The 144,179-nt window shown below is 36.6% G+C and overlaps 2 protein-coding genes and 2 long non-coding RNA genes across 5 annotated transcripts; 3 read left to right on the top strand and 1 right to left on the bottom strand.

Moving 5' to 3' along the window:
• Positions 1-4,169: 4,169 nt before the first annotated feature.
• Positions 4,170-24,504, bottom strand: LANCL1 (LanC like glutathione S-transferase 1). Of its 2 annotated transcripts, none has more exons than XM_072418553.1 (10): positions 24,388-24,504; positions 22,158-22,251; positions 20,442-20,559; positions 17,010-17,217; positions 14,075-14,222; positions 12,038-12,184; positions 9,204-9,386; positions 8,100-8,276; positions 6,696-6,768; positions 4,170-5,786 (listed from the first exon to the last, which is right to left on the bottom strand). In XM_072418553.1, the coding sequence occupies exons 2-10, from the start codon at positions 22,233-22,235 to the stop codon at positions 5,710-5,712; spliced, it is 1,209 nt and encodes a 402-aa protein (XP_072274654.1). In that variant the 5' UTR covers positions 22,236-22,251; positions 24,388-24,504; the 3' UTR covers positions 4,170-5,709. The 2 variants fall into 2 exon arrangements, with proteins under 2 accessions (XP_072274654.1, XP_072274655.1); XM_072418554.1 differs by having other exon boundaries at positions 24,376-24,395.
• Positions 24,479-28,400, top strand: LOC140335708 (uncharacterized). Its single transcript, XR_011921749.1, has 2 exons — positions 24,479-24,557; positions 27,844-28,400. It is a non-coding gene; the product is annotated as an uncharacterized lncRNA (long non-coding RNA).
• An 11,272-nt stretch (positions 28,401-39,672) lies between these two features.
• LOC140334568 (uncharacterized) lies at positions 39,673-48,000 on the top strand. The gene is made up of 2 exons (XR_011921599.1): positions 39,673-40,066; positions 47,220-48,000. It is a non-coding gene; the product is annotated as an uncharacterized lncRNA (long non-coding RNA).
• A 14,914-nt stretch (positions 48,001-62,914) lies between these two features.
• Positions 62,915-127,390, top strand: CPS1 (carbamoyl-phosphate synthase 1). Its single transcript, XM_072418552.1, has 38 exons — positions 62,915-63,131; positions 65,575-65,684; positions 66,864-67,008; positions 68,097-68,186; positions 69,541-69,597; positions 72,206-72,298; positions 75,092-75,181; positions 76,939-77,067; positions 77,167-77,273; positions 77,814-77,955; positions 78,031-78,108; positions 78,260-78,358; positions 79,422-79,517; positions 79,907-80,096; positions 80,253-80,410; positions 82,253-82,381; positions 83,283-83,427; positions 84,338-84,548; positions 84,641-84,839; positions 84,958-85,134; positions 85,366-85,484; positions 95,308-95,449; positions 100,352-100,417; positions 101,258-101,321; positions 104,960-105,141; positions 107,897-108,091; positions 108,182-108,249; positions 108,898-108,973; positions 111,537-111,614; positions 112,975-113,082; positions 114,966-115,055; positions 120,289-120,459; positions 120,544-120,618; positions 122,781-122,879; positions 123,437-123,496; positions 123,972-124,081; positions 124,479-124,608; positions 126,080-127,390. The coding sequence occupies exons 1-38, from the start codon at positions 63,021-63,023 to the stop codon at positions 126,176-126,178; spliced, it is 4,488 nt and encodes a 1,495-aa protein (XP_072274653.1). The 5' UTR covers positions 62,915-63,020; the 3' UTR covers positions 126,179-127,390.
• Positions 127,391-144,179: the final 16,789 nt, after the last annotated feature.

The following is a 144,179-nucleotide window of genomic DNA, read 5'->3' as shown; positions in this document are numbered from 1 at the left end:
CCAGTGACTAAAATACAGGGGAGCACATGAGAAGGATGGCATTATTAAAAATATGTGCTATGACCAGACAGGGGCAATGATAAACATAATTTAAAATACTGGTATATAGAATTTATTTTTAAAATATATGCTGTTCTCTCTGCCTTTTATTGCTCTGTGCACACAGGCCCATGGCTACAATACACTGTATTGTTTACACTGAACTTGTCTGTTGTAACTGTTAACCAATACTTAGAATACCAACCAACACATTTGCTCTACATTCCTATTTTGCTTATTATTTTTAGTGGCAGAAGCCATACATGATGATCTTCACAGTGTGATGCCCTCACAAAATCATTGGAGTTCCCAAGTTATTGAAATAAAGAATCCCCTGCCTAATTATAGCTAAGACCTATCTTGTTAACTGTGGAAAGCAAAATCCACCTCCCAAGGAATTCCGGATACCATCTTTTTTCCCAGTCCTACTGTACAGGTATGTGGTTTATACACTGTAACTCATTTTTCACAATGAATGCCTAATGTAATATAGTTGTAGGTTGAGAAGACCCGTGAAGGCCCAACTGAAGTTTGCCCTTAAAATGTGTAGGACCATGCAAATTCTTTAAAAAATGCAAATATTATCATAGGTAATTCCCATTTATACATGCCTCCCATTAATCTCTGATTTTGAGGGACTGACCTGCTTTCAGTTCCAAAGCTTGTTTACAGAAATCACACAGACGACAGAAGACAGTTGGTGGAAACAATCTTTTGTGACTGTTTTTAGTGACAGATGAACAAGTGAGCTCTGTACCTGTTCTATGGAGAGATGATTGGGGAGGATGTAGGAGTGCTAAGTGGTTGTTGCGCATCAATTGTTGAATGATGGAAATCAGGGGCTTGCTGTCACATATTTTCACCTGAGACAGCCATTCTTCAGCGAGAATCATCTGACATGTGTAAAGCTTAAGTCCCTCTATGATACATAGCAAACGCTCGGATCTAACTGCCTGCTATAGGAGAGGTCAGGTAATTCTTCCTGCTGTGGCTATCATTAATTAGTCTGTGTGAGAATAGGACTGTGTTTTTTTTATCAAACTCCCATACTGTAAAACTGGTAGGAAAATGTTATTTAGCTTGGTTGTTAGATTTTGAAGGTAGCATAGAGTAAGACAGCCATGACATTGCCATGTCATTGACACTAAGCTAAGCATCAGATGTTAAATAAAACCTATCATGACAGAAATATGGGGCTATAATTGCTGACCTCTGAAATGGTGGTCGTTTGGCCATTATCCTGTGCACCAGCTTTACTATTTCCCTAGTCACAGACCAGGAACAAGTAGGCTAGAGTTCATCTTAGTACAAAATCATTAAAAAATGAAAAAAAAACATGTATGGGTCTTGGTTTAATCTGATGCCAACATTCACACCGTTTAATGTGCATTTTAGCAAAAGGACTTTTAGGCATCAGTTATTAAACCACACGTAGTCTGAAACAATGAGTAAAAACTATCATCTGGTCTTAATAAAATTAGTTCCAGGTTTGCTGGATCACCCAGTTTCACTGATGAAAGTGTATCCGCTCCAGACTCGAGAGTTTTAATAAATCAGGCCCTATGACTGATGATACTCCAGAAATGGTGGAATTATAAAGTGACTATTCCTAAAACAACAGATATCAGAAAGTGCTTGCACACATCTTTGTGTACTTTCAAACAATATTTACCAACATGCCTGATCATTCCACTTCTGGTCGAGGACCAAACAATTGGCTGCTTATGATAAGTCTGCTGTTGAATTCACTTTATATTCTCAGGAATACAATCATTTTATTTGATCAGTGATTGGATCAAAAATAAAATTGGTCTATTTTTTAACTACAGTGCTACAAAAAAGATATTCTTCTAAACTCAAACACCTCTTTAAATTACCATTTCTACTATCCTGCATGCAAGGAGGATGATGATGAAAATGTTCTGCTAAACTTAGACTACATCTTGTTTAGCTGTTCAAACTCATCCATTGACTATAACATGATTTTCTTGATCTATTTCCTCAAGGATACAAATGCTGTGTACATGCACTAGATTTTCAGTGTTTTTAAAGAACATGATAATCACCTTTTGCAAAAATCTGTACAGCTGTCCCCCAGGAATATTTATGGGGGGTGATCCATCTTATCCTCCCCTTTTCTTAGAACAAAACAGCGCTTGTTCATTCTACTGGAATGGAGTTTTTAACAGTGATAAATTGGAATTCATTGGTGAATTCTAGGGTGGAAGTTTTATTAGAAACCATCCATGCCAAAGTGATCTGCTGTGTGGCATTTAACAAGAATGCATTGATAGTTTTGAATCAAAGTGGCTAAAGCATCACACTGGATTGAAAATACATTTGATGAGTGCAGTGCACCACAATACACAGTACTGCATATACAGTACATTATGGTGCACAACAAAATAGATGTGTTGGAAAACTGTTTGGAGGCGCCACTTACAAAAAATTGAACCACAGTGGACCAACAAGTTACTGAAGTGTTCTGGTGTGAATGTATTCTAAGCAATTCTGCCGCTGGTGAAGTGTCGCAGGTAAAAGAATTTGACTCAACCCTTTATAAACACTGATTTGCAGGATTCCAGCTAGTTTTGCCTAACTTATCAAGTGGAAGCTACAGAAATGCATTGGGCACACTAACATTTGTGAAAAACAACCTTAATATTCTCAAACATAACTTTTGGTTTCAATAAACCACATTTGTATACAGATATACATTTTAGGCATGGTGTTTTTTAGTGTGGATGTCTAGAATCACTGTCTAGCACACATATATATCACTAGCCAGGTCCTACAGCTGCTTCTTGATTTTTTTCTGCCACCTGCTGGATCAGTACATTATTGGAAAGCACAGTGATCATCTTTTGCAGTATCTCTTAGCAACTGTATGTCACTGCAGTCAGATGAACCAGAATTGTTTTATTTGAAGTTGCATTCTAAAGAAAAACATGTTTGCCATTTATAGAACTGTGGTGACCAATATGTTGCCCATTAAGGAACTCCTTAGCATTTTGTATAAGGATACTACCCTGTTTCCCCTATAATAAGGCACTGTCTTATATTTTTTGAAATGCCAAAATATGCCCTAGGTCTTATTTTCAGGGGGATGTCCTATTTTTTCCATGAAGAAGTCTACAGTACACATTTATTGTTGAAAATCACTCATGTGCCATTGATTGTCCCCTTCCTGATCACTCATGTGCCATTGATTCTCCCCTTCCTGATCACTCATGTGCCATTGATTGTCCCCTTCTGATCACTGACTCACTTTTTTCTGGCTTCTACGGCCAGGTAACAGACTCTGTTAGGGCAGGGATCAGCAGTTTGCTTGTCCTTTGAAGTTACTTTCAGTCTCACTCTGCACTGCAGCCAGCATCGAGGAGTCACACAGAGGCACACAGTATCAGGTATCGGAGGATGTCTTATTTGCGGGGGGTGCTTTATTTTAATTATTTGGGCAAAAATCGGGGGGGGGGGGGGGCGGCTTATTTGATGGGGATGCCTTATCATCGGGGAAACATGGTATACAGGTACATGTACATGGCCAGACATTTTTGGACACATTTGTTGTTACTCTCGAAAAAAACTCATATGTAATTTAAAATGGTATATTTAGTGATATGTTGTATTTTCTTGCGTCTACAAAATGCACACTATCGGAAATGCCTAAAACACTTATTACATGCCCATATTATTTTTTCATTTTTTGAATCAACAGAATAGGGCCTGAAGCTGTGTTGTAGCAGGAAAAGTGTATATAAAGTCCAGGAGGTACTGGAGGTAGCAAACCTGTGATGGTAATAAACACGTAATGGGCAAATAAATCAAATGTGAATGTCCCTACACCCCTCATCCCCCCAAAAATGTACAAATTCTCAAAATATCCTTTATACCACGGGTTACATAGACTTCCTCCCCAATTAAAAACATGAATGTAAAACAGACTATTAAACCTAAAAGAAGTGTATTAGGTAGTTGAGGTGGGTTGTATATGTACTTATGGCAAACACATGAATATCAGACACTAAAGTTTTGTTGATAGTAAAAAAAAATAAATAAAAAATCTTACAGTGATGTTCATCAGGCAATAACAAAATACAAAACATTTTAAAAAGCCATACAGTTGGAAGAGCATTTAACTTCACATATATTTCTTTTTATTTGAATAAACAAGAAATTAGGAAATTAAACATATTTGTTATCTTATTGGGAAATAACGCGTCGGGTAGTAAAGATACATATAGTATAGAACAGTGACAAATTGCATGGCTTCTCTTGATAGGTTTGAATAGCACTTTAACACCAAAGCTACTGCAAAAGTGTCACAATATACACAAAATAATTAAGAGCTGAAATATACTAGTTTAAAGGAAACATCCGCCATCCATTCTGAATACTAAAACTAATATCTCTGCCCAAAAGCAGGTTCCACGATGCTATTAACTCTTTTGTCTAGAAAAGTATCTTCAGTACTCCCTATACTACTACTACATTTGCTTTCACCTCTCGTGTAAAGAACATTTACCCAGAGCCCGATATTTAATAAGTGGGGTCTTTTTAGCCAGTTGTATGGAGTAGCTGGGGCTGGTTATCTTTAGGGGTGGTTAACTTTAGGGGTATAAATACTTGAAAAAGATGGTTTTGCAGTTAGGTTAATATTCAGCTATTTCTAGCACAATTTGTAGGTCGAAGTCTTTGCTACAAATGCAATAAATTTGGTATGCTGGGGGAAAAACTACTACAATTTTCAGCAGTGTTTTTGTACCTTAAATGAAACTTCTACAGGCACCTTCATATTCACCAATCACACCAAGACAAAAACATTAGTGTGAATGAACAAACTCGGAGTTAATTTAAGTAGAAAGATCCATATTAACTTCTCATCAGAAAACCCTGTGTGCAAATTCCTTAAATCACAATGAAAAATACTAAATGCAACTTTTCCATGTGTTAGTGTCCTGGTGCTGTTCATTGTGAACAGCACCAATAATCACCAATAATAGTGAAAAGAGGGATAATTCACTGCCCTCAAGTTACAGCAAGTCCTTTTACCAGAACATCCCCAGCAAAGCAGAATATAATACATGTCCGGACTGCAGTAAAAAAAAAAAAACAAAAAAAAAAAAACTGTACTAGCACTTTTGCGTTACATAACTCCAGCTACATTCTATAGAAAACTAAGCTTGCTGTATTGGAAGTGCCATAATATCGCAAATAATTGGACTTTAAATCTTAGCTGCTTTATGTAGCCAGTCCTTTAGTAGTGAGCAAAAGTAACAGCTTTGATGCATCAGCAGCTATTTCTGTCACGTTTGGTAAGGTGTGTGGATGTGTATAAAGCTGTTAACAGTGCTAATTGGTTAATATTAGTGATTTGAAAACCTCCTAAGTATAATGTTCTACATGTTCAGACAGACCTGCATTTCTCATGACATTATGTTAGGCATGGCAGCATCTGTACTACACTGTGGGGGGAGTGAGCTCTTTCCTGTATGTACATGTACAAAACACAGAATATTCAATGTAATACAGCCAAAATGAAGCTATGATGAAGCAAACAAAACAAGCTACAGCTATTGACTGCCTAGTCTTAGGGTATTGAGAAAGCAACAGAAGCAGCAATGCAATCCCCCATTTCCAGTACTGCTCTGAGAAGAAAATAAGGAACTATCATATCTCAAATGCAGGGAACTTGGCTTTTGTAGGATCCAACAAGTCCACTAGAAAATAAATTGTGCCGGCCATCCCTGCAGATAGAAAAAGGAAAACACAATAAGGCTTCTTAATTGGTTAACTGGTTGTCATATATAAATAAATATCCAATGTCATCATCTGCTGCATCAGCTCTGCCCTGCATCAAGACGGTCACCACAGCTCAGAGGCAATCCTAATGTCGTCAGAGATGGCATCACCAATATTTCCTCCATTTTGGGGAAGCATTGTGATTACATCTAACCATGGAAATTTCTGGGCTAAGGAATGATCCCAGGTGGTGATCATTTCAATTATATATTCAGAATTTGTTTATTTGTCAGAAAAAAAGATAGTTTACAAGAGTTATATATCTAGCACATTTAAAATGATAAATTTTTTGGGCATTGAAAAAAAGGCAGTTAATAGGAAAATTGAAGTAGGAAAACAAAAGAGAGGCTTTTTAGTGGCAATACTGCAAGCAAATGGTTTAATTGGGCTATTTAGGCACCCTATGCTAGACATAGCCCAACTGTGCTAACTATTTAAAACGTGAAGCAGTGGTTATATAGTGCCAATGTACAATATCATATTGGTTTGGTGCATTAAAATGGGAAACGTCTCTTTATGAATGAATTTTTGTAAAAGAGTAGGATGTATCAATTCTTGTAGGGAAACAACAAAACTACAATTAGTGGAGTGGGGATTAATTTGGGATTAGTATGCAAATTAGGATCTCCCTTGCACTCCTATACCAAGAAAAATCCTTATGGGAAAAACTTCAGTGTCCCAACCGTGACGGTCCAAAACACAGAAATCTAGAGGAATTTGTGGACGTGCAGAAGTACCACCATGATTAAAAAAGTTAAGTCTTTCAAGCAATAAATAAAAAACAGAGGATGAATGTAGTTATACATTACCCTCACTTTACTTGAATGTAGGAAACATAAATCACTACATCTTACCTTCAAATAGTGAATATGGCGTGTCTGGAGTCCTGCAGCCGTGTTTGCCATAATCCAAGCACCATTCTGCAAACTAGCAAAAAATAAATTACAGGTCAGTATGGGGATAGAGAATGTAATCAGCTTACATGATGGGAAGATGGGAAAGATGGTTAACATTGTTACAACAGTTAAAGTTAATTTCTCTCAAGTTTCTAAGCAAATTTCTATTGTCCTCAAATACTTGAAATATTGATGGATATTTGGTGTGATCTATCATTACCTAAAAAATGTGTTCTAACACTCATAGTACACCCTGCAGTAACCAAATCACTGACTGAGAACCAGTGTAGCGCAGTGTGAGCTTTGTGTATACAACTGAATAGAGTGCACATGGTATACAGCGGATTGGTGTGGGGCATATAACGTACAACACACTGCATACAGATGAGCAATGTGGAGTTCATAATTTACAGCACACAGTATACAAAAAAGCAATGTAATTTACAGCACAAGGTATACAGCTGAGCACTGTGGAGTACATGTTAAACAGCGGAGAAACATGAAGTATACAATATATAGCAGAGTCTGGTGTATAAAACATACAGCACAGTTTAAGAACTGCAGAACACAGGGTATAGAAAAAAATAAATAAATAAAAAAAATAAAAAGAGCACAGGTATGGTAAGTGTGCTTAAATTCCACATGTAACATAAACTTGTCATAGTGCCCATTTTAGCATTCACTTTAAAACAGTGGTCCCCACTCCCTTTTGCAGCTAGCGGACCACTAAATGCATGGAATCCGGACCACGAAAGCGTGAGGAGCCGTTTGTCACTCAAACGGGAAAAACTTCCCCCAGAGTGACCTCATAGTGCCAGAAAACGCACACCACCCACAGAATGGGCGGGTTTTGTCTAGATACAGAACATGCCCACCGCTCTAAACCTTTAATCCGTATGGGAGACATGGTCAGCGGCTCTGGCTGGTGCCCCACCCATGGTCCTTCTCCTGACCCCACTAGGGGGTGCACAGGCCAGAGCTGCGGCCTACCTGTCAGACGGACCAGGGGTTGAGGACCTCTGCTTTAAAGGACCCTTTATCTCCATCTGGAGGTTTAAAATTCAGATCTGTTAAGAAGTTTTAATCCTGCAACCTGTTTCATGCAGCAGAAGGCGTAGGACTGCATGTATTGCAAATGTAAACCTCAGTATATAGGTTTACATTCACACAACAACAATTTACATGAATTAATTCACACAATTACAATGTAATTGAACAGATTTCTATTCACTTTTAAGTCTCTGCTAACTGCTACAAGGTTTACTAATTCCTGAAATCTTCACTGCCTGCCACACATCTCTTGCATTAGTGATAAACTATTAAACCTTAATGTACTGTACACAATCTAGATGAGACAAATACCTTGCATGCTCTGTACAAGTACTTAAGATCATGTGTCAGGTTGTACATTGCAAGAAAACAATAAGCATTCCCAGCTGCTCCATGGCATATCCCGTAACCCTTCTTCAGTAAGCCTCGATGCCAAGAGACATCAGTGCACTGTGCCGCAGCTGACAGGTACCTTTCCTCTTGGAAAATCTACAAAGCAAAATCAAAACTCAGTATATGGAGAAGCAGAACCTCCTGTACTCATACATTTTGCATCTAAATTGGCAGAATTATCCTTTTATACACAGCAAACTCGGAAGCAATGCATATAACCTTTTTCATGTTGTTTGCAATCAATAGCATGATCTTTCGGTAAACAAGTAAATTTGATTGCTTAAAAGTAAAAAAAAAAAAAAATATTGACAAATCACACACATTTCTTGCCCTGAGACTCAAATTTCAGTTCCCTGCCATAGAATGGCAAGGCAAAATCTGGAATTACACCACCGCCCAAATACCCAGTATTTTTTTTTTCTCACTAAAAAGCTAGGTCTCCTTAGGCAAAAAAAAGCATAGAGCATAAATGGTAATTCAATTGTACTTTTTTTTATTAATAACAACTTGTATTTAATAAATAGATTGATTGTTTTAAGACTGTTCTGAGATTGGAAAAGCTCCTCCTTTAGCTAGCCTCAGCTCTGCTAGTAAGAAGAATTAGACCTAACCCCATAACTGCTCTGTTCCTCCGATTACATATTATAAAAATACACATCATTGAGATCATGTATTAACAGGGCTGTAAATACAGTGTTTATAATTTGGTAAGGTGGTGGTACAGGTCTCTGCACTGAGCACCACACAATCTTAACAGGATAGTAGCTTTGTCACTGTATGACTCCGTCACAACAGAAATACAACCTGTCATTTGATATGTGCTGAGAAAGAAGACGAAATCTTTCTGGCTTAAAGGACCTGTACAGTAACACTGGCATATAGAGTTACAGGACATTGTATTTTTGGGTTTTTATAGACAAAATTTTAGAATATTTTAGTGAATTGGTTGTCCTGACAATTTCTAACATGAATGTGTCCAGAATAACTGGGGTACAAACAGAAAAATGCAGCTTGTTTACATACCTTATATGCCTGAATAAACATATAAAAAACACCAGGGGCTCCATGACACCAGTGCACCAACAGATCTCTCTTGTCCCCAATACACGGAGGATAGTTTCCGGACGGGAACCTAAGTTGGTTGACGTAGTCTACACTTGGACGGACAAGGGATCGAATTTTTTCACTGCTTACGTTGCACGCAGCCTGAAGTGAGAACATATTTTTGTTACATTACCAACTTTAAAGCACAGCAAGTTAAAGATTTTTCCCAAAGCACAACAACAGTTGATCAGTGAGAAAAAATGTCTGCATTTGGTCTTTAATCATTTAAGCAACCCACTTATACCATTCCCATTGTCGTAGAAAGCTAAGGGCTGTCTACAGCACAAAGAAAACACAATCATGCAGGTATATAATTTACAGTAAAATAGCGATTCCTTTAACATGCCCAAATTATATACTAAGTCTGAACTGTATCACATTCACTTTACATACAATTGTCTTTATACATGTTAAAAGTTAGGGCAAAACTGATATTTAGGTTCTGCATAGTTTCTGGCAAACTGAATTACCCATTGCCCAGGCTGCTGGGTGGTGCTTCCAGTATTGCCTAATTGCTGTGTGCATTAGAATTCTGATGCCACACATCCTAATACACTCTCCGTAACAAAGGAAGAGGAATTTTTGGAATTCAGATATAAGAAAGTAAACCCTTTGTTGTGGCATTGTAGGAGGAGGTGAAAAGCAAGCTACTGTGTGAAAATCAATCCTCTAGAGCGGGGTCGACAACCCGCGGCTCTTCAGCCCCCTTGTCGTGGCTCCCTTCGGCCGCTGACTGGAGATCCCTGATGGGGGATCCCCTTCCTCCCATAGACACTGCGGAGGAGGGGGATTCCCCTTCCAGTTTTCTAACAAAAAAATCTACCCATAAAATAAATCTAGCGGGGGCGTGTACAATGACATCATTGTTAGGAAAGTTTCACAGCTGTGTTTGTGTATGAATCCTGCATGGCATGTCATGTTCTGCAGCCTTACATCCCTCCTAGTACAAACCTCCAGATCTCCTAAACAGTATGTCCTACTGACTTGAGATTTTCTAGGTACTCAGGGGACCCTCATAGCTAGCAGTACCCCAAACTTCATCTCCCCACCTTTAACAACTTTCAAAATATGGGGGTCAAATTTATAAAAAAATAGTTAAAATTGAACATCAGGGCTGCGGTTTTAAAAGTGTGTCTAGAACCCCGAAATTAAACAAACAAATTATGGACCCCCCAGGGCCACTTACAAAGCAAGGAGGTGCGAACTCCAAATTTATACCTACCTGTCACAAAACTGGAAAAGTCATACTACACTACCCTGTCCTCTTACTTTAAACCCCAATTTCTCTGGAACGGGGAGTACAAAACCAAAAATGGAGGTGCAAGTGGGGGACACCTGTGACTAACACCCCCTAAAAGGTCATCATTGGGCCATCGTCCGAACATAAAAAAACTCCCCCCACCAAAAAAATGATTCACAGGTGAACAAAATTAGGTGCAAGTGGGGGAAACCTGTGGCTAACACCCCTTAAAATTTCATTGCTAAGGCATCATCAGAACATAAAGAACTGTGCCCATCAAAAAAATCTACCTTGTTACGTTAGACGCCTCCAGGCTTCTACGGGCATAGTTCAGTGTTTAATTTATTTCAAAGTAGGCCTACACATGCACACTGCACTTCTGTTTATTGCATTCTGTTGTTGTAACAGGTAAAATTAAAAAAAGAATAAAACTTTTAAAAGTTTATAAGCTGTGTTATGTTTTCCAGCTCCAGTCTTTTTTCTTTGGTGGAAGAGGGGGCAGAATGGCTCTTTTGAAGGTAAAGGTTGCTGACCCCTGCTCTAGAGCCTTTAGGAGGATTAAATGATTTGTTAAGTGTCGAAGGCTTCTAATTGCTAGGTAACACTTCAAATGGAACTGCAATAAGGAATTAGTTACAGTTTATTCTTCCAGCATTTCAGGAATTGTGCAAACATTGCATTTAAAAACCCAATGCTTGGGTCTGAATATTTATATATTTATTTATAAATTTTAGACCTCATTATTTACATGCTTGTCCCATCTCATTGACAAACAATGGTCTACAAAGTGGTTTAAGGGGACATCTGGGATCCTAAAGTGGAACTACACTTTTTTTCTGGAATTCCTCCAAAGAACAGTAGCACAGTTCCTGGTATGTAAGTGTAACAAAGCACACCTGTGCCTTCAGCCCTATATCTGTATACAGTCTGAAATTTAAAGGCACTGAGTCTCCAACAGTCGTAACAAATTTGGACTACGATTTGATAATTTCACTACTGCAAACCACCAAAAGATAAGTCACCAATGCGAAAACATTAACTGCCAGGGGGATCACAAGTAACACTGCAGACTAATCCTTTCTTCTTCTCTGCATGTATTTATTTTAAGCACAGTTCCCAAGGTAATTTCCTCTTCAAAAGACCCCTGATGTCTACCATATATGTTGGACATTGAGATTGGAGCATACTATAAGGTCTCAGTACTTCTGAGTTCATTTAAATTCACAAGAATTAATGGATGGTAAGGATGGTAAATATAAATGCAAAAACCTGATGATGAGACTAGGAAAATGGGGGCATGCTGGTTTTATCACCATATTGAAATGGTGAAGAGAGGGTGAACCTTTAAATGTGGTTGAAAACACCTGTAGAGGAGCTTAACCAAGTTTTTCATTATATGTTTATATAACTTCTCTCTAAGACATCAGCCTGAAGAAGGTCTATAGTTTGTTAAGTACAGAAGTATAATAGAATGTTATAGCATGTTACAAACTTTACCATTTAGCACACCCACCTGCATTAAGTAGTAGTAAATTCCTGCCAGGCCATGGGCTGGGCCCACATAGTGTTCTCCATACCACTCATACATTAACGGACTCTGATTCTGTATTCGTCTGTGAGCTGCCATGTTTTCTCCAGATTTTATCACAACATTACAGACCTGATAAAACAGCGGCAATCCTAATTATATTCTGAGAAATTATGCATATAATAAATAAGTATAAAAATTTAAGTTACAAAACAAAACAGTTGCTTTGATCTGTTATATTGTTCTCTTATTAGGGAATCATCACTAAGTTTTCAAATTGACAAAAATAATGAACTACCAATGAAGGTGGCTATATAACCTAACCACACATAACTTAAGTTTTATGATTTGGCGAAGCAGTGTAATCAAAACCAAGCAGAAGGAGCCATGAAAAGAGACTTTGTCATAGTCAATGAATTACCAAAGGTATATTCTATAGTTCTTCCCCAGCCCGTTTTTGGTTGGCGGGCCGCCCGGCTGTTCTGCACCCTCCACTCACTTCTGAACAGACAACTAGGCTGCTCTGTTCCCAGCTGATAAGAGCCAGGCGGGAGGAGAAGAGCACAGCACAGCTAGGATGAGATTGGAAAACAGGCTGTCCGTACCCTATCTCATAGCTGTGCTGGGTCTTATTTTGAAAGAAACAAAAAAACGATCGTGTAACAATGTATCTGCCCGAGTGGGCGTGTGTAATGATGTCATCAGAGCAGTCTGTGTGTAAATAATGCATGTCATTCTGCAGCTCTCTGTGTATAAACCTTCATATCTCCTAAACCGTATGTCATAATGACTTGAAGTTTTTAGGGTGCATAGGGAACACACACAGCTAATAGTAACTATAAATAGAATAATAAATAGATATTAAATAGCAATTTTAGCACCCCAGCTTTGAAAAATGTCGATATGAGGATCAGAATTGTAAAAACTAGTGAAAATACAACATTGGGGTTGCTGTTTCAAAAGCTAGTGCGCCTAGAAATCCTTAATTGAAAATGCAAATTGGGGACTCTCGGAGCCACTTACATAGCAAGGAGCATTGGGTTGGGACCCCTAAATTGATCTACATGGACCTACCTGTGACAAATCTATAATCGTCATACTATGTTACCCTGTCTGCTTCTCTTCTTTGAATCCCAATTTTCTTAGAATGGTGGGGTATCCAAAACTGAAAATATAGATGCAGTGGGGGGACACCTTTGGCTAACCCCCCACTAAAATTAAATTACTATGGCAAACGCACTGTCCCGTTACACATTACTGCCCACTTCTAACACTTGAACCCTAATTTCTCTGGAATGGGGAGGTGTAGGAAACTGAAAATGTATGGGCAACGTCTGTGGATAACACCCCCTAAAATGTTATCATTAGAACATAAAAAACTCTGCCCATCAAAACAAAATTGGGGTTCAGGTACTGGTAGGGTACACTCATGTGTAACAGGGCAGCGTGTTCTGATGAGTTTATGTTGTAATGATTCCATGGTGATGAAAGTTTGGGGGTGGTAACCTATAATTTTGTTTACCTGCACCTCTCTGTTCTAGAGAAATTGGGGTTCAAAGTACCCAAGCCTAATAACTGGTTTCTGGGAAATCAGGTAAGAAACTATGAAATATTTACATAATCTTATACTATGAAATGCCGGGGGTTATAGGGGAAGGGATGGCTACACGTCAACACAACAGGAAGTAAGACAACATTTCTTTAAAAAGACAGTAAACTCCAAAAAAACATTTTCACCAGAAGTTTACACAGTAATTGTGACTAAACAATGGCTATTATAAATTTTCAACAGGCCTTAAAAGATGACCACTGATGCTGGGAAACAAAACAGGCATTCTAGTAAAGAAAGTTTGGACGTTGTTCTTTATTCGCTGGCTGCATGCTTGTTGCAGGTCAGTAACTTAAAGTTCAGAAGTCAAAGGATTAGGAATCACTGCAAAGCACTTAGCAAGTTTGCAAATATATGAAGACTCTGTAATTCAGCACAGTATAGAAGATTAAAGTGACAGTCCTGACTCTTACCTCTTGGATATACCCTAAAGGAATCTTTTCACCTCCAAAATATTTGTTGATAAACAACAAAGCATAAAGGTAGCCCATACGGCCAAACAGAAGTTCATCAGGTAACCTGGAGTCCTGCTTTATCACAGTTGGATGCATTTGCAGCACTCTAAAAAAAAAAATGAAAAAAACATATTTGTTTAAAGAGCACCTGTTACACAGCCCAAAAAGACAATATGCTAAAAAAAAAAAAAAAAAAAAAAAGACCATTTAGTACTCACCTTTTTTTTTTTGCACATTTATGTCACTCATGCACTTTTCGGTGTGGGTATGTGTACAAAGTAAACTTGAAGACATTATTTACAAAACTGGGCAGCGGGAACAACACTTAGCAAAATGTTTGGTTGTGGGGCCATTTCTAAGTTCATCTTCTAGCTTGTGACCATCTAGCGGGCTTGTACAACTCTCTAGGTTGGTATTGCAGCATCACTTACAATTATTGTCACTTTTAGTAATAATAACCATTCAACTAATCAGATCAGTAGTATTTATAATTTCTCGTTTGGCTGCATGCTGCTCCACTATTAGGCTTGAGTAAATATTTACGAATCCATGGATGTGGAGAGATTTTCAACATATGCAAAGGGGCTGAAAAGGTATATTAGGTATAGGAGAAGTGGAAACAAAAGTGCAACAATAAGCACTCTTTGCAGTGCTAGCTCCCAGGTTTGTATCTCAGCCAGCACTCTATGTGCAAGGAGTTTTTATGCTCTCTCTGTGTCTGCATTAGTTTCCTCTGGGTACTCTGGTTTCCACATGCCAAAAAACATGCAGTTAGGTTATTCTTCTTTCCCTCATAAATTGTCCTTAGACTGTGTTATTGACACATGACTATTGTAGGAACAAAGTGCTGCATGTCAGCACTATATAAATTCTGGTTAAAAATAATATCAACAATGTAACAGATCTCACAATAACCAGTTTAATGTAAATCTGAGCTGTGCTACCTTTTAGAGGACAAAACTGTTGCCAGCCCTAGCTGCCCCATTTACCTAAAGACACTGTGAGATTTTAGTTTATACAAACATATCATCTGTATTCTTTTTTTTATTAAAATGCAAAAGCTGAAACTGTGTGGAGTAAAGTAATACCAAATACAAAAAGCCTGATGTGCCTGCACATGATGCAATGAAACTTTTACAGATCATCAGTTTTGAGAAGACTACATAAAGTCTACAGAAATATTGGACTTTCTTACTGGTGTTATTAATAATACCTCATACGTGATGCACAAATAGTGTTTGCATACACGCGTGTCCTCAGTGTGCGAGATAGTCCTTCAGATTCTTATTATATGTTATTTTTGTATCCCTTATCCTCTTATTAGCAAGTAACTACTTTTTTTTTTAATAGATCCTTGCTGTTTCCATTTCATACCTTATTTCAGACACCGTGACATTCTCACTGGGTTTCTGTACTGCCCTTTGGTAGGATTGGTAGGGTGCAGAACAAAGCTTCCTGTTTTTTTGTCATTTGACAATAGAAAAGAAAGAATAGTCTAAATTCTGCAATGGGAGATGGTGTGTTATACCTTTCCCTTATGTTAGCTTTCATATAAATATAGAAAGTCTAAAAGCAAAAACTATGTGGTTTATGCTACAAAACCTTTTTGTGTGCCTGGCTTTTCTGGAACAAGTACGGACAGAGCCTCAAACTTAAGTGAACAGTGACCACCTTCATATGCCTATGACAAAAAGTTTAATTATATTTATACTGCCTGGCCAACAAAAATTCTCGAATTGTCATCTTGGAATATACTAAAACTTTCTCCCCAATGGAAAAACCTGATTATCACCTGACCTAATGTTTGAGCATATAACATTGCTGAACCAAGATCTGACAAACAAGTAAACCCAGATCATAACTTTTTTTGGTCACGTAGCTTTTCTTCAACAAGGTGATGCCAAGAAAAGTCACACTTTGAGCTGTCCTGAAACACCCCCTAGTGAATGATGAGGGCAACATAGACAACTACAGTACTGTTCTCTGTTCATATTCAGTGTACAAACAATCTGCCATAATGAAATTTAAAATGTGTAAAAACTATCTATCTCCATAGACAACAATATTTATCTGTCCTTCACTGTTCTCCGGCATCAGACTGTTATTTTAAGCAGCCGATTCCTTCACACCTAGTCTACCAAACATCATCCCACATATCACCCACAAATACATCTGGGAGGGATATCAATGAACTGAGACTTGAGATATGGTCATATAAAGTTGGTAAAGGTATGTATATATGTTTTTATTTGCCCAGTTGATAAGCATGCACTAATCAAACCCAGCCATCACTGCAGACAAACTGATTACAGGTCAGGGTGTGTGCAGCTACCAGACAGGTAAGGAAGCCACTCACAGACATGAAAGCCGTTTGGTTTGATAAAGTGTCTATGGGTATCCCAGGGAAGACCATACATTATACATACTTATTGTACTATTGCCTTCTGATCTACTATCAATTATATAGTTCAAGAGAGCGTCTGAGTTGACACTAATTGAAAGGATTACTTATATTAGTCTTAACATTACATAGTTTGGATTTTCTCCCAATGTAATTTTGAAAAGATTTTACAATCAATTTAAATCAATCCTTGTAATTCACTACAAATATTCAGACACATCTATGATATCTAGCTGAAATATCGATTTGAGTTTTAGTTTTTAAGTCGATGGTTTACCAAATCAAAAAACAAAAAAGGCTTTCCTGAATATTTTAAGTTAATTTTCTGCCTAAATAATAGATTGCGACAAACTATCTAATTGTTTTTAATGGCTCAATTTTTTTGTCCAATTGAACAAAAATATTGCATGGTATATGGCTAGCTTAATCCAAATGATTTTCTGCAGACAGGGCTATATTGAGTGATCTGCCTCTATAATAGATATGTCTTACCTGTTAATGCAGTCATCTGCCTCTTGAGCATATCCCAATCTATAGAAAATAACAGATGCCACTGCACAAGGCCCAGCATCCCCACAAAGGAAAGTAACATCTTGTCTGTTCAGTAATTGTAAGCTTCTGCTGATATACTCTTTAGCTTTTTGCAGGTAAGATGGATCCCCAGAGACCTCTGAGAGGTGAAGGTACAATAAGGCAATTCCTAGGAGAAGCAGATACACCACAGATATGAGTGATTAAAGAAAAATTACTATTTTGCTGGCCCTAACTCTTCTGAAATCCAAAAGTATATGATAAAGAAAAACAATATGTCGTTAATGGACTTACAATTTCAGTCTTTTTTAATATTCATAATAAATGAGTGTTATTCTCCAGAGAGTGTGTGTGTGTGTGTGTGTGTGTGTGTGTTGTAGGAAACTGAAAAAGTGTGGGGAACATCTGTGGATAAAACTGCCTAAAAGTTTATCACAATGGCATTATTAGAACATAAAAAACTGCCCATCAAAATGAAAATGGGGTTTAGGTACTGGTAGGGTAAATCATGGGTAACAGGGCAGTGTGTTTTGATGGGCAGAGTTTATGTAATGATGCCATGGTGATGAAAGTTTAGGGAGTTTTAGCCACAAGTGTCCCCTACTTGCACCTATGATTCGGTTTATCTGCACCTCTCTGTTCTAGAGAAATTAGGGTTAAAGTTAGGGAAGCGGACAGTTTGATGGGCAGAGGTTTTTATGTTCTAATGATGCCATGCTAATGAAATTTTGGGAGTTTATACATCTGTTCCCCACTTGCACCTACAGTTTCAGTTTCCTGCACCTCCCCATTCCAGATAAATTGGGATTCAAAGAACAGAAGCAGAAAGGGCAACATAGTATTACAAATATAGTTTGGTGAAAGGTAGGTAAAATATATAGGGGGCCCCACCGCAATGCTTCTTGCTTTGTAAGTGGCTGCATTTTCAATTTTGGGCTCCTAGGTGCACTATCCTATAAAACAGCAACCCAAATGTTCAATTTCCACAATTTTTTAAACTACTGGCCCCTATATTTTGAAATTATTGAAATTAAAAAAAGAAATGTTGGTTATTAGTAGCTTTTAGAGTCACCTGTGTACCCTAAAAATTTTAGGTAATTACAACCAACAATTTAGGAGATCTAAAGGATTGAACACAATGAGTTGTTAGGCTGCAGAATCTGACAAGCAGACTTTACACACACAGCTATCATACTGCGGGTGGATAAATTTCACAGGAAGTTTTTGTTTTGGGCAGTGATGAGAGGAGGGCACTGGCTGTCCTGTCCCCATCTGCGATCACATGCATGCAAGTTACCTAGGTATAGCGCTAGGAGGTGACATCTGAAGTTAGGATGAATTCACATTGGCAGTAAGGTTGCATTTGCTAAGTTTACCCCTCACATTCCTCTCGCCAGAAACCACTGCTGCTTGAAAAACTGCTAGGCCTAAAAAGCTCAGCACTTACCGCCTGTTACCAATCCCAGGTGCCCAGCAGTTATCACCGGTTACCAATCCCAGGTGCCCAGCAGTTATCACCGGTTACCAATCCCAGGTGCCCAGCAGTTGCCAAGTAGTCACTCAGGAGGGGCATTTTTTTTTACTGCTAATGTGAACTAAACCTAACTTGTTAAGCCACATTGATCACAATATTACACTACTACAAGGGATTACACTATTGAAACATGGAACTCTAGGGAGCTGGATTAAAATACACAGCACTTGACTGTTGGGGCATAATACAAAAAAAATGGAAAAATTGTACATTCTGACAAGCCAGGCATTAGAAAGTTGGAACAAAGTATAGGGGTTAGGTAGAACACTGACACAATAGCAGGGGTTACTGGATACCTATGGCATAAATAACTAGGAGCTCCAAATTTCCTGTGTCTAACCCCGCCCACTTTTTTACCACCCGGCTACAGTTTCCCCCCACCCGGCTGGAAAAAATTTCTGGGGAGAATACTGAAGTATAAACCCTCCCAATACCAGAATGCTTTTATGCCAAAGCACTATGACTTTGTGTCTCCTATAGGATTCCAAGAAAAATGATTCCAAGCCTTCAGGATGTCCAAAAGCAGTTGAACTAAGAGATAGGCAACACAGCAAACAATTGGAGTACTTACAGATTTAGTAGAGTGATCTGGTGAAAAGGGGGAGAACATGATGACCAAGCTTTGCAGAGTCCATTCAGAATCACAAAAAAAAGAAAGCGGCTAGGAGAAACTCTCAAAGTCTAAATTTTATTCCTAAAAAATAAGGGGAAATTTCCTTTTGTTGAACTGAAAATGGACAGAGGGTCTGGTGGCCAGTGATGACAAAAGTCATGATAGACAAGCAGCAGGAACAGATCAAAATTTAAATTTTCATCTTTTGAAGCAGGAGCAGAAAAATGCTTCCTTGGGAAAAAAAAGCTTGGTGTACACTCACAAGACACTACACCTAATGGATTTATTGAGTGCTCAATCCTCTAAATCCTTCTATTACAAAACTGGAAGAAACGGGGAATAAAGATTATCATCAATCTAAGTAATTAAAAAGATGTCCATCCTCCGAAAAATTGAAGTATATTGATAGTGAGAGGGGAAACCCTGGGAATGCCGACAGATTTTTTGTTGCCAGCATCCAGCTCTCTTGTAGGCAATATAACTTTAATTTTTAAGAATTCTTGTGTCTCTCAGTGTCAACACTTTTTAAGAGAATGACTGCACTGAAAACATTTAGTAATGAATTTTTTTTAAATTTGCACTAACTTTCTTGAAACATTGATTGAAAGAAGCTTGAAACGTTACCCAGATCTCTCTAAATATTTCTGGGAAAAGTAGTGAGCCAACTACGGAGCTTAAAGGAGATAATAAAGAATGCCTCCTGTGTTGTTACTGTATATGGATGTGACATTTAAATTTTTTACATGTTTAAAAAACACGGCTGTCTGGAAGTGGAAAATAAAAAGTAATATGTACCATTATATTTTATTCAATTGTTTAAAACAAAAGCTGAGTCTTTCTTAAAAGCAACTGCTGGTACAATACAATACTGTATTACCTTTCTGGGAGGTTGTGATTCAAATAATCAGTCTATAGAGGAACTACAGACATTGCTGGTATCTAATTCTTTGTGAGCATTGTACACTTGTTCCCCTGGTGGGCCCTGTGGCTTTGTCTGGAGGTATCAAACAGACAAAAGTGCTGGATACCAGCAATATCTGAAGCACCTAAAGAAAAAATGAAAGGCAGGTATGAAAGTTTTTCTTTGTGATAGCTCGCTTTTAAATTTATATACTGTAGGGACATAACTAATTTAGGCATGAGGACCTGCAGAAATATGGTAAAATAAATATTTAGCATTAGCATTTGCCTGCATCCTTAAATTCATTCTTCTTTCTAGACATGTGTGTACGCGTTTAAATTTTACCTGACCAGCCTGTGTACACAGTGAAGTCTCTTGGATCTGCAGATCTCAAGCCATGTTCCATGTGTTGAAGAAGTTCTCTAATTTTATAGTTCAAACGATTTACAAAGTCAGGAGTTAGCTGTAAGGAAAAGTGAATTAAGTGTTAGTAAATAATCAAATTATCATACAAATATAACACTGGCACCTTTAAGAAAACCTGTGCTGTGCTTATGAATAATACAGCAACAAAAAAACGGTTTCAAGTATTAAAAAATATATTTTATTTGCTAGAAATCCAGCATTCTCCTGTTTTTGCTGAAAACAGTGCCTTTGCTGTAATGGAATCCCAATCAATGTTATCAGCCCTGCCTGCTGGACTACAGAACTCTGCCTATTCTAACTCCCAAGTTATTTTGAAATGAGGGTTGCGGAGTCAAAGTTGGAAGTAATTTTTGTGTACATAGAAAAATCTTACAGACTCCACTGTCCTGAATAAATACAAGAAAGATTCCATAAGATGGCCTACTTACATAATAACTCCAATCTCTATTTTTACAATTAAGATTTTATTTACAAAAAATATTTTATCTTTTGTAATGTAGTTGTAAATTGTTTTGTATTGTACTGTATGATTTAGGTCTCAAAATATGTTGCTGATGAATTGGTATATATTTCCATGAAATACGTTGAACAAATAATTGATTTAGACCACTCCAAAAAGTGAACAATTGACTGAATGAGACCACTTGTATTTATTTGTGACTGTTCTTAAAATCTTTTTATCTTTATACAAAAAAATGATGGTTTTAAATAATAATGAATTGAAAATTAGTTGTTGAATGACTTAAAAGTCCCCTTCTTTTAATTTTTTTGTTTTTAATTATTGGGATGTGACATTGAGTGAGTTGCCAGTTGGGCAAACAACTTCCTATTTATTTAAAACATTTATAATCTTTTTGTACTTCTGCCATCAGGCTTTTTATAGCTGTTGTTTTCCTTTTTTTCTTTTTCTTATCTATGAAGGACAGATCATGAGAGTGTCAGTACCTATGACCCACTCTAAGGTCTTTGACATAAAGTTGGTACAAAACTCTGTACACAAAGATTGTGAGGCACATAGGCTCAGTGGCTGGCACTCTCAACCTGGTGTCCCAGATTTAAATCTTGCCCAGGACATTTTCTTCTAATAGAGTTTGTAAGTTTGGATAGATTTTCCCCAGGAACTCTCCCAGGTCCCAAAAACATACTGGTTCCCCTTCCACAAATTACAAAGCGCCTAAACTATGCCAGTGACAACAGACAACATTTATGGCAGGAACGTGCAATTGTGAGCTTCTCTTTAAAACAGTTAGTGACAACCTTGCATTATGTAACATGCTGTGTAACATACCAGCACTGTATTAATACATCATAATATAAATATATTATGGTACATCTGCTTCGGGGTTAGTGGAGGTCACATAATTTTTGTAGAGCACTATCTGGTTTTCAGTCACCATGTTTATAATTATCAAAGATCTAACAGTAAGAGCATAAGCAGAGTTTATTGCAGAACTATGGGGGTTGGACTGCTTGTAATACGTCACTGCTTTTATACATAGAGTCAGAGTCCCAAAACACAGGCTTTTCTAATATATATATATAGGGCCATTGAATGCCTGCACATTGAATGTTTTTAAATAATTTTAGTTGATTTTAACTAAAATCCCTAGACAACATGTCAATATCTAAGCTTACCTGCCCATTAGCAGTAAGGAAGGATGATGCATCTCCACTGTAATCTGGATACGGATTTGGGAAACTTCTGCTGTCCATGGTATGCTACTGAAAGCTAAAAAAAAATATTAAAATGGTTTAAGATAGATATTAATAAAAACAATGCTAAAATATTAAAGCAACTACATTCCTATTACCAAAGTATAAAATAATGCCCCTTTCAGACCAGTGGTGAAAAACAATGTGGTTGGCTGCTCCCAGGTACATAGCAAATTGCTGCCCAGAAGTGGCAAACCATACCACAGGTGAACAGGTTTGCACACGGTTGCTATTGTGGTTGTGGTGCAGTTCTTCCTACACAAATGGAAAAGGAACCATGCAGCCAAAAGTGACTTTCAGAAACCAAAAAACAATCAACCAAATCTGCAGCCGTAGCCACATCAGTGTACACAAAATGATTCATAACCTCCCCTATTCAGTTGAATAGAAATGGTTGGCACTGCAGTTGAACCTGTAGCAGAGTGATGAAGTCAAACCAAGTCTGGAGAATATTTATGACAATATTTTATTGTAAATAACATTCTTATCCTCTTCATGGCATTTGGAACATGACATTGAATAATCTCTAATGTAGATTTGTGCCAAATGTTTAATTAGTTGGAGGATGATTAACAGTAATTAGTACAAAAAAAACATTTTATTCACAAATCTACAGTTTGTACAGCTGTCCCCAATATTGATGAGTGATCTAACCAGCCGGGAACAGCTAATAATGTTTCCTTATGGGGGGGAACACATTGGGGCAGCTACTCCTTCTATGGATCAGAACAGTGTTTTCTGTACAGTGCACATTCCTTCAAATCCACTAGAAGCCTAACAACCACCACTACATAGAGTTTCCAGCAACAATAATTGCACATCTGTACAGAGATTTAGTCATACACAAAAAATAAAAAAGAACCCCTGCACAACACACATGAAGCCAGCGGATAACCACTACACCTTGAATAAACAAGACATTGTTAGTTCCACATATCTGTTGCTATAAGGGTAAGACCCAGGGTATGCATTTGCCCTCAAATTAACTACTATATGTATCTAATAATCTCTGGTTTACCAGGGTGTTATAATTATCTGGTGGTATTTATAGGAGTTGAGCAGGGGTGTTTTTTTATACTAAACTAAAAAAGAGCAAGCAGGCAGGTTTATTTATTATTTGCAGAAGAAACAGACAATGTCCTCTTTTCAATAACATAAACTTACCTGTTCGGAATCTTTTCTTCTTTCTTTTCTAATGTACACTAAGCTATGCATGTGAAGAAAAGATTTCAAACACACAGGTAAGTTTATCCTGCATACCCCAGCTGCTGGGAATTAACTCCTGTGTGCATGGCCAGAAGTTACTTTTTTCTGGTCTGGGAAATCAAGATGGCTGAAGTTCTGGGACGCTGAAGAAGACAGGCAGCCAAGTTTATTTTATTGCAGAAAGACATTGCCTGTCACTTTAACAATAATGAATACATGTTAAAATAAAGCCCAACCACTTTGCATTGTGCTCTTGCAAGCCTGAACACATAAAATCACACATCTGATAATTTATTGGATGAAGAAGATAGCAAAACACACAGAGAATTCAAATTAAACTGCATTTATGGTGCAGGGGTTCTATTTTAATTGACTTGGTTTTTGTGCATTTAGAACAAATGATAAAACTCATGCACAGCACAATGTGTTAATAACAGAGACTAAGACTACAGACTGTAATGGAAGTGTTTGGAGCATACATGCTGCAATTTATGATTAGTTTAAATACAAACAATCGCAAAGAAGTAACATGTGATATTGTGTGAATATATTACTATATCCAACCCATAACAAAAGAATATTTCACTGATTACACTCAGTTCTCTAATCCAATCAAAGCCATCAGTGACTTTCTGCAGCCAATCATTGAACAGCTTACTAAATCCACCTAAGGTTTTTGGTTTATTTATAAAATTGTATCATTTTAGTGGCATTGGTTGATATTAATATGTGTGACCATCTTCTGCCCATTAATGTATGCACACACAACTGTGCCAGGACACATTAGTCCCTTCAGCCTGAAGCTGCTGCTTAGAAATGGATTTAGATGGGAGAGGAGGACTTATATACAAAGGAAGCTACAATGGCTGCCTTGAATACAATGCTGGGAGAGCTATATGGGGAACAGTGACAACGGCGCCCACCCCACCATCACCTTACAACTCACACAACGACACACAATGGCAGCGGCTACTTCCCATCCAGTACAAGGACCCGGAAGTGACGTTATTAGAGACCATGAAGTGGGCGGGGTTTCACGGATCAAACCTCAAGTCCGGGAAACTGCATTTGAAAAGCAGGAAAAATGATTATCAGTCTCCTCACACAGCGGAAAAGGTATGTGTCTGTGTGATTTATATATTAGAGGCTGTCAGGTCCATTCTGGGTTGTCATACTCCTATTGTAGGGCGCACAGGTGGTTATGTAGGGGGATATAAGGGAGATATAATGGGAGCACTGACATTGCAGGGGGATATTAGGTGATTGGAATACATTGCTAATATTGCAGAATGAGATGAGGGTGAAGGAAGTGTCACACAGGTTATGGGGTGCACTGGTAGTATTACAGGGGATATGGAAGGATGGGGAAAAGTGGGGACAGCTGTTTTGTATACTGGTGTTATTACAGGGTAATGGGGGTACAGGAGGGGGAGAGACGTGATGGAGTGCACTCCTATTGTATGATAATATAGGGGTACAGGAGGGGGAGAGACATGTGATGGGGTGCACTCCTAATTTTGTGAGGTGATGTGGGGTACAGTAATGGGAGAGACAGGTGATGGGGTGCTCTCCTATTGTTGTGAAGTCATATGGGGGTACAGGAGGTGGGGAGACATGTGATGGGGTGCTCTCCTATTGTATGATAATATAGGGGTACAGGAGGGGGAGAGACATGTGATGGGGTGCACTGTCGTTATCGGTATGTGCAGGATCGGTGCTATACGATCGTTCGTAGATATCGTGCAGGATCGTTCGTCGTTCGTTTAACAACGATAATAATTGGAAGTGTGTACGTAGCTTAAGTCTCCTTCTGCAAGGATTCTTACTACAAATTCATACAAGTCTTCAGAGCTCGCCCAGGAACCTACCCAAGGTTGCCTCTCTACCATTACTTTAACCATAACTGCAGAAATAATATCAGGGTTGGAGGCCATAAGAGGCTACCTCATCTTCAGATTTGAAAGCTACTGTGACCGCTATCTTCAATTTCCTATTGGATAAACCTCTGAAAACAGCTCTGCAGATTAAGTACATAGAGTCCCTGACTCCATGTCACAATCCTCTGCTATGCCCAGTGATGTGATCTGTAGAGTTCACTTTTTTTGCTGTAACAATTATGTAAAAAGCATGGCTCAAAGACCCATTTGATTTTGATGGTGCTCAAATCTACTTACTACTAGATATGTCCAGGCACACTAAAGATGTCCCTGCTACTTGACCTAATTAAGTACTGTGGAAGCCCAAGAACAGTCCGCACTGGGTGTAATGATCCCTTAGTGCGAAGATACTTGATATAATGATACTTAGTGCGAAGACTAATGCTCCACTTCTTGGATAAAGACTGAACCTTTTATCCATCTGCTGAATACTACTGAATGCCATACAGTTTGCTACTACTTGTTACTGATGATGATTACTGTCATCAGATATGATATGGGTACTGTTATGGCGGGGAGATCTTTTAGACCTCTCCTGTCTAGGACTGAACAGTTGCACTAACATTAGTACTTATATTGTTTTTGCTGTTTATAGTTGGTGAATATATTTTTTCCTGTGGTTCTCTGATGTTCCCCAACCCTACTACCATATCAGACTTAAACTTTAGGGGCGGGTGTTTATTTTTGATTGTCTACGGGCTGGGCAAGCCTCTTCACCCTAGCCATTGCTACCTAACTCCCTCAGGTAGGTAGGTCCCATTGTTTGGTGGGAATTCCTTACATTTAGATATTTACTATTACAATTTTTTTATATTCTTCCTTTTCTGATTCTTTTCTCTTTACTTAGTCCTTCCTCTTCCATTTTTTGGCAATTGTGTTTTTTGCACCACCTCCACCCATTCTTTTATCCCTACCCTTATTTTATTGTTATATTGATTCTTCCCTCATGACCTATATAAATATACTCTCCCTTAATACCAAGGGGTTGAATATTCCTGAAACGTGGACTGCTCTTCTGTGTGATTTATGCTAACAAAAGGTACATATTGCCTTTCTACAAGAAACAGACTTTTAAGAGAAGTAAGTTATCCAAACTCATGGACCGATACTATACCTGGGCATATCATGGGTCCACGACTGATTCCAGACCCAGGGGAGTGAATGTTGTACTCTCCAAACACAGCTGCCAATTATAGACCAATGGTTTATGAAAGGAGTCTTTGGTTCTATTTTAGTTACAAATGCAACAGTTTATGCCCCTAATTATCCCCAACTCCAATTTTTGGACATAGCACTTCAACATCTCTCATGATTCCTAGAGGGAGTTTGTGTCCTAGGAGGAGACTTCACTGTATTCCTAGGCCCGCCTAATGACTTCCAGCCACCAGTGTGCCATGCCTCTAGTTAGAGATCTTCAAGGGATTTTACATTCAACTCTCTTGTTCACAAGTATTTTATGAAGATTGACTTTTTTCTGATGAGAAATACAGATTTACTCTTTAACACAATCTGGCATTGGAAACATTACCCTTTCTGACCATGCATCCATTACCTTTACAGTTCAAGTATATATATCTCCAAGAGGAGACAAAATATGACATTCTTATGAAAGCCTGCTTCAGGTCCTAGTGATAATAATAGATCTAACTGCACAAATAAAACTCCTATTTGAGCAGAATTCTACTGTATTTGTACACCCAGCAGTCTGGGTGGCACACAAACCTTTCATGCAGGGGATCCTGATTAGCCATGGAACACTTTGCAAATAAGAGCATGAGGTGTGTATAATATTCCTTTTGCAGGTATTCAAATTCTAGTGTCCTCCCACAAACAATTCATTTTTGCTGACCTTGACTCCAAACTGTTAGTAGCTAGAGAAGCACTGATAACTGTCTTGATAATACTAATGCTGCTTGGACAAAATGCTGACATACTTTTTTTGGCTTTGTAAACAAATGCAGTAGAATTTTAGCTAATGCTGTCTGATCTCAAACAGGACCCTCCCTCAGTGAAGTCTCCAAACTTGCATCCTTTTCTCCTTCAAATGGGCTGTGGGTGCAATTATGGGTTTCAAAAGATCTTTTGTGTCTTTTGCCCTTAAATCCTTCATCGCTTAAGTCAAGAGGTCTCTGAATGGAATACAGGAACCTTTTTGTGGTTCATCCATTGTAAACTTCAGAAAATGGTGGTACAGCCTAAATGTACTCCAGGCCCGACCTATTGTTGTTCCCTCAGTGTTAATCACACTGCCATGGTGTAATGATTGTGTACCCCCCTCTCTGCTCTCATCCAAGTGTTGGAACAACTCTGTTTGCCAAACTAGTAATGTTGACCAATATCTTACCCCCTCTATCGCCACTCTTTCCTATATATGGCAGCCCTGTCTGTCCCAGCCTGGTGGAATCTGGATACAGATAGTAGAGCAAGCCAATTCATTTGCTTGATTTTTTTTTTTTTTATCACAGAACCTCTTGGACCTCCATATCAGAGATGAAAGATGATCTCAAGTTTGCTCCACTGGGTTTCTGGCACATTATCCAGCTCAGACATTTTATACACCTTCTTCCATCACCAGACCAATTTCTATGTTCTTTTTCTGTTTTGTAGCAAATTTGTTCAGGTCTTGGTCCTGTACATCAGACCGTGTCCTTGTTATATGTGGCCATGATTGTTCCAGAACCTGATTCTACTGTATTTACAAAGATGGGAAAGGGACTTTGGTATGGTGCAAGAACAAATCTCCATGTTGTTTCTCTTTGCCTTTAAGTCCTCTATGTGTTGCCTACCAAGACCTGGAATACAAAATCCACACTCCATGGAACAGAATCCTGACACTTGTATCCAGTTTTTCATCGTAGAAGTCCCGCAGGTGTTGATACTGCAACAAAGGGCTAGGCATGCTCCTTCACATTAATACAATAAAGAGAGCAGAAAAAAACAGGGTTGTTTTGGGCAATTTAAGTGTGTATTGATAGAACGATAAAGTATACAAACAGTAATAAAGCTGCATTGATATACAATATCTTTACTAATCTATTGAGCAAAATTCCACTAGTGGTTGCTCTAACGTCCATCTTCCTTCATATATTTTTGGACTGTCCCCAAAAAAACTTTTTTTTTCTCAGGTTTATTACAGTATGCTAAATTTTACAGATCATAAGATCATTTTTGAGCTGGCATTCTTCATGTTTCTCTGGTCCGGCCTACAGTAATTTTCTGTTCACTCGCCAAGATAATATGGCTTGGGCATGTATTCCAGCTTTCTGGAGTCAACTGGGGACCCCTACTGTAGCTTTATGGTTCTCTTAAATCATATATATCCAGGGTTATACGCATCCAGTGGTTCCTATCACTATAGTAGACCTGACCACTGAAATAATAAGGTCCTTGTACTGGAAAAGCATTAGCCTTGTTTTAAATGAGTGGGCTATTTCCTATCCTTATACTGGACCTGACCAGTAAGAAAATTATGAGGTCCGTCTACTGGATGGGAATTAGCGTTGTTATATATGAGCAGGCTATTTCTTATCCTTATACCAGAGCTAACCACTGGCAGGTATCATAAGGTCCTTGTACTGGATTTGAAATAGCCTGCTTATATATAATGGGGTATTTTCTATACATTTACTGGACATATATGAGCAGGATATTTCCCATCCAGTACAAGGACCTTTTCATGCCTCCTAGTGGCCAGGTCCTGTAAATGGATAGGAAATAGCCCACTCATATATGGGCTATATAGTGGTCAGGTCCAGTATTTGAATAGGAAATAGCCCACTTATAAATAAGCAGGCGTTTTCCCATCCAACACAAGGCCTTTTTCATGCCCCCTAGTGGTCAGGTCCTGTATAGGGATAGGAAATAGCACACTCATATATGAGCAGGCTAATTCCCATCCAGTACAAGGACTCCATTATTCCTTAGTGGTCAGGTCCAGTATTTGGATAGGTTATAGCCCACCTATATATATCCAGGGTAATTCCCATTCAGCACAAGGACCTTTTCATGCCCCCTAGTGTTGTGGTCTAGTATGGGATAGAAAACTCTCATATATGACCAGGCTAATTCACATCCAGTACAAGCACAAGTTCTGGATGGGAATTACCCATGAAATATGTGAGTGGGCTATTTCCTATTCCGATATTTTTTTTTTTTTTTTTTTAAAGGTTGTTGCACTTAAAACACTTTACCAAACAACATTTTTACTTTAAATGAAAGGGTTGTCTACTCTTTTTATGTAAAGTAAAAATGTAATGTAAAAATTATGAGTTTAGGTATGCTTTAAGCATCACTGTTTTTTTTTTTTTGGGTTAAGGAAAGGAAGCAGACAATTATGTGTGACTGGGCAGTGCATTTTGTTAGGTAGCATTTTTATATATAATGATGCCATGGTTATGAAATATTATGGAGGTGTTAGCCACCTACACCTTCATTTTGGATTTTCTACACATCCCGGTTCCAGAGGTTTGGAAATTGGGGTTCTGGTATTGGAAGGACAGTTATGTGGGTGCTAGTAATAAGTGTCCCCCGCTTGCACCCTTATATTTGGTTTTCTAGACCTCCCTGGTAAACTGAAATTGAGGTCCAAGGAAGGGAAGTTGACAGTTATGTGTAGTAGAGTTTTTTCATGTTGTAAAGATGCCATCGCAATGAATTTTTAGGGGGTGTTAGCTACAAGTATCCCCCACTTGCACTTTCAAAGAAATTGGGGTTTAAATAGTTTAAATTCTCTAAGGGGCTCTTATATTAATAACAACTAGTGTACCCTGAAAATTTTCAAGTGGGTATGGCCAATGATTTGGGAGATATGAAGGTTTGAACACAGAGTTGGCTGCAGAATATGACAAGCAGCCGCTTTACATGAACACAGATTTCACATGACGCTGCCGATGATATCATTGTATAAACCCATAGTGTTTCTTAATTTAATGATCAAATTCTATAGTAACTGCTCCCAGGAGCTCTATCTGCACAACAAGCCATAGGAGACAACACATGTAATATTTGTCATCGGAAAGGATCTTTCACAATCCTTTCCAATGACAAATGACTGCACGATGCACGAATGAGCAATGTACATACATACGTACATTTTGCCCTATGGCGAGAGGAAGGGGAGAACGACTGAACAGCACTCCGCTGTGCTCTCCCCCCTTCACTTTCATTAGAAAAATAAAATTCCCCCTCCCCCTCCCCCCCCCAAAAAAAAAAAAAAAAACTTTTACTTTTTTTAATAACAAAGCTGCAGCAGAATGTTTGCAGATGGCAGACTCCCTTTCCCCCACGGCATGCTCAGGTTTCATCCATGGGTCTCCTACTGATGAAGGACATTGGTTCTCACTTCGGTCCAATAAGGGCCTACCAATCTGATTTAGTGTATAATCCAGTGTAATATTACAGAAGATCCTTAGCAGTGCTGGCAGGACATGCATGTGTGAGTAAGGTTCTTTTACTATATTCTTTTGCATTTTTATGACAGAGTCACTGTATTTTTATGACAGAGTGACACCAGTACAAAAATCAGAGCGAGCATTTGTCACCAGTACTGGAGGGCACACACACAGCTGGGAACACATGGGCAGAAGTTTTACTACTGATTGACTTTGATCTGATAAAACATTTAGTTCTGAAGTGAATCAAAATCAAAAGTAAAGTTACTCCTCAGATAACATAGACTGATCTAGCTATCCTAGATGGGTATTGGGTGGAATCAATATGTTGGTTGGTAAAAATGAATTACCCTTGTTGTGCTGTGTGTGCAAACAACTGATAACAGGCAATACAGAAAATCATTCAGGTGAATGCAGTATGTAGGGACATTTGACCTATTGATTACCAATTCAGACAATTTTTAGATTAGTAAATTGCAAAACTAGCAGCAGGGGGTCACTTTTCATTGCTAAAATTGTGATGGATTATTTCTATACCCAGAATATATGCTACAGTAAATACTTGACAGAGGTTCTGACCTATACCTGCTGTAATAAATACAGAAACTTTAACCTATACCTAATGCATTGAATATCTGACGTAGTCTATGATCAATACTGCAATAAACACATTATTATTAATAATATTAAACAGTACTTATTTAGTATCAACATATTACGCAGCACTGTACATAAAATTGGGGTAGCAAATGTCACACAGATACAAAAATTACAGGATTGTATCTGTGAGAAGAACCCAATTTAAGTGCAAATTTGGGTGCCTTTCCGAACTAAAATATTACTAATAGAGTATTCCTATACCCCATGGGGAATTTCAAATTTATGGCACATAATGATATTGAATGTATGTGCATGTGTCCCAATTGTTTGTAGAAAAGTAGTTAAAGTTACCTGTTCTCACAAAATGACGATTTATTATGTTATGTGAAATGTCTGTTCATGGTTCCTAAGTAGTAATTTGCAAATTTATCTCTTGTCTTTAATTGCTCCTGAAAAATGGCAGGACCACTCCTGGTAAATGAGTGTTCCGAGACACTACTGTACATTAAACCCTCATTGCTGTATATCTGCCGTGTGAGATCTAAGGCACTGCTGCCTCAGACTGCTAGTTTTACCAGATTTGGAGTACAATTGTCATTGACATGTCATTGCTGTGCTGCTCATTGTTCTCCTTGCTGAAGGCTCTGTGTCTGCCAAGATGGAATTTTATACAAAGCACAATGAATAGGAGCCAAGCATGCAAAGTTATGATATCAAACCTAAACATTATACTTAAAATTACTGTCACCTAAACAATTGTTAGAAACTTTTACCAACCTTCAGTGTATGCTGGTAATAAACAAAACAAGTGGCACGTTTATCAGTAACATAATTGCAGTCCTCTAGGGAAATTTGTGGAACTACCTTGAACTTAGCTGTTGTCATTTAAAACCAAAATATTTAATAACTTTGTATTATTTGTTTTAGAAACATAACTTGTGGTTGGCTGGACCCCTTCCCATGTAGAACATAAGGAAAGTGATATGCTCTAAAACTGATCAGGATGAAGGTGCCAGCATTTGTAATCTCAAATGTTTCTGATTGCAGTTTACCTGCAAATAATTTTTCCAACAATGTCATCCAGGCAGAACATGTCATACATTTTCTTTTCCTCTTTGAGGAGATGCTTATCACCACCAACAATTTAAAGAGAAGTCTTTTTGGTAAACTGGTCAGTTTTTGTGTTTTATCCATTTTGAGATGGTGCATATCTAGGAATTTGGTGGTAGAAAGTTTGGGATTCTCCACCCACCTCCTTGATGGTGGTACTGTTATCCATTCTTTCTTCCAGTCTCCTCCTCTTTATGGTTTACTGTCTTTCCCATACCTGAGAAAGGCCAGTACTAAAAGCTAACTTAAGCTACGTACACACTTCCAATTATTATCGTTGGAAAACGAACGACGAACGATCCTGCACGATATCTACGAACGATCGTATAGCNNGCCACCCACTGACATGGAAGAGTATTACATTACTCTGCCAGTCACTACAGCACAGACACTCGACAATGGTAATTGGATAATTTCCCACGGTACACCTAAAGATCCCTCATGGCACACTAGTGTGCCGCGGCACAGTGGTTGAAAATCACTGCTCTAGGGAAATTTGTGGAACTACCTTGAACTTAGCTGTTGTCATTTAAAACCAAAATATTTAATAACTTTGTATTATTTGTTTTAGAAACATGGTGCATATCTAGGAATTAGGTGGTACAAAGTTCAGGATTCTCCACCCACCTCCTTGATGGTGGTACTCTTATCCATTCTTTCTTCCAGTCTCCTCCTCTTTATGGTTTACTCTCTTTCCCATACCTGAGAAAGGCCAGTACTAAAAGCTAACTTACCCTTTTACCTTGTTGTGAAAGTAAGAGATTGTTCCAGCTGGGGATGTGTTAGACTGAATTCACTTTACTGGAGATTTTGGTCCAAGTCTAGGTGGAGTAAAATTTGTGCTTGAGCATTACAATTCCTGAATTTGGGGCTTCAAATGCTTCAGGTATTTTGCCAAAAATGCCTATTCATTATCCCCCCCAATGAGTCTTCTACAAGTGGTTAAAGAGGAACTAAACTAAAAAGTGCCTAAAGCAAAAAAAATACACTTACCTTCAATCCTGTAGGGCAGTCCGATCCATCCGGAGGTGTCTTGCATCGGGTGCCGTGCCGTCCTGGCAACCGTCCCCGAGCTGGCGCTCCAGGCACCGCCATCCTCTCCTTTTCTTCCTCCTATGTCACCCGACCCAAGCGTGAGATCAGGTGACGTAGGTTGGAAAAAAATCTTGCCGATGTCACATGTGTGAGATATGCAAATTTATCTCTTTGCACAAAAAGGCTAAAAATTTGCACCCAAGAGCCTCGCGGGATGCGTTATGTAGGTATCCCAGGAGTCTTTGCGCTCCTAGGCAATCAAGAATTAAGGGGCGGTGCTGCACCTTTTTACTCTTAAAATAAAAAACAAACAACAGAATTTTTAATAAACATATATTTAGTTTGTAATGGGACAATATAAGGTTAAAAAGCCTAAGAGAATATACATCCAAACACTATAAGAATACATTCAGACTTCTTTATCTTTTATAGTTTAGACTTGTATATCTGTATACCACTGCTTTATTTATCAAGCTTGGTATATGATACGATAATATACAGATACCTCTTGAGAACAGGTCAGTGTGACATGTGCCAGGAGCACATAGTTATATTTGCACAGTACAGGACTTGTAAATACTTATAGCTAATTTTTTTTTAAGCACAAGGTCATGACTTAACAAACATCATGTGTAACTGTTTAAGGAAAAAGACATCATACAGTGTGGGATAAAAATCTAGGGGGTCCTTTCATAGATAAAATATATGTTGCTTTGATCAAAAACTAATACTGCTCTGCTAGCTTCACAGTGAAGGAAAACTTGATGTGCTGTCATTGCACTTATACACTGTGACCTATTACCTAGACACCATTTGAAACTGTACAGATAACCTTTTGGACAAGAGGAACACTGGTTCATGAAGAGTTAAATAAGTATTGTTACAGGACTATGGCTTAAGTTAATGTGAGCCAAATACTTGTATAAGCCATATTTCCATATAAGGAGTTGTATTTCTTCTTTTTCTATCTACTCCGTTTAATTGTAACCATATGGCGAAATTTCGAAATTCTTTGGAATGCAATGTATGCCTCAAATAACACTATATATGGCCAAAACTTAAACAGCTGTGGAAATTATGTACATGGACAACCACCACTCCCATGTTTGCCTATGTGTATAAAAAGACCGCCTTGTCGAATAGAATACTCTTGTAACCATACTCAGCATGTGTGTGTGTTATTGGGGTATCTCTCCAGACGTCTGTCTCTGTGGGTGAAGGAGAAGTCGGGGTGCATACGAGGAGCTAGAAGTAGAAACAGATCCTTTCAGTTCACAGGTAAAACACTGATGATGGACCACACTGTTGGCAAATTACTGCTGAAAAAGAAAAATGCTCACATCTTTTTGGTGTCAAAAGGTTGACGACCCATTTAACCGTTTTTAGACTATTATACTTTTTAAGTATATGTTATTGGACCTTTCTGCTTGATGATGGCATAGGCCTTCCCCTAGGGGAATGACACTGTATTCCTTTAAAGATTGATGTATTTCCTATAATATATATATATATATATATATATATATTAGGAATTGCTATGCTTTAATTACTAAGAATTTGATTTTCTCTGTTGTAAGGATGGAGCAAGTATTGACCTACTGATAAGGAGGATATAACTAGTTTCAACACAACTCAATTATCTGCAAGATATAGCAACAAAACAACTTAAATTCAAAACTCAGCAAAATGATATTTCTTACAAGGGTCTCACATTTTGGACGCCACTCTTTTAAGCCCCCCTCCTCCCCAACTTTCCTGCTAGCACTAGCCCTCCCTACAGCTCTCAGACCACTTAACCCTTTCCTACCTATTGCTGGTGCCTCACACCCCTGTAATGCCGGCCCTACGCCTAACTGTATATCTCCGGGCCTCACTTTCTTCACCTATCTTTTATCTATCCACAATTAACTTGATATTAGATTTCCCTTTCATAGCCAGGTGATTTTATTCCCAATTGTTTCACTGCTGCCTGGGTATGTCTAGGTTACAGGGCTGTGCTTGGTACAATATTCAGGCTTTTTGGTGCAAGCTCTATTTTACCCGCATTTTATCTCTGCAACTTTATATTTCTTACAAAGGTTAATATTCTAAAGCTTCCCAGATTATGCTGAAGGCCTTGTTGGATGGAATGCTATGACCCCCTCTCACTGTGATGCAGCCAGTTCAACATTAGGTCCTTGTAACATGTAACATGTAACATGTGTTCTATCTATGCCCATTTCTTGGTATCTATTCTGTATCACAGTGTAAATCTTCCTACATGACTTCCTATGTAGATGTGTGATACCTTTGTTTCTGTAGAGCATTGACATTGTGTTTTTGTGCTTACAATGCAGTTGTGCAGACAGTTTAAACACATGTTGCTGGTGTTTGTTAGTGTTAAAACCCTGGTGCATGTTATTTGTATATTATGATACTGTAATAATGATCTAATCCAAGCCTCATAACCTGATTTTTGTCTAATTACAAACTGATACTACTACAACAGGATGGGACATTTCTGCCATTATAATTTCCAGCATTTTATAATGTTTATATATTGCTATCATAGTATTATAACTGCAACCAGATGATTAGTCAATAAAGGTGCAACAACACACCTATAGATCTTTTATTTATTTTTTTGTTAGCATGTTCCTGTCAGCACATGTGAAAGCAGTAGAGGTTGTTTTCTAGTGCTGCAATTTCCACTTTCAATCTAATGTACAATGTTTACCTTGGGATTTTATTCATTTACTTTCATAAAAGCTACTTATACTAATTCACCAGCATGTACCTATTGATATTTTGTCTTGGTTCAAGGTTGCCACTTGCAGACAGCTTCAATGTGCTTGCCTTGAGATCCGGAGCTGTTTGTGCACTGCAGCTTGTGTTTACTATGCAAGTGAACTTACTAATACACACGTGTAAACATTTGGGGAGTATCTAGGCTTGCATAGCTAGTAGTAGTTAATACCATTCAACTGAACAGGGTTTGCGTATTCTTAAACACTAAAGGCTCATAGGCAAGCTTGAGTAATGATCTTGGCCCTGCTGTCGCCTACTAAACCAGAAATACTCAACAAGAAAGAATGCATTTACAACTTTGGGAAAAAAGGCAATATATTTTCAGTGAACCTTTTTGATGCCTAACAATGGCAGCACCATCATGGAAATGACATTATATCCCGGTTTGGGGTACTCTGAGTGGCTGTAAACCTGCTTGATTACTATGAGCAACAGAAGTGGCAGCGTCCCTACCCTCCATGGCTCCCAGGCTTTCTGCTTCTTCATGGAGCTTGCAAGCAAAAGATAGCACATGGGTTTCACATTCACCTGAGAGAAATGGTGAGAGAAAGAATGCCTATGAGCAATATTGGGCATAGTGGTGTATTGTCATTTCATGACAAACAGGTTGTAGGCTTCACATAGTTTGTATCTATTTATTCTACACAATCTCATTTTATAAACAAAAGATCATTTTATTTTGCGTGTGCAAAAAATAGAGGCAAGGTTTGTTGCAAATAGTTAAAGCATGTATTTTTTAAAAAATATGTGCAAATTACAAATTTTAATCAAACAATATTTAAAACCCTTTTTTTAAATCTATATTAGTATTGCATGAAAACGACTAATCCTTACCTTGTATAGTCATATTCGTGATATAGTATTCATGTTGTCAAAAAGTAGGCATGAAAATGCTAAAATAAAATGCTTAAAGCTAAATTCTAGGCAATGTTAAAATACCTTTTAATCCAGTTATGCTTTCATTGAAAAATAAGTAACTGCTTTTTAAGTACAGCTATTAGATGCACCTGTATATGTCTTAATAGATACTCTGTTATTTCCCTCTTTTCCCAGGGCTCCAACTGGGAGAGAAATAGACAGCCGTGTGAGTCAATCAGGCTCTTCTGCATAGTACTTCTAGTGCATAAGACTGGTAACCTGCTGACAGAAGGATAGAGCAGGGTGAACAGATTGATGGCCTTGTTAGTGGGGTTGCTCCTTCTTTGTCCAGTCAGGCTAAATTAGGCTGCATAGCTTGACTGCCCTGCCATAAGGTACTATCTTGGCCATGTCCAACTAGTATGAATGCATATACCACAAGACCACTGTTGGAATAAAAAAAATATTTAGACAGAGTCACATATGTGTAATAACATGTTATAATTGTCTGTTTGCCTAGAATTCAGCCCAAATATATGTGTAGCTTTAATTTCCATACATTTTAATGTTTATTATACATTTATTTATTTACTGTCCCTGTGGCACCTAGACAAATTGGTAACAGGTGACACAAGGACAGGAAGGCATGGCACTAATACACCATTATATTTCTGCTCACATGAAACTAAACAGGCTGGAACCTTTCAGACACAGATATATTTAAAAGGATTTTTTTCCCTGGTTGTTATCACCCTTATGTCTGTTATACCTTAGGTGATTGGAAATTGTTCATACACAAACCTAAAGGATTCTTAAGGGATTTCAACCTTTTCCTCAACTTGTAACCACTTACATGTATTGTGCTAAAGGTTTTTTATTCATCTGATATACTATGGGTTATGTTTTTTACCTTTATTTTTCCCTAACGAAATAAAATGTTAATTATAAAACGTAATTCTGCCTTAATAAGGATATACATTAAAGACAAGCAATGTTTTTCAAATTAAAAATAAATTTTGTAAGCTTATTACGTAGAAATGAAGTGGAAAAATAGTATAAAGAAGACAAAACGTTTTGATGATCATCAGCAAATGTGATCACCTCAATGACTGCAGAAGTTTTGGTTTACCTCATTTTAAAACTGGACCAGATTTTTTTTTTAATTATGTCCTGATATGCAAATCTTTTAAATCGATATCAACTCTATAATAATTGGTTTGGAGTATTCTAATAACTGACGCAAAGTTTGCACATTCATGCTGTTTTATGTTGTTGTACATATTTTCATGCTTCCCCTTTTATTTTCTGTACCCCCCTCTGAAAGTTTTAAATAAAGAATGTTTTTTTAAAAAAATAATCTTTCAAATTGAAAGAGGGTGTCTTTTAATTTGACTGTACTTGTAAAGGTACAACTATTTATCTATGTAGAGCAGGTAAAATCTTGCAGAAAAATGGTATTGCAATGGACCTGGCCTTCTTGCCAATAGGCTCAGTCTGGAAAGGCAGTGATACTATGCAATGCAGAACATGGGGTGAAACAGGAATAAATCTAACGTTACTGGAATGTTTTTTCTCCCAAAAGAGTATAAGGTTTTATGGCTCTTTTGTACTCCTTAGCAGTTCATTATATATATAAATAAAACAAAAGATGCTGATTCTTTATTAAATACATTTTCAATTTAAAATATAAATTGTATTTAAATGTGTAATTCATCAATGAAAGTTTAGCGATCAACCCTTTTAACAGCTAAAGCTTTTTCTTTTTAGTTAAAAAAAATATATACACTTAATTTCATTTAAGTACACATAAACAGTAAATTACCTTTTTCTGTTAACAAATATTGCCCCCACAATTGTTCATAAGCGATACTTTTTATGGTTGTGTTAGAGATTACCCTGAAAGTTCTCCCTTGAACCATCCATGTAAGATGATACTACTAATACTTGTACATACTAGTATGTATGGCACAATCCTAACAACTACTAACTTCACTTAAGTTTTTTTTCTTAATACATATTCTTATGTGATAGCTTAGTCCAGGTGACCGATTCTCATTAATACAACATCACCTCTTGAAGTTGATTAAAGACTTTGGAAGTACTTCCCCATTTTCACACACTTGGGACTAGAAACATTAATATCTTGTTTATTTTCTGGTTTGGGATCTTTGTCCATTAGACAAAGTTACATCATTAGAAATGATGTAACTTTTGTACATGCCCATGAGAATTCATCCAGTCTGGCACCAGGATATGGCAGGAATGCACAATGAGCTAGTCATGTGTACATTCTAGAAAAGCTTACAAACAGGCTGGTAAATTTGTTTTATTGTAGAAGCAATAAAGCATCTATTCCCTGTCCACAGGATGCATACCCTACAATAAAAAAACCTACCACCATTTTAAAAAAATTGTTATACAGCACTTGCTGCATGTCCCTACCATAGTCTTTTTCACAGTTTAAGGTCAACTTTTTTTGGAGGGGAAGCCAACTAACCAAACTGAATGATTTTTTTTGGAATGTGGAAGCAACCAGAGGAAATCCAAATAAACTCCATGCAGATAGTGTCCTGGCTGAGATTTGAACCTGGGACCTAGTGCTGCAAAGGCCAGCATGCTAACCTCTAAGCCACCTTGCTGTCCATTTCTGTGTTAACTCTTTTTGTCCAAACCACCAAAACAAGCATCGGATAAAATAACCATGTTTGTTTTTTTTTACGAGCTATCCAAGCACCAATGTCATCACCACGCCGATGAGTAAACAAGTTAAACATCTATGTGCTGTAAGTTTGGGGAAGGGTTTAGTACATGTGGGTGTGATAAAAAGGATATTCAGGAAGAAAAAGAAGAATGCATGTCTTGTCAGCCAGACTATTTTATTGCTCACCAATGCCGCCATGTTTAGAGGGTAAGTGTGAAATGTTGTTGTGTTATAGTGCTGTCAGTATAATGTCAGTGTGTTCAGTTTGTGCTTACAGGATACAGGCTGAGCATGTTCACTATATCTCAGCAGGGGAAGTTGTGATCACTGCACATTGCAACCAGAGTACTTATGTATAGAGGAGGAAGAGGAAAGTGAGGTAGAGAGAGAAAAGGAGAGAATGTGGGATTATTGGGTGGCAGTCTTCATAGACTTGAATTTCTTCTTGTGCAAGCATTTTAGGCATTTACAAATGTTTTTCAAAAGTCACTTCAGGCAGGGCTAGTAGTGACAGCATGTTAGCACTGCCAGGTGCTGGGGGTGGTAAATGACATGGTAAAATACCAATAGTCTGATCATGCCCTTAAGAAGGATGTATTGAAAAAGATCTGAAGGAGAATAGCTTTTTTACCTCAGACCCTTTGTCTTGGGCAACAATAATTCAGTGAGTGAATGAAGATTTGGGAATGAAGATTTGGGATGAGCTAATTCAGATATGAAATCCTGGCATATACGTACATCCCACAACTCCACACAATATGTGTGCACAATGACAGAAAGTCCAAGACCATAATTCACAGACTGCGCTGGGCAGGTACAGAAGTCAGGGCACACGTGCATACACAATGTTTTTTTATTTTTTTAGCCGCAGCACAGAATTTCACCCAGCAATACTGACCAGTGGCCACCTTATTACCCCCACCAATCCCTCTGGACCCAAATCTGAAGCCTCTGGCTGATCGGTTCAGTGTGCCCCTTATTGGGGCATGTAGGCTACGTTCACATTGGCCAAAAGGTTTCAGTGCAGTTACGCTTCCTCATGCTCGTCAACCACTATCTCAGGGAAGACGCTGTTAGTAGCTTCTCTCTGCAGCAGCCCCATTAAGAATGAATAGGGGGGACAGTAAGTGGTACAGTATCTGTCACTGCCGCCAGCTGTCAAATATGCAGACGCTAGTTCTTTAAGAACCAGCACTGCTGTGTGAGTGATTGGACTGGGAGCCAAGTGGGATCACTCGATCTCAAGGCAGGTCGGAAACCACCGTTAGGGGAACTCAGTGCCTGAAAGGTGAGCCCTTATATAGTGCTGTCCATGTTTCTCTCATTCCTGCTAAGTATTATTTGCATGATCAGCTACCTTCATGTCAAGATAACCTTGTTTAAGCATTTGACCACTTTACCTCCTATAGCGTAATTCTGTTAATAATTACAATAATTTTAATATATAGTATTATAATATACTATAAAAAACATCAAATTTTGATTACAATTAACAGAGCAGACATTCTAAACTTCTATCAGTGTCTGTGTTTCTGCAATGGCATAACCATTACAAGGGAAACACTACCTGTTCATGGAATCAGACTTCTACTATAAAGGGTATAATAAAATTCCCCAGATTGCTGTAACCGTCAGTGAAGGTTGTTAACCTAGGACAGGAATTCTTCTACTTTCAGGGTTACTAGAGGAAGATAAAGGGAGTAAGGAATAAAGAAAGCGAAATAATGCTTACACAAGAGGTAAATACTGGAAAGCTGCAATATATTACATTCTTTTTGTAACATAAACAAGCTGCTTGCAAAACTCTGGCATTTATCACATTGCTGATTGTCCCTGATACCTGGAACCCCACTGTGTGTTGTGGTTGCTTCTATTGATCCCTTTTGTGATGTGAGCAATGGGTGGACCACAGCACACAAGGAAGACTAAACATCAGACACACCCAGAAGTGTGTTGGATGCAGTTAACAGCTCAGCTAGTGTAACTTTTAATGAAAGTAAAGTTTCTAGACTGCACAGATAAGTATAGGCAGGCTACTTTTAAGAAAGTATAAATGATAAAGCCACTTTAGGTGTTTTTCTGCCATCAACATATATTGTATGTTGCTGGCACACATGCATTGAAACAAACCTCTGGCCGTTTACAACAGCAAACTGTTGGCTTTACATGTGCTGGGCACATTTTTATTTATTATGTGTAATGTCTCATCAACATAGCATGTCTCTCCAACATACATGAGGTCATTAAAGAGGAGTGCAACTCATCCTATAGCTGTCAGTCCTAAAGGTAAGATGCTGGTTAAGGATCATTGGTCAGCATTGGTCAAACACTGACCATTGTCCCACATCTTGTGGAATTTACAGATGGCTCCATATGTCTCACGTCTTGTGAAATTTACAGATGGCTCCATGCCTAATCTGCAGTTTCTACCAGATCTTGTTATATGGGTATGCTTGCTTACAGGTCTGTTGGTCATCTACCAAGCATTGAACCTGACCATGTAAAATTCTTTGAAATGAATGTTTCTGCAGGCAAATTTCTTTTTTTGTATCTAATTCTTTTGTATTGTGTTTTTACATCTATCTCTATAAAATTAAATGTTTTTCATTGCAAGTCTCTGTGTTGTCTCTCTTTGAACACTTCAAATCAAACCCATCAAAAATCATTTAAATTGTCACATATCATATTAATGATAAAACACTGTGCCCTATTTTTGGGTAAAAAATAGGTTAAACCTAATAGTAATTATGTAATGTGTTACTGAAGCAGTGCCCTATATGATGTATCTTCTATCACGATATTCTCATGTAAAATAGACACATTTTTCTTTCACCTGCACCACTAAGCAACAACTGTGCATTGCCATGTACTATGGCGCTTTGCTTTAGTGCAAAATGAATGGCGCTGTATGCGCATTACTGCAGTGCAATGGTTTAAAATGCACATTAATATTTTTATAATATAATGATGTCTATTTTACCATCTGGTTTTAAGCCCATATGCCCAAAATGATGTGTTTAATGTGCCTCCCAACACCTCTCAACCTCTGTTTTATTTCCAGATATAATGTATTTTTTTCTATTGACACAGCTGCGGTGTTATGCACCTCATGATTTTTTTCATTACAATGTTGATTGATGTGTACTGTTTAATGGAAAATTGCTAATTAAAACAGATTTACCCATAAAATGCATGATAGGTTCTCTTTAAAGAGACATAAGGGGTCCACTATATCCATAATGTCACCTAAGCATTTTGTTGAAGCATGGTTGAGCACAGACTGTTCTGGATGGGGTTTGACAGATCTGGCTGTGCTTGACCAATTAATAGACGCCCTCCCATTATTCTTAATCCTGACACATTGGAGGGCCATTTTCTTATTTGGGTTGGAGATGACAGTGAACTTACTAATAACTTCTGGGAGGAAACTAGCAGGCCTGAATAAATTCTATGCAAACAGAGAATAAAATATACATACGCCATACCAATGGTGCTCTAGCTGTGAACTCAAACCAGTGAGCTTAGTGTTTTAAGGTGAGTACTAGCCACTTGTACACATGGCAGGGCCTGAGCTTGGCATTCACACCTAGATGCTTATTCAATAGCAACATCTGCCAATTCTATGTCTAGCAAAAGTTACCAGTTGTCACCTCAATAAAAGGCTTCCTCAGGCTCTGTGCCTCCTGAACAGGCAAGAGAGAATCGGTCACCAGATATCGGCTCCACATCATAATTCATTTCACAGGGAACAGTTTCACCTCTGATAACACCTGAAATATTAGTTGCAGAGAGATGAAAGTTATTCTATTTTTTAGAGTACATTGTAAGGTATACATGGACACCAAATAGTCTGTGGCAACCATACACAGTCACCTAAAAACCAGCAAAACGTTTGTATGGAAACTGCAAACCAAAACTGCACGATGTTTGGGTTTGTTGTATTCTGATATCAGAGGACCTGGTTGTGTCCCAGTCATTGGAACCACTAGATCTATATTGCCTATAGGCGCTTTAGGTCAAAACCATCTTAGAAGGGGCACCACCCAGCCTAAGGTGTTTGGATGAGCAGGAGGTGACCTCCCACCATTCCCGGGTTCCTATTTGCAATAAACTTACAAATGTGTGTGTTGTATTAAGTGGGCGAAGCTTCTGAACAACGTATGCCGTATGCCTTACTTCCTAGTAAAATTGTTCCGTGTTTTATTACCTTTTGATTTTATAGAAAAACATGAATGTTTTACTTTTAGGATTTGAAAAGGTCATTTAAATGAGTATTTTTTTTGAATTTGTGACACTACTGCTTTATGATGTGGTGTCCTTTAAAGATGTGCTGAATCAACATAGCAAAAAAAGTAAATTCAAGTGGAGCTTGCCTACTGGCATCAGCTCTGACAGCAATGGAAAAATCCATCAATATATACAGTAGATGGAGATTGCTGAGGCCACTCATGTCATAGGTATACCTTGGATGGTGTCCATTTAGATGATCTAGAAGACAGTAACATGTTCATTCCTGTCTCACACTCACTATTGGTGAATTTGGATAAAAAATCCAGTCTGCTGCTTCTAAGATTAAAAACTGTTTCCCACCCAGATTGTAGTATTTGTATGCAATCTTTGAATGGAATGCAGATGTCAGAGATACTCCACCCAGAGAAGGGATATCTAGTTATTATGGGTGGTGAGTGGGGTGGTACTAAAATGTATTGATAAACATCCTGCAGAAGTTGACTGTCATGTAGATGTCATGTAGATAGAAAATTTAAGGTAAGTATTGTTCTAGTTTCCATTTTACCTCTTTATTGTACAAAACAAGTGTACAAAATACCATGGTTCATGTACATCACAGGGTTTCCCTAATTTCACATACAGATTCAATATTCATTTGAAGGAATTCATCATACTGAATATCTGAAAGTAGCAATAAATGTCATCATTTAAAGGACTGCATCAGAGATACCTAATAACTCCTGGGTGTGACATTCATTAACAGGAAAATCTACTTTTGGCAGATCCTAAAATTATTATATTTACAAATATTTTTCAGGCAAACATCCCTTATGAAGTGTTATTTGATATTCTCAAAACTAATGTGAGGTTCCTTTTATATGATCCTCTAATACCTTTAAACATCTATTCATATTTAAATGACCAAGACATTTGTGTCTGTGTATAGGCTCAGGTGGCCTGAGGACATCTAGCACCCAAATAATTTTTTCCAGGGGGAAAGTTTTTAAACAAGAGAAAAGTCATACATATTAAAACATTTTTAGGACCCCTAAAGCAGCAAAAAAAAAAAGGACTAGAGTTGAGTTTTAGGTTTTTTCTATAAGACGAAAATGTATTACAGTGCAGCCTAAAACAATGAAACAGCATTTACACATCATCTGTGTGCCTTTCCTTTTTCCTTTATTCCTTTGCTCTTTTTTTTTTTCTTTTACAAAGCGAATTGTTTCAACAAAGCTGCCCTATTCACAAACAATGGGCCTGATTTATTTAAGCTCTCCAAGGCTGGTGAGGATACACTTTTATCGGTGAAGCTGGGTGATTCAGCAAACCTGTAATGGATCTGGTCCAGGATTCAAAACATTTGCTAGCAAAAAGCAAATTACTTTGAAGAAATTCATTCCAGGTTGGCTGGATTATCTAGCTTCATTGATGAAGATGTATCCTAGCAAGCCTTTTAAGAGCTTTAATAAATAAGGGCCAATGTGAGAGCTACTGTGTAATAGATGACAGAAGACTGGTATGGAGATATATTTGGGTACTGCTTATATGTACAAAAAATATATTATTTTTAAAGGGATACACACTTTTTCTTAGCTCTAAATTAAATTGTTTTTTTTTCCTTCATACCATATTCTCAACAGTCCTATTTATGTGCTCATCAGTTATGAAAAATGATAATCCTATCACACTCATTTCCACTATACAAAAACTAAAACAGTTGTATTGGCTGGCCACAGGAGATCATCCTTGCTAGTACTAGGTACCCATTTTTTTCAACTACTTTTTTAACTGTGCAGAATAGAACTAATTGGTGTGTCTAAACAGAAATTGTGGTTAAGGCAGCATAGGTAACAGTTTTGGCCCCTCAAAAAAAATTGATTAATATTGGAAAAGGCACAACAAAAGCCTCCCACTGTTCCCCCTATGTTTCCCTAAAACACCAACTGCCTACCTGTCCATCCTCTTTTGTGCAATGATAAAGCAGTACACAGGTTAAACCACTGTAGCTGGGTTCTCTGGACACCCACTGGGCCCTGGGGTTGCCTTATGGATGATCCAGTTTTGCTTCTTAGTACTGCATTATGGGCAGTAACGTGGAGATAATGTATCATTTTGTGGATATTACATTTGCATGTTTTGCAAAAGTGATTTGATCCAAAAAGATATCTTTACTTATTACTGAGCATTTATTGTCTTCCATGTGTAAATATGTGTATATAAGACATCTGCTAGGTGATTGTAGTGTTTGAGGTTTACTTTTGTAATGAAAGTATCCAACAGAAGCAACATTTTCTGATGGTTCCTCCATACAGGTCTATGATTTGGGTGATTTTTGGGGACAGTGCACTCTGTATGGCCTTATGGCTTGACTCTCCTTCAAAACTCAGAGGTACTTAATATATCACAGGGAGATTTCTCAGCTTGTTAAAAATTTTCTTTTTAAGTGAGCAGATCTGACTGTTCCCTCTTCTATAGAACAGATTGAACTATCACAAAGCATGGAATTATCAGCATGGCACAAGGATTTTGGGGGTGTCTGATGCTAGAACCAAACACCACTACAATACCTGTCTGTGCCCAGCTTTAATTCATTTTGGGTTATCATTTAAAGCACCTTGTGTTGCTTGAATATTTAGTGAAAGTCTACCTCTGGGTAAACATCTTTGGTGAAAAATATATGATAAAAATGTTTTTTACTCATCTCCATGTCCACTGTCCAGGTCCCTTATTGGCTTTGGTTCTGGGTGCGTCCTCATGCATTGACATCATTGACTACAGGTTCCTTTCTAGATCCTGGGAAGATCCCAGAGCTGAACAGCAAATAGTCCCAACCATATGCATGGTTTAATGTATATATTATACCAGTCAGGAAGGGTGAACCTAGCAGCGTTCAGTATTAATTTTTTTCCATTTTATTATGGAGATTTTTTTTAAAAGGCACATTCACCCTGAAATTCATATTTCAGTTTCTAGTAAATGCTGAAAATTAATTGATTGCTGTCATCTTCCCCATCCTTTTTTATACATATAAAAAAACAGCTAAAGTATCCCATGTGATTGATTATATGGTAATTCATACCAGCGGGTTATTAATTTTATCTAGAAGTCATCTTTTTGTTTTTTTTTGCAGAATAATAGGCTATGGTGGCTGAAGATCTCTGGGTAAAGAAAGTGTTTGCCTTACACCATGCAAGATGGAAATGCCAGTGTTCCAGGCATTTAAGGAGGCTTGTTTGCCAATAATGTTGATATGGGAACGTATAAACCATGCATACACTTCTGATTCTCCTCCCATACATTGGGGTATCCAAAAAGGGGAATATGGCTTCCAGTCCTGGATTTTCTCCTCTCATACTATACTAAACATTCTTACTGGAAAGTGAAGTCCCCATTTGAAGCAAATCTGTTTTTCATTGGGCCTCTTTTTTTAGATAAATCAGGAAAGGGCTTACCTGTTCCTCCTATATTCACTGTGAAAAAATCAGATACAGATGTCTTACTGCCTGCCAATGATGAAAAAGTGTCAGAAATAATGCAAGACATTTTATGTTACGTATTTAAGCCAATCACGCATAAACAAACATACAAGTGAGATGTAAATTATATCAATGTAGTGTTTTATGTTAATACTTATCTAAGTCCTTTAAGCTTTAGGAACATTTTGGAAGAAGACATTTCAGTCATGTTTTTGTCTATTAAATATCATGTTGATGAGTTTAATCATATGGATGTAAGGATTTAGATTGACCTTTAATGATTTACTGCCTAGTAAATGTCTCCTTTACTTTGAATTACATTTAATTTCTTTTCTTCATAGGGTCTAGTGCTGTTTTTAGTTGCATTTGTATTTTGGCATCCTTATCTGCCATATATGATTCCTATATGATTCCTATAAATTAGTGAAAAGTTGTGCTTTATTGTCTGTTAAACAATGTATTTATTTATAATATGTATAGATGTGCCAAATTAGAATTTATGGTATCTTTGTCCTGTCCAGCCAGGCTATTGGCATGCTGTTGTACAAATTGCATTGATTAAATGCACCAGAGAAAAGCACTCCTTGGGTCGTGCCCAGCTAACATGCCAAAAGACAAATAGTTCAATGTATTTAACTTCTATTTAAGAAAGGGTTAAAAAAAGCAGGATTTGTTTTTAGTGAATAGTGAGAATTCTTTATTCAATATCTCATAAATACTATACAAAGTTCAATTCATAACAAGTATGTTTTCTCATCTTGGAGAGAGATTCTGGCACGTTTTGGTGGATAATGAGATTTGCAACAATATTCCTGTAATTTCCACAAGGCTTTTATGGGAATGTGTTAATAGAGGTAGATGGGGTTTCAAGTAAACCTTGTAAGCAGAAAGTCCTCTACTAGTTTACACGTTTAATTCATACATGCCAAAAAACTAGACCCATGGAATTAAAGACCATTTGGGAACAATCAAGGATATCCAAAGTTCTCAATGTTTGTATTTGGGAAAAACATTTAGAAGAACAGACCCTTATATGTGTGTGCACTGTGTTATGGGACTTGCAAGTGATTAATTAAAAGTTCAAATAGATTGGACCAGAAAGTCCAGTTCAAAACCGGCATCAGATGGATTGTACTAGGCCTTAAATGATCATATCAGATTTTAGAAGCCATATATCTTAGATAATTTGTAAGAGTATCTAGTATTTTCTTAAAGTTAAATAACTAAACAATAAAACACATATAGGTGTGTTTATTATTTATTCCCCTGTCTATTCGACCTAAATACAACCATAAATATGCTTACATATAGAATGCAGCATTTCCTACTGTGAGTGCATTTTTGAGAGTTGGCCACAAGGTGGCAGAAGGTGACATTGTTTTAATATGATGATGTGATTCTAATCAGCGGTCAGTGAACTATGCTATGTATGCTACATATTAGTATGCTACATATTTTTTATTGTCTTATATGCTTTATTTTATTTTCCTATACTAAAATCTTTTTGTTAAAATAAAATTGTTAATGAAATAACCTAAGTTTATGTTTGAGATATTGTATATAAAGTATTCCATTATAACCCTATAGTCTCTTTTTTATTTAAGGGAGGGCAATGACATCTGTGCTTTAAATCATTACCTAATACAATAAATTTTATATGCGGTGCAGTGCTGTTACAAAACAAAATAAACATTTAAATAGCAGTGAATCCGCAATTCACAATTCACAGAACATTCTCTGGAGGAGACACCTTTAATGCTTACAACAACCTAAAACAATATAAAGTGCCTTGGGCTCACACATCAAAAAATAATCACAAATGTCATACATGTCTAACAAAAGAAAAAAAAAAGACAACTTTTCCCACTCTTTTAACATACACAACATAAAGTGCCTTGAGCTTATATATTAAAAATAACATACTATGAAATAACTAATACATTACAATCAAGAGTGAAAGCAGATTCCATAATTGACACTATAATCATTTTTGATATGGTGAACCTTCCACCTTTTAATAGGAAATCTACTTACCTTCTTGAACACTTTTCTCTTACAAAATATGTAATCAACGCATTCTGTATTAATTAAACATCTTTCAAGCCTTTTATTGCAGAAAGTATTGTAGAAGTGTCAGTGTAGAAAAAAAGTTGATCATATACTGGGTACTTACTGTTTATCAAGGATGCCTGATTATATATAGGTAGGGAATTCTGTATTGAACACTTGAACTTTTCTCTAATTGAAGGGTGTAGATAGTTATATGAAAAAATAATATAATATATAATGTGGTTGTCTCCACAGTTTAGTTGTGGGCAGCCTGTAGGGTCTTTTTCCTTTAAGTCACATATACCCAGCCAGCTGAATGGTCAATCAGGGTGTCCTCTCTTGTAGGCTGGCAGCACCTCAGCTTGGTGGTGTCGTACAATTTATAGGGTGGACACCGGGGACTTTAGGCAGAACTTTGATGAAGGACTGTAGATTGTGGAATAATCCTTTGATGCACCTAAGAAAGTTAATGTACTTTTACAGAGGTATGTGAGGGTGTTAGGGTTCTTCTTCTTTCAGTTACGTGAAGGCTAGGGTTTTGAGGTCAGTGTGCTCTGAGACTTCTGCCCCTATAAGCTGCCACTCAATTTATGGCAGTATGCCCCATGTAATCATGGCCACCTTCCCATGGATAGGACAGCGCAGATTAGCCTACAGACACTGGGCCAAATAATCAGATGAGGTTGTTTTTTCATCTTTTTTTTTTATGGATCATTCCAGGACCATTCTCATTTTTGAATGCCCTGATGTTAATATGTGATGGATGTGTCTGTCGAACAAGAAATGATCACCTACATTTACTGTTTTTCTTTAGAGAAGCCTGAAAATGGGTAAAGAAGAGTTGGATGAGGGAAAGGCCTCCTTAGGGAGTGACAATAAAGCATCCACAACACTTGTATTTCCGGAGAAGGAGTTGGTGTTGGTACTGATAAAATTCAGTTAGGGGTACACTTTATGATGAAGATTACCCTGCTACATCTTCATCACCTTTATCCTGCAGAATGCATAAACCAAAGCATTCTGCAAACGTTTTTCCCTACCACTCATTTTTAAATGTTATAAATAAATGGTGGAAGCATTAATTCTAGGTCTGATCTTGGATATCAACCAGGCTAAGGTATTCCTCCCACTGGAAAAACTGTGGAAACTACAACTTCTCGTAGGTGGTATTTGAATTATATTACATTGATAACACTCTCTTAGAAAATAGCACATGTACCAGGCATTACTTTGGTGTGTAGAATCTCGAAGCTGGTGACATTTTCTTACAAGCCTCCATTTTTGGTACTTATTGACTGCAGACTGCTTGAGACTTACTTTTCTAGTTAAAGTGGTATCAGATGTCAGCTTGAATAAAGATACTTTCTCCACACAAGTGCATTCTAAAGAAGTTGATTTTCAGTCTTTGGATAAAGTTTAAGTGATTAAACACTTTTACATGCCTCGTTTAGGTTACAGCCTTGCATATCAACTGCTAGTACCTTGCAGAGCATAATATTTTGCAGGTACCAGTCTGACTAGGTTTGTATCATTTTAATAATTATTCTATTATTTTGTTATTATTTTGCCAATCTTATAGCACTGCTTTGGGACCTCCCAGTAGGTGATGATCTGAGGCAGAACTATTTCTTTCTGGCTTTGCTGCTGCTGCCTTAAGTTTAAATATTTATTTGTGCTGCTGTGTAATTTGATTTGAGATTTTTCTACAGTGAGTGAGTTTGTTTTTCAGTTGTGTCCAGTAGCCAAGTCTTGAAGGCGTTTTAAGAAGTAGTTGATGATGTAACATAGGACTGTGTCTTGCAATGAATGCAGGGGATGGAGCCCCCCTTTACAACCCCATAGCATGACCCCCAAAATAAAATTCAATCCTTCCCAGCCACAACATTCCCATTCGCAGACATCAACCTCAGAAAGGGTGGGAACTGTATGCTGCCATGGGGACAAAATAGGAAAAAAAAATTGGTACGTATGAAAACAATTTGCTGTTTTCCTGACATCCATTTTAGAATAACAATTGGAAAAAATAGACAGAGAGAATACTATACATTGGGATAACACTGCCATCCCACGTGTACAATTGTAAAGACAAACTCTGCAAAGGACAAGGCATGTGACTCTATATTGTGCCATGCCGTGCATGCTTGTGCAAGTGGCAGGTCAGCAAATTACTTCAGAATACGATCTATACATGGACATCCAGGAGGTTGACATGTATCTTGTCATGTGAGTCTGTCCCTGTAGGTCTTATGAATAGGCCTGGCTAGCAAGGAAGTCAAGCCGTTGGTGATATATTGAAAAAAAAGATCTGAATACACAAATTTAGGTTATTGTATTTCTTTTTTTAAATTAAAGGCACACAAGACTTTAGGTAAACAAGGAACATGGGGAAAATATGACCTCCACTTTAGAAAAAGAATGAAAAGGACTCTTTTCAGACATTTTGCAAACAAAAGCAACAGTAAAATAGCTGCCTCAATCCCTTCTGTCTTCAAACTTTTTCCAAAAACAGTGTCTTCAAACTTTTTCCAAGTTTTTCCAAGTTTCATTGTGTTGCTTAGTACCAGGTTATCGGGAAAAGAGCAAAGTTTTGGCTACTTGTTATAAAAAATCTATTACTAAAAGCTTTTCCCTTTCAAAAGTCAACCTGTTAGACATACCCAGTAAGAACTGGTACAAGAGGTGTCACAAAACTATGATATTGGATATCTTTGGAAGAACAACCAAGACTGCTTAACTCAAAACCACAAGCAGGTCAAACCTGTACACCTGTACAGAAAGGTTTCCACCTCCTATTTTTCTATTCTTCCACAACTTTTCTCTTTTAACTCTAAATAAGCTTTACATCCTGACAAAGAAGTAAGTTCTCTTGACAAGAAATAGAGAATGCTCATAATGATAATGAATGGGCTGCTTCTTCACTAACAGAGCTTCTATTCTTCCTTGAAAGTTCTTGCATTGGGATTTTAAGTTACAAGACCACACTGCTTGATTCAACTCGTGGAAATACAACTTCATACCATGTTCTCACAAATTCAACTGCAAAAAGGAAATACCCATCTTCTCTGTCATAGTCATGTTCCATATCTTCATAGATCAGTACATTTTAATCACTTATAGTCACAACCTCCTGGGTTCGCTGTCATGCTGAGCAGGAAATGGATAGACAAGGGGTAGGAGAAACTCACACTTTGCACTGTAGGACATGAGGCTAGCTGTATCATTATGTCTTTCCTGTGGTTCTCACTTATGGTTACATTTCTAACCCTATAAACATGTAAAATCTGGGCAGCCATCAAAAAGTGCTAATAACATGCTGTGGCCTGCAAATATCAGAAACACCAAAAACCTTTTTTCAACAAATTTATTGTAGCTATACTGCAACTTAGTAGTGATTGTGCCTGCATTTATCTGCAAATGCATACATATGAAAAGACCTTTAAATTGGATGTAATCTCAACTCCATGATAGGTTGGGATTTTCTACAAAAGCTTTCAAACAGGCACGTAAATTGTCTTACTGCGGAAGAAACATATAATTTCCCTTCTGCAATAAAGAGCCTTTTTAATACCACTTTAAAATGCTCAGTCTAGGGAAACAGACAACTATGCTATGAAGAGTAGGGTTTTCTTATGTCTTTAGGCACAAGAGTTCTGATAACGATAGTGCCACCTATAGGTAAGCCACACGCTAAGGTCTAATAGAAATGGACATCATGGGGAAAGTTTACGGCAACTTCCATGCACTGCAGCCCCAAAGCCATATTCAATTGAGCAGCACCAGCTGGAGCCACATCAGGACATATGGGTGCAAATTTGCACAGTAGTGGGAGCAGCAGCAGGATGGGGAAGGTACAATGCTGAAAATAGAGAATGCCATATACACTCTTATAAGAAAATTCGACTTAGCTGTCAAAATGACAGCTGATCCCAGTGGTTTCAGATGCACCTGTATGAGCTTTGCTCATAATTGCATGCCTACTGTGCCTAAGGGCAGTTTCAGTCCTGGACACACAGGTAAACGGAATCACTCACTGGCTTGTTCATTTTTTAACTGTTCCTAGATCTGCTCATACCCACCATAATAATGATAATCTTCTCCTTCAACTGCTGGATTTCATTTTTTTATTCTTTCCCAAAAATGAAAAGTATCTAACAATCACTATATAAACTGCTTGTTAAAGGCTGTGGCAGGTAGGTAGGGATGAGACGTCAAGTTGGGGGGGTCCCAAACAATGGGCCTGATTTATTAAAGCTTTTTAAGGCTGGAGAGGATACACTTTTATCAGTGAAGCTGGGTGATCTAGAAAACCTGGAATGGATCTTGTCCAGGATTCAAGACATTTGCTACCAAATAGCAAATGACTTTTTAAGAAATAATTCAAGATTTGCTGGATCACCCAGCTTCACTGATGAAAGTGTATTCTCTTCAGCCTTGGAGAGCTTTATTAAATCAGGCTCAATATCTGATTTAACCTAAGTTACAGTATAGGTTTCGGGTGGATTCTGGAGATAATATATTATCAGGCAAGTTTTACCAGTGAGAATATATTTTTACGGAATTTACAGAATTCATCTAGTAAAAAAGTATTGGCCTACAATCATTTTATGTGCACAGTGTTGCAATCAATTGAATGCTTGCCTATCAGGTAACTAATCTAAGAGACTACAGAAAATGGACTATGACTTGGAAAACAGCAAGCATCCAATAGGAGTAGAGCAAGTCAGCATCCACAAGCACATCATAGGTATCATGATGCCAAGTACTGGTAACGTTCCAGACAGTAAATAACCAATTGCGGACCAGCATTTTTGTGTTTTTGAGGTTCCACCTTATTGTTGCTAGCTTCAGCAAGTTATGTTACAAGGTTAAAACCAGACTTTTTAACTTTGGAAGTAGATCAGAAGATTTTGTGTCATTCAATTATCAGCAGTACAGACTGTCAGATAATCTGACACATGCGGTTTATTTTATTTTTAATATAGATTTGATTAGAAATAGTGAAACATGAATTGGGATAGTGGCCAACTAATTTTTGACTTGCTTAGGTATTATAATGCAGATATCACTGCGTTCAAAACAGTTGCTTAGTTGCTATAAATGACAGCTCATAGATGTTTGGTACACTGAATCTGTTGATGTTTATATACTAAAAGAGTATATTAAAAAAGGAACATAATGATATGGTCAATTCTCATTTGCTGAGTTTTCACCAATGTTTGCTGCAGACCTGTGATAAAGACTTATTGTGTTTGATAATTTAGAGTTTGAGCACTGATGTGCCTGTGTTTTTAACAGATCAGCACCAATAAGGTAAATTTAAACAATAATTTTAGGTCTAATATCCTCTAGCTTGGAAGCAGTAGATTTGAAACATTGCCATTTGGACTCCTGTCTAAATTCTTTTTATCTTTAGAGAGTTGCCAAAAAAACATTAGGGTCCATTAGGGTCTTCTACACCCCCCAGTGCCCTGGAGAAGGGGTTAAGAAGCAAGCGGTGACCTCTAAATTACATTTAATGGCACTTTGGACCCTCTTTTATCACCTCTCTGCTATTTGGATAGAGTTTATAATGCTGCTTTATTGACCAGTTAGAGACACAGAAAGCACAATATCATCCAAGTCTTAGGATGTCAACAGCATGACAAAGAATGTCTTTCATTACGGCAACGTGAAACATGCTGCCATGTCATATAAAGGTCATGGCTGAGCAATGCTGATCCAAATGGGTGACTTCCAACATTTCCAAAAGCACTTTATTGGTGTGGGTGTAGTAGTCTGATCCTAAAAATCAACACTAGTCATATTGGTTAGTGATCAACTCAGAAAAGTCTGTTTCAGTGTAAAATAAATTCTACATTGGTTGGCCCCACAGAACCTAAATTGCACCACAATCCTGGATTTCTGTGTGCTTTATGCCGTTTTTTATGTATCCTTATTTTGTCTTCATTTTACTTTCATTCCACAATCTATTTCTTTGTGGCTTGTAGTACTAGACTTCAGTAAATGTTTGGTGTTAAATAAAACTTCAAATATGATGGTATAATTATATATATATTCTAAATACACCCAAGATAATATCCATATTCCAAAAACAAAAAAACTAAAGAAAGCCTAATACCATGATGCAACTGCTACTGACCAGCAAACAAGCTATAATCATGATCACAAAGTTCACTGTTAGGAAACTGTTAGGAAACTATTTCACTGCGGTAGTGTAAATCTCATTCCAGCTACTGTCATGTGATTGAATCATGGTTGAAGGAATCATGTGAAGGTCAAAGGGGAGGCTTACTAAATCCAAATAGGTTGCTTCCATGTCATTTTATTAACCGTGACAAATGGTTAATAGCATGATGTCCCTTACAATCAATACTATTTTGTCGCATTCTTTTGTGAAATGTGCAAAGTAGTCACTTTCAGACTTCTTTAGGGGGTAAAGTATTACTCCATGGTTTGGCTCTGCAGCTGTTAAAAACTTCCACAAATGTCTTACTTTTTTGCATTTCTAAGGTATCCTAACTTTCTCTTTATTTTGCTATATTTCATGGGAAACCATTTAGGTTTTCTTTGGTCAATTGAACATAGACTTAAGTCCATGTTGTATTCTACTAGGTACTTATTCCCACTCTAGTTGCATACTAGTTTACAAAGCACCTCAAACATACAGGACTCTCTTTACAAAACAAGATTCCCCAAACATTCCTCTGTGGGAATCTTCAAGGTCTATGTGTTTCAATGGCAGTAAATAAATCCCACCAGGGAATGTGTGAATGTCAGATTCTCAGTTTTAGAAATAGAGCCCAATGAAAATTGCTTGTATAGTGATGCTTAGGTTCTAATACACAAAATACAATGTGTATACCCCAACGAGTTTTGTAAATTTTAATCCAAATGCCTCTAGTAAATACACTTTACTATGCAAAGAGAAGATTCTGAATTTATTTTTTTTCATGCCCTCACTTCAGCAACTTCTGCATAGTTTCCTATTGGGGAGTCCAGTGACACATGTGCAGTGTGTCAGTAGAGCTGCTTGCATTCTCCACCAGCACGTGACAGTATGACAACACCGGATCACAGCTGCTAGACATTGGACATGGATATGAAAGTACAGCAGAAATAACAAATGTTAACCTATTAAAAAGGAAAATATGAATTTTTAAATTGTTAAGGCTTAAAGGAGGTTTACTGTTTTTTTTGTCCCAAATGTTTATATATAAATAATTTTTTTACTTAGGTATACTTACATTTCATTGTAATTGTTTATTTTGTCTTTTACATTGAGAGTTAAAAAAATACAACTTGTTGGTTGTTTAAGGCAAACAATTCGACTAATGGTAGCTTTAAGTTAGGTACCTTTAGTAAATACTAAAGTTTAGTAAATACTTAGTATTTAGCAAATACTTTCATAATAATGTTTAAGCCAAGACCACAGATTCCTATGCAACTTATTAGGAGCAGAAATATTTGTGTTTTGTTCTCGATCAGGATCAGAATTAAATGTAATTTAAATTTTAAATATTTCATATGTGTTGCTCACCAGGGTCACTCTAATTTGGCATGTGACAGAGTAGACAAATGCAACCCTGCAAAAAATGTATGCCAGTATGTCACATTATTTAGTTGGTAACCCCATGATATATCTGCAAGCAAGCTATATTTCTGCAATTTGTTTATCAGGTTAAATTTTTCCATAGCTGTCATGTGAGGTGATAAGCCTTGTGATCAGCAACCTCAAACTAGATTGCAAAATGTGCTTGTTTCCAAATTCCTCACCCTGTTTTATTCCCTTTTATGTGGCTTTACTATGGATGCCCTCCAAATCAACACCCTTCCCTCCCACCTCACTCGCTACACACCTACCATCCCTGCCAGTAGCAAGCCAGAACTATGGAGGTTACAAAATCTACTTGCAAGAGTTCTGCATACACATTATAGGAAAACAGCCATACATACAAAACATGCTGTTCAGATATATTTACTTTATATTGATCAGTTAAGCATTTGCGTCTGAATGTACACATGCAATAAAGGCTTATCCCTAGCTCACCCTTAACATGTTGAAAACTATTTATTCAAAAGTGATTGCAAACAGTCTGTACACTCATATTCCTTCAAAATTGAATACTGAATCAGAACAGGGAATTCGGTGTTCGCAACACAATATCAGTAACACTTGCATATTATCCATACATTCGTCTAGTGGAGATAATTTTTTTTAATGCATACATCACTGTCAGAAGTACTCAATTGTCCTAATAGAACTTTTGGTATTTGAGAAGCACATTGAGTATTTCAGTTTTTAGTAAATAAAACTTTAAGGCTAGTAGTAGTTAGTCACGTTCAATTGGACTTGTTCTATTGCTGAAAGTGTTTTGCAGCTTTCCAAGCCATATCATGAAACTGGTGTAGGGGTTTGGTAAGCTACAGCTAAATGTGACTAAGTCTACGTACATACTTGCAATGCTTCTCACCCGATAATCGACTCAGGGCCGATATCGGAGGAGAATCTGGTGTGTGTACAGCGCCCGTTGTCCATCATTCAAACGACCATCCTGGAAGATCCATGGACGATGGACGACAAACAATCGTAATGAAAGTGAGGGGGAAGAGCGCACAGCGGGGTGCAGCTCCATCGTTCTCCCCCTCCCCTCTCCATAGAGCAGAACAGTGCTGTATGTCCAGCACTCGTTCATGCATCGTCCAGTCATTAGCCGTTGGAAAGGATCGTGAAAGGTCTTTTTCAATGACAAATATTGCACCTTTGTACCCAGCTTAAGAACTTCTAGCTAAACAATGAACTTGATAGATGATAACTTTATAGATAAAACAATAAGGTTCCAACACATTTTGTACTTGGTTAACTGTAGTTTAAGAATATGGTAAAACAGAGAAGAGGCTGGGATAATCTGTGGCAAAATTTAATATATTAATAGTAAGAATTAGGTAAATCATTCACATATTTTTTTGTAACATAAGTGAAACAGCTTGACCACTCCCATTATACAAAGGAATCCCTAATCAATGAATCGCGAAAGGTGTGTAGGTATAACGCCTCATATCCCAGTGCGTTTCACCTACAGGCTTCTTCAGGGGACTTGTGAAAAGTGTTAAGTTTTGTAATCAGCAGGGAATGCTCCATAAAGAGGATTGCTCATGGGTAATTACAGGCACATTTTTTCCACGTTTTTAAGTGCCTCTTCTTTTTTGTTTCCATATCTTTGTGCACATTGGGGTTTGCACCCATCTATGATATTCAGAGGAAGGATGGTGTTTTTTTGTTTTAGATAACAATACTTGAATATGATATAACACAAATTTACATTATACTAGCGCTAAAATATTTGTGTACAAATTTGGGCTTGTGGCTTTTGTATATTGGGGCATTTTTTCTATAATTTTCTCACCAAAACTCAGCAGTACTAAGAAAATGAATAAATGATCATGCTAATAATTTTAGTTCTATGTTATAGAAACAGCTGGCAATGTTACAAGGTGTAAAGGTGACTAGTCTAAGTGGTTTCTGAGTTTAGATGAAGCCAGCACCAAAAACACCAGATCACGTGTGCTGGGACATGGCAGGAAATGGATCAACAGGTGAATCTTTAAGGTACAATTGGAGTACCCAGAGAGCTCAGAGAAGTGTATCTAAACCAAAAAAACATATATATATATTACAGCTTGCCACAAATTTTTAGTTTTATTTTTACCTTTAAAATTTACCAAGAGATCAATGGTCACTCACTGCACTGTATGTAGGGAAGAGCAGTGTTCATCATAGGACATGAAGTGTATTAGGACTACATGACTCCTCATCTCCATGATTACTTCATTATTCCAAGTATGTATTTACACTTATGACATGTTCCCAATAGTGGTCCTGTCTCCTTTAGCAATTTTATTTATACAATATTCAGGGGCTTAGCAATTAATTTGGAAAAGTTAAGAAGGATAGATTTTAATGCAAAATTGATCAAACTGTGTGCCATTTTGACCTTTTTCCTAATTAGGATTTATTTCAAAAGCAGGGAGTCTGACAATTGCCAAATAGTTTGTGGTGGAGACTCTTGCAGGGTCAAGTGTTTTTAACTGCATTAATTGATTTTCCACTAGAAAATGGTTAGGGCATGTCTGATTCACTACTTCATAAACTGACCACTAAATATACTTTGTTCATTCTTTAAATTTTAAACATTTTCTTTCCTTCCTTTTGTAAAGTATATGTAAAGTCAAAACATTTATTTGAAACTTTGTAATATTTTACCCGTGTGTGTCTCATTGGGGATTTTTCCCTTCCTGTCTCAGTGACAACTTATATAAAACATTTCATTCCCCGCAATTTTCCGCAGCAATAGGCCTGATTAAAAAAAGCTCTCCAAGGCTGGAGAGAATATACTTTCATCAGTGAAGCTGAGTGATCCAGAAAACCTGGTATACATCTGGTCCAGGGTTGAAAACATTTGCTAACAAATAGCAAATTACTTTTAGAAAATATATTCCAGGTTTGCTGGATCACCTAGCTTCATTTATGAAAGTCTATCCTCTCCAGCCTTGGAGAGCATTATTAGATCGGGGCTAATATCCTTAGCTTGGACACCACTAGCCAAAAAACAAGCCCTAAAAAGTATTAACTCTGCTTCCCTTGTCTAAAAGAAAAAAAAATTGATGCAGAGAAAGGCTTTGGTCATAGTCGGTATTTAACCAAGGCACCAAGATTAGTAGTTGTTTAAATAGCTAACTTTAAAGCTCTCCAGAAGTTATCTCACTGTAGTAAATTTGGTAGTGGTATATGCAGTAACTTACTATGCAGGATACTTACTGGCATTCATTTCACAAATACAATCAATCAAATGTGAACTATTATATATTAAAGTTGCATGTAAAATGTGCAATGCAAATCAAAATTTAGAGCATATCGAATATAAACTGATCAAAATATGAGAAATGTACCCACTAAAAAAGCAGGGAAACTACATTGTACTACTCAAGTAAAAACCTAAGGCACAAAATGCATATGTCATTGCTAACGCTAGTATAGAAAGTGATTTGAATTTGAATGCTGGATTGTTGTTAGTGTCAGGCAGGATAGTCTGAATAATTTAGAAACTGCTTATTAGCTGGGATTTTCATGCACAATTATCTCTGGGGTTAACTGAGAATGGTCTGAAAAAATCCAGTGAATTGCAGTTCTATGGGCAAAAACGCCATGTTGACGAAAAAAAAAGAGGAAAATGGTCAGACTGATTCAAGTTTTTTTTTAAAGACAACACAAATAGCAATCAGTTTAACTAAGATATGCAGAAGAGTATCTCTGAATGCACAACATGTTCAACATTGAAGAAATTGGGCTACTGCAGCAGGTAACCACACTCCTAGCACAGGCTAACCAAAACTGGACAAACATTGGAAACGTGGGCCTGATGAGTCTCGATTACTGCTGCACAAATCATATGGTAGGATAAATGGTAGGTCAAAATTTGGAGTCAACAACATGGAAAGTATGGATCAATCTTGCCTTGTATCAATGGTTCAGACTGCTGGTGGTGGTGTACTTGTGTATCAATTACATACTTAGTATACTTACTTAGTATCAATTTAGCACTGTTTATATGCCAAAGATTAGTATTGTTGCTGATCATGTGCATTCTCCTATGACCACATTATACCCATCCCCGGAAAGCTGCTTCCAACAGGATAACATGCTATGTCACAAAGCTCATCATCCAAAACTGTTTTTTTAACCACAACAGTGGGTTCACTGCACAAAGATGTTTCCCACAACCTCCAGATCTTCATCCACTAGAGCAGGGGTCCCCAACCTCTGGTCCGCCATCTGACAGCTGGGCCACGAGAGCATGGAGACTAGCGGTGGTCCGTGGCTCAGGCTGATCCATCCCCCAGCAGGGTCAGGAGAAGGACCCCGCTTGAAGGGGGTGCATCGGCCAGAGCAGTGAACCATGTCTCCCATATGCATCGCAGGCTCGGGGCGATGGGCAGGCAGGTTGTGTCTCTAGACAAAACCCACCCACTCTCACATCGCAGGCTCTGACCTGTGATGGGGGAGTGGGTGGGTTCTGGTATCATGACATCACTCATTTGAGTGACACGTGCCTCCCGCGCATGCGCAGTCTGCAGTCTATAGATTTAGTGCTCCACGAGCTCCAAAAGTTTGGGGAACACTGCACTAAAGCACCTTTAGGAAATGGTGGAATGGGAAAATTAAATCATAGATGTGCAACCAGCAATTCTGCATTACTTCTGAAATACTATCTTGTCAATATGAACTAAAATCTCTGAAGAATGTTTCCAGCACCTTGTTGAATCTATGCCATGAAAAGTTACGGCAGTTCCTAAGGCCAACGGGAGTCCAACCTCTAGCAGTAACTCTAATACAGCAGTTGGTAAATGTATGTCTTATATTAAAAGAAAGATGTCTTTGGTAGACAAGATATTGGGGTAACCCGGTTTGTATTTCTCCCTATTTATATTTAAGCAATTTTATATTATTAAAAGCAGTTTCCCTCAGATTTCCCTTAATACTATAGTTTCTAAGAGATAAATTTTGGAGAATATGACAGCTTTAAGGAATACAGCTATGACAGGTTCCTTGACAAGTGTGTGTGCAAAAGTCCATCAAACCAATGAGCATTTAGTTCCACTTTATTAGGTAAAAGACCCGATTAGTGGTATTTTTCCCAATTAAAATGGCAACCCTGAATATAACCCAGTGTCATCCATGCCTTCTAGGCTTCCTGTTAAAATATTAATATAGTAACTGATCACAGTGCAAAGAAATTAAGTATGCCTTTCTTCGCACAATTCTATGGGGGTCTTTGAAGAGTTAATGGATTTCTTTAAACTAGAAATGTCCTTGAATACAACTTGGAACAATTTAATTATGTTTTTGCAAAGTTTATTTAGGGTAATTATTATCTGTGTCCTCTTATGATGTGTGTACAGCTAAACAACTAGAATGAACTCTTTAGTTATTTTTTTTTTGCTTGTACTATATGTTAAAAGAGCTGTTTCAGGACAGAGCAATATTTTTTTTTTGTAATTTTGTATTGATTGACTTCCATAGGCCAATATAGCTTTACTGATAAAAGAAAAGCAGAGGTCTTATTAAGTTGTCTGTTTGAACATCACTCCAAAAGATAATGTTTAATCTATGTTGCAACCAAGTCACACAGACACGTAAAATATCAGGGTATACTTTCAGTGTAAAAATAGGTGGGGATACAGGCAAGGCGGAGTTTGGCTTCAATTTATTTAATGCCCACATAGGTGCAAATATTACTAAATGTGACCTGGTCTGAAGCCTCTTTCTTCCCAGCGGCTCTGAGGGACAAACATCCTATACAACTTCTTGATCAGAAAGAGCTGCAGAACAGCTCCTCAGGGCCCAAAAGATGACTCGGATTTTGTCTGTGTTTAAGTCAGCCAAGACAGGAGTTCTCAATGCAGCGGCCCATCATTATCGGGGCTTTTCCAAAGCCGGCATCCGGCTTATGAGTGTCAAGGTATCACTATTTTATTTGTCAAATTGCTATTTTTTATACTTTTAGTTCAACACATACATGCTTAAATTGATTCGCGTTTATTTTTACTCATTAATGTAATAATTATCTATGTCCACCAAAACAGGGTGTATAGGATATACTATATCATATGGGTGTCTATTACCAGGGTGAATTGTATGCACCATCCAGTGTTTCACCAATTTAACAATATAAACACTTTTTTGCAGCAATTGTAAAAAAAGATTACCTGGCTTTTATACCCAGTAAATTGTTCTCTACAGGAAAACATTGATATTGCTGACATTGATGATTGATATTGATATGTTTATAAAAGTAGATTTCTTACCCAGAGTCACTTGGCAGTGAGACTGACTGTGATTTTCTTTTCCCTAATTTGCCCCATGGCTATTAGAGAGTCATATGCAGTGAACGTTTTATCTTTTACCATATTACCAGAGATTACCAGCGGTTTTCCACTTTTTTGCATTGATTTGCATTGATTTGATTTTGCATTGGTTGGTAATGGCCCATTTGCAATTGTACATTTTCTTGCAAAAAAGTACTTTTTTATGCATGATTTAAAAAAAAATAGAAATCCCAATCTATAACTTTGTAGTTAATCTACAGATTACTAAGAAGTTGCAGTTTAGTGCAGTTTAAAGTAGATTAATAAGCATCTTTGTGGGCTTACATGCATTAATTAGACATATTACACTACATCTTAAATGCATAAAGACGCATATAATAAGGTTTTGTGCATTTTATCTGAAATTGTGCAATGACAAATTACTATCCTGGGTGTTTTTATGATATGTGGCATGATGTATAAAAAAAAGACAATGAATATATAGGTAAAATGTGCACGCATACAGATTGTTTGCACTATGCAAAATAAGAAAAGCATTTAGAATAGGAATGGTGCTCTTGTATTAAATACACAATGACACAACACACATCACTGAATTAAAGTAGATAAAGGGGGACAAAATGCACCTCTACATGGATACATTAAATGGGTAGCATTGCTTCATCAGGATATGTGTGGCCAGGCTTAGATTGTACTGAAAAAGTAAATGTGTTTGTTGATTAGGGCTGCACAAGAAATAGTGATGTTGCTTTACCTATGGGTTACTTGTATAGCAATGCACAGACCACACACAGCTAGAATGACTTGGAAATAAAGCAAACAGTTCTGAAAATCAATAGGGACAGTGGTTATATCATAGGGGTACAAAAGAAAGACTGTTTTAATATACAGGTGTATATACCACTACTACTTCACCCTACAAGTTCTGATGCTTTTAAAGTGAGGTAATACTTTTTTTTGCATACATTTAACTGACAAGTATTGTCATTGTACATCATGCCTAGGTAGATAATGCTGACATGGAAAATCTGAAAAAATGACTTCATGATAAGTCCACACCACATACCCATGCACACTGCTTATGCCTGTACCATATGATGATATTCTAGTTATGGGCACTTAGTAATGGGAACATAGTAGCCATAAAATATTTACCAACCTATATTTAACATTAGTGAACTAGCAGCATTCCATACTGCTACTAAATGTATTTATAACTCTGACGCTTTAATTTCATATGTTGCATTTGTTAGTTTAACTCATTCAAAATAATCTTACAAACAAAATCAAAATACAGAAATACAACTACAAATTAATCAGAAATATTTTCAGTCAGAATGATATGTATATATATATATATATATACACATTACTGTATGAGATATTTGTTCAGAGTTCATTGGGAAAATGTCATTCATCACCCAACGACTCCTGTTGAGGTTACAGTAAGATTTGCTCTCATATTTGCATAACACAGCAACACTGGTAGATGGGAAGGTCAAGGACAGATTACAGTACAAAATGTAGAGTCAAGTTTACAAAATGTAGACTATATGAGTGGACTTTAATTAACTGTATAGACATTCTTTATTGAGAATATATATAAAAAAAATTCTAACACAAATACTGATGATAGAAATGGCAATTTCTTTGGCTAACTGAATGTTGCAATAAAAATCAAGCACCGATTTAGGGACAACTCTCACTTTCAAATAAAGTCTTCTCGTATTTGAGAAGGTCCCTTTCCATACCGTTAGAAGTCTTAGCGCAGTTTAAATATACATAAAACAACACATATCCATGTACAAGTCTGTATCTTTACATGTTCACCTGGTTAGTTGTACCCTGATTATTCTGTTTATCATTTTATCTTTTTTTGTGGTGTGTGCTTGTGCCCTATAGGATTAAGGTGCCAAGTTATGCTTTAGTTTTATGTCATAGTGAGGTCATAAATATTTTGTGATGCGGAAGAAAACTTCTGTGAATGTAAGGGGGAGGATTTTTTTTTTTTTTTTTAAATACCCAGTATACTATTGATTATGGCTTCATGCTAACAATTACACATGTTATGTTTAGGCACAAACTGCCAATTTAGTGCTTGAAGATGGTACAAAAATTAAAGGATACTCTTTTGGCCACCCTGCATCAGTTGCCGGTGAAGTCATCTTTAACACCGGATTGGGAGGGTAAGTTAAAGCTAAAATTCCTAAATTTATTCTAAATGTAATAATAAATATTTGTTACCTTGAATAAGTACTGTAAAGTGGTGGAACTGACAATATTGAAGCCAACCTCAATACTTTGTTTTGAGATTTATTTTGCATCTTTTAAAAATTGCAAATTTGTTTTTTAGATTATTTAATACTAAACAGTTATTTTAAGTATAAAACAAACATAAGCATGATTTGACCAATGCAATCAAGAAAAGGCAACAATCATTTTTAAAATACTTTACAAATATGGCACAAAAAGGCAAAGAGATGCATGTACACTTTGACACTAACTTGCATTTTGTTCTCTAGTGCACTAAATGTCAGGAATTTAGGGTACATGCTAACTGTTTTTTACTTTGTAAAGTACTCACCTTTTTTATCCAACCATTTTTTGTTGTTCTCATGCATATTAACACTGCTAAACTACATCAGCCTTTTACAACTACTTATTGGAAGTCATTGCTCAGTAGGGATTTTCTCATCATACCAACTGCGGCCATACATGAGCTTCACTGATGAACATGTATCCTCTCCAGCCTTGGAGAGCTTTATTAAATCATGCCCATTATGTCTTTTGGGAGAGTGTATGATATTGTGAGAAAGATGATTAATTGGGAAACAGAAACAGGGTATTGTAATTGTGTTGCCTAAATAAAAACCTTTATAGCAGGATCATCTTCTGCAGAGAGGAGAGAGGTGCAGAGGCTACAGCTGAAAAACTCAGACTTTGTATGCAGCCTAAGTGAGCAAAGTCGGTGGGGATGACATGGACACTGCTCAATATGCAGTTTGTGTGGTGGGATTAACTTTAAGCACACTCTATGCAGCTAAATCTGAGACTGAAGCAAGATACCCCAGCATCATAGTAAAAGTAGAATTTATTTTTTATATAGGAGGCTTAAAATGAAATATATTGAACATTACAATAAAATGTTAAAGTGATTAGGCGTTTGTATTGATTGGGTTTACATATACATTATGCAAGTGTTTTTCATTTGGCACTGAGATGCAAAACTAATCATCTAAATCAAAGCTGTACAACAATTTAATGCAGGTGCCATGTTGACATGTATAGCTGCATTTTTATTAATGTTCTTTTTTCCTAGAGTGAGAGATTGCAGGTTTATTCACTTTGCTATCTTATGCTTCTAGATATGTGGAAGCTGTGACAGATCCAAGCTATCACGGTCAGATTCTTACTCTTACCAACCCGATAATTGGAAATGGCGGTGCACCTGACACCAGGGCCCGAGATGCCTATGGCCTCATGAAATACATTGAGTCCGAGAATATCCAGGTGAAAGCTATACTATACCATTTCTGTATTGTACTGTACACTGAACTTTCTCTATATTTATTTGTATTGGCCCATTGCCCAGAAGAAAACTAATATTTAAAACTCACTGTAAAAGCATACATTTTGTCAGATTTCATACTGTGATCATGCAAACTCTGCATGTCTACGGTGTGCAGGAATCAACATGAGAACTTTGTACCAGATATGATCAGTTGCAAAGTCAGTTATGTGGATGACCAACAGAAACAAATGTCATACCAGGATTTAGTAGAATGTTCTAAGTGTCAGGGTTGTATTATAACAGAACTAAACTGGGTGAGCTTTTTCCCATAATACAGCTTACACTTATTTTTTCTTGATGCTCTACAGCAATGAAAAGTCCAGGATTCTGTCATTGCAGTATCTTCAAAATCTGCCATCATTACTACTGACTCTTCTGGGTCAATGGCAACCCTCTTTAGCCTTTGGGTGACCACCAAAGATGTAACTCCCATTTGTCCACAGGACTTACATTGTTCATGGCATGTAGGGGTTTTGTGCTGGTAATAGAGCTGAGCTGTACACTTCATGGTGCATGTGGTTGGCATAGTGGGGTCAGCTTTGCACTATTGTCATTGCAGGTCTTATACCTTTCACCTATAGGTAGACCATAGAGGACAACAGGGTAATGTCTGTGGGCATTGTGTCCAAAGGTTCCCATTGTGGGCTCTGCACAGTGCATTCAACAGCACATTCCCATCTCTCATTCCTAACATTACATTTACATTACATTTTACATTTACACATTTACATGTCATGTTGTGATTGGTACTAAGTGGGGTGATCATGTTTCCTACCCTATAATAGTTACTACAAATTTGCATTCCAAATATTGTTGATTTGTGGAGTACATGCCCCTTTCTAATAATAAAGAAATAAGGAGCATTGTGGCAACCACATAGCACATCGTAAGCTGCTCAAAAATGATCATTAATGGTTGATCTGTTGCTGTACATATCCATTACTTAGAATAATTATGATAATAATGCCTTAGTAAAGGGGTTACCAATAATTACTGACAAGTTTTTTTATGTTTTACATTTTCTTAGGCATCTGGTCTACTGGTGCTGGATTACAGTCATGACTACAGTCACTGGGGGGCAGTCAAGTCACTATCTGAATGGCTGCATGAAGAAAAGGTTTGTATCAGATTGTCATCAAGTTTGCCAAAAAATAAGATACACCTTACAAATTGGAAACATTTATATATATATTAGCAAAGCAGCAGGAAATCCATGAGGGCTTTGTTTAGGAAACATAAACATTTTGCATTGTTGGGGTATGTGAGGTTGTTTGGTTAATATGTGCTTTATTTTTTACATTTGGTACTAAAGAAGTCAACGTTTTATCAATTTCTCTTTTCTCTAAAAATAAGGGGCTTTAGACTTCATTAATTACACTTCATTAATTACACTTCATTATTACATAAGGAGTGGAGCTATGGTAATCCTCCTTTTAAGGTTCCAGTGACCAACTATACATTTATACTAACTAATCAATAGAACAAATACAGCTTAATAATTTATAACTATTTCTTCCACTTGTGGGCCATCATCAGTGTAGTGGATGTCTTTTTATAATGTGAGATGTGGGAATAAGGGAACATAACTATTCATGCTACGTAGAAGAAAAATGTCACTGCACATCGCAGGCTTCCTATAAAAAAAGATATTTACATTTTGTTTTTCTACATATATGCCCAGCTTTTCTATGATCACTACTAATATTCTTTAGTTATATAAACAGCTGCAACACTGCAGGAATCACAATGATTTTATATTAGCAACTGGCAAATTGTACAACATTGCCATCTTGTGGATAATCTTTATAAGTGCAACTCCCTTTATTCAAACTCAATGATGATCAGAACAGTAATTCTTTAACTAGTGAACTCTGGGATTAAAGTGGCCATGCATTTATTCTCAGTATTTTTCAAAACATCAGTAATTTACCTATAACCAGCGGAAAGCCCAATAAGCCTATAAATACATTGTCAAAATATACTTAGGATTGGACCAATAAATGCAGATGATGATATGTGATAGGTTTGCTACACAAAAGTGAAAGGATTTGTAACTTCAAACTCCAGTTATGGAATTCTGATACTACCCATATAAAAATCCAGTTATTTCACACTAAAATGCTGATTCTTTATTTGTTCTCCACTTATTCATCTGACGGTTTGTTACCATTTTCACATAGTGTTGAAGTTTGTTGAGTTTATAAAATGGAGATATTAAAAAAGCACAAAACTACACTGGCATATTTAATTACTTGTACTGTTTTCCTGTCCTACTTCTTCTGTTTAAGATTGCTGTTTTTTTTTCATTTCCTAATCTGCTTATTTTGTTTTCACGCATATTCCACATTTTACCCAGTATTGTATTTTTTAATATATGAAACCTATAAAATTTATTTGTTATATTTATATGTTATAGGTAATACCTAATAATAAATCCTCATTAGTTTTTACATACTTTTTCTCCTTATTAGGTTCCAGCACTCTGTGGAATTGATACCAGAATGCTTGCAAAAAAGATCAGAGATAAGGTACTCTTATTTATTCTTACTGCTAATAGGATATTAGTATGTTTCCTGTGTGTAACAATGAAAATTTCAGAAATGATAACATTTTCCAATTCCAAAAAAATGTGCAAAATTTACAGTTTGCCAACTTTAGAAATGTAAAATAAAAAAATTGTTAACTGAAAAAAAAAGAAAAAAAAAAGAAAATATGTTATGCATGAAGTTAGCTTATTGACATTCAAAAAATCTTTGCTATATGGTAAGGCTGCAAGAACAGAATGTGGAGTGTTTTTTTTCTCCTCCTTTTATGTGGTGTATTAGTGAAGCAGAACACTATTAAGAGATCAGAGCCTGGTCAGGTTAGGTAAATTTAACCTGTAAGCCACCTAAACATTTCAGATTAGGATCTCTCTCTAACATCAGGTATCACTTGTTGCTTGTTACTCCAATTATTGGAAAAAAATGCTTTGGGTGCATGTTCTTTCCTATAGGAATAGGAAAGAGGCAAGTTGGGGTGTGTTCTTGACCACACAGTGCTGTCATACCAGATGGGGTCCAGAGCAAATTATCTCTATAAATTGGATAAGTCCAGCTGCAAATAGACATTTTTGCCTTGAAAATTGCCCTTAGTAGCCTTATAGGATAAATAAACCAAAGTCTCAGAGATCATGTTTACCATAATTCCAAACTATCTGTCCTTTTAACCACTACAAATTGGGCCCTAAATTTACCAAAACTTTTCTTAAGAAAAGTCTATTACACTCTTTCATAATTCATTTCTCAAGGTGATAATAAGATAATTCGCAAGCATTACTTTTCATTTTTCTGTTGATAAAATAATTAAACTCGTCAGCTTATCTGCAGTTCCATGTGTGAACTATTTTCCAGAGAGCTGTATTATTAAATAAAAAAAAATAATGCAAACCTTGAACTCCTGCTGTTCTATTGTTTGCTAATGCCTTTTTCAAGCAGAACTGGTAACTGACAGCTGCTGTAACCTATTTCTTAAATTAAAGAACCAAGTGTTTTTATAATATGCAAATAAAATAACTCTTTTACAACTTAAAAAAAAACTAACACCATGTATATATTTAGGTTTCAATTTATTGTGCACACATGATAGTACCAATGAAATATATATATATAGATATATTTTTGTAAAAACATTGACAAAACGCCAATTGTAGTTTCTGTTATTCATACAATCAACTAAGAAGGCACTATTTCTTTTTGATTACTTTCACATAATATTTTGAGAAGCTGAAAGTTGCATTTTTTTATAATGCCTTATGTGTCTTGGTATAGCATCTGCAGCATGTCTATTAATCATGAAATAGTTGACAGAATGATGACATGAGGTTCAGGTTTTCAAATCAGAGTGTGAATTTTTTTGTCACATGGTTAAAAAATGCTTACAGGGCATATCTGACAAACATTTAGGTTTAGGACCGTGTACTTTTTATAGGAAAAATGCAAAATCATGAAATGTGTAGTTTAAGATACAACACACATGTGTAATAAAAGTTACACACAGATGGATTCTTAGAAACGATTTCTGTATAAAGAGTAATCAAGGTAAAATATATCATTTATAAGCCAAAGAAAACAATAGAGAACAGATATACTATTGTTAAAAGTTAAGTTTTGTGTAATTTCGTAAGGGTCTAGAGCAGGGGTGTTAAACTCTTGCCCGCAGACAAATCTGGCCCTCAAAGTCCTTTTTTTTGGCCCCCCAAAGAATTCCGAAAATGAACTACATCTACATCTACAACTACATCTGGCCCGCCTGCCCACATTACCACCTCACATCATTACTTTCAATACATGCAATACATAGACATTATTCCTGTACACCCATCATGTGACACAAGGCCTAGGCAATGGCGCCTGACTACCAGGGGCATTGTGTTTGTTTCAATCCATTAGAGACTGCATAGTGTAATATTTAGTGTCACACAAACTTGTGATGTGAGATGATGAACAACACACAGTCTGCATAGATAGATAGAAATTAGTCTTTTCAACCCTAAAGTGTGTGTAGAGGGGTTTGTTTTTGTTAGTTATTGATGAAGTAGTAAACTTCCTCAATTTTTTCAACAAATTTCAAGTTTGGCTCCTGACTTGGTCTAAGTTTTTATTTTCGGCCCTCTGTGTATTTGAGTTTGACACCCCTTGGTCTAGAGTGAGACCATTTGATTCAAGAGGAGAGGAACTTCTTTTGAGTGAGTGACTGACACGAACAAACTCTTCCAGCCTTTACACAACCCTAACTAGACATAATTGGGAACATCGTAAATGTTTGAAAGATGAACTTGAAAGAATGAGAAACAGATCAGGAAATATATTTTAGGTAGAAATTAGTATAAATATGCTCTTTGAACAAAAAGAATAACAAATCTAATCAGTTAAAACAGAGAAAATAATGAAAAACAAATCACATTTAGTGATCAGTAGACCAGCGATATAGCTCAAGGCACATGCAAGTCTTACCTGTTTTTAGTGACCCTATTTCCACTATATAAAATGGCATTTACATCCCAACTCCTTAGCAGGAACAAAATCAAAAGGTAATCTAGTGAATGGTCATCTTTTCTCATAATTATTAGGTATGAATGGTTTATTTTTTTTGCAGGGCACTGTACTGGGTAAAATTGAATTTGAAGGTCAGCCAGTGGAATTTGTTGACCCAAACAAAAGAAACCTTATTGCAGAAGTGTCAACAAAGGTAAGAAACTTAGCTACTTCTAATATCATTATGGCATACCATTCTTCTGCTGGGTATATTTGAAATAGTCTTGAATTCTATTTCAATCAACTATAATCATGGTTTATCAAAAATGACTACATTTTGATAAATATGATATTGTAAGGTAAGTCCATGAAAAATGATCTAAACCAACTATTAGTTATAACATTATCTTTAGTGTGAAATATGTTAAACTAGTAAAAGTATGATAGTGATGGGCCAACAGGTTTGTTTAAAAAGACCAGAAGAGAGAACAAGCTCTAGCAATTACCAAAAGTAGTATAGTAAACGTCTAGACTCACCAACTAATACAATGTGAAAGGGAAACAAACTAGCCGGGAAAATGAACATGAAGGAGAGAAAATGCGGCAGTTGTAGTCCATAAACATTTTAGATCATATCCTGAAATCTCACATGCTGTAGTGGAAAACATTGCAGGTAAATGTAGTATTTCACTTTAAAAACTTTAGTTTAAAAAACCTCTCATCAGAATTTGCTGCCTTGCTCACCCTCACTCATAAATGCTGATGGGTCTATTTGACAGTCAGTGGGTAGACCCCATGTCACAAGAAGGTGATGTGGGCATTGAAGGATTGAAGACCAGACCCTCCCTACTCATTGCTAAACGCAAAAAATAAAAAAAGTATTCGGGGCATTTCATTTTTTTAAAATAAAAACTATAGATTGTGTACATGGCAATGAAGTGTAAAGGGATTTTTTCTCTCTCCCTAAAGATGAGCTTTTTTGTGTTTTGCGAAGAACCCTGAAGGTATTAGACATTTAAAAGAAACTTACTAGATCACTGTTCCAATGTATTTCATTGTTACCAGTAGTTCTCACCACCAAGTCAAATATTGTGCAATTTTAGGACATCATGTAATTACCCTAAAATCTTCTTGAGCTTAGCATCTTAAAAAATAGCGCAATCATATTGTTAGTATGCATAGTCCTGCCTTAGGCTATATCGAAGACAACCCATTCAATCATCCCTGTTTTACTGTCACCTTAATAAAGGGTCTGGTTTTGTAATTTCATGGTTTATTAGGGAGGTTGGCTGTCTGAATGCATTAAGAGGCTGACACATTTTCACTTGATACCAGGCGCAACAGGAAGAATGTTCATAACTTAGGCTTGAAGGCTCTTAAAGCCATCTAGTAAAATAAACTTGACAATAATGAAATTTACCAGTGGCAATAATTAGTGAACGCAGTAATCTGTCTGCCTTAGTGATAAACAGCCGCTTAATATGAATCAGCGTGAGGTACATTTGTTTTCAGCAAGAGCCAAAAATTGATTTCTTAACATCTGCTTCTGCCTATTTCATTAAATGCTGTACACACCAATAAAATGGACTCAAAATATTTGAGCAAATTAAGTTTGGATATGGAGATTATAAAATGTTTCTAGTGAATGGAAACCTTTGAATAAGATTTCATACATAGCATAAGGTTGTTTAAAAAGTAGTATTGCAGTAAATGGGCTCAGGGATAAGACAAGAAATGATTCACAAAGCACCCTAACTCATAGTGACCAATGAGAATCTATATTTTGAGGGTCACAATAGTATGTACAGCATACTTAAAATTTAAACAATACATTGGACACTGACTTTGAATTTGGGGTCAATTCAATGAACTGTTGGCAAACAATTCCAACACCAAAGCTAATCAGTATACTTTTAAGTGTTTCAAAAAAAAGGTGAAGATAAGTAATAGTCACCATGAGGAGCTACCACTAAATTACAGGCTCTGAAATATATGAAATATTGTGAACATTTACAATAGGGCATGTCCTCGCCATAGATTTTTATTACTCTTGCTTCCTGCAACGATCCTGATAGAAAATGACAAATGGTTTATTTAATGTAGATGGAATAGAATTAATAACTCTCACTTGCTTATTATAGGGCTACACCTCTTACCAGATAGATGCAAGTCCAAATCTGCTATAGTGATGTAGGAGTACCACAGCCAATCAATCTATAATTTTAGGCTGGTGCATCTCAATATGTTCTGTAACACTGCTGGCATCTGATCTGCAGCTGCCGGCTATGTTGAATCCCTACTGTGCTATCTCAATAAACACACAGGGTATATCCAGCATAATTATAAGAGATCCTTCTTGTTCCTGATCATTGGGACTTTTCTAGCTTACTTTCACTAAGCTTTTAAATTACATTGTTTTTTTTTATATCAGATAAAAGGTAGCAGCATACAATGTGTAATGCATTTCCAGATACTGTTTCACCCTTGATAGGTCAGGAAGCTTTGACAGACTTTGTCATTTCATATGTTTACTACAGAAATTCTTTTTTACATAGCAGAGTGTATTAGAGAAGGGTTAGGAGTGTGTTTACTAGAAATATGTACTTTGGTTGTTAAGATTATTCACTGTTTAGTTTAAATCCCCAACCAAGATTATAATGCAAGGTATAAATATACTTGTGAACATTTGTTAACAGTCTCTAGGTAAATAGGCAAACAGGTAAGAGTTACGCTTGATTTAGTGGGGTCCTGTAGGGCCTCTCACTATGCTTGCTGGTGCAATATGTGTAACTGTTTATGAAGTGCTATGGGCGTTTCAAAGGTAACCCATAGGAATTGTTTTTTGTCTAATTTTAATCCCCATTGTTAGATCATGAATAGGCAATCAGGATTTTATTTAGAATATCATAAAATGTTTGGAATTGGCTTCACACTAGAATAAAGGCACCAAAGGGCAAGGGGGGTTTTAGGACAGTTTTCAAAAAGTCTCTTTTTTATGTCATTCCAGGAAATCAAAGTATTTGGCAAAGGGAATCCTGTCAAAATTGTAGCTGTAGACTGCGGAGTAAAGCACAACATTATCCGTCAGTTGGTAAAGGTAAGTGTACTATATGTTATGTTGAGTTAGATATTTCGTTTTCAATTCACCCCATTGTGAACAGACAATACTCTCAGTGCTCACATATGTAAATGTTGTACACCAATACATTAGTAATTCATGGAGCGCTATGGGGAGCACTGGAGTATGGGCCCGCACTCCAGACTAATTTCCCACAGGAACGAATAGGAGTGCAGGGCACATGCTTAAGCCCAACTGGGCATTTGTTGACCATAAACCAGACAATCTAAAAAGTGATACCTGGATAAAGATTTGAGCTGTCCTCCTAATCCTGCCTACCTTTCCTACTATAGCACCGACTTGGAATGGTAAAAGGTATGCAGAGTATTAATTCTGGCTTTTCAGACTTCATTAGCTGCAAGCCTGTTCCAAGTCAGTAGCTCACAAGGTTAGGTGTCCGGGACTAGCAAGCTGCCTGCACATTTGTAAACTAAACCAGCATTCACAGTTTTCTTATTTTTATCCCTATGAGTATTCTTTAATCTGTATGTTAGTTTTTTACATCACTATTAATTATACACTATACAAATACAATAAATAACAGATCTAGTATAATACCAATGTATACAGTATAACTAATATAGCAGGGAAGGATTTCACGACTAAAAGCAAGTTTTACTGACAATCTGATCAAAGTAAAGGGTTAGAATTTTTGGAATTACATATTTTTCCTGTCACAAAGTTTGACCAGACAGATGTATTATTTTCAATAGAGCAGGCTACCGGAATGTTAATTAAGGTTTTGTAGCTCTACAGAAGCTCAGAATAACTGGTCTGACACCTGTGTATGTGATTACAGTGTATGAAGTAGTGTGATTTCCACTAATTCCTATCCTTTTACCACTGCCTGTTGACAAGTAAACTTAGTTATCATCTAAAAAAAAGGTTTATAAATACTAAAAAGTTACAGGGTTTGTGGATTGCTAGTAACAGATCTTATTTTCTTGAGCCAAGGAAATGGACTTGTACAAAGAATCATGTCACTGTAACGCTACTGCATTGCAGATTAGAAAATAAAAGCCAAATCTTAACTGTCAACTGTAGCAACAATAGTATTTTTGCCCCATGTTTATAAATAAATGTTCCAAAATCCATTTATCAATTCGTCTTTTTTTTTCTTCTAAATATACAGTACATGTAAACAACTGAACACATAGGTTACCCCTGTTGTTAAATGTCATATTTTCTATGTGTTACTGTTTTTTCCATCAAGCAAAAAGAGCTTAACCATGTGCGCAGCACCATCTTGACTTAGGGTGACATTGTGGCTCAGCAGCTAGCACTCTCGCCTTATACAAATATATATAGACATATATGCTCAGCAAAATATTTATTATAATTTTCCTTTAGCCCAAATGATCCTTATTTCCTCATTCTTTCATTCTTTACTCTTTTCAGCTCATATTATATAAATGTGTGACAGTAACCTATAATGCCAAGTCTGCATTACTCTGTTGCTAAGGGTATGCTGAACTATATTTGATCTCACAACATAATGCCATACAATTACAAAAACACTACTGAAGGATACAGAGCAAAATAACAAAGGAAAGTAATATTAGCTTTGGTATATATTATAAGTTCTTCAGATATTCATTGTGATAGGGCCATGGCAAAAATACTTAGGATTTTACAAAGGAAAAGGCATTCATTTGACTTTGATCTGTTTAAAGTATTTGATAAAGTAAAACATCTACTTCAGCTCCCTAATAATGTGTTTCATTTTCTGCTTTCAGCGGGGGGCAGAGGTAAACCTTGTGCCGTGGAATCATGACTTCTCTAAGATGGAATATGATGGTCTCCTAATTACAAGTGGCCCTGGAAACCCAGAGTTAGCAAAGCCTCTAATACAAAACCTCAGGAAGGTTAGTAAACCCTACACTCAATTACTAGAACATATTTCAACCAATTTATCATACTTTGTATATGTGAAAAGCTGAGGTTTATTTCTAATTAACCTCTAGGTCTTCCAAAGCGATCGCCCCGAGCCTGTGTTTGGTATCTGTAAGGGGAATGAAATTGCAGCTTTGGCAGCTGGTGGCAAGACATACAGGCTGCCTATGGCTAACAGGTAGGGTGTTTCAGTGAAGTGAATAACAAAGGTTTAAATTTAAACTTCTCTGGTTTGTATCTTCAGAAATAAATATTACAAAAAAGTTGATGCAAATTAGGTTAAAAAAACATGCTATGTAACACCCATCCAAATACAAAAATGAAAATAAGTATATGAATTCTTTCCAAATGTGATTCAGCTAATTAATATGTTACATTTATGAGTAGATTCACATGTGTCTTTATATGAAAATGCAAATTGTATGATGTATGATGATGTATGTAGAACTCTTAATACTCTTTTTAAAAGCCCAACTTCCAACAATACTTTTTAGATTTAAGACTTAAGATGAGTTAATCTTTATTTCATCATTTTATAACTGTTCTTGACTATGCTATGGAGATTTATCCCAAATAAATCAAGACACCATGTAGGTGTAAATTAGTAAAAAAAAAGAAAAGAAAAGGAATACTATGGAAAAAATGAAATATTCCTTAAATTTTTTCCAAGTACCAGAATGACTGTTTTTTGTAACATTACCCCTTTTTTCCTTTACAGAGGGCAGAACCAGCCTGTTATGAACACCATGAATGGACAAGCTTTCATTACTGCTCAAAACCATGCCTATGGAGTGGATAGCAACTCTCTACCTGCAGGCTGGAAACCACTTTTTGTAAACATCAATGACCAGAGCAATGAGGTGACTTTAGTTCCTAGGGCTATAATGCTTCAATAAGAACAACATATATTTCTTCATCAATCTTTTTCTCCACAGGGGATTATGCATGAGACCAAACCAATCTTCACTGCACAATTCCGCCCTGAGGCCAACCCTGGGCCTGTTGACACAGAGGTAGGGTGCATCAATGTACATGGAAGCATTAGATATGAACATAATTAGATTACTATGACCTCACTGGGAATAGTCACTAGAATGACAGCAAACTTACTATATCAATTGGTATGGTTAGAACATATAATGAACTACTTCTTCTTCATTTTAGTTCTTATTTGATGTCTTCATGTCAATGATAAAGAAGGGTAAAGGCACCACACTGGCATCTGTAATGCCCAAACCAGCTCTGCAGTCTAAGCGGATCGATGTAAGTAAACCTGTTGAATGGGAGATATGCTGGACGGGTGACTAAAAGAATAGATAAAATGAATTAATCCATGGCTTGGAAATATACTTACCAACCACCATCAGTTAAAAATAAAATCTATCAGGGTATAAGGAGTAAAAATGGTTTTCTGTCTTAAGGGCAACTCTGCCTTCTAAAACAACCATTGAGATCCTCTAAATTCCATTTCAGTAGCCTGAATGATAACAGACGATACCTCTTTTCCTTGAAGGATAGAAATACAGCTCCTCTACAATATTAGTTTCCTTGCTTGATAAATGTATCACAGTCACAACTAGGTACGCACAAAATACATGCCTCTGTTAAAATAGATTGCATCTGATATTTAAAGTAATTTTAAATAGAAACTACAATGTTTTTTTCCAGAGAAAATTGCATTACTCTTGCACAAATAACACAATTTTCCTGTTTTTTGAAAATGATAATTAGGTGAAAAGATAATGATGTGTCAATCAATACTCTATTTAAGTACATCAAATTTCTGTTTAGGGTAATATGATGATAAATAACTGATCACTTCCTTATAAATACAACATCACATTTTTTTAAAAGGTGTCTTATTTGAACCAAACTTCCTCATTAACAACCCCTTCAAAGTGTATATGATTTTTTTTAATTTTTTTTACAAAATACATAAAGAAAGCCTAAAAATGTATAAAAAGGAGCTAATCACTCTATCACCTTATAAGGTTTTTGTTGCTTGGGGTGTTTGAATAATTTGTGTGTGAAGTGCTGATATGAGCTTACTTATTTCTAGTAGCTACAATTAGAGGCTTATCCCTTTTAAGCGTTGTGACTCTATGTAACAGGCGCAATAGAAAGAAAATAGAGTTCCAGATAAAGTACACTACATGGAAAGCAATACAGAGGCAAAATCATCATATTATAGGAGGGGTTTCATAAAATTGTGCTTCTTGGTACGCTAACCTAACCTAAAAAGTTATTTTAATTCTGATGTCCTCCCGTCTAGATGAAAATTTTAATAAAATCTCCCTATATTCTTTTTTCGTCTTCTATTATACAGGTATCTAAAGTTCTCATCCTGGGTTCTGGAGGTCTATCTATCGGACAAGCAGGGGAGTTTGATTATTCTGGGTCACAGGCAGTTAAAGCTATGAAAGTAAGTGAATTTTACTTGTATATGTTTAGATACAATTACTATATCAATTAATCATATTTATCAATTAATCTTATATTAATATATCATATATCAATTAATCATATAACTTATACATATATTGTTCTGAATCAACATCTTTATCATCTGAATCCTAATAAATGTTTACAGGTTTTAGTAATTAGAAGTTTTAGTTATTAGTAAATAAAAATGCACTTTAATATATTGAGGGATTCGCAGGGCAATAGAATATACTTTGAGCATATTACCATATATTAAATTATTCAGCATTTTATAATATGGCACATGGTCTGATAGATCTCCTAGATGCTAGAGAACAAGTAATTGAATTGTTTTGCTTCTGATTATCTCATGCAATTTCTGCCCCATAGGAAGAAAATGTAAAAACAGTTCTTATGAACCCCAACATAGCCTCTGTCCAGACTAATGAGGTGGGCATCAAGCAAGCTGACACGGTCTACTTCCTGCCTATCACACCTCAGTTTGTCACTGAAGTCATTAAGTCAGAAAGACCTGATGGAATTATTCTGGGAATGGGTGGACAGACAGCTCTGAACTGCGGTTAGTACAGTATAAAATCCAATTATGGTATTGTAGGACCTTTGATCAGTCTTTTTATGCATTACAAAAAACAGAAAGTCTATCCAAAAACAATATTTGTGGACCTGATTTAGACAAACCTTTCTTGGTTTTTCATTCTCATTTTATTTATGACAGGTGTGGAGCTTTTCAAACGTGGGGTACTCAAGGAATATGGAGTACGAGTTTTGGGCACCTCGGTGGAATCCATCATGTTTACAGAAGATAGACAGCTCTTTTCTGACAAACTCAATGAAATTAATGAACCCATTGCCCCCAGCTTTGCTGTGGAATCGGTAAGGCTGAATACTATATGTGGCAGAGAATAGAAAGTTGTGTGAATTATACCATATCTCATCAATAGGAGATGTTGCTTTATTTATTGTAGCATTAGGCAACATGCTAGAATTAAAGATATTTTGCAATCACTTTGCCCTGCAGAATAGGGATCTTTGTTATTGTCTTGTGATTGTAATTTTTCAAATTAATGTGACTGGAGCCAAAAATACCTGTAGCCTAAATTATCTTAACCCGGTGTTCTAGATTTGTGGATTAAGAAACTGAACTCTGAAGGCTGTTCCCCCCAAAAAGTGGTTGCCCTACATATCCCCTCTTTTCCAGATTTGCCATAACTTGTTCTGCTCTGGGTCTGTGAGGAGTGGGCCATCTTACTAGAGACTAGGCTTTGCTGCCTAATTCCAAGGCCCCTAACAAGGATGTACAATGAGCAGCAAAATGACATTATCTAATCTCAATTCAAGTCTCCTGAGATTAGAGGCAGCAGGGCCTTAAGGTGCGTACACACTTCCAATTTTTATCGTTCCAATCGAACGACGAACGATCGATTGGGCAAAAAATCGTTCGTAAAAAAGTAACCAACGACGCCGACGAACGAGGAAAGTCGCTGGAAACGAACGACCGGACCGGCGGATCGGATTGGACGACGATCGTTGAACATCGTTCGTGTGTACGGTCGTTCGTTGATCGTCCATGTTCAGAGCATGCGTGATGAACGAACGTCCGTTCACTTTCCTGTCGTGCACATAGTTCCTCTATCGCTTAAACGATCGTATCTATTGTGTGTACAATATCTACGAACGATCGTGTCGTTACCTCTATGTGCAGGATCGGTGCTATACGATCGTTCGTGTATATCGTGCAGGGACGTTCGTCGTTCGTTTTCCAACGATAATAATTGGAAGTGTGTACGTAGCTTTAGATGATGTCACACGGCAGATAGTCTTTTGGAATGCTCACATTACAGGAAATTTTTTACTAATTTCCATGTGGAATTCCAAATAAAAGGTGCAATTTTTTTAGTTTACAGATTAGATACAATGTTCCCTATAACAGAGCAAATAATGTTTTGAGTTCATTTTCTTATAAAAACTAAGATGAAAAAGTCACTTAGAATAAATCTACATAGACTGTTTTTACAGTGTTTTGGAGTTCCCATTCATTCCAATGAGCCAGTTAACAAAAGAAAAAAAAATTGCGTTTTCTGTGCAAAACTAATGCAGGGTTTGGATAGTGGTAAAAGAAAACACCCATAAACATACACAAATACCCCCAAAAAAGACGTAAAATGCTCCATTGTTTTAAATAGGCTTTTTTTAAGCATTTGTGGCTGCTTGTGTGTGTTTTTATTCAATCTCTATTCAGCCAGATGAGCTCCTTTAAATATGCCCTAAAAGTAAAAAAATACAAAAGCTTTATGGGTGTTATTAAACATTAGTGTTGACTTTAACATCATATTGTGAAATTTCTCAAGCATTTTTTTCCTTTTGATTTACTTACAAGGATTTGATGTTTTTATGTGTCAATTTCTTACATTTTAGGATTTATTCTCTTTGTATTAAAATGTAGTATTTTCTTTCTTGTGGTCATACAAGTGTTAACTATTTATTGGTATAGTGGATAATATATTTTATGCCGAGCATGTAATTGGGTCACTCACAACAATAATGAAAGTCAGATAGTGACATTAATTCTGCTCTATGCTGCAAATAAGCTTAAAAAAGAAAGTATTATGAATATATGGCTGTTATGTAACAGTCACCTAGCCATGTTCCTCATTATTTTAAGTGCTCTATCTGTCTGACCTTACATGTATTGTAATAAAGCTCTTTTTCTTGTAGGTGAAAGATGCTTTGGATGCAGCTGATAAAATTGGTTATCCTGTCATGATTCGATCTGCTTATGCCTTAGGTGGTCTGGGGTCAGGTCTTTGTCCTGATAAGGAAACACTTACGGACCTGGCAACAAAGGTAAAAATGACTAGGCTTTTCAGAGCCGGGGAAATAAAAGCTGCGTACACACTTCCAATTTTTGTTGTTGGAAAGGATCTTTCACGATCCTTTCCAACGACAAGGGAGTGCACGATGCATGAACGGTGCTGTACATACAGCACCGTTCATGCTCTATGGAGAGGGGAGGGGGAGAGCGACGGAGCGGCACCCTGCTGCGCGCTCTCCCCTTCCCTTTCATTAGGATCGGCTGTCGTCTATCGTCCATGGATCCGGCAGGTCGGTCGTCCGGACGATGGACGACACCGACTGTACACACGCCAGATTTTCGCCCGATAATTGGCCGATAAAAATCTGACGTGTGTACGTAGCTTAACCGGAAAGTTGTCCATTCACATCCTTTAAACAACAGTACATCTGTGCATTGACCTAAGGGGCCGGTGCTCTGGAGCTACCTGCAGATTTTGTAGAGCTAAAACATCTACAAAATACATTAGGATAAAACACATATGTAGAGAGCTAAGAAAAGTCATTAAATTAAATATTAATTGTTTACATAGAAATCTATTTTCTATGTATTGTAAACAGCATTAATGATGTCTGTTTGTATGTTCTGTACTAGAAGATACCCATATATATGCTGTGCTTCATCTGCTTAGTAATGCAGAACAGTATTGTTAAAAATTCAAACACAAATCACAGTTGGTAACATTTACCATCCTTGCAGAAGTAGACATTTTTTCCTATTCAACATTTATTTTAGGATTACAGTAAAATATGTAGAGCCAATCTCAGAAACAGTAAAGTTATTCTCAGTTTTTATCTTCTTTTAACTATTCAGGTTATATAATAGTGGTAGGGCTTACAAAATTATATACTATATAACAGCTTTACATCATAACATATTCATTTTTTTTTAAAGGCTTTGGCAATGACCAACCAGATCTTGGTGGAGCGTTCAGTTGTAGGCTGGAAAGAGATTGAGTATGAGGTAGTTAGAGATGCAGCAGATAACTGTGTTACAGTCTGCAACATGGAAAATGTTGATGCCATGGGGGTCCACACAGGTAAATATTAGCATGACATTTCATATATATTTTATACTGATGAATTATTCTATTTGTAATACCATGAGTAGGTTTATGGAAAGATGAGGAAATTGTGAAGTATGTCTGACAACAGAAATAAAAGGAATTTGTTTTTTCTGTGCTTGACCTTCCACAGTGTTTGATATATTGACTTTATTTTACAAAGTTATTACAGCTTTACTTTTTTACTAAACTCTCTGAACATATATTCTGCAAAGTGAATATTTTCTGTTTGTTTTGTAGTTCAACCTCCATGTCACTTTTCTACAGAGTGTAAAAGCAAACATTCGCTTTGCAAAGTGAGCAGACTTAATGTTTATTAAATTGCCCAAAGTGTTAGACTTAGGCAAAGTAAGTAAAGTTAATTAAGAATTAGACATACATCTTTCACATACACAGTGGGCTTGTAACATGTAATGAATTTTATTATCTGAAAAGACATGGTAACTAAATTAATTGCTACTGTGTGGAATTTATTCTTTTATAATAAACCTAAAAAATAACCCAACATTTGAAGAGGCACGTCCATCTACTCCTGATAGCCCACTGTCACAGGAAGTTACCCTCACCAATAAGATTTTTTTTTGCTCAATTCCCATTCTTTGGGAGCCCTTTCTCTTGTCCTCTAACAGAGGGGGGCTTCTAGACAAAGTAGATCAAAGTAATCTTTTTATACCTATTATAATTTCTGTGTAAATATAGGTTCTTTTGTCCTGTTGTATGTTATTATTTTCCAATACAGATCTGAGTTTATTTGGGACAAAAAATATTTTAGAGACTTGATTAGTGAAGTATGTCATACCTTACCTTGTATTTGTAGATGACATGTACAAGGTTGTCAGGTTATAGGATAACCTTTAAATGATGCAATTTTTTCTTTGATGAATAGGGGACTCCATTGTTGTGGCTCCCTGCCAGACTTTGTCCAATGAGGAATGCCAAATGCTGAGAGCTGTTTCCATCAAAGTTGTACGACATTTGGGAATTGTCGGAGAATGCAATATACAGTTCGCTCTTCATCCAACTTCACTGGAATATGTGATTATTGAAGTCAATGCCCGACTCTCCCGTAGTTCAGCTTTGGCATCCAAAGCTACTGGGTAATATAACACTTGGCACTAAGATATTGATAATTTGAAGCCCTAAAGTCCAATTACAGCATGTATATAAAAATAATGTCTATTTTTTATAGGTATCCTCTGGCCTTTATTGCTGCCAAAATCGCTTTGGGAATTCCTTTGCCAGAAATCAAGAATGTTGTATCAGGAAAGACCACTGCTTGCTTTGAGCCCAGTCTAGACTACATGGTGACCAAGATACCTCGTTGGGATTTGGACCGTTTCCATGGTGCTTCAGGATTAATTGGTAGCTCAATGAAAAGTGTAGGAGAGGTGAGCAGAATAAAGTATTGATTCCATATCTTGTAGGTAGATGATTTTACTTTCCCATATACGAACAACTAAGCAATATGTTCGTTTTTTGAAAAGTTTTTTATTGCTCCCTTTTTAGGTCATGGCCATTGGTCGAACCTTTGAAGAAAGCTTCCAGAAAGCCCTAAGAATGTGCCACCCATCAGTTGATGGTTTCACAGCAAACCTTCCAATGAACAAATCATGGCCAGCTGATGTCAACCTAAAGAAAGAAATGGCTGAACCCACCAGCACCCGAGTGTACAGCATGGCCAAGGTTAAGATCAAAGTTTAATTGAAAGAATTAAAAACTACAGAAAATGAACAATCTAAAATGTAAAACAAAGTATAGGAATGTACAATACTAGAACAAATCTATATTATATATTAATATAAAGGTCAACTGAATATTTCAATTTTTCAAATACAAGTAGATGGTATTAAATGTAAAACAAGACATATAAAAAAGAGCATTTTCCTAAAAGTAAAATCCTATGTTTTTTACCAGGCAATAGAAAGTGGAATTTCTTTAGATGAAATCAACAAATTGACATCTATTGATAAGTGGTTCCTGTACAAGATGCAAGGAATTCTCAACGTGGAAAAAAACCTGAGAGGAAGCAAAAAGTAAGTGGACATTGCTGCTCATAGAATGTACTACTTAGGTATTGTAGGTATTCTGTGTTTATATTTAATTTTCTCGATCACAATTAGTAATTAAAACAGAAACGGATTGTTCCAAACAGTCAATCACAATAATGTGTAAATTAATACAAGGTGGCTAAAAGCCTACCAACCACTGATCAGCCGCCTCCTATATGTTCCTATGTTTGAAGCAAATGAATATGCTGATCTATTTCATTTGATTGTTGGGAAATATAGACTTAGACAAGTGGTAGGAAGGTGTTTCTGTAACTGCTCACATAACCGCCCTCATGATTCAGTGACTTAATCTCAAAAACTAGAGTTCCTAAAAGAAAAAAGTCTTATTATTTCCATAACATGTACAGACTAAATCATACCATCAGCACAAAATAAATGAGCTAATTCACTAAAAGCAGCACAATACATATGAAGAATATACGGCACTCCTTCATGATCCTCATCATGTTGAAAAAGCTTTTCCTTCATTTGGTAGTAGTGATCTCCCATTATTTTGCAAACAGATGTATGAACAGGTGGCAGAGATAGAAGAGTTGTGGGTAGTGGATAAAACCAGCTCCTCTGATTTACTGCAAGAGCACAAATAATTCACTTAACCTCATCAGTATTTGGCAAGCTGGAAGATAAATATTCGCCAAACAGATAAACATAAGATAAACAGGCGTCACAGCAATATACTTGCTTGTGTTGTTGGATGCCCGGTAGTGTCCGTAGTATTTTGATAAATTTCATTACATCAACATAAAAAGCGTTCATAAGTATCATAGGCCAGGCAAATGCAGCATCTGCTTTCCAAAGCTGAAGTATGAGCAGCATGTTAAATAACGCATACTCTTGTCCAATAAAATTACGTATTTAAAGAGCATGTTTACAATTTTGCTGCGAGCTTCAGAATAGTTATTACTAATGTTTATGCATAACACTTCAGTTTATTCTGCTGTATGTTAAAATATATCAATTGTGGCAGAAGGGCAGCAGAAATGCGTAAAGCACACAAATTATGTTACTGAGTTTCCCATTTTATAAGCATATATTATTTAGGACTAGAAGAGCAGGAATTGCTAAGGAAAAGCATGTTTATATATGTTTTATTTTATTATAAGTCACATATTTTATCCTTTAACTGATTACAGAATGACTTGCAGCATATCGCTACACATTTATTTTAGAGCCCTCTATGGATAAGATTAGAATACATCAAATACATTTTTATATATACTTGTGTAGGCATAATAGGCCTGATTTAATAAAGCTTTCCAAGGCTGGCGAAGATACACTTTTATCAGTGAACCTGGGTGATCCAGCAAACTTGGAATGGATTTCTTAAAAGTCATTTGCTATTTGTTAGCAAATGTTTTCAGTCCTGGACCAGATTCATTCCAGGTTTGCTGGATCACCCAGGTTCATTGATGAAAGTTTATCCTCTCCAGCCCTGGAGAGTTTTAAAAAATCAGGCCCTAAGTCTTAACTTACTCACATTTTTATTAGTAATTATGAGCCGTCATACACATGGATGACTAATTCAAGTATCTGTGTGTATCTGTTATTAATATCAGGATTATATTATTACAAGCAGCAAGCAAATTTTTATCTTTTTATGTTCTGGTCTGTTAGGGGCGATTGGTTTTAGAGCCTTACATGCTCATTTACATTATTTCCCTAGATAGAATGCAAGCTTTGGACTATGGATATCAGAAGGAGGTTTACCAGTCAGAAAGTAGACATTGATTCGGGGAAGCTGGATGGGGAACATGATTGTATGGCTGGCTTAAAGGAGTATATAGGCATTAATATTACCAAGGAATGGTTAGTTTTAGAAGAGATCATTAGGGATGAGCGAGCAAATTTATTAAATTCCGTCTCATGGTGAATTGGGCTGTTCTCACTTATCAAACATGTAGCCGAGAACAGCCTTTGTAAATTCGGTCGGGAGGCCGAATTTTTGGGACCTGCAAGACCAATCAGGGGAGCGGAGCTGTCAGCTTCCCTGTTTGCTCTTGCAGCCCTTTACTAGTTGTATGTGTTCTTGGATAGAGTCCTGTGTTCCTAGATAGAGAAACTCTATCCAGGAACACATACTACAGGGCAGCAACAGCAATCAGGGGAGCGGAGCAGCTCTGCTCCCCTGATTGCTGTTGCAGTCCTGTACTATGTGTTCCTGGATAGAGTTTCTCTATCCAAGAACGCAGTGTGGGTCTCACAGCTGGCTGCTTATGAATGAATGCAGCGCAGGAAAAATCCTCTGATTTAGTGTCTATATAAGTAAGTATACATAACATATTTACTGATAATAATATGGCTAAAGTGGCAAATGCATGCTAAATGAAAGAATGAAAGAGAAAAAAAAAAGAATAGTGCATTAGGTATACAACATACTTTAGAAATCCAAATTTGAAAATTGTAACTACAACTAAATATATATATATATATATATATATATATATATATGTATAAACTAGGATAGCAGCTTGCACATTGTTCTCTTTTTATGTCCCTTTAGCTTGGCATTTTTCTCATCTATCTCCATTTAAGATGGTGATAATTCCTTCATAAATCTGAGGGTGTCTTTTAGTGTCTATATAAAAAGCAGAGAAATAGATAGCAGTAAATCCGTGTTCCTGCCTGTATATTATGCTCAGCAGCTTGCTGACTCCCTTTGACCTTTCATGCTTTATGAGGTTCGCTCATCCTCCCTTGTTGCATTTTGCTGTGATCTGAAAGCTGACTGATGTTAGGATTTGTTTAAAGTTCCACAAGAGGGCATTAGATACCCAGGTAAAATAACTATTGCAAGTTTTTTTTTTTTGCCAGAAAAGGGAAAAAGTGTTGGATTTTATTTTGTATGTGTCATTATGTAGTTGAGAGACATAATTATTTTAAATATGAAAAATCTGCTCCAGTTTCAGTTCTGTTTGCAGCTGCAGTAAATCTTTCCATGTATCTATGTATCTTATACACTTATACACACACAATGATTTTCACCTTTTATTTAATAGAAACAATACTAACTCTGATTGGTAACTCTTCTACATACCTGTGATTTAAGCCATGAAGGTGTGTTGCTTAGCATGTACTATATGTCTAGATGGACAGATCCTAAATTTAGCAGTAGTTTAAAAGCCTTCATCTGGCAAATGGGTCAAACAGGCTTTTGGACAATTCCAGAATTGATAGTACAATGACAAAGGTTATTATTGCAGGCACTGGCCATTTAATTACAGCGTTTTCTACCTATCCATGTTAGGCTTCATGCTTGGCTATATGATTAGAACTGGAAATATGTCTTCTACAGACTTGGACATTTCAAACAAGAGGACATATCCTCTATTATATAAAAAAGTTTCATATAGAGTAAGGAAGGACTGCTTTTTACTGCTATCCAGGGGTGACGATCTTCAACAGAAATACAGACTGCAAAAAAAACAAACATTTTTTTTCGAATAGCAGAAGCCTAGGATACCTATTGCTATGTTTGTCCATGTTAGTTTTTCTTTACTTCCTGACTGCTACAACATTGGGAAAATTTCTTATTAAACACCTGGAAAGTGTCAGAAATCCAACATGGGTATAAACTTTTCTGTCTGTTTGTGCTGTCAAAAAAAGTATTTTAGCTTGACATACTTGAACCACAACTCTGGTCTAGACATGACTGGTACTCATACTGGCATCGCACATTGTAAAGGTAACACATTCTGAAGGGCGATGTGTTCTAACACAGTGATAGCTGACTTGTACTGACATGCTGACAGGAGAAGTGTGTTAATATAGAATCAGAGACTATCAGTACTAAGAACTGGAGTAATGTACAGTGCCATCACCTATTAGATTTATACTTGCTGTGGAAGTCTAAATCAATTTGGTGGCCAAGTGTAAATAACTTCAATTCCTAATGCTGACACTATGATATATCAGTTACATTGTGCATGGTGACATATACACACAAACAGTCCATTATGCACCAATATGGTGGTATAAAGGTGGTACTGTTATACCATTTAGCAGTGTTTTTCAACCTTTTTTGAGCCACGGCACATTTTTTACATTGAAAAAATCCTGCGGCACACAACAAATCAAAAATGTTACAAAATGACACTGTGTAGCTAATTCTCTTGTCTCTAAGAATAAACAAGGCAATTAAGCTACCTACTGCCACCCACTGACATGGAAGAGTATTACATTACAGACACTCAGACACTCACAGACACTCGACAATAGTAATTGGATAATTTCTCACGGTACTCCTGAAGATCTCTCACGCCACACTAGTGTACTGCGGCACAGTGGTTGAAAATCACTGCCATTTAGGAATAAGGAGTCACCACAGTATTTGAAACAGATGTTTTTCATTGTTTTAAGGACAGATGAAAAAAGTGATTTTCATTCCTCTGAACAGATCAGGATGTGTGTCTGGATCATCGCACTTATTTAAATTATATGATATGTATTTGAATGTATTTCCTATCCACATGCTCACACCGCCATAATAGTTGTTGGCCTAGAGTGCTACTGGAAAAACAACCAGTACTAGTTTGCTCATATTTTAAAGACCAGGCCCAGCCCAAAAGGTTGTCATGTCTAGGAATAAAGGGTAAAGCGATCGCTCTGGACAAATAATCGGGCTCTGAAAAGTCAGCTGCAAAATGTGAGGAGGTATAAACATCACATTCAAGCTAAAGTGTCATGGAGTGCTTTAAACTTAATGCATCCCAGTGATGAAGTGGGGATTATTTAGGTTTAAAGCACTTCATGGCTCTTAGCTTCATCAATGTGATGTTTGTGCTTCCACACGTTTCTCATGTAGCCATTCCCAATGTTGTTGCAAGCTTTAATTAACAACAGCATCATAATTAGCTGCTGAAAAAAAATGTTTTGAGTAAGACTCATGAGATTAGTATGGATGCTGTGGTATTTGGTGGATTCATCTCTGAAAATCAAACGCAAATTTAGAGACAAAGGGCCTGAGTTATTAACCTCCTGGGCGGTTCATTTCTGTCTGGATTTATATGTCTAAAAGCGGTACAATGTTTTTCATGAAAATGTATTTTACAGTATAATATAATAGTATGAGTATCATAAAGTTTGAAACACAAAATCATGCCAAAATAATAAATTAAATAAATTGAGAAAAAAAAAAATAATAAATGTAATAATAAACTTTGACGTTATTTTGTGTATTGCATTCAATACAGTTATTTTGTATTGAATGCAATACAAATAATGAAATTCCTGCCACTCCCCCAACGCAACGGCCGCAGGCATCGACATCACCAGGAACTCCCGGGTGACTCATCAGATGCAGAGGACACCGGCCAGAGGATGCGAGAGGACAGGAATTATGAAGAAGGACCAGTTAACATAGTATTTATAATTGTTTTTCATTGTTTTAGCTACCCGGAGTGTGAATCGGGGTTACTGCTTTCAGCAGTTTTTCTTTACCCTGAGTCACACTCAGAGTTACCACTGGGGAGGTTAAAGCTCTTCAAGACTAGAGAAAATACACTGTCATCAGTGAACCTGGGTGATCCAGCAAACCTGGAATGGATCTGGTTCAGGATTGAAAACATTATAAAATACAAATAGCATAAATAACTACTTTAAAAAAATGCATATCAGGTTTTATGAATCACCCATGTTTACAGATGTGTAGTGTATCTTCCCCAGCCTTGGAGAGCTTTATTAAGGCCCAATAAGTATGCCAGACAGTGATCATCAATTAGCAGTTTCTAGTAATAGATATGTTTTTTGACATCTACGGTACCAGATAAGGTAAGTATGTTGCATAAAGGGTTAAAGCCACGTTGGGGCAAACCATTTTATTGATTGGTCAAGGATTAGGCTTATATTAGGTGTTATGGTCAATTTTTGAGTTTAGAGCAGCCGTTCCTAACCAGGGTTCTGTGAAACCCTAGGTTCCTGCAAAGGTTACTGGAGTATCCTTGAGATGTTCCTGATTCCTCCCCATCTGACAGTGTCTGCTTAGTTCTAGGCCCATTTCTACTTGGCAGATCCAGTGGCATCAGCTCTGCGTACTGCGTATACAGTATACATGTAACATAATTTATTTTATCCACCTCCAACTACGTGTTTCGTGGTTATAAAGCTGCTACTTCAGGGATATATTGGAACCAAGCACTTTCTAGGACTTAAGATTTACACATTAATACCATGTATGCAAAAATCAAAACACTAAATAAATCCATTTAGGATTATTATTATATTATAATTATTGATTATATTCACAATAATAATGTGCCAGTAAATTAACTTATCAGCTGCCCTATAAACCCGTCAAATAAGGTGGATGACAGATACGGGCAACAAATAGATCGAATGAACCAGAGCGAGACACAAAACCAACAAAAAATATTGTAAAAGCAAAGCTAAAAATATCCACAAGAACATAAATTTGTCTCAAAAAAGTGTAAACACAGATTCTCAAAATATTAGTGCTTAGCATTGATGATAAAACACCTCCAAAAGTAATAAACACTTGAGACAATAAAACAATTGGGTCCCATTGAAAAAAAGAGAAATATCTTTTTATATATGATAACCCATGTGGTATTACACAGGCTATGCGGAGATCACATGTACAGATCTAAAAGTACAGACTTACTTTCCAGAGCCAATGCCCTTTTAAAGATCTATCAACATTAGGCTTTTTTTTTATTCTTTGCAAGGGGGAGAGGGTGAGACTTCCATTTGGCCATGGTTCAGCTTTAACATAAAGCCTTTCTGGGGTTGGTTTGTTTAATCATGGGCTGGCTATCCGAATACATAAATTGTATAGTGCTTTGAAAATTGGTCAAGTTTTTTGTAAGTGTTTGGGATTTGCAGTTTGCCTACTCATCTGGCTCCTAAACCATTTTTTTAAAAAACTGATGTCAGATTTGTTTTGAGATTTCATCTAAAAGTGTCTGTAATACTGTGTTTATTACTCAGAAGTGACTATGAGGGAAGCCAAATACATTAAGTGCTCAAGAAGATTTCTAATAGACCTGTAAGGTCTAGCACATCAATAATCAGTCCAGTACAAGCCACATTCATCTATGCTATTTAAGAAAACCTTGAGACTTTTAATAAATGTGCAGCATTATGCTTGCTTTTACAGTGTAGCCTAATGCTGCACAAGTACTTTTGGAAAGATGCTTTAAATTAGTGTTTTACTGTGTTAAAAGAATATTTTTTTGTCAAGCTGACAAGCTATATGCCCCCAATGCCCTTGCCTTTTGCCTGTGCCTGGCAGATTGTTTGGCAATTACTTAGATAATAGCTACCTTTCTTAAAAATATAAAGTATAATAATAATGTACCTAAATGCAAATCTGTGCTTGATTTCTTGCGTAAATGTGCAGCATTAATGTCATTTAGGCACCAATATTTGTTATTTTTTTGCTTTTTCAATTAAGCACAACCTGTAAAAAAAGCTTGACGTATTATCTGCTAGGTGCTATTGGGATTCATGCAATATAAGGTGCTCAGAATAATGGCATGCAGACAATACAGATCATATTGAAATGATGGACTGATACTAAAGTCTATGGATTTAACTAAATACCATTATACCCATATTTGCTTTATCCCCTTGGCCACTTGTTTTTTCTGGTTTTGGACTATTTTTTTTAAACATTACCTTACTATAAGATTATTTGTGCACTTAGCATAATTTAGGCATGGTATTTACCTGGAAAAGACCCAAGACTGCAACTGGGTGTTGCCATTTTGAAGTAATGTCAGCATCCAAAAATAACTCTTTATACTGTCCCTTTTCATGTCTCCCCTGCAGCTACATAAAATGCTTTGTTATGTGGAATGAAGGGTGGAGGTCCAGGGCCAACATAGACAGTAATTAGATCATTCCAGTAAATGACTATGATGGAGGGGAAACTATAGCTGTGCTAAGGTGTGGATCCCTTCAGAAGTTGTCAAATTCCTTAAAAAGTTTTAGGCACGTTGTATGTATATAAAAACTGTAAAAATGCAATGCAATGTTTTTACATTGTGAAAAGGATTTTTGTTTTGCAAATTATTGGCCAGCTGCCCAACTCTCATACTTATTACTCATTATACTGCCTTTACTATTTACCAGAAATAGTAGTACTGGTGTCAATGTGACTAGTAAAGGTATACTTTTTCAACCATGCTACCATCCAACCATCCTCAGACTGGATATTAGTGGTTTATTTGTTACATTGCAATACACTTTTCTTGGGTCTTAGTTAAGATTTGTGCCCAGTTGGCCCAAAGACTTTGCTTACTATTTTCCCATCCCTATATTATTTTGCTGAAAATTTTCCTAAAGATTATCTTGTAAAATACCTAGGATATGGAATAAAATGTCCTAATTTCTTCAGTTGTGGCAGCCTGCAGAGTTGTGGTGGTGCAGTGTTGGCAGCTCATGGGTGGGTAATACAATCCACAGGCATTGGGTCTGATTTATTAATGTTCTCCAAGAATGGAGAGGATACAATTTTATCAGTGAACCTGGGTGATCCAAAAATATGGAATGGATCTGGTCCAGGATTGAAAACATTTGCTAACAGTCCAAACCTGAAATCCATTCCAGGTTTGTTGGATCATCTAGCTTTACCGATCAAAATGTATCCTCTCCAGCCTTGAAGAGCTTTATTAAATCAGGCCCATTGATATTACTGTTCACAACAAAGACAGTAAGCTTTATGAATAAAGATAAAGAGGTTTTTTTTCTGCCTGTTCTGGTTCCCCCTCTCCCTAATTTGCACTGCCAGAATGAAATGCCCCTGTTAGCTCCTGAAAAAAAAATAGTTTGCTGCTTTGTCCAAAGACCAGATCTTGATGAGACTTGCCAAAACAGACCATGGTTTATAATGATTAAGGCGTATATGAAAACAGCCAGGAACCTGAAACTTGTATATTATATCCACTTAAATGCATTGCTAAAAGATGTTTTAAGTTAAGCCAATGACCTTTGAACTTGAGCGTTTCCACTGATGGAAATTATACACTCTGTAATTGAGTTATAATTGAGTAGTCTAAACTGAACCCACTAGTGCAATGAAGTTCTGTAATATCTAAGCTCACTGTAGGGAAATGTTTCTGCATTAGATGTATAATTGATACGTTTCTGAGTATTTAAGGCTGGGCATGAAAATGTCCTCAGTGATATGTTTGTTTAAAGCTGACAAAGCCTCAGTTCAGTGCAGAAAGACACACTATATACTATGGCCTCTTGGATGATCAACCCTGTCATGAACACAAGCAATACGAAGGACAGGTCGGCATGAGGGACATTGGCTGGGGTCTGGGTGATTGCAATGTATCCTGTGCACGTCCAGTGCCTGCCATGATTCCCCAGGCTCCCCTTCTGACAGGTGAAAACTTACTCATTAAGTGAAATTTTATTCATCCTTCTTTTATCATGTATTATTGAACACGGCATGTAAGAAGTATAGGAATTTTCAAAGTGGGTGAAATCTTACCCCAAACATCAAGCAGGCTTGATAAAACAAGACACGTTTGGGCTTTATAAAAATATGGCACAACTGAAAGTGCAAAGTGAAGTCTCTATAGCAACCAATCAGAAACCATTTGGTTCGATTCTAGCTCCTGTTAGTTTAATTTTGACTGGTTGCTATGGTTTGCTATGTATTTTTGTCCTTGCCATCTTTATACACCATATAAAGCAGATTAGCTATGTATAGTTATCATTGTCTCTCTGGCTAATAAGAGCTATGACAATATCTATGAATAAAGAATAGGAATTCTGTATATTGTAATGTTTTCTAAACAGATCCTTAACTATATTCTAGTGAATCTGTGCCTGAGGAAACACTGCGGAGGGCCAAGCAGATTGGGTTTTCTGATCGTTATATTGGGAAATGCCTGGGGCTGACTGAAGCTCAAACCAGGGAGCTTAGACTGAACAAAAATGTCAAGCCATGGGTCAAGCAGGTAAGCTAATTCTGCATAACAATTCATACTGCCAACCTGCACAGGGTAGAACAGCTAATAGTAATAAATTATTTGTTAAATGTATGCAACTCATAAAAAAAACATGATTCAAATTGAAACCTAAATCTTACAGAAAATAGAACATGGAACTTTTTGGCTCGCTAGTTGCTTTGAATATTTAGCCCCACCGCTTGGACATGCGCCAATCTGAAGCTAATTAGTAAAACGAAACATATGTGAAAAGCATACTGTTTTCAAATAATCCAAAAAAAAAAACAGATTAGATTATGTGTTGTTTAGCAGTTAAGGATATGAGGAAATTTCATATAAATATCACAAACTGGTGATCAAGTTCAAGATCAAATCAAGTTCCTATTGCTATTTGGTATTCTAGCTTAATACTGTAGATATTATGTGTGTGTGTATGGTTGGGGGGGGGGGGGGGATTGTAGAGTAAGAATAATGTGTAAAAGGGTTGATTTTGCAACAATTGAATGTAACAAAAAGTTCACAAATACAGCACAGAACCCTTTGATTATTCCCACAATTGACTGCTGTATATTTATAGAAGTCCAAACTATTGGGTGTATTTGTTGTAAATTTCTAGTACTTTTTTGCACCGTCTATTTCTTTATTGTGCCGGTTGCTGGGTTGGGAATTGGTGTGTCAAAGCTCTTTTCTTTAAATCAACCCTATCACAAATGTACCACCACCTACACAATCAAAATTCCCTTTCATTATTGAGAAATTTTTCCATGAAGTCTGCTGGGTAAAACTTTTGGGACTGTTGATCTGCATTCACTGTAGTGCTTTCTGGTTCCTCCTTCTGATCTCTAGTGTTATTAAAGACAAAGATTAACACTCCTGGAAATGCCAGTTTCCTTGTAGACTCTGAAGGATGATTTCTCAGTAGTGGAGTGGCATTCAGTGGCACAAGTAACAGAAGAGATAAATATTTGCTCTCCTCTTTTAGAGGCACGAGTTGGTTAAGGCTAAGTTTAGACTAATATTTTTTTGCATGCGGTACTATAATGGGTAAAACACATTTGCTTCCTGTAGTGTTGTTGCATGTTTACCACTCCAACCGATTAGAAGAATTTACATGACTCCATATAAAAAAAGCACTGTATCCAACCTCATACACATGCCAACTCAAGTGAACACCTCTGAAGCAGGTGTTAGTAGTAGTAGACCTAGTACTTACCACCTGTTACCATTCCTGGGCACCTATTGGCAACTGCTTGGTGCCCGGGAGTGGTAAACAACTAGGTTTTTAACCACTAGTCTTAAACAAGCCTTAGGATATCTTTAAAAAAATATACAAACGCAACAAATACATAAACATTTAGAAGTAAAGGATAAATCACCTTGACTTTATGTGACTTAGTGAAGCAAATAGGTTCATATGGTATACTCATTGAAAGTGTCGTAAGTAACTGCTAACTTTACCCCAAAAAAACTTTCACATTTTACTTTCATGATCAACAAAACACATGAATTAAGTTGATTGCTGAAAGCAATATAGACAGATCACATTTCAGATGCCTTGGCTGATAAAGCTATTCATATTAAATGTAAAAACGCATGGTTGGCTCTGTGGCAGCGATAAAGGTTGCTTGCTATGGAGGACATTCAGGACTAAAAAGCAATAACAAATGGTTTACATTTACAACCCTGTGAAGACAGATTATATTAACACAATATTTACACACTAGAATTGAATAGGAAAAATTGGATATGGCTCAGAATTCGAATGATTTCAGAGGCAAAATTAAAATGCAAAGGAAGAACATTTCTGCAGTACACAAGAGCCATGACACCATGGTCATACTTTGAAGCTCTGACTGTCAGACTTGGAAACACACAAAGATTTCTTATGCATATTTTTAATGTCCCTGGACCTGCCAATAGAGCTTTGTCACATTTATAAAACATTTATAAGAACCTGGTCAATTAATCTTGAAAAAAATAAAAGTATTCTTAAAGTTTTTAGCAGTACAAAAGAATAGAAAAGAACAGCTATATGTAGCTCTCAAACAGCTGTATTACATGTATACAAATGCCTTTTTATAACAATTTAGCACAATGTAAATACAGTATACAGACAAATGTTTGTAAACACCTGAAGATCACACCTTTCTATAGTGTAGTTCCAATGTACTGTTAATGCTAAAGCATGCAAAAAATATTATAGATAATAATACACTTCCAACAGTTCGGGAACATCCCTTTTATGTCCCAGAATAGCTAGGTAAAAGTATAGATCCAAAAAGAAATGGCTTGTCAAGTGTTTTACTGTGCATTGTGATGCACTACGTTGCAGGTACATTGGCAAGGTAAGTTGAGATACCATTAAGAATAAATGGCACATCATTGCACCGAAGCATTTAACGTATGCCAACATGCAAATCCACATTACAACACTGTGAATGTGCCTAAAAACAAATCTAATAATTCTTAACCAACCATGTAGTAGATAGTTTTGTGTATAGTTTATATGTACATAGTTTGTGTACAGCATACATCATAAGGTTTCACCTTCTACTTGAAAAGTACATATTTTCTGGAAGTTTGCATTTGCAAGTATATGCACATAGCTTGGACCACGGCAAGCTTTGTTTTAGGTATTCATGTCCCCTGCCTTCCCCGGGCTCTCCTTTTAATGTTTCCTTCGTTATTCATAACTCCTTTCCTTCTTCAGGCTGTCATTGTGTCAATATGTATCATTTTTCCTGTTACCTACTGGTAAAATCGTGTTCTCTGTCCTTTTGGCTATGTTCAGCCTGGCAGTGAGGTTTCAATGTAGTTACTGCTTCCTCACTCACCTGAATTACTTCTGCATGTGAGACCTTACATGACAGGCCACAGAGAAGAAATGGGGTGAGCGATTGGGTGAGCAGTAAGCGATTCAGTCTTGCCTACTGGGGCCTTCTGTATAATGTTTAAATGCTGACACTTTAAGAATTAGCTCTGTGGTGTGGGCAGCCACAAGGTGCCAGTGACCGGGAGCCATACAGGAACATCTGTTTCCACTGCCAGGATAGCCTTACTGTAAAGGTAAATGTAAAGGTAAATGTAAAGATCTCAGTGTATTGTGGGATATGTTTTTGACAGTACTTCTTTTCCTTTCTGTTGTGTATGTTGTTTTTTGTATATGAAAACTTTAAAAAAAAGGACGGTTATGTAAAAATTGCCTTACAATATGTGCATCAAATGGGCACTTGTAAATCCCTTCCATTTTAACTGGTGATCATTGTTGTTTCTTTCTTCTTTATTTGTTTGCATTGTTTAAATTGGATGTGAACAATCTGTCATGTACTATTGAAACTAATAGAAATTACTACTGTGATCTTTTCAGATGTATCATGCAGTGTGTCAAGTGATACCGAGGCATGATATCAAACTAATCAGTAATCTAAATTGTCAGATGAATTGTCAAAATTGCCTGTCTGACCTCATCCTTAATTTTACATTATAACGAAAAGAATTTAAATGACATACTGTAAAAAATAACACATTTTAGACCAGGCATAAACAGATGTTTGTCAGTACTGAAAATACACCATTTCCCACTCTACAAAGATTTTATTTTGCACTGTGACTTCCTTCCTCACACACATTTTTGGATTTTCTATTACCTGTCTAAAAACATTTAAAGACCATAAAAGTCTATATATTCTCCATGAGACCACAATCAACTTTTAAATTGCTCTCATTTTTTTTTTTTAATTTTACATTGCCAACACAAGTACAGCACATAGCAAAAAAAATGTCTCTGGTGTGACAGCGTGGTGTCCAAATCCTTAGAACTTCTCTCCTTAAAATACCAAGTGTCTGAGCCAATGAAATTGCTGAACAACTGTATATACTAAGCACTCTGATTGGCTTTAATGACAATAAATCATCAAAATGGACGAGTTTTCTTTGTCATCGTACAGATTAACCTGCACATTGTTGAGCATTTTTATTTTCCATTTTATTATTCCTTATTTCACCCACAAAGCAATTTCGGTGCTGCTCTTTGAGAGCTCCCATTGAAACAGTGACGTTCCGCTGAAGTGGCAATTAAACAGTATATAAAAACCTGTAATCATGAAACATCAGGAGCTGACCTGGTTTAAACGTGCAGCATCTGGCTCTAGAAAACTAGCCTCACAGCCATCTCCCGAGGTGCTAACATTGTTTTATGGGCTAATACTTTATTTTAAGTGCCCCATCATTACCAAAGTAATTTTGCATTCATGGCAAGCTCCTCTGTTTTAATGAAGTTACTTGGTATGCACAGTTGTAACGTAGATGCATTTGTACGCTTGATCCTGTCATTTGCCATGAGGTAATAGAAAGCTGAGGTGAGCTAAATAATATGAAACCCTTTCATTGCTGGAATACATTATGGCCTATTATTTTGTGATATATATATATATATATATATATATATATATATATTATACAGTCTCATATAAATGAATGCCTTTTTCTTTTAAATAAAGCTGCACATAGCTATACATTGCAGACCCTTGGAAGGGTGGAAGGCCTGCCCCCACCTTACATACATTATTATGGGCCAGTGAAGCAGTCCATAACCTCATAGTGATGGACCAATAGAAATGTATATGGTTCAGGCAAGAAAAATTGGGAAACTTAAGATTTACTTAGATTTTTGGGGTCTTTGCCCATTTTGAATACCCTGGCATTCTACCTTAACAGTGGACAAATTTGTAATCACATGACATTTTAAGAAAAGGTAAACACTTTGCTAGAACTTTTTTTAAATAGCATCTAATGTTGCTTTTTTCCATTTTTTATTGGGCTAAGTTTATCCTCATACATGTTGAAGTTTAGTTTTTTGTAATCGATTTGAGACATGTAGCCTTAAATAAATTGCATTTTTTTGCTTCACAGATTGATACTTTGGCTGCTGAGTACCCAGCAATTACAAACTACCTCTACCTCACCTACAATGGACAGGTAATGTACTGAAACACACTCTGAGTTTATTAATCTAGTTTTAGGCAGAAAACTTGAAATTATCATTTTGCATCATTTTTTTTAATATATTGTATATCATGAGCTATGTTTTGCATCTAATTTTTGTTCTCATAATTTCTTTACTACATCATAGAAAAGGTCCGGCTGTATTTTCAATTTATCTGTTTATTGGCTTTCTTTAGAGACAGCAGAAATTAGGTCTTTTTTATTTCTAAAAATTATTCAAGATTTCACAGCAGTTTAAACAAAATGGTATACAGTAAAGCAAAGTGAATCAAACATATTCAATTCAAACATTCATTCATGTAATGAAAAACAGAAAAAAAAAGGAACCTATTCTGTATACGACTAAATGTTCCAATCAAACCTAGCTTCACCCAGCTTTGCCCACTACCATTCGCTACATAAATCAACCACTACTATCTGGATGACTGGAGTAGATTGGGCAGAATATACATGGGAAAGTATGGATACATTGTAACTATTGGGAATTGTTGTATTAAATAATCTCTGGAGAAATGCAAGAATAGTCCTGTTTGAGGGCATGTCAATCAAATTTTATCACAGAGTAGTCCAAAAACAGATATTGCCTTTAATTCTCAAAATGCTTTTAGTACCTGAAACCATTTTTCATGTTCTGTTCAAGGAAAAATGTCACACTGAAGGGTAGCCATGATACTTTTGGGCAGAAGATTTACAAACGTAATGGAATCATAAGTTTTGATGACACTCAGAAATATACTGAGCACCATCCAGTAATGATTTTTATGATCCATCTTTCTTCACAATGGTTAATACATCTTCTCATTTCTCTTCCAGGAGCATGATATAAAGTTTGATGACCACGGAATGATGGTTCTAGGTTGTGGCCCGTATCATATAGGTATTGTCTGAGTTCGGCTATTTTCCAATTTTATATAGAACAGAAAAAGTTTATAAAGCAAAACTGCAATAAGAGGTGTTTACTGTAATGTGAAGTAGAAGAGAAGTTTAGAAACTGTAGAAAAGCTTTTTTAGTCTCTCCCTTTCCCTAACTTTTTTTTCACTGAAAATCCCCAAATGTAAAATTTTGTTTATCTTTATTATTTTTAAACATTTTTGATTCTTTATTTTGGATTTGCCCCATGGCTTCTAAAGTAAGCTAACTAAGAAGTATTGCTAACATTAAAATCTATAGTATCACAGAGTATATCATTCAATGTGATTTATTTTTTAGTCCATAGGTAGGATGAAGTCTAGCTGTCCACAAATTCAAATATAGGGCCTGATTTATTAAAGCTTTCCAAGGCTGGAGAGGATACACTTTCATAAGTGAATCTGGGTGATCCAGCAAACCTGGACTGGACTTTTGGTAGCAAATGTTTTAAATCCTGGACCAGATCTATTCCATATTTACTGAATCACCCAGCTTCACTAATGAAAGTGTATCCTTTCCAGCCTTTGAGAACTTTAATAAATCAGGCCCATAGTTTAGGCATATTAGTAGTAATCCCGAGTGTGACTTGGGGTGAATTTTATGTGCTAAAAGTGGTAATCCCCAGTCACACTTGAGGTCGCTTAAATTTAAAAAAAAAAAACGACTTACCTTGCTCCGTTGGCATCCCCCGACATCCTACTGGTCCCAGCAGGTCCTCAGGTGGCGTCCTCCCTCTTCGATCCTCTCCTGGCCACTGCAGAGACGTTCTCCGGGGTTTCCCGTTGACGTCGGTACATGCATGGGTGTGGGCGGGAGGAGCGGTGGGAAATTCAAATAATTTTGTATTAGATTCAATACAAAATAGCTGTATTGAGTCCGATGCAAAGAAATCTTGATATAATATATATATATAATTATAATATATATATTATACATGCTACTGTACAGTAATATTATGTTTCCCTATTTTTTTAAAATACTATATTATTAATATTATATTATATTATATAATATTATTAAATGTATTACATTTTTATTTTTTTATATATTGGTAAAATAAAAAATAAAAAATTATTTTACATATATTGGTGAATGATGCCCAAGAAATATAGGCCTACAATGTAAAATGAATTTCCATGCAAAAAAATGTAACGCTATGTAGAATGCTAGGATCGGGTGCATGGAAAAAGAACATTAGATATATTAGCCAGTTAAAACATTTTGACCAGAGCTCTCCTATTTCTATTGGGTAAAGCAATTATGACTTGTCCCCCAGGTGTCAACTGGTTATATATAAGGCACGATGATAATGTTATTTTTATGTACATTCATAGTTTTTGCTGTTACAACAGTTTATATTTATTCCAATAAGTCTATGTGGATAAACTACAAGAAACATTACTAGTAAACCAGTAGTTTAATTACCCAAGTAGTTTGGTTCTGCTTATAAAATGCCAGCTGCAACATGTTACAATGCATAGCTGATTTGTACAAGGTAAAGGTGGCTATATAATATTGGACGGCCTGTTATCCAAAACTGACAGTTTTCAGAGCTTTTAACAAATAGACATAGAATGAAGTGACAAACCACTTTGTGAGTCCACAGTTGATTGTCCATCAGCAACAATTACAGCCCCCGTTTCTGGGGCCAAAAGAACTTCCCATTCATTCAGTAATAGGCCGAGTTATGGATGCACACCAAAGTAACATCAATGCTGGAGTCCAGGCTGGGACACTATTTTAGGGTGATCATGATGTGAGCCAATCTACCCAAGCCATCGTGCTTGAAAATTGTGTATGCATTTATGTTTTTTTTTTTCAATAGTTTTGGATACCAATAATGTTGTTGGTTTAGCCCAGTAAAACATTTTTTATCCCTAAAGTCGCAGCAAATGCTCACTGTAATTTATATATAATAATACTATCAATATATGACAGGGAGTGTGTTAAGACTACAGAACACACATTTCCCTCTACTTATCTTTATAATATGAGAGAGTTGTTTTGAAGTCCAATGAATATTATGGGTGAACCTGGGTGATCCAGCAAACCTGGAATAGGTTTTATTATATAATTTCCTACTATTTGGCAAATGTTTTCCATTTATGACCAAATCCAGTCCATGTTTGCTGGATCACCCAGGTTCATTCAATAGTCTACCTTCACCTGTCTTGGAGAACTATATTAAATCAGAACTATATCAAATTGTCCTAAAGGACCTGCATGAGAAAAGACAAATTGCTACTCCTAAATAATATTTTTGTAATATTCAAAAGCTTAAGCTGCATACACACTTGCAATTTTTGTCGTTGGAAAGGATCTTTCACGATCCTTTCCAATGACAAGGGACTGCACGATGCATGAACGGTGCTGTACATACAGGGGAGGGGGAGAGCGACGGAGCGGCACCCTGCTGCGCGCTCTCCCCCTTCCCTTTCATTAGGATCGGTCGTCGTCCATCGTCCGTGGATCCGGCAGGTCGGTCGTTCGGACTGTACACACGGCAGATTTTCGCCCGATATTTGGCCGATGCCGATTATCGGGCGATAAAAATCTGCCGTGTGTACGTAGCTTTACAAAGTATTTTGAGACATGAATGTGATTATCAACCATAAACCTTCCATACTGCACCAGACTAATCTATGAACAGCATCCTCTTCTTTCAGATATTATCACTTCCAAAGATAATTGTGTCAGTTCCTAAAACCTCTAATGAGACACATTTCAACACTGGTGAGAAGCAGAAATGACATCTGGCCAAACACGCCATCCCTTTTGCTGTTAGTAAAGAATGGACAGTTGGTGCAGCCATTTGTTCCGATTAACACTTTTATTGAAAATGACTTAAACGTTGCTGTTTGATGGGAAACAAATGTTTGATCCAACATGACAGTTATACACAACCTAGCCTCATTTACATTTTGTTTTAACTATTTATATTATGCAATGTTGTCTAATTGTATTAGCTACAGCTAAAACTTTTGTTCCCTTTTTTGTGTAGATGGATAGAACTTCTGTCAGGTTTTATTGCTTCTTGTGTACCTTTTTGTTATAGTCTAATTTTTTTCCTGTCTCAGTGACATGGTGTCATCAGGACCAAAAGTAATAGGAAAATTCAGTCAGAGAACAGGCAAACAAATCACCTTCTAGTTTGAGTAGGGAGAGTTTGGAAAATCTCCTCCGGAACCGCAGGTTGCCGGCGGTTCGGTCAGGGGGTGTTAGGAACTACCAGTGCCGGAGCTGCCCCCTTGCAGTTGCTCCCCTATTTACCATGGCCTGCGTTGATACTTTTGCCACTGCGGTAAATAAGGAAAGCTCCTCGAAGGTAAATCCCTCTCCTCCCCAATGCATACAAAGGAGAGGGATTTCACTTTAGGGGGCATTCTCTGGTGGTGGGCAGAGCCATTCGGGCGGGTCCGGCCTAGTGTGCTCCCGCCCACCCCATAAATGGCCTAGTGGCCAGAAAACTTTGCCGACCCCACTTCTATAGTTATTTGTCCATGTACAAACAGCATTACATTTCACATTAGCTGGAGCAAGTAGCATGTGATAAAATGGTTGTTGTAATAATTTACCTGTATATCTGTTGTATTTTTATGATACAGGCAGCAGCGTTGAGTTTGATTGGTGTGCAGTGTCCAGCATCCGCACACTGCGCCAGCTTGGCAAGAAAACTGTGGTGGTGAACTGCAACCCTGAGACAGTCAGCACAGACTTTGATGAGTGTGACAAACTTTATTTTGAAGAGCTATCACAGGAAAGAATTATGGATGTGTTCCAACAGGAGGTGAGTTTTACATACTACTAATATTGGGCATTTTTGATAAACTTAGGATGGCAGTACATCCAGGCATGCATACACTACACACTAGAAGCTTGTGAGAGGAATGGTGCAGTATTTATTTTATGAGATATTATTTACCAGATTCAAATCTATGGAGGGAGAAGTATACCAAAGTACAGCAATGCTCATATATTCAATTATCAGTATACATTAAAGTAGTGTTTGCTGTAGTCACCTGCTCAGGTTTTTACTTATTCAAACTCTTATAAACCACAGCATCATTATTAATGTTCAATATTTATATTGCACTGCCATATTACGCAGCTTTACAATGTCCATAGTCATGTCACTATCTGTTCCTCGATGGGGCTCAATCTAATATCCATGCCATAGTCATTTGCCGTTAACACAATCTAAAGCCAATTTACCTACCTGCATGTTTGAAATGTGAGAGGAAACACAAGGAGAGCCTGCAAACTCCATGCAGATAGTGTCCTGGCCGAGATTTAAACCTGGGACACTAAGGCCAGAGTGCTAACCTCTGAGCCACCATGCTGCCTATCAATTCTGCTTAATACCTTATGTTAGCCAATAAAAGCAGGGTATCAGATAAACTCCTCACTGTATGCTTTAAATGATGGGTAAAAAGGTACAATTTTTGGCTTCTGCTATAAGATTAAAATTAAAATTAACCTGCAGTTTACCTTGTGGAAAGTAAGTGGTACGTACTTACCTTCTGCTCACTCTCTCTTGGCTTTATTCTGAAACTGGTTCACTGAAAAAACTTGACCCCCCATGACTCTTCAAAGTGTACATTATGGTTCCTTGAAGTGGGTGGGGGGGGGGGGGTAATCCTTAGGCCCAAGTGCTGTCACATGTGCAGGTCCAGAGGGATTGTGTGTAATGCTGAGAAAGTTCTGACTTGCACAGCAGTAAGGTTTACCCATAAGTTAACATTCCAAGCAAGCAGAAACATGCATAGGTGAAATACATACTGTATAAGGGAGTTGGTTTTACCAGTCAAAGAGTTTTCCTAATTTAGTCCCAAAATGTACACCCTTTGCAGAAAGCACAGTGACATTGTTTTTACATTTATGTCACTTCCCTGCTCATGATTGAACAGTCACAGTCACCAGCTAAAGAGCCCATACCTCTGATCTCTACTTCTCCTAGCTTGGTCTTTGTCAGTCAACTGTTGAGCTGGATAAAAAAATTCTGGTGTAATTTTGTTTGTAGAAAAGTTGCACAGTAAAAATTGAATAAAAAATGTGTTATAACCCACCCCACTCCATACTACCTATACCCACTTTTACCTACTGTATATTAGTCGACTACTTAGTCCAGAGCCTGCACAGAGTTGCTCTGGCCATCAATAGACCACAGGATGCACAATCTTGGACGTTGTTTGGTGTAGGCCACAGTTCCTGGACCCGGTAGACTGCTAATTGAAGGCAAGTAAATGTACCAGGGAAGGGGGTACGGTTCTGTTAAACTTTGTTAGTTTTCAGTACAAGCGTCCTGAAAATGTAAGATTATCCAGGAAATTAAAGGAAATGTTCTACAGTCACCATATGTTGTGGTTATTGTACAGAACCATGTACCATCCTGGTAACATTATATAATCATTGCTAATCATATGCAGTGAGATCTGTTTTTATCATACAAATGGTAATTATTGGCAGATTAAATATAAAACAACCTAATTTCCTGAGACATATGGCACTTCTTATTTGAAAATGATAAATTTTAAGCAAATCTAATTAAGCAGATCTTTGTATTGTAAATTCCCTTACCAAAAATAGACTTTAATTATAAACTATTTAGCAAATTTTAACTGCTCATAAAGAACATACCCTTGCGCTTTTTTTTCTTCAGACACATGAACTTTAAAGTGTAAATCACCAAAAACATTTTTAGTTTTGACTTTGTTTTTTTACTGCAACCTGGGACATCATTAGAAAGTTTTTTTCTTGCTATTATGCTGAGAATTGTTTTATGCAAACAGGGCTTGAGAATATTTTGCACAGGGCCATGGGTAGCAATAAAAAGCCAACAGGTGTTCTAACCTTCCCTATTTGTATTTCGGTATGTGTTGTTGAATATTTACCATCAATTCATTTGTATTATGATGCCGAGGTGCTGTCTCCTTGACAAAGCCATGGATAGCAATAAAACATTTTTGTTATTGTTCTTACTATATCATAACAAAAAAATACATAGTTTAGGCATGGCCTTGTCTCAAATTTTATTTGATATAGAACAGCCTGGCCTTTCAACAGTTAAACATACATAATCAGCAGATAATATTATGTTTTTTTACATAAGGAATAATGTAAAGAGTTGACTATATGACCTCTATGATAACTAGCAATACAGGGGGCCAAGAGGAATAGAGAGAACAGATAGAAAAAAATGATTTCATAAGTTTTCTCTCACTGCCTGAATCTGGATTTACAAAAAATTGTTTAAAGGATTCGCACTTTTTTTCTCCAGCAATTTTTCTACATCTGTTATTGATGAATAAAACCATGAGAATTATGTAATATTGATTTCAGCAGCTATCATACAAAGTAGTTTTTAATTATTCATATAAATAAAAGATGTCGTACATTTACCAAGTATTCCTGAAGGTAATAATAATATCTACAAGGTGTTATTTTGTTATGCAATGTGCTGTGAGTCTTATAGGCCTAGACACAGCATGCAATATTATTCTCACAAATGAGTTTGACAAATTGTCCATCCTATCTCTTACCAGCAATGTGATGGCTGCATCATCTCAGTTGGAGGGCAGATCCCCAACAACTTGGCTGTACCACTGTACAAGAATGGAGTGAAGATCATGGGTACCAGCCCACTGCAGATTGATCGGGCAGAAGATCGCTCCATATTCTCAGCTGTCCTGGATGAGCTTCAGATTGCTCAGGCTCCATGGAAAGCTGTTAATTCCCTGGTAAGATAGATATATCTGAATTACGTATAGTAGGACTTTACTATATAGCATTACGCTTTTTTTTCACGGTACTCATTCTCCTCTTTAAAGGATGATGCTCTGCAGTTTACAAAGACTGTTGGCTACCCATGTTTGCTGCGGCCCTCCTATGTGCTCAGGTAATCCATACATATTGTTGCTGATTGTCAGTAAAGTCTGTAAGGTTCAAACTGCCACCTTGGTTACAAATGAATTCTGTTGGGTATTCTATTGTCCCTGCACATTGTGTACTTTTAGCCTCTTCGCCTCAATGGTAACTGGTCTGTACTGTTAAAAATACATGATATGGTGCCAGCATATTTTGTTTTATGAGCTAGTAAATTATGCTTGACCAGTTCTGACTTTGCTATAAAATTTCAGATATTCCTTATTTACTAAGTTTCATGCGTACAGTCCTAAAAAGTTTGATAAGTTGAGTGTGACACAAAAATAGATTTTGGCTATCATAAAAAGTAGGCAGTTAAAACCCATAAAAACAGATATATAGCAGAGAAAGTGTATTAACCTTGCACATTATCACAAACAGCTGTAATAAATAAATAACATATAAAATGCACTTGAAAATAGTAGGCAGATATTGGCAGCGAGACCTTGTGTACGCCTAATATATTCTAACTTTCTGTAAGTGCATTTTATATGCTTTTTATATATTAAAGTTGCTTGTGATAATGTTTAAGGTCAATGCACTCCTGATTTTAACATACTCAGACTAAACTTGTAACTTTGTGATCCTTTGTAAAGTGTTGTTTTTCTCTATCTTCCCACAGTGGTTCAGCAATGAATGTAGTATATGGAGAGGAAGAACTGAAGAATTTCCTAGCTGAAGCCACACGTGTCTCACAGGTAAAGAAGATCAATCATTATGACTTAGTCTAAGAAGCAGATTGTGTCTCCGGAACATATTTTGCAAATTAGGAACTATTATGTGGCTTGTTCAGTTTGCCAGAAAGCCGGGGTGGATTGGGTAGCTTTAAGAGCCAGTTGCTTCAAGCTAGTTGCTTTAAAATGTGACTTTATATTGGCCTAGGCTAGATAATGGAATGCCTAAATTGTATTTCTAGAAAGTACACATTTTCTTTCTTACACATCTATTGTGCCATTGTGCTATTATATAAACTGTATAATATAAATGTTACTTTGGATAGAAATTCTGCAGATATTTATATAATAATAAATCCAGAAGATCTCAACCCAGAGCTTTAATCTGCCAGTGCTCTGAGCCAGCTTTGATGCAAATTACAAACTCTTTATCCCACATCTGTATCTGCTGTGCACAGAGGAGGGATGTGTTAGACCAACTTCTGTAAGAATAGAAGTGATTCTGTAGTATGTTTATACAGGTCAGTGTAATAAGAACCTAAAATCCTCCTTCCAGCTTCTTTTATCAGTACCTTTCACATCACATTCAACCAGTAGATCAAACAGAATGTGTGCTGGGAATGCTATAAAATTGCTTTGGTCAAAGCTTACACATGCTCTACCCAATCACACATGATGTAGCTTGTCCCTGGTTATTGGCTACACATACTCTTTGGGGTTTATCTATAAAACGGTGAATCTGACATTCACGTTCTCTGGGGCAGAGTCTTCCAAGGTTCATATTTTTCAATATCAGAAATTGATTCACCACCAGGGAATGTTTCAGTGGATGTCAGATTCACCGCTTTGTTAATAGACCCCTTGATGTTACATGATGGGAAGAAAGGGAGCAAGTCACATGCTCCCAATCTGTATGATCGATTCCCACTATATCTTTCATATCACTTTCACCTCCACAATCACCTCATATTTTTTCCCCTCAATGAAATGAAAACCAGTGCATTATGAATCACTCTTAGCCTGCATACACACATGCAATATTCGTTGCATGAAACAATCTTTCATGATCGTTTCCAGCGACAAAAGAGTGACAGACAAACTAACGAGTGCTGTTCATGCAGCTCTGTTTTGTTCTACGAAGAGGGGATGAGGGAGAACGAGCAGGACCACTGTGAATGTCTCTATAGACTTGTACAGCAGTCTTTCTCTGTTGCTTGTTCATGGATCCATCAGGATAACATTATCCATGATAAATAACATTGAGCAACTGCTGTACACGTCAGATTCTTGCCTGACTGTTTGTATCAGGCGAGAAAAATCTCACCCATGTACATAGCCTTAGGCCTTAGGCTAAGATTCATTCGGTCCAAATTAATTGGCACATAATTACTATTTCTCAAGTTATAAAGTTAAGATGTTATATATATGTGTATATAACAAAGTGTATAGATACCAAAAAGCTATTTTAAAAGAGGAGACACTTGGACAGTTGGGAGAATCCCAGAATGGGAGTCCATATTGAAAAATGTCTCTCACCTCTTACTAAAATTTAAAATTTTCCCCCACCAGTGACATTGGTAACCAGTACAACTAGAGGGGTGAAACTCCCCAATGGGGACACTTAAAAGCTGGGGAAGACATTATTAAAAGCTTGTAACAAGGTTTAACTCCCCCCACTCTATCCAAACCTAAAAAACCTGTGTAGGGTTGAAATGCAATTTTTTTTTAAATTCCCTAATAACAAAAAAAAGGAAACATCTGCTTGGTAACCATAGAATAAAAAGACAATTCTGCTTCAAGACACCTAAATAATTGAGACCCGATTCATTTAAAAGCAGCAACAATAGATATACTGCTTTACAAATGATACAGTAGTAAGGTAAACCTACAAATCTTTATCTCTATAATAAATTAGCAAATAAATACACCAGAGGTCAAAGATAATTTCACATCTGCTACTTGCACTTGCTAAGTTCAAATAATATGTTTATTATTTGTCTCGTCCCTGCGGTTTTATTGCTACATAATCTCCACCTTGAACCACTACTGATAAATACCAGCAATGTGTTTTCTATGTAAATGTTATGTATTGACATATCTAGCTAAAAGTGGTATCATACATAATTCATGATCAACTGGCAGCAAAATGTTCACACTATGCCAACTCTCAGGGTAATGTTCCTTGTTTTCATATTAGTGTCTCTTTTAGACCTGGGTGGGGGAATTTATGTATATCCTGCAGGGCTTCTCTTTACAAGATGAAAGCTTTTGCTTCTGCATTTAAACAATTTCAAGGTGGTAGGAAGATAAGCGACATTTACAAGGAATATGGGTTTGATCAGTAATAGAGTGATACAGTCTTATAACTACAGGAATGTAATATAAAGTTCAACCGTTGCTGCGTCTATAAGGCAAACTTCAGTTTTTCCATATGGTTGCACCCACATCAAACGTTGTACCACTTATTTCAAGCCATATGGTCTTTAAATATAGAGATTGTAACAGGAATGTTAGATGTTGTAATCAAGCTGTGTCTATTTTGTCATTCAAGCTTGTCATTGATTTGGTTTACTTATTATTTTGACAGGAACACCCTGTTGTGATCACCAAGTTTATTGAAGGTGCCCGGGAGGTAGAGATGGATGCAGTTGGCAAAGAAGGACGTGTATGTATAATCTTTATAACAAATTTTTAAATATGATTCTGACATGTGAATGGATTTACACTGGGCACAAATTAATTCAAGTAGACAGTTGTGTTTTGATCATTAATACATAGAAAATAGGATTGAGGAAGACTATAGCTAAATAAAGACTAAACTTGTATGAGGTCTACTTTTATATTACCGTGCTACCCACAAGTTTCGCTTGCCAGCTGTATGTCTAAATTTGTAAACTTGGGCTTATATGTGTAGGCAAAAATCAATAAAATTCCGCTGGCGTGAATCCTAAATAAGTTAGATCAAGCAGTTCATTCCTAGCAGGCATAATTAATTTAAACCATGACAGAAGATCTGAAATTGCTGAATTCCTTTCTTTGCTGCTTTGGTGACTGTAGCTTCAATACTTTTTTAATCACTGACCCAGAACAAGTATGCAAATCAGAGAAGTCTAACTAAAGTCTCAATCTGCATAAAGCCAGGAGGATATTGGTAACTTTTTTCCTGTTGAAGAGAAATGCTGGTAAAGAATAAAACAAACAGAGCAGGTTTGGTGAATGAGTTATCAAATCAGCCCATATTAGCGCATCTCTATGAAAGTCTAAGACAGTTTTTGGTGGTCACATCACCATGTTTGATCATAAACTATGCTCACATTTAAGAATATATTCTAAATCCATTGTTAGCAACAGTTTACAATTTAGTATGTAAGGTGCAGAGCCTGTCAAGCTGCTTATGTTGCAAAAGTCACACTTTTCTCACTTTGTAATCAAGAATTATTATTACATGAATGGGACTTGGTATCAGCATTTTGCAGTTACTTGTACAACAGAGCTAAGACTCAAAGAGGTAAAAGCAGGAAAAAGAGCCAGCTGTGATGCAGTGGGCTATGTACTCACAGATTGAGAGACAAGAGAAAGTTAATAGTTAGCTCATTAGATTATTCCTCATCTTTTTACTGTTTGGGACGATCTATAATGTGCTAGTTAATTGTAGCAGATAAAAACAGGTCTCCCGCTCTGCCAAATATGACAATGCTGTGTATCTGAATCGACAGAAATACAGACCCCTGGTAAAATATTTTTACAGTTTTTTTAAACATTTGTTTGTGTATTGAAGTGTTTTCCTGAAGTTCAGCTTTTATATGCATGGCTGGCAATTCACTTTAAAAATGATGGTATTGCTGTCTTTGTATGATAATAATTGATGGGCCTAGAGACAATATTAAAAACCTTACCCTGTATTGGCTGGAATTCTCCATTAGGCAGACCTCATGAAACTCTTAGGTCACCTAGTACAAATGAGGAATGAAAGTCTTAACCTGATTATATAGTAAAGAATTTCTGTATGTTCTTTTCTTCCACAGGTCATTTCCCATGCTATTTCTGAGCACGTTGAAGATGCTGGAGTTCATTCCGGAGATGCCACTCTTATGATCCCCACACAGACAATCAGCCAGGGAGCACTAGAGAAAGTAAGCTTTTATTTCAAGATCTGTAAAACAATTACAAGAAACACAACTGGGAAATAATTATTGGTGAAAAAAAAATCTGTATGTCTCACTTCCAGAGTGAAAAAAAGCTATATATTTTCAATGTTTCTTTATAAAACATAAAATATGTATACAAAATTGAACAAAAATAGCACAAACATTTAGGTCAACATCTTTACCTACTTTTTTCCTCATCTAATATCTAGGACCAGATTTTCGGACAAAAGTAGGATGAGCATTATATTTCCCTCAGCTCCTAATATTGTGGGCTGTGAAAGAGTTACCATATTCTGAAGATTTTCTGTTTCTTCACTTTACCTTCAAGCAACTTTTAATAAAAAAAAAAAATAAACTTGCCAAAGGTATAAGTTCAAAAAGAACATGATGTGCATATACTATAGTAGACCTTGCAAACCACAGAGAGATACCAGCCTGGCACATCTGATAAATGCAATGGTATCTGCAGAGCCATGAATTTACACTACAGTGTTATGTTAATATTTTTATATGCCCCAGGATTGAGTTGTTGTTTCGCCAGAAAGGGAAGGCCTTCAAAGTAATGTGGTCTCATTCAAAATAAAAGTTTTGACACTGATGTTAATGAAAAATGCCAAAAGACCTGACCTCCTTCTGTAATTAACTGTGTGAAATGTTAAAAAAAGCATCAGTAACCCATTCTTCACAAGGTTTACTTACCATTAATTTGCACCTCCCAAGGTCAGTTGAGTCTTGTTTGACCATATGTAACCTTCCCAAAGTGCAGTCAAACTGATCCTATAGGGCTTTTGTTAATTATTATTGACTTGTATTAATATAGCGCCCACATATTATGCAGCCCTTTACAATGGCCATATTCATGTCACTAGAAGGGGCTCACAATCTAATGTCTCTTCCATAGTCATATGTCATTAACACAGACTAAGGTCAATTAAGCAGGAAGTCAAATAACTACATGTTTTTGCAGCCTGTGTTCGTTGGACAGATTTTTCTTCATTTCCTGTCCCTAAGTAACAGAACATCAATGGAAAGCTCAACAAAGTAAAATGAATTCCCCACTTAGACAGTTGTAAGTGGAACAAGTGTCTACATTGAAAGATTTACCCTCATCTCCTTTTCTGGAGACAACTCTTAAATTTAGAAATTTCCATCACTTTCTTTTGTGGAGAAACTTGTCTCCAAGATAAGTGGTGTGAAACTACCCAGTGGGGATATGGACAGCACTGAAAATCTGATGGGTTTTCCAACCATGTGTAAGTCATAAAAGTAAGTTTTGCTTGTAGATAAACTTACCTTATAGTAAAACTGATAGATCAGTTTATCTGACCTTAATTGCTTTTCTTGGGTCAGGGTAGACCCTTAATGTTTTTCTTATTGCCAGATGCTTTTTAAAAACATAGGATATGAAATCCCTTGTAAATTTACAAGCAGGGAAATAAAATAGTCATTACTCGTTGTTAACATCAATGTTTTTATACCAATGTTCCAGTCTTTTTTTGGGTATTTACAATGAAAAATGAAGAAATAAAACACACTCAGAAAATACCTACTGTTGCAAAGAAAAAAATTGCTGATGCACTATTGAGTCTATTTTATTGAGAATTTATTTATTGAGAAGATATTTATTGAGAAAGTTATTTCCCTCTAGACTGGTCTGTAAATGATGAATTCTGGGAAAGGTGTTAATTTGCTTTTTAAGGTTGTACATTTACTTCCCAATCAGCAAAACCATTTAAAAATGTAATGTATAGGATAGAGAAGATTATAGATGGAACAACGATCTGTGTTTGCCTTATGTAACTAAACTGTCTCTCCAAAAACTATTGAAAGTGGCTCTTCAACACTAACCTCATTCCTGTAATTTGCAGGTGAAAATTGCTACCAAGAAAATTGCAAACGCTTTTGCTATTTCTGGACCCTTCAATGTGCAGTTCCTTGTTAGAGGAAATGAGGTTCTGGTAAGTGAACATGTAGGAATTGGGCAGCTAACTCACTGGGGTGGTAAACACAACCTTCTAAACAATTTTTTACTGTACTTCTGTCAAAACTATTCATTTGTGATATGTGATTTGTGACCAAAGCAACATTTAGCATAAATGAAATCTTAATACAAATTCAGTACATTTTTGTGTTACATGGTTTTAGGCAGATTTGTACACATGCCCTGTTCTCTGAATGACGAATGTGGGGTATGGGCAAGGCTGTTTTCAAACATCCATGGGCTGAGGGCAAACCTTTATTTTTTGCCTACCCTTTGTATTTTTTCATGTAATAAAAACTAAGGCAGAAACCATAGTATTTTTAAATACATTGATTCAGCATACAACTGAAAACAAGTTTTACTTTTTTGCATATTAAACTTAGTGAATGAGATACGAATAATCAATCACATGCAAAGAAATGTGAAAGAACATGTTTTTTGCATATACATCATTGGCTGAAGTCAGCAGAGCTTCCATCTTCTTCACTGAATCATCCCTAGCAAAGTGATATTTCAACTTGCTATGTAAAAAGTCAAAACTCCTTAAGTACATCAACTCCAATGTGTCTTAAGATGCAATTGTTTTTTATTTTTATTACTCTAATTTTGTACACACTAGGTGAGATTTAGTAAAGCTGTCCAAGACTGGACTGAAGAAGATAGACTATAATGAGTGATCCTTGATGATCCATCACACCAAGCATGGATCTCGTTTAGTTTTGAAAACATTTGTCAGCTACTATATTAGCAAATGATTGTAAGGGGAATATGGAGTTCTCTCATTGTTTTTTTAAAGATATGGCTTGTGTGTGTCCCTTTGCAGTGGTCAGAGCTTAACCTAAGTGGAACACAATGCATAAAAGGTTTTAACTTTTTTGTTACAGTAGTTATCTTTATTTTACTATCAATGAGTTTTCAGGATATAAGACAACATAAAAATAATTTTGAATCAGTGTTTTTACACAACAGATGCTGCATTTTGTTGACGTATTGTCACAACAAGGAACTAGAATGAACCAGAGCCATTCTTCTTGGAGAACAGTTGTCCTCACTGTGTGATCCACTTTTCTCAGTAGTCTACAATATATACCTTCAGCCTCCTGGTTCTTACCCCTGTGACTGTTACTTTGATAGTCATTTCCTGCAGCCAGGCTATCAAGATGTGAACTTGACACATGTAGAATATTTATCTATTTTATATTTTTTGGTTTGGAATTCTATTTGAATGGCCTCAAAAGTCCCGGTACTTGGTCATTCCCCTAATGTTTTGTAGCTATATTGTTTGGGATGTGGCCTTGCTATACACACATTTAGGAGGGATCAAAACTAATCTAACATGTAGAATCTTACCTAAAGAATCTGAGAAGACTGAAACATGCACAACTTGCCATTATATTCATTATTCAGGTTAATTATTTTGCTTATACAGCTCTGTCAAATACTGCTTACAGCAATATCTATGCTATCTATGTGAAACCAGCCCATGGCAATTACTTTACAGGAAGACAGGCACTTTTCATTGACTGCATATAATTAACAATAAATATTTGCCATTTAGTTTCAATGCTGATGCTGAAATATTCATACAATAGCAGGTATTAGGTATTGTACTTCAGGGTGAAGAGAACCGTTTTTCAATGCATAAGTAGTTATTCTAATTTGGCCTTTCTCCACCTTTTTACCCCTAAAGAACCCTTAAAAATTATGTTCAGGTCTCGGGGAATCCTTGCTAAAACCAATTTATTGTGATCAGTGTGTGTGTTATATTTGTAGAGACAATTTAAGAGATCATCTGTGTAATGTAGCTGACCCTTCCACATGGCTTTGGCCCCAGAACTATGCAGGCATCAGTGAATATGACCAGCCACAACAAACCCATAGAACCCTTTCCAAAGAACTTGGAAAATTGCTGTTCCATAACTGGCTGTAAAGTGGAAAATACTGAGATCTTAACTCTACATAGTACCTGGACTGCATATATTTCATAAAATGATCTAGATATTACACTGTAACTTTATTCTGGCTTTAAAAGAAAATGTGTGACTTTGTCTAATTAGTGAACTTCTGCATATTCACACATCTTTTTATCGGTGGTGGATTTTCTGGAAAACAATCTTTTACTGTTCTAGATTACACTATTGGGGGCATTTGTCTGCTACAGATCTGTCTATGGACAGGTAGCATCAGCTGAAACTCATTATCGGCTAGGTATTACTGATTACAGTTACAATAATTTCTTGGTTTTTATATTTATTGGTGGTATGCAAATATCTATGATTCAACTGAGATTCATGAGAGTTTACAATGAAATCTCCTTTCCGTGGGAGCTGCTCATGTTGTTTTTTTCTTCCCCTGCCTGGAACTGCATGAAGACAGCTGTATGTGACTGCTTGCATAATGCCAGCATCTCAGTGTTCTGTCAGCAGACTATTGATCTGTCAGTCACCATTCTAGGAGAAACTTGACAAGGCATTGATAATAAAAAAGATGCCCTATCAGACAATATAATACAGTAATACCAGGGTGCTGTCAGAGGAAACGCGTCACCTGTCAGGATGTGCTTGGAGTTACACACGGATCAGAAACACATTCTGGTTTTGGTCTGTCCTGTGTAGTAAATTGTGTTTAAAGCTGCATTTTGTTGCATGAATTAGGAAGAATGTATTTGACCTATATTTGCAGCAATGGAAAAATGCAGCTCTAAGATATCCTAAAGTGTTATCATCCATCATGCCAGAACTATTTGCTATATTTTATGGCTGTTAGAAGTAGGTATTTCTAGTATTTTGGGATATAAACAGCATGAAAGTGATAAAACAGTTTTTAAAGATATAAAAGAACATTTGACTTACTATGTGTAGGGATGAACAAACGTACCTGGTTCATGGAGCGGTGGTAAAAATTCTTTGACTTTCACCATTTCTAATGTTCAAGTCAAACCCCACTGATGTCAATGGGAGACAAATCTTTCATTTAAAGGATCGAATGTTGTCAGGAGGTTTTCTCTCTTTAGTAAATGTTCTTGGATAGAACATATTTTAAGATCATTCCCTTAGAAGAGAAAATACCCAAGAGCATTTGATTCTTAAACAAAATAGTATAAATACATTTGCTCAGAAAAGAAAGGGGCATAGAGTGAATATAGCACACTAGTATTATTTGATCCTAATAAAAATTAGCCAAGGAACATTCAAATTCACAATTTCTACACAGATACAAAGATCTTATTCCTAACCATGCCAAACAAACCATTGCCCCAGAGAAATCTTATGAGACTTAAAACCTAGTTGTTTGTCTCTTCTTTATAATCCGACCAATCTATCTGGTCTCCTTATCTACAACAAGATAAGGAGACCAGCAAGAGGACCTGCAAATATACCCACCCAATGGTAAAAATGGAAATGTGCCTCATTCTCCCCATTCCCAGTTCTATATGCATGCATGTATTGACCAAATCACTCATCACTAGTCTTCATGCATGTAGTAATGATAAATAGAGGTATGCCTGAGCAGGTCTTTTAAATCATGGAGTGCACTGGGCAATGTAATGCCTATTGCACTGTTCATATATAGACACAATCAAAATTGCTTTGTAAAGCTTTGAAAATGGAGGTTGCGTGTCCATCTCCAATCCAACTCTCTCTATTCTGTTCCTGCTTTCAAAAGAAACCTGTTCCTACTGAAGCAATGGGCCAGCTTTATTAAATCTCTCCAAGTCTGGAGAAGATAGGTTATCATAAAAGAGCCTAGGAGATCCAGCAAACATGGAATGGATTTCCTAAAATCATGTGCTAATTTTTGCAAATATTTTCAGTCCTTGACTAGATCCATTCCAGGTTTGTGGATCACCCCAGTTTTCCCATGATAGTCCATCGTCTCCAGTCTTGGAGAGATTTAGATTTATTAAAACTCTCCAAGGACTGAGAAGATACACTTTCATCAGTGAACCAGCAAACCTGGAAATTATCTGGTCCAGGATTAAAAACATTGGTTAACAAAAAGCAAATTACTTTTAAGAAATCCATTCCAGGTTTGCTGAATTACCTAGCTTCACTGCTGAAAGTGTATCCTCTCCAGCCTTGGAGAGCTTTAATAAATCAGGCCAATTGTCTTTACAGGCAAATGTACTGGGGTTTTCGTATTTGCTTTTACTATTTATTAAAAAAAAAGGGTCAAAATGTGCTCAATATGATGCATTTTAGTTCAATTACCTCTTGAATTTTCAGTTTTTGAGATATCCTAAGTACTGTTTAGGTTCCAATACCAGGCCCGGCTGAATGAATGGTCAGAAAACTGTATTTACATGGTACCTTTAGCACAAAGGTTTCAGAACAATCCTAAATCATTTCTTTTTTATTTTTTAAAAAATGTGTAAGATTTCTTTTACTGCTTCGATAAATTATTTCAGTCAGCACTGAACACTGTAATTACTAGCTGAAATAGCAGCTGTAGCTTCAATAAGGTAAACGTAGCATTTTGTATGAAATGGAAAGGACACTCTAAATGATTGTCCTAAAATTTGGTGTGTATAGATCCCAAGTGATTACATATTTTTTCCTAGAAAATAATTTGCAGAGGAGTTAACTAGACTTATTCATCTTGTATGCAGCTTTTCAGTGAGCTTTAGGTCGCAGATGTCATAGCAAAATAAAAATAAAACAAGAGCATTTCTCATGTTTTGTTTCCAAAAGTGCTGGAAGTCCACCAAAATAACTGTTTATCTGCCAAAACTAGTGTGTGTCTAACTTCCTGTTTGAACAGACAGCGCATTTGCTGCTCTGAAATCCTAAGCAGAGTGGTCAGCCCTACGGTATCTGTTGGGCTACAGAACTCTGTCTATATTTGTCCCGCCCCTTCCTACTCTTTATGCACACTTTCATTTTCTTCCCACCAAACAATATCGCTGCCTTGACTGCAAAGAGCCTCCCCACAAACAAGGGCATTTGGGAGGTGTAGTTCTGGGGGTGTGCCAATGTCAATAGGAACTGATCTCCCAGTACCTCTCCCTGTAAGAACTTTAGAAGCCTGGTGATGATGTCACCTGGAGTCATAAAACTTCTTGCTACAGGAAGAAGGTAAAAAAATTAATTATGGGCTATGCTAGTGCATTAACAAGAAGATTTAGGGGCAGTTGAGATCATGCCTATTCAAATCTGATATGTTTTCAGATGTATATCGTCCTGTCAAATAAAACCTGACATGTTTTCTAGGTAATTGAATGCAACCTGAGAGCTTCTCGCTCCTTCCCATTTGTGTCCAAGACTTTGGGTATTGACTTTATTGATGTGGCCACAAAAGTTATGATCGGAGAAAAAATTGATGAATCTTCTCTCCCAACATTAGAGAGACCCATAATCCCTGCTGATTATGTGGGCATCAAGGTAAAGTCCTAACTTGGTTTGATACAGAAAAAAAACTGACACTACTTTTGCATTGATTTAATTTTTGATCAATTTAAATTACAGGCTCCTATGTTTTCTTGGCCCCGCCTTAGAGGAGCTGATCCAGTGTTGAGGTGTGAGATGGCTTCCACTGGTGAGGTAAATATATGTTTTGGTACTGTATGCTCTCATATGCTATTTCTTTTGGTTCTTTGTCCTAATGGGCTTCTATTTTTTATGTTTGACTGCATTTATTCTATAAAAAACAGTAAAATAGTTTAAAAACAAGCTTCACTGGCCAATGCAAGCATTGTGGAGAAATGAATCTTTAAGTTTCACAACAGAGGCTATCAGAACTTGTTTTTACAAAAATGCAGGGAAATTGCAGCCTGCCAAACTTTTAATGTAAACATACGGCGGGAGCTGCAAGCCTCGAAAATCTGAATTTAACATTTTTGCTGTGGTCTTTGCAGAAAATAATATTGCCTGTAGCTGTACATATGGGTAAGGACTTGTTGTTAAGTTTTTTTTGGTTTTGATGGTAAAAATATGTAATTACTTTAATAAAAATAGACTGTGATGGGTGCATATCAATCTCCTAAACCATCTTTCTAAGCTCACCCCACACTGTTTTGTGCTCATGGTACACCTATGAGCATACAAGTAACCCTGTTAACATTTGAAACATTTTTAATTTATCGTTGAGTTGTAAAAAACTTGATTTATCATTTTGTCTAAAAATAAAATTTATATATTTTACTGTTGTTTTGATCAAATAAATGAATAATCTGACTGCCTATAGTGTGCAACTGTTTATACCAGCCAAAATGTCATAAACATGATAGTACCCAACAAATATGCAATGAGAGTAGTTTTCACATAATATCTCAATTAATGAGAACTTGTGAATGGGCAGCAGAGTTGGCTCTGTGGTTAGCATTCTTGCCTTTGCAGCACTAGGTCCCAGGTTTGAGTTTCTGCTGAGACACTATCTGCAAGGAGTTTGTATGTTTGCGTGGGTTTCCTCCCACATCCTAAAAACATGCATGCACATGTCAAGTTATTGACTTCCCTTCTAAGTTGGCCCTAGACTATGTTAAAGAAGTATATTCATGGTAGGGACATTTAAAAAGTACTACATAATATGTCAGTGCTAGATAAATACATGTTAATAATAAACTAGAAATCATGGTTTGTGGATAATTCGAGCATAATGAATTGCATAATAAATGGACAATCAAAATATCATCCACCCACTTGTACTTTTATATGTGGAGTGGTATTCAGCATTTTAGTTGATGAGAAAACCAAAAATAAAAAATAATATTTTACTGTTGCCTTGAGTAAAGAAACATTGTTTTGCACTATTGGAGTTAAAGGAATAATCTGAATTCTTATAATGTGCAAAGAGAACTGTTCATTCTGTAGGTGATGTGGAAAACAGGACCAAAAATTTTCTATTGCAACTTCTATTACCAAGTAGTATTATAAGAACAGTGTTGAAACTATCAGTATCAGCTGAAAATATTTAAATTAGCACCCAAAATTTCATGAAAATAATAGTACCAAACAAATATGTAAAATATAGTTTTCACATACTATTTTGGTTTGAGATATTTTGGGGTTTGAAAGTTTGGTAGTAAACCCAAGTGATACATCTTGGCAAATTGAGGGTATGGTCAAGTCACCAGATTTTTTCAGGTAATAGATTTATAAGGATAGGTCTGAAGGGGTATAATAACTGTGTTAATACAGTTTATAAAAATGGACATGCAATGTTTGCAATATGTGTGCAAAAGAACATGGCCAACACATGGCCAGCACATGGCCAGCACACTATGCATGTGTAGTACAGTTGGCTCAGTGGTTAGCACTCTTGCCTTTTGAGTGCTAGGTCTCAGGTTCTAGTCTCAGCTGGCACAATGTCTGTAAGGATTTTGCATGTTCTCCCTGTGTTTGCATTGGTTTCCTCCCACATCCTAAAAACATGCTTACATGTGTTAAGTTAATTGACTTCCTCTCTAAATTGACCATAGATTCTATTAGTGAAATAGAGTCATTAGATTGTGAGTCCCTTTGAGGGACAATTAGGGAAATGACTATGGACTTGCAAAAGTTATAATAACTAACTGGTAGTCTTTATCTGTGGGTATTTGGGGCATTTAATAATAAATTTCCTAATAAACAGACAATCATAACAAGACACATATAGTATTATGAGTTTTAGTTAGCGAGAAAACCAAATGTGGCAGATTTATGTTCAGATGAAAATTAGAAACATTCATTAAGTAGATAACTGTATTTCTATTTACCTTGCAAAGGTGGCCTGCTTTGGACAAAACATCTACTCTGCATTCCTGAAGGCCATGATCTCCACTGGCTTCAAGCTGCCCCAGAAGGGAATTCTCATTGGAATCCAGGTAAGTGATAAAACATCCCAATGTTATTGTGGTTTGGTGGTATGGAAGCAAGCATAAAATACAAGGCAATCTACAAGATGAAGCTGATGATGAACTACTTTCATACAAGATGTTTTTTAAGTGCCCTTGCTCACATAAATTATGCTGCTAAAATGCTAATATAGATACCTGTCTTATACACTTGGGGATTTTTTGATTTCACAAACAAGTCCACAGGTTTTATGAGTGTTCAAATTAGCCTGCAGATAGTTATCTTGCCTGGAGCTGTCTTGGCATTTGTCCAAAACTTAATGGATCCTCTGGGTACCTCAGAAGATATCAAATATTCAATAATGTTCCCTGGATTTTAGATGCAATAGATATAAAAATAAATACTCTTACACAAAGAAGCTGAAACATGAAACACAAGCTACAGGTACAGATACAGGGTATCCTGTAGGAAGGAGCAATTTGGATGAACTGCTCGAACATATACTCTAAATTGAAACCATATACCATACTATATTAAATATATGTAGTATAAACATATCTCTGTTTGTATTCTTCTATTGTTCTAGCATACCTTCAGGCCACACTTCCTTGGCACCGCCCAAACACTCAAAGATGAAGGTTTCAAGGTATGGAAATATTTATCATGTTCATTAAACCTAAACTTCAGGCATATGAAATTAATTATTACAACATTATTTAATTTATTATTTAATGCAAGTAGTTTAAGTATTTGAATTTAACATGGCATCAGCGTTTTGTAGACTGTTCAACAGACAGAGGGAGGGGGAAATAGCTTAAGGAGCCAGTTATATAACTGCACTGTAAGGAATAGTTTATTAATCTGCTAATTCTCGTTTTACTGTTTAGTCACAGAGTGGGTGTGGGGTAAAATTTAGTGAGTAAAGATGAAACCCACCTCTCCTGATAGACAGGGCTGTGCTTATGGACAGAGATATTTAACAATGGTAATAATTTAACTTTACCACATTAATAATTTAGGCACAGCTGTATAAATCTCAAGACTGTTTAGACAGAAATATTTAATGAAATATGTTGAAAATGTTAATAATGTGTACCTGGTTTTGATCTTTTGGTATACAGCTTTATGCTACAGAGGCAACTGCAGACTGGCTGAATGCAAATGATGTCCCTGCCACACCAGTTGCCTGGCCCTCCCAGGAAGGACAGTCTGGCCCCTCCTCAATATACAAGTAAGTCAAATTATAAAAACTGTAGAATAAATCTATGGGATAGTCCCTTAATGCATAAGTCAGGCATATGTTGTGGTTTACTAATAGATGAACACAAATACATCATAATCTAATATTAATCAGATGCCACCTAAAACTAAATGTTTGCACATGCAAGAGAAGACCTCAGGCTACGCTAGACCATACAAGTCTACATGACCAACATGGTCTGGCTATATGTTAAGCAAAATTAATAAATTTTAAAATTAAAATAAAGAACTCATGCTCATGCTTTATTCTCTCTGTTAGTGCCAAAGCTTTTCGCTACATCATTTGACATCTAGGGGCACTGGGCTTGGAATACAAAAGGTTTCTAAATACAAGATAATGCTGACCTGTCCTGGCTTCCATTTTACAGGTTGATTAAAGAGGGCAACATTGACATGGTGATTAACCTGCCAAACAACAACACCAAATATGTACGTGATAACTTTTTGATAAGGAGAACTGCCGTTGACAGTGGCATCGCTCTGCTCACCAACTTCCAGGTAAGTTATCATACACAACTGAACCAAAACAGTGCAGTAAAGTCCAGAGATACTCTTAAACCTGAACTGAACATGGAATCTTCAGTTTACATTTCAGTATCAAATAAAATACTAAGAGTGCTATTTTTCCATTTATCCTTCCCACTGCTGCCCTCGGCCGCTGCTGCAAAAGCAATGTGACCATATCGTACTGACTTCTAGTCTTTCTAGTCTTTGTAAGGAAGATCACAATGGGCCTGATTTATTAAAGCTCTCCAAGACTGACGAAGATAGCCTATCATGGGAGAATTTGGGTTATCCAGCAAACCTGGAATTTAATTTCTAAAAATATTTTGCTATTAGCGAATGTTTTCAATCCTGGACCAGATTCATTTCAGGTTTGCTGACACACCCAGGTTGTCCTATGGTAGTCTATCTTCTCCAGTCTGGGGGAGCTTCTAATAAATTAGGCTCTGAAAGTTTGAGATTTGTAAACTGCAGTTCACAATGTGTAGCTTAACTTGCCTCTATCAAACATGAAAGCATTGGGATAGCAAAAACATGTCATGGCAAATAAACTTGTAAGCTAAAAATAGTTAATCTATGAATTTTGCTATATCATAAACATACTACTGAAGTTTTTAATTTTTAAGACGATTATGAATTATATTCTATCTGGAGATGAAATAATTTTAGGTACAAGGTGGCCAATGAGTTCACAAAAAATAATTTTTATTAGTAGTATTGTTGTCCAAAAAGTTTATCTTTTGGTTCTAAGACATGCCTGTTGGCTTCAAGATTGCATTTATTTTCTTCAGAATTTTTCATGAATTTTACCAGAATTGTATTTCTCTTCTAATCACTGTTGAATGTGCATATTTCCAATATCTGGACTTTTAGTAAAAAACAAAAACAATGTGTAAAGTACAGGGAACCTCAGCAAACAACCAGACTTCACTCTATAGTTATCTTCATTAAACATAAATCTGCTCATCACCAGTGCTCCATGTACTGCCAAAATAAATAAGTGTAATTAAGTCAAGTAACAAGAAGCTTTAAGCTCGTAGGTATTCTATTAAAATCTGGTTAGACAGTAGACATCTCCTAAGTCATTCTGTACTTTTCCAGTACCACTACCATTATAGTATTTATTTTTCAATGCACATTTCTATTGGACCTATTTTCACACAAATAAAATATTCTACAGAGCTGTATAAAACTGTTCATTTCAGCTCCGACTTATATTTAGATTTGGCACTCTCTTTCTGGGACACAGTTGTCAAATTTTCATTACCTAAACTGACAATACTGTGTGCATTTCATTTGTAAAATGCACTCTCTTATATTCCAGTACATTTAATCAATAAACCTCTCTATGCTGCTAGCAATTCAAATGCACAGTGCACATCAACAAATCCTTAAAGAATTCTTACTCTTACATTTTGTTTTTCTTTTCTGTAATTTGTCATTGTGGTCTATGTGTAATTTGCAGGTGGTCAAAATGTTTGCTGAAGCTGTTAAATACTCTGGAGATCTGGATGCCAAGAGTCTTTTCCACTACAGACAGTTCGGGGCTCCCAAATCCTCCTAGAGACCCGAGTAATTCAGAAGCAGCTTTCTCAAAAGGGACTGGTTGAGCTCCTAAGGTCTTCTGCCGGTTTTCTGTTTACTGTCACTTGTGTCACTATGCTTGTATGATGAATGTCAATTTGATTATGTCTTTCCAGTTAGAATATTTTGGTACAGAAATAATAATACATATAAACAGACTTTAAAGGACTCATCCAAAACAGTGGTTTATGGTCTGCCCTCTCTCATTGAGATCTCTAATAAAATAACAACTACTTGGTCAGTACTGGAAAAAAATTAAGAACAACTTAATAGACCATTTGAATAATATAACATTTGTATTATAATCTATCCACATGAAGTTAACTTGATGCCCCTTTTGACCCAGCAATGTTTCAATGTATTCATGATTCCTTTAGGACAACATACTTTTTCTTTTATGCTATTAGAAAAGCACAACAGGTGTAAGGAAATTGTGAATGACACATACAGAACACGATTTTAGCATGCATGACAACTTTTATGCAAGTTTCATCCCTTTTTTATCAACCTTATGATAACTGTGAAAACTTAAATCAGAATTTACTATGAAAGGCATAATACTCTAACTGAACCACATGCTACAGACTGAGCTATGCAGATGGCAAGACAACAAAAAGACCAATAAAAATGAACAAGATGCTAAATGTAATATGTTACCCTAGAAACAAGCCAATAGGAGCAAAAATGGTTTTCATACAACTATTGGTGTAAATAAATAAATACTTATTAGAGGAGCAGAAAGAGCCCTTGCTAAACCACCACAAGCATAAAACATGCACAAATTCATAGATTATGTATCCAAGTAAATGCTAAACTCTCTTTTATACTTTACAACCCTCCTTAACAATAGTATCACTTGACAATTTAAATATACAGGTTTACAAACCATAAACCTTGCTACCTATATTTCATCTGCACTGGCCCATATAGGTTCACCTATAGAACTAAAAAAATACTGTACATTACTCTATTACATTTAAATAGTCTAAAGATTCGCAAGCAAATAAATCCCAAGCAAACCACTATGAACTTACTTTTTAAAAAGAAATAAGGCTTTGGTGACCAGAATTCACTCTTTAGAGTTACTACTGTGAAGCTTTTCATAACTTGCAAGACTTTCTTTACTGTGTGTTAGAAAACAAACTGTAATTGACAAAGAACTACAAATAAAACCATTAAGAATTTTTCAACAGATATGTGTTATGTCTTATTGTTTATTAGCAGACAAATGTTATTTCACTCTTTTTAAATCTGCAAATGTTATAAAATTAATGCCAGGATCCAGCTTGCTCATCAAGTGACTTCCATTTGAGGATGATAAATGTTCTCAAATTGTGCTCTCGTATTGTTGGCTGAGGTTATGCTGACACATATTGTGCAGACATGGTCTATAGTAGTTACCAATAGGAAGCTGGTGCTAATGGAGGATTTAGATCTATCTAAAAGTCCACTTTGGTAAAAGTCCACAGTAGTTTCCTTTCCTCCCCTTAAATGGGTAGTACACTGCCACTGTGACCCTGAACAACCTGCCACATTAAAAATTCTGAAAGCTTTTCACTTCAGGGCTAGAGTACGAGTCATTTTAAAGCATATCTCTCATTTAAGACTAAATGAAGTAAAAAGTTAAAAGTTAAATTAATTTAAAAGTAAATATCTCACAGTGGGATTTTTTATTTGTGTAAGCAGAGCTTTCATACCGAAGAAGGGGGAAGTTAATTTGAAAAATATGAATATAATATTACTATTTTTCACTGTACAGGTATATTTCCAGTGACAAAATAGCTGATACGCTCCACTGTTTGCAGTAGGCAGCTTTAAGACTAACAACAAGGCTTCACTATGGGTTCCTTAAGCTAAGTAGACCCAGACACAAAGGAAAACTACACACCACATTTAGTCTCCTAGTGGAACCTATTCAGTGAGTCCACAATGAATGAAACCTGTCAGAGCGTAGCGGTTCTGTAATCACCTTTGTGGACTTGGAACCAAGTTTTCAAATCAACACTGATTCATGTGGAACGGCTTGGAGTAGCAACTTTCTTTTGTGATAGGTATTTTTATGCAGTGTTTATTGACAAGGAAGAAGGGCCACAATAAACAAGTGGACCTTTCCTAAAGTGTAAAAGTGAAGCTTTAGCAAGAAGAGCCTCTTCTGTGCAAGACCCAGCTCCTGCTTTTACTCTGGTGTTGTTTAACAAGAACATTGTTTGTTATAATACACTTTTTGTCACTGGGCAGCAATATACCAGAATACTCCTTTCATTGACCACCAGTGTAGTTGTGTATACATTCCACTAAACACTGTAAGGTAAAATATTTTCAACTCAAAACCAGTGTAAAGTGTTCTTTACTGACCGCCAAGATAAGGAAGCTTTTCTTCACTGACCCCACCAATGTAAGTGGGCCCACTAACTAGGAAATGCAAGAGGGTACCTAATTTTTCTGTTTCTGTTCTGGTCATTTTCATTTATTTTATTATTAACAAAAATTACCGCCATATAAAGCATGACTGGAGAAGTTCTGATGCCCCTCAAGCTCAGCTTTCATTCTCTCCAAATCACCCCCCCCCCCAACACATTCAGTGGTCCAAAATGGCTAAAAGGCCCTTTATAATAAATAAAACAACCCCTATTATCATGTTTAAAGTCATTAACAATATTAATTCATAATAACATAACATCTCATACACAAAAAAAACCTTATCCCTAATCTAACTAATCTACTACTCCTAAAATGGGATCAGCACCACATTGATATGTTGGATCCTAGACGCACATACCACCAACTCAGGAACAATATCAGCTGCCAACAGACTGCCCCATCACCACAAATCCGCACCCACTGGATGCTACCTCTCCACTCCTGAGATCCCATAACAGGGATGGTTCTTTCACCACTTCATAACATTATCCATACACTACCATCAAGCCTAAAAACAGGCGTGAGGGATGGTAGGAATCATTCACTTGCTGCTCCAACTTGTGACCCCCCCCCCAACTTCCTGTTCCCCTCATTTACCTATGGTAAGGTTCCCTGGCACCTGGCTCCCCTGGCTTCTGGCCCTTCTGTTAAACAGTGGGTCTTTCTGGGTGTCATATATGCTAAATATATCATATTCTTTTTTATTTATTTATTAATATATTTAAAATTTACCAATTATGCTAAGATAGTATTAGTTGTCAATATTGTCAATATAGCAATATTTGCAGGGATTTTCTGGGACATGAAAATGTTCTTTCTTAAATAAAGGGTAGAGAAAAGCTTCTCTAGGCACATATATTATTATTATATTATATATAAGAACATCGGCTTTTTCCAGTAAAAACTGTTTGTGGTTCCCTAGCCATATGACATTTTTTTTCAGTGGAAGAACCCCATTTGCTTTACTTAAAAACTAATAATTTAGTCTCATGGTCCACATTATTCTGGATTTCTAAATACTCACTCATACTTCCTAGAATCCTGCTTTGTGTTATGTTAATATGACAGGCAGATCAAATGAGTAATATCGATGAGTATCTGTAGCCAATGATATATCACATTAATGTTTATTTCATCTCAAAAGGAGTATTTACAATGTTTAGTTGACATCTAAAGAATTAGATTAGCAATTCTTGGCCTTGCCCCATGTTTTTCATGGCGATTAAATTTTGTAACTCAATTTCTGCAATCTACTGTTTGCTGCCATACAATGGCAGGCTGTACAGGTTGTAAGTTCACAGAACATTATAAAATTGGATATTTCTGTGAGTGTATTTATAGAAATATCAGCATCATGGTACACATGGAAAACAACATTGTTGAAATTAATGATGCTCAGAAAATAAGTCTTCCATAACATGTATGACTGTCTCCGAAAATCTGCTAAATTAGAGAGGATGCGATCCTTATTCTCAGCTCCAAGCAGCTGCTATAGGCCCTTGAACTGCATGGTAGTCCTCTCTGATAATAGAAGCTGATATTATACCAAGGACAATCCAAGCTCTGAATAAAGCTAATGTTCTCTAATTACACCCCAAAGTGCTATTGCTCGGCAGGCTGTGCCAGATACCCACAGCTGCAGGTGCCAGGCTCTAACACAATCAGCCAGATAAAGCTTCCTAATTACACCCGGCATTACGTTGCAGCTAATGGGATGCCATTCTGTGTTCCCTGCTTTGTTTCACTGCTGCACACTACTTGCCTGTGAGCTTCGCCAGCTCATATCCTGCACCCTTACACAAAGTGACTTTGTTCCGCAAGCCTAGCAAGGCGTGAAAAGCATCTACAGGTTCCTGCCACCTGGAAATAGTTCACTTATGAAAAAGCACTCCTGCTTTTACCATGTTATAAAGGGCAACACATGGTGTATGACAATGTATGTATTTGCACAGGTTAAACACAAAGATTGACACAGCTTAAATCAATATATGCCAAACATAGGCAGTAAGATAAGGAACATGGAAATAATTAAGTGTGGTCCTATAGTGTTTATCTCTATACAATGAAGATTCATTTTGTCCTTTTTGGCTTTTGCGTATACACTGGTCAGCCAATTCATTAAACCTACAGACAGGTGAAGTGAATAGCATTGATTGTTTAGTTACAATGATACTTTTTAAGAGGTTGCACTAAAGTTAGTTCTTGAAGGTAACGTGCTGTAAGCAGGACAAAAAGGACATGGGTAAAGTGCCAAATTGTGACAGCTAGATAACATGTGTCTGAAGAACATGTCTAAAATGTGTTGAGGGTTTGCTCCCAGTGCAATGGTTATCTACACATTTGGTTAACATCTACCAAATGTGGTCTAAGAAAGAAAACTGGTGCCCCAGAGATAGGGTCATGACAGCCAAGGGTGGAGGAGAGCCCATTTGGTCAGATCCCACAAAAGAGCTAATGTTACACAAATTCTAAAAGCTTAGATCTGGGTACAAGAGAAAGGTTTGACAGCACATTGCAGCATACTGAGTATGGGAATGGACCAGTCAGAATGGGCAGAATGGGCATTTCTTTTAGATCATGTGGATACTCAGTTGCATTTGCATTGCTTACTTGGGGGTTAGGAATGGCAGATTCTAAACCTTTATATTCTTTCTCAAAAAATATTTTACTACTTTCTGTACAGAGTATCTTTATCTCCACTCCCTGATTCAAGGAGCATGTTTTTTTTATCAAGGACCAATACCTTCCACTTTTCTTTTATTAGCTTTAAAGAATTCAAGTTGTAAGAGAATGAGTGCAGTGATATCTTTGAATTGAGTGCAATGTGAGAAAAGAATTGACAGGTATTGTGAAAGTAAGTTTTTTTGCTCATGACTTCATAACATTTTTGTAGTAAATTACATTATTTTATTTTAACTCCTTCAAAGTTTTCTTGATAAGAGATAATTTATTTGACTTTTCAAACAATACAATATTATATGGTGAGAAATCATCCTTCTAGCCTCAATTAAATGTCATAAGTTTGCAGGATACTGCCTAGTGTAAACCTGAAACATCACCAGATGTCATTGCTTGTCTTTTTAGAAAACCTTCTAGGTATCGTAGGGAGCAATTTTCACTTCTGTCAATGCAGATGTTAACAGCCTGTCAATGGAAAATTAAAACTGTTCCAGAGAGCTACAAGATTATTTAATATACTGTATAATGGTAAAATATGGATTTCAGTTTTAGCACCAAAAAAAGAATGTTCTTGATTATAGGAAATAAATACAGTACGTATCTTGCAAAATTGGCAAAACTAAACTAAATCCTACTATGCACCTGTCACTGCATGCATTTTGAGGATCAGAAGATATTCCAACCAATTCTCCATCCCTTATGCTTGGAGCTCCTATAAACTTGTATTTTCCAAATTTCAGGAACTGTAAAGCCCACTATGGCATGCCACCTCCATCTGGGTTTCCTTCTCTTATTTCACCTGAATTATCTCAGTAGTCAAAGTTGTAGCCACATGTTGTCCAGCATTGCAGCCACCCTCCCCCAAACACTGCAATTCTATCTCCAAGGGCACAGCCTCCAATAAACCCCACCTGTCCTCCAATTTACATAGGATGCCCTCAGATTATCAACAGTGTTCTAAGAAAAAAATGTTTTTTAGTGTACCGTACAGATAATTGGGTATTCAAAGAAAGCTGAGACTCCTAAAACTTACTAACTTTTCAAGGTACACTTTGCTAAGTAAAGCTTTTGTTCCTGAAGTCTTTATGATGGGGTGTTCTCAAGAAGATGCCCCTAGCTCCTTTGCATCCAGTTAATCACGAAATGTTTTCTCATAAATGTGCTTGAGGCAGCATTTCCATGTTGAGGAGAACAGTCACCCAAGCTGTCTATTTTGATAACTGGTCTCCTTAACACTACTTGGAAATATAGAATAATGAAGTTGGTTTATGACATCAGCAAGGCTTCTGACAAGATAACTAAGCTCAGAGTAAATTGATTTCACTTATAAAAAAAAAAAAACAGATGCTGGAAGACAAGCTAAAACAAAAAGCATTTTATAATCTAATTTATAAATTGCTGAAAGACAAACTGTACAATACAAGACAAGGAAAAGAGGAGAAGTGTAATCTTATGTTTTACAAAACAAAGTTGACGGACCAAGGGTAATTAACCTTCCAACAATGACCACCCTATATAAATAATTGCATTTTGCATCTAGTGAAATGTTAATTAATATTTCAAGTGCTATTTTCAAATTCTAATTATTATGAAAGGCTTATATAAAAACATTTTAGATGTGTAAAATTGGTGAAAATTAAAATATATTATCCCAGGTAGTGAGATATCTTTCTACTTATAATTATACATATACATATTAATTGTATATACACTTAATACGGGATTTAAATATAAACCAAGCAGCAGATTCTTTTTCCAGGATAGTTTTCTTGGCTGCTTTCCTTTAGATGCTGGATGTGAAGAACACAATATAGGCAGGAGCCTAACAATTTGTTTTCATGGTTTATTTTTTTAGGCAGACAATACAATGTGGAATCCTGTTGTTTATGGAACTAAAGAGCTAAACTGTGGAGTTTGCTGAGCCTAGAAAAACTATGAGCATTTTTGTTTGTTATGTTATGTTTTAGCAGAAAACTGATCAACAGGTAACTTATTTTCAGATTTGGTTAATGCTGGTGGGATTCCATGTGTTAATGTGCACCTGTAATTAGACCTTGTTACAGTTACATTTATTCTGTAGTGCCCCAAGTCCCCATCGCTAACCTTAAACTCACCTGTCCCTTATCCTGAAATATGGATGAGCGACCTCACCAGTTCTGCAGAGTAGCAGATCAAAATCCATTTTGTTGACTTCCCCACTTTATAGAACATTGGAAAGTACAGTGATACCAAAAATAATGCAAAGTGGTTTTCTACTACTCCTATACAGTTGAAGGCACAGTTGATATGATGCAAAAAGTTCTTCTTTTGGACATAGGGGTACTGTGATAATTTTTCTGGTAAAAAATGTACAGAAATAAAAAGCATCCTTTGTGTCTTCATTATGGCAGACATTTTACTTTTTAAAAGTTTTAAAAAAGAGATTCATTTTAATTAAGAGATTAAAACCTAGACTTATGATATTTTTTGGTTTGCTGAGCATTGAAATACTATAGCCATTTATTAATGTCCTCCAACTAGAGAACAAACTTGAAAATTGTGTTCTTTCCTTTAAAAAAGTAACAGTCAATTTATTTGCAGATTTGGTTAATTAAATGTCTTGTACTGTTTGCTATCAATTAAATATTTCAATAAAATGCAGAGAAGCATTATCACCATTCTGTTTAATGCTGTTAAATAATAATAATTAAAAATCTGTATGCTTTAAACATTTCTATATCTGCATTAACCTGTAGAAATGTAATGATGGCTTGGTAATCAGAAACTGCATGTAATAATAATTTTTGAAGATACATTTTAGAGTTAGAGAATAGTGTTAGGGTTTTCACAAGTTTTCTAAATTCCTCCATAACCTTTCTTGTGCCTAGCTGAACTCTCAAATTGAAGTGACAGGACACCCCTCAGTATTCACTCTCAGTGTGTCCATATTTGAAAATAAAAATGCTTCAGTCTGCTTTCAGTAAACTGAAATAGTTACCCCAAGGCAGGAACTATATGTATGACCTTTTAGCCATGACTCTTTTTACACCTAAGTTGTGTGTTAATGTGTGTTTTGTTGTGCATATTTAGGTAGCACATACCTTGGAGTGGCTGATTTTTGCTTGGATTTTTGCAGATGGGGCAGAAATAAACACACTGGACCTAATTTTTAAAAGCTCTCGAAGGGTAAATGAGAGGGCAGAATCAAAGGTAACACCAAGACATCCGTGCCTGATGGCCGGGATGAATGACAGTGTTGTTAACAGTTAGAAATATGTCAGGGGGAGATTTGGAATGTGAGGGGGAGGGGGATCATGAGTTCTGTTTTATCCAGGTTGAGTTTCAGAAATCTGTTGGCCATCCTGAGGGAGACAAGTCAGGGGTGGACAGATAGATTTGATAGCATTTGATCAGCATACAGATGGTACTGTAAGGCAAAGTAGGATATGAGACTGGCGAGAGAGGAGGTGTACAGATAAAAAGAGGGAACCGGTCCAAGGACTGACCCTTGGGGGACACCAACAGAAGGAGAGTGGGTGAGGAGGAGTTACTATTGAAAGAAACTTGAAAGGAGCGGTCAGACAGATAGGAAGCAAACTAAGAGAGAGCAGTGTCACTGATACCAAGGGAGTGCATGATTTGGATTAAAAGGAGGTGATCAACAGTATCAAAAGCGGAGGACAGAATGGACTTCAAAAGATGAAAATGAGAGAGGGCGGGGTAGGAAGGACTTTGTATGTACAGTTAGGAGAGAAAATGGTGGACCCACACCGCCTCCTACTCTGTTGCCAGGTCTAGGGGTATGTGTGAAGTACAGGCCTTCATAGGAGAGAGCAGCAGAGGTAGAGGAGGAAAGCCAGGTTTCAGTAAGTGCGAGGACGTTTAGAGATTTATAGGAGAAGGTTGTGGATGGAGGTTACTTTATTACAGACAGATCTGGGATTTCATAGACCGCCGGAGAAAGGGGGTAAGAATTTATGGGTAGTGTGAATTGGAATAAGGTTAGGAGGACGATGTATCATGCTGAGGGTGTATGGAAGAGAGAGGGTATAGGGGGACCAGGGTTGGGTGAGATGTCACCAGCAAGTAGCAGTAGAGAAAAAATGGAATGAGAAAGCAGGCGAGTGAAGGTGCAGAGAGACAAGGAGTTAAAAGACTGGGAAGGAGGAGATAGAATAGAACCAGCAAAGAGAGTGCAGGGTGAATTAGACATGGTAACAAATATTAGTGAATCACAGGAATACAATAAACAATTGTTTATTCCCAAGTTTATAAACAATTGTTTATAAACAATTCCCAATATTCCCTGGATTATGTCTCAAAGCAATTATATTTTGGCATTTAAGATTTGTGCATGTGACTGGGGTCCCATGTGAACTTGACTTTTGTTTAAATAGAAGTGCTTTGGGCCCTGAACATTGATAGAATGATGGGAGCAACAAGAAATTTAGGATATCAGTTGAACCTGGGTAGGAGAGGGGTTGGCAGGGCAATAAATATCAATGAGCACTTAACTGGAACAAAGGAATAGTGAACAGATAACTCTATGGGAAGATCAAATTTGTGCACGACATACCATATACAAACAGATGCAAATTGTGGTGGAACACAAATGGATAAACAGGGTAGATATGGCAGCCAGAATGCATGATTTCTTAACATGTTTATCTATATTTGAGGACCTGTCTCAATGGGCACCCAAAACCCACTGAGTATCAATGAGAGATTCCCCCTAAATGCTAAATGGATGCCCACAAAATACTCTTTCACTACTGTTCTCTGATGCAAAAAAATGCATGAGTCATGTAATGCATTACCCAATATATTAGGAGTTGCAGTCGAGGCTATAGGGGGATAAAATGCCCAAGCATCAGTGTTTGTGTGTGTGTGGAAGGAGCAATTCCTGGTATTGGTGGGGGGCTACATGCCCTGGTGTCAATCGTTTTTTGGAGAAAAACAATGGCTACCTGGAGGGGAGTAATTACAAATCAAACCATACTTGCATTGCAAGGTATACTTGTTGGTGGAACAGAGTTCTAACTGGAGCAGCCTGAGCAAAGAATTACATTTCTGGCTTCCTGAACACCTCCCATATTATGCTGGCATATCCTCTGGCCAGCATCAATGTCAGTCTTTAAAATACTGATTTCTGGGGTACAGAAGTTTTCGGCAGGTGGTTTGGAACACTGGTTCAATGTCTTCCACCATGTGGTTGCTCTGGTTTACTCATACAACTTGAAAACAAACTTCTAAGTTCACTGTCAAAACTAGCATTTAAGAGTTTGTAGCCATCCTGTATATGTAGATAAGAATATGAACTGAACATTAAATTTTTATCCTCTCTGTAACATAGGCTGGTGTAACTGGGTCTACAGTAAGCACTTTATACAGTTCTGCTCACTAGAAAAGTACAGTATACTTTAGTTCTTCCAACTTTCACACATTTTCTTGTTCTTTGTTGTTGTTGTTGTTTAGAGGGAGCTCTACATTGAGTTGACCTTAGTCAATTTCCCTGCTTAACAACTGTTGAAATTAGAGATCAGTTACATAAAGAATATATTATTGTTAATAAGTCAGCTGATTCATAGACCAGCATTTTAAGGAAGAGCTATAAAGCACATTGCATAGCACATGTAGGAAACAAACTGTGAAAATGTAATAAGTCAACATGGCTGGCCCAATGTACATGCAAAGTAATTTTCATTGTACAACTGTTGGCTCATTTACAATGTACCACATTTTGTTACATCAAAAAAACTTGGTCTATGATTTGAAAATCCTAAACAACAATACCCAACCACTTTCTGGGCACAACATTAGCTTTTTCCTATATCTGTAATGTGTCTGTGTTTATGTGCATTTTAATTTGAATGCTTTTGTATCAATAACATTTATGCTTAATATTATTTATATATATATTATAGTATTGTTTGCCAAACTTAAAATCCCATACCTGATTGGTCATTCGTAGGGTCTGCCTTCATTGCAAGCCTTTATTTAATTACAAAACTGTAATTTTATGTTCTATGGTATTCATTGGGGATATGGCATTCTGATTTCACAATTCTAATAATTATTCTGAACTATTTTGAACATAACATATAATTACTATAAATACATTAGAATGTAAGCACTAAAATATTGAAAACAAACAATGAAACCAAATAATTTATTTTCAGTAAGCAAAATATTTGAATCTTTAGAATATTTGAATTGATAGTTCTACAAAACAGGTGATTTGTTTCACTTTTCTTAACCTGTCTTTAAAAACTGGTCTCTGTTAATACATTAGCAAAATCTCCCATGCTTCATCTGTAGAATCCGAACTGTAAGTAATTAACATCTTATTGGAGAGAGATGCCAGGCAAAGAGATAGAGAAAAGCATGGAGCTGCCTCTGTTCCTTCTTATCTGTATGTAGAAGGCTGGAAGTGTGCTGTGCTATCTGGCATCATGAGAGAAAAAAAATCCTATTAACATTAATTGGAGGATTTTAACTTCTCAAAGAAGCGGTAATTGAATTGCATTGTCTTCTAAGTGATTAGGATTAATTGCTTCCTCTGTATCACTTTTCTGTTCATTATCTTCTGTAAGTGGGACGATTTTCTTGTTTCACAGAGTTCATCCATCTAATACAAACCCTCCTGCTGGCCGTGTGTTGTCTGCCAAGCCAACAGTCACTGCATCTGCCCAGGGACTGGGGAGTGGAGCATTGCAAGCATTGCTGTCTTACGTACTAAGCAAAAGGCCTTGTCATTGGAATGGCTTTATCGTCTTTGGAGACATTATTATACAGCTGAGGATGGAAGAGTATGCAGACTGCTTGTCACCCTCTCCTTCACCTTATAGAAAGGTTAACAACAGAGGCATAGATGGAAGGACATATCTGATTTAGGCATCTCTACAGTACAGAGCATTGTGCAAACCATTAGTGTACAAATTCGAAAATTGTAGCTAGAGAAGTACATAAATAGAACATGAAGTAACTTCATACACAATTTCTTTCTTTATTATGATCATCAATAAAATGTTTACATATTTCAGATAGTAATATGTGAAATAATGCATATTAAACGGGCCTTTAGGCAGAATTTTTAAAATGTTTTTTTTCAATATATCTTTATTAAAATTTTTTCCACATATACATTTTTCACATATATCCACAAATAAAACAAAAACAACACTCACATTCACATCCAATCAACCCTTTAGTCTTAGAAAGAAAAAATACATTATTTCAAAACAATACTCATACTTCAAATATCTATTAACTACAGATTTATATATTTAAATATATTGCTATAGACAAAGTACCATTGCAAACAAGACCGGTGGTGATACACATTTTTTTAAGTACTAAGTTGGCTATTGTACGAAAATGGAAAAGTATAGAAGTACCCAAGCTAACTGAAGTGATTTCCGATATAAATGTATAATGTTCAATTTAAAGGATATTTGCACTTGCACAAAGGAGATACACCGTATTTTCTAAGTTTCGGGAGGCTTGGTTTGCCCACTCTAAATGTGTTATTGATACCCACTTTTGATTGTGTTGATGTGGAAATATTAATGTACGAGTCCTGTTAACTTTAAAAGTGTCTACATTTTGTGTTTTTTTCTGTATTTTTTAATTTTGGAACTGGCAAAAGATTGTTCTCTATGTTCTTTGTCTCTCTCTCTCTTTTCTGTTCTTTGGATATCTTTCTATTCTCTACTAATCTTTTATCTATCCCTTAGTTCTCTATACTTCTTGTTTCCTTTGTTTAAAAATGGTTACTGCTGTTTTGTATATTTTATATGTTTGTATGACTAAGTATCCTTAATAAAAATATTGAAACAAAAAAAAAAAATATATTGCTATAAAAGGGTCATTAAAAAAAACAAAACAAAAAAAACTTTTAGGAGAATTTAGAAAGAGGGAGAACTCATGTGAGGATTACCAAAATATTTATAAATATATATATTTATAATATAAAATGTTTTTTTTAAAATAAAGAGTAATAAGGAGTTAGACCCCTAGAATGGGATTTTATTATCATCTGGGTCCCTGCAAGAAGCATGTCCCTCTTTTTGTCCACACAACATTTTTTTTTTAACATAGCACACCATATCACATAGCATGCAATGTGATACACAGCCAATGCAGTACCTGCTGCTGTATAGAGCATTTGCTTGTCACTCAATCCACGGAGCTGCAACACATATACAGTATGTCACTAGAATGAAATTGGGATGGAGGTAAAAAAAATGTACCAAACTGGCAGTAACTCATCCTTTTAAATTTCTTCTTAGTTAAAGTCAGACAGGTTGCTATTGCTTTGCTGTCTTTTTGGATAACTCATAGTGCTCTGGGAATACACTATAATTTATTAAATACATATATATTTTAAACAATGGTTACTATGCATATAAAAATAAAATATTTTACCCAAAATCATTTTAGATCCTCTATAGCGTGGATTTCTTTAAAGGAAACAATATTTCTGAAATTAACACATGCTTACCCTGGTGACCATTTATATTCTTTACCTCCTATTTGTCTGTATATAAAACACAAATCAGTACAAAATTAAGCCCTCTAGCGTTCTAATTCTGTCCAAATTTCCATGCAAAAAGCATTACATTTTTTTGCATGGCAATTTATTTTACATTGTAGGCTATAATTCCTAGGCATAACTCACTCGAATTATGTCCAATATTTAATGCCAAGTCACACTCGGGATTACCGCACATTACAAGATGATTTTGACACAAATTTAGTTTTAACTTTTAGTATGCAGAGCTTCATGTAGAACATGTCTGTTTAATACCTTTTAATTTCTGTATATTTGCCATGCCTAACTGGATATTATTGGAGGAAACCAACACAAACACAGGCAGAAACCTGCAAACTCCATGCAGATAGTGTCCTGACCAAGATTCAAACTGGAGCTTGGTGCTGCAAAGGACAGTGTTACCTCTGAGCCACCATGCTGCAACTTTACCTTACTCTCCACAGCCAATTTCTTCCATTTAGATCTGGCTACAACAAGTTACTTTGCATATTACTCTTTCCTTTTACAATATACAGCATGTGTGAGAGAACAAGGATTGATGTTCTAAATTCGAAGATATTTCAGGAGAACAGGTCAACGTGTCAGGATAAAGTGATAACTCATTATAATATTTCATACAATTTTAGTATTATAAATGTTTTCATTAGCCTGCACAGATATCAGACAAGGTAACATTTTACTTTTTTACCGTAGGCATTATAATTATGGCAAAATATTTCATACCCCAGTGGCTGGATCCCCTCCAGAAATGCCTGCGGTATTGTAAAGTTAGGGGATAGACAGGATCTCAGGGGATGCAAACCATCCATTCTTCTTTTCAACAGAAGCTGAATAGAAAAATTAGTCTGGCATTGACTTTTTTAAAGGCCAAAAATGGTTGCACGGTTATTGTTATTATTCACATCATATTCATGTCCAAGCGTGTTTAAAGGTTTGCCAGTTACTTACATTCTTCGCAGCTTGTTGGCTCAGAGGTTAGCACTTTGCCCTTTGCAGCGCTGGGTCCCAGGTTCAGAATCCTGGCAAGGGCACAGTCTGCATGCAGTTTTCAGGTGTTTGTGTGGGTATCCTCTAGGTACTCTGGCTTTCTCTCACATTCCAAAAACATGAGACCCTTCAAGAGACAGCTAGTGACATGACTATGGACTTTGTAATGTTTTGGAGCTTTATAAATACTGTGTAATAAAAAATTGATTTTAAAATTGGATTTTTCCAAACTCTAAAACAAATATAAAAATAAATGTTAGAACAGGTTTTTTGTAGGGTCCATCGATATACAAATCTGTGATCCAACGACAATTTACTCCAAGCATCTCTGCTGGCACTGACCTAATTGACAGGAGCGTTTCCCAGGTGGATGGGGGTTCAGCCAATGCAGCAAGGGGGTAGCTGAAAATAAGAGTTCCAACATGGAATTCTAACTCTGACTTCTCATCTGTTCTGGCTGGAATTGTTTTGATGTGGAATTCTTTGTTGCTGTAACTTGATGAGGACCAAATTACAACATATGCAACAAGGGCCATTCCCTAAGAAGATAACAAGCAAAATATGACTTTGTTAGTGCTTCAGAATAACAATTATACTAATATGCCACTTTTGGCCACTAACACAACTCCTTGGGCAGTGGTTTCATATCATGGGCTCTAACACAAATACTGAGGAGGTTAGTATTGTTAACACTGATATTACTCCTGACAAAGTTCATTCCTGCCATTGCTACTGTTTTTTTTGGAGGGGGCGGGGATGATTATCACTATAAAAGTTTGTCAGTTTTGCAGAACAGTTTTGTCATGGACATACAGAGAAAATGAAATTGAAAATAAATAAATAAATGAATATACTGAGTTTTATCTTACATGTGTTAGCCACATACAGGTAAAAGAATGCATTATTTTTGGTTGTATTGAGCCTCTACAGTGCCTGAGTTTTCATACCCTACCCTATTTTATTTACTGTTTTCACAATGCTCCCAGTTTGCATCCAGATTTCCTATTTCACTCATACACAGTTCATTGTTTCCCCTCCACCTTTTACAGGCTGTTGTGTATGTTAAACCAGATGTTAGATAATCGGAGCTAATTATTCTTACATGTGGTTTTGTCAAAGATTGATTTTCTTCTCTTTGTTCCTATGTTTTCCCGATTTTTCATTTTATTTTGTCTTTTTTGCCTGGAACATATGAATTCCTTTTAGTTGACATCCACCTAAAAGTGATGTATTGGTTCTAAGTGAATGTGCGCAGGTTTAATTACCTGCGGGATACTTTTTCTCGGGGAAATCTCTTCACTTAAGTTCCTTAATTTAATTCACTCCTGCTGCTGGTATAGCTTTATTACTTGGTGTTCAAACAATTTTTTATTAAGTAGGTGCAAGGGAGAAGTGTTTGTACGTGTTCAGGGTGGTTCTTTCCATGACAGAGTGTTGTTGCAAGGATCATTCTACCATTAGCTGGGAAAGTAGGTGGGGGAATAGAAGAAAAAGAGTCTGACTACTGTTTATAAATGTTAAACTAGTGCTGGAAAAAGAAGTTCCCCAATCTCCTCCATACCAGCTGGAATTAGAAGCCATGCAGACCATCTCCCCATGAAGGCAACTTTCCTTGGAACACCTAATAAAGTGGTGTGGTGTTCACAAGGATGTAAGACAGGATTATAGTTCAGTAAGAATATGAGAGACAAATGCTCAGAATACAATGTAAAAATGATGGTTCCTAAACTATTACCTTGCAACTTTAAGTGGTCAAAAAAGCTATTTCATTCTGTAGTTTAATGTTTAACTAGTGGCCATTTTATTTTGACTACTTTTGCCAAAAGTATATTTATCGATTGTAATATATGAAACATGTACAGTACCCAAGCCATATACACCATATATACACAAGGTAAGACTTTAAGGGACTGTTTCTACCAAGGTGATCATTTTTTAGGGCGCATCCAACTTGCATCATAGGACCTGATTTATAAAAGACTGAAGAGGATATACTTTCATTGGTGAGGCTGGGTGACACAGCAAACCTGGTATGGATTTGGTCCCAGGCTGAAAACTTTTGTTAACAAGTAGCAAATTACTTTTAGGAAATCCATTCCAGGTTTGCTAGATCACCCAGCTTCACTGATGAAAGTGTATCCTCTCCAGTCTTGAAGAGCTTTAATAAATCAGGCCCATGGTGTGTGGCATTATGACAACCTGTTTCTTTGAATGGACATCCCAATGCACACAATCAATCAAAGATTGTACCTGTTGTATTTTTGGTTACACATTACACGGCAGTTGCCAATTTATTCATAGTGGCAAATCCCTAAACCCAAACCCATAATTGGATGACAGACAAATTTGCGGGATTTCCTTTTTGCATTGGTGACTTTTTAGTTCTGCCTGTTCAGTCTGTCAAACATGATCCACAATAATAAGCCATGATGTCTGTAATAATTGTATGGCATTCATATTTCTGTCCATCAATGCCAATCAAATGTCAAGGCTTAAAATGTAAGCCAAAACAATTTTTTTTCATCTGTTGAAATCTTTACCCTTGTCATTGTGCCTTCCCTTTTATTGCTCCAGCTATTTATTCTTGATATTTCAGGAAGTAATCCATAGCTCCTAAACTGCTAACATAATTTGGAGTGTGTCTTGAAAGGAGAGGATGGCAACATTTATTTTACAGGGAATGGTCAATTTCAGTGTTGTTGGAAATGTGCTAAATTGTAAACTTTATTTTACTTGCTTATTGTTTTTTTTTTTCTTCAAATTTTATCTGCTGTTTTTTGTTATCTAAAGAGTGTAATTTTTCGTGTGGTTTTATTTTGTGTAGTTTAGCTTATTTGATTTTTCATTTTTCATTGTTGTATGAGTTGTTTGATTATTTTTTTTACTTATTTCTGTATTAAATCATTATTTGTATACTGGTCCTTTAAATGTTTTACGGTTGTTCCTAGGGAATCAAGAATGAATGTGACTGCAGAGCCACGGGGGATATCTACGTTACACATCCTGGGAGGCTCTTTTGTGCATGCCTGAAAGCAGCCCTTTCATCAATAGGAAAAAAATTGCCGATCTCATGCATGCACATTGAGATTGGCAAGTTTTTTCCTAATCTACATCACCAGGTCTTGCGCATGCGCAGTGTAAGATTGGGTGATGTAGGAAGAAGAGAGGAGAAGAGGGAAGCCTCGTGCTCCCTCTGCGCCGGGCCGAAGATGGATATGGGAGGACACACAACCCGACAGAAAAAAACTCTCAACATATAGACTGATCTGCGGGATTGAAGGCAGGTGTGATTTTATTGATTTGGGTTTACTTCCGAAAACTTCATTTTACCATTGTCAATTATAGAATTGTTTACAGTGCT

This window comes from Pyxicephalus adspersus, chromosome 7, assembly GCF_032062135.1.
Source record: "Pyxicephalus adspersus chromosome 7, UCB_Pads_2.0, whole genome shotgun sequence".
Classification (NCBI taxonomy): domain Eukaryota; kingdom Metazoa; phylum Chordata; class Amphibia; order Anura; family Pyxicephalidae; genus Pyxicephalus; species Pyxicephalus adspersus.
This window is presented reverse-complemented; position numbering and strand designations above follow the sequence as displayed.

Coding starts and splice junctions, on each gene's coding strand:
- LANCL1 (XM_072418553.1), bottom strand. CDS start 22,235: ATGGACAGCAGAAGTTTCCCAAATCCGTATCCAGATTACAGTGGAGAT. Junction 14,223..17,009: donor GCAGATGACTGCATTAACAG/GTAAGACATATC, acceptor TTTTTTTTTTAG/AGTGCTGCAAATGCATCCAA. Junction 12,185..14,074: donor CTTTAGGGTATATCCAAGAG/GTAAGAGTCAGG, acceptor CTGTTTTATCAG/GTCTGTAATGTTGTGATAAA.
- CPS1 (XM_072418552.1), top strand. CDS start 63,021: ATGACTCGGATTTTGTCTGTGTTTAAGTCAGCCAAGACAGGAGTTCTC. Junction 79,518..79,906: donor AGGCAGTTAAAGCTATGAAA/GTAAGTGAATTT, acceptor TCTGCCCCATAG/GAAGAAAATGTAAAAACAGT. Junction 120,619..122,780: donor AGATGGCTTCCACTGGTGAG/GTAAATATATGT, acceptor TACCTTGCAAAG/GTGGCCTGCTTTGGACAAAA.